This window comes from Balaenoptera acutorostrata, chromosome 20, assembly GCF_949987535.1.
Source record: "Balaenoptera acutorostrata chromosome 20, mBalAcu1.1, whole genome shotgun sequence".
In the NCBI taxonomy this organism is placed as follows: domain Eukaryota; kingdom Metazoa; phylum Chordata; class Mammalia; order Artiodactyla; family Balaenopteridae; genus Balaenoptera; species Balaenoptera acutorostrata.
The window spans coordinates 55,384,152-55,528,330 of NC_080083.1; the positions used below are offsets into that span (position 1 = coordinate 55,384,152).

Genomic DNA, 144,179 nt, shown 5'->3' on the forward strand with positions numbered 1-144,179 from the left:
CAGCAGCGAAGACCCAACGCAGCCAAAAATAAATTAATTAATTAATTAATTAATTAATTAAAAAAAAAAAACAACTGTCTGTCCACAAGCAGCTGCCCAGCTGGCCCTGGCCCTCCCTGGGGACCTGCTACTGTCCGCCTCTTTCTCCCCGCCCTCCCTACCCCCCACTCGGCACCAGTCCCTAAAGGATTTCTCACGAGGGTCTCAAGGAGCTGGAAATGAGTTTGGCCCTGCAGCGGCTGAATCTAGAGAGTCACTGAAGATGAATCAAAAGTCACTACATAGAAACCAATATCTGATGCATCAGAGATTTAAATGTGAAAAAATAAAGCCATGAAAGCACCTTAAGAATGTAGAAGATTTTTTTTTTTTTTTTTTTTGCCATGCCACACAGCTTGTGGGATCTCAGTTACTCGACCAGGGATTGAACCCGGGCCACTGCAGTGAAAGCCCAGAATCCTAATCACTAGGCCACCAGGGAACTCCCCAAGAATGTACGAGAATTCAGCATGGGGAACTCCTTTCTAAGCAAGATGTAAAACCCAGAAGCTACTACGGAAAAGATAATAGAGTTGATCTCATAAAGATTAAAATTTTCTGTTCAAAAATAAACAAAACAAAACAAAAGAGTCAAGGCCAAAGGACAGAAAAGACAACTGCTCCCACCTCATTCAGAGCTTAAGCCAAAAAGCTGGTGGCCTCGCAGGACCCATATAGCCTTTGGGGACCTAGCCTCCCCTCCCCCCCGACTCTGACCTCATCCCTGTATTTGCCAGGACAAGCTCCTTTCTGCAGTGGTGACAGATAAACCCTGACGTCACAGAGGCGTAATGCAGTATTAATTTACCCCCACTCACGCCAAGTCCAGTGAGAGGCAGGCAGCAGCCACTCCACGCGGTGACTCAGGGATCCAGTCCATCCTGGGCATGGGGCCATCACTGTTTGAGCTTGTCCAGAGGCAGCTCATCTCCTCGGTACCAGGTCCCCGTCCCTAACAGCCAAGTCCTGCGGTGCCAAAATCAAAGTGCAGGTGAGGGAGAAAATAGCAGCAGGTGCCTGTCCACAGACTCACACCTGTCCTTGCTCTATTTCCCGTGCAGAACTCCGACTTGCCCTATTTCGCTTCCAAACACAAAGGGTCTCCTACTTGCTTGTCTGTGGGTTGGCAGAGAGCGGTTCTGAAATAGGTAATCAGGTCCCAGGAAGCTGAGCGCCACCCTCCCCATACACCCACCCACCGACCACCAGGAACCCTTCCCCTCCTCCAGGCTTCTCCTACATGGTCTGTAGGGCACGGATCCTCCAGAGACCTCCGCAGGGTCAACACAGACCCAGCGTGTGCACATACACACACACGCACACATGCATGCACACGCATGCACACACATGCCAATGCCTGGGGCCGCGAGGGGGGCGACATCCCCTCCGGGAAGCGCTGCAGGGACAGGGCTGCCCGGCAGGGCTCAGGGTTTACCTGTCAGCGGGTGGCTCCGGACAGAACTTCTGGAAACGCGGCAGGTGCCTCCCCTCGCCCTCTGGGCTGCCCTGCCACTGGGCCTGCGCCGCCTTCCTCACCAGGCCCGGCAGCCCGGCACCCAGGGCCCAGGATTCTTCCAGGGGCCACCGAACGTGTCTTAACTTTTCTTAAAATCAGAAGGAAACATGAGCACAGCCGTCCCTTGGTTTCTGGGGGGAGTGGCTCCAGGCGCCCCCGTGGCGCCCAGACCCCGCGGCTGCGTGAATCCCTCACCCGGAATTCCGCCCGCGGCTGCGGATTTCGCATCCGCAGATTCGCTCCAAGCAGCCACGGTCAGTTGAATCTGAGGATGCGAAACCCGCGGCCGCGGAGGGCCCGACTGTGTCCCAGGGCTGAGTGTATAATGAGTGCAGACTGGATTACGTGCATCTTTCTGCCTCCAGACAGAAACGTCCTCCGCCACCTTGTCGAATAGAGGAAGGCGAACGTGCCCGGCCCGTGGGATCAGAATAACGCCCTGACTGCGAGGCCGGAACGATGAGAACGCCACTCTCACTGCACAGATATTTCGGGATGTCTGCCCCGTGGCAGGCACTGTCCTAGGCCCCGGCAGGGCCAGAGCCATGGGCAGGGTGAACCCCCGCCCCTTGAGCGTGGGGGCCTCGTCTCCGCCCGCCCCGCCCCGCCGCCTTGTGCTGAGCGCCCCACACGGAGCGCGAGGAGTGAGGCCCGCAGGAGGCCAGCGTGAGGGCAGAGAGAAGGTGCCGGAAGGCCTGGGAGCAGCTGTCCCGGGCAGCCACCTACCCCCCCCACCCCCAGCCCCTGGCTCCAGCAGCAAGCCGTCTGTCCTCCGGTTCTCACGGGCGCCTGAGCAGAGTGGCATTTAATCATCCCCTGTGGTTGTCCCATTTCCTCCCCTGAAGAGGGAAGAAAGGGCACCACGACGCTGTCTTACTGTTTGCCCTTTCTGATCTCCCCTGTGGTGGCTTGCCTTCCGTTGATGCCGAGCTCGTTCTTCTCCCAGAGGACCCTCCCGCGCAGGCACGGCGGGGACGGGCGGGCCCTGGTGTCTCCTCGGACCGGGGCCTGGCTGTGCCCCCAAGTCCTTGGTGCGCCCCGGCTGTACCGCACTCCCCGCGTTCGCAGAGCGCTTCCAAGTGTGTGACATGCTCCGGTATCGCTTGCTTGTTGTGTCTTGACAACGACCCGAGGAGATAACCGGATTCTTCCCACTTTATGATCAGCGGCAACGACAGCGAGATGGAAGGGACGCGGGAGCTCTCCCGGCTCAGCCTTCACGGTGGGCGGATGAGAATCGGGGCCGAGGAGGCTACCCTGCTGGACTCACGGCCACTGCTCGGGGAACCCCCCCCCCCTCACCCCCCTGGGCTGCACCTTCTCAAGCTGTGAGAGCTGGAACCAGATCAGGCTAAGCTCTCTGCCCAGCTCTGCAAGACTGGAATTTTTTTTTTCTTTTTTTCTTTTTTAGAAAATTTAATGGCTGCTTTCTTTTTTTTTTTTAATTTATTTTCTTTATTTTGGCTACATTGGGTCTTAGTTGCAGCATGCAGAATCTTCACTGCGGTGTGTGGGCTCTTCGTTGTGGCGCGTGGGCTTCTCTCTAGCTGTGGCGCGCCAGCTTAGCTGCCCTGCAGCATGTGGGATCTTAGTTCCCCAACCGGGGATCAAACCCACATCCCCTGCATTGGAAGGAGGATTATGAACCACTGGACCACTAGGGAAGTCCCCAGCCTGGAATTTTATTCTACATAAAATAAAGAAGGATAAGCCTATTGATGGAAAAAACCCAAACCAAAACACACACACACACACACACACACACACACACACACACACACACCCCAACGAGAGATGATTCCAGATTAACCAGTTTTTGGTAAATGTCAAAGGCTTTGCAATGCCAGGACTTCGGAGCAGACTTCCTGTAATCGGTCAAGGTTCCACAGAGAAACAGACCCAATAGGATGCATATATACAGAAAGAGGCTTATTATAAGGAATTGGCTCACGTGACGATGGAGGATGACAAGTCCCAAGACCTGCAGTGGGCAAGCTGGAGACCCAGGAGAGCTGATGGCATAACTCCCGTCTGGAGGCCGGCAGGCCTGAGACCCAGGAAGACCCGGTGCTCCAGTCCGAAGGAGAGAAAAGCCAGTATCCCATATCATGGCCATTGGGCAGGAGGAAGCCTCTCTTACTTGGGGGAGGGTCAACCTTTTTGTTCTATTCAGGCTTTCAACTGACTGCATGAGGCCCACCCACATTAGGGAGGGCAATCTGCTTTACTCAGTCTACTGAGTAAATGTTACTCTCATTGAAAAACACCCGCACAGGGACTTCCCTGGTGGCACAGTGGTTGAGAATCCGCCTGCCAATGCAGGCGACATGGGTTTGAGCCCTGGTCTGGGAAGATCCCACATGCCACGGAGCAACTAAGCCTGCGAGCCACAACTACTGAGCCCACGTGCCACAACTACTGAGCCCACGAGCCACAACCACTGAAGCCTGCACACCTAGAGCCCATGCTCCGCAACGAGAAGCCACCACAATGAGAAGCCCACGCACCGCAACAAAGAGTAGCCCCTGCTCGCCACAACTAGAGAGAGTCCACGCGCAACGAAGACCCAGTACAGCCAAAAATAAATAAATTTAAAAAAAAAAAGAAAAAAAAACACAGACACACTTAGAACCTTAGTTTGACCAAATATCTGGCCCATGGCCCAACCAAATTGCCACACAAAATTAACCATCACACCCCTCCCGAGGTAAGATTTCGTTAGACATGCGGGATGGAGACTTTGCTCCCATGGCTTGGACTCCAGGGGCAGAGCTGAAAGGAGCAAAGACACGCTCATCGCCCCAGCTCGGTGACTGGGATGCGCATCTCCCATGTGGCCACGAGGTGGCGCCCGCGGAGGCAGTTCCTTGGATGGAGCCGTGACCACCTGCAGCCGGCTGGAAAGGGGCTCCACCTGGGGGCTGAGGTTGGGTTTCACTCTCTGGCTGTAGCCCCAGGGACTCAGATCTAGAGTGCAGACCAGCCTTGCAAAAGGGAAGGAGAAGGACTTGGCAGCCAGACAATTCCATGGAAATCTGGAAGGCTCTACAGGTGGAGCTGAGAGGGTCCTCCTTTCTGCAGCCAGGCACTTGCCCCTCTTTGGTTCCCAGAAATAGCCCAGAAACCCTCTGTGCTTGTGTCTCACTTTGACACAGTGGTTTGGGGCTGGTGCACAGAGGCTCAGTGATTTGAATATCCCAGGGCTCGTAGCTGGCTCTCTGTCGCTGTCAAACTGGGTCCTGGTGACTGACCGAGCTCTTAAACCCAAAGGCAAGGTCAGAGTGGGAAATAGTCTAGTTGCTTCTATTTGAAGGAAGAGAAAGGACGGGTCATGGGCAGCACATGGCAAGGGGCAGAGCTTTAAAGGGACTGGCCTCAGATTTTTTCCTGGAGAACTGCAGGAGCCTTGCTATCACTTGTCACCAGCTGGGTGACTCTGCTTTGCTGTCCTGGGCACAGACACAACAAACGCAGGATCAAACACTAGCTCCTGCAGGGTACGTCCCCGGCCACAGTGCCTGGGCCATACGTGCCGGCAGTCCCCACCTGGTGATTTGGGTAAAAGAAGGAAACTCCCAACTAAAGAACCTGCGTTACTTTCCTTGAAGGCAAACTAACCCACCTAAAGCCCTAACTAAAACAAAAAACAACAAACCTTTCTATTGTAAGATAAAACACAGACATGGAAGAGCACACATGTCGAATCTGCGACTCAGTGAATAAGACTGCCCCACGCCTCCCATTCCCTGGGCTGCACCCCAGAAGGAACCACCACACTGGCTACGTGCATCTCTAGTTAATAGTTTGGTCTTGCCCATTATTAAAAATCTAGTAGGTCTCTTTAATTTATAGGACCCGCCCCCCCACCAGTTCCTTTCTTTCCCTCACAATTTATCTGTTGAAGAACCCAAGCCTTTTGACCTTTGTTTTCCACAGTGCGGTTCAACTGTTGCCTATCTTCTGTGCTTCCTGCAAATCGGCAGCCGGATCCAGAGCCTGGATCAGCTCAGGCTGGAGAACTGACAGGACTGTAGGTCTCCAGAGGCACAGCCTATCCAGTTGTCTCCCTTTCTGTGATCTTAGCAGCTGAGGATGCGTAATACCTGTAGCTGTTCACTCACTGGGGCTGCAAAACGGTGTTATTCTATCATTCCTTTGACATTTATTAGCTGGAATACTTTCATGGGTACTTCTCTCCACCTACTGTCAATTTAGGAAAGGCAGGATAAACCTTGCTTCTCTTACTTACCAGCTTTCAAATTTGGTTCCCTATCATCCTCCAAAGGTGACCAATTTTATATGAAAATAACTTAGTAACAGAATTATGAATTCATGGATTTTAACATATTCATTGGGTTGGAAATTGATTGCAATCCAAAGTGTTCCATTCTTGACCAGTGAAAGCCTCAAGTCAGCTCCTGAGTCCTTGTGATATGACCCTAGTAGTCTTTGATCACTTCTTTTCTCTTTGATGTGACAAGATGTCCCAGGCTCCTCTTATACATATCCTGTCCCAGACCTAGAATTAACCATTTCTCCAAGAATGGCTTGTTTCTTCAGTGAGGAATGGTATTTAAAGACCACAATCTGGGTGCAAGGGATTCTCAATGTTTATGGGTTGGTCATTGTTTTAGGTGTATATGTTTCCCCCACTACCTGAAAGTAGAGTGGTCCTACGAAACCCTTCATAAGTCGAAATGGCATTAAGGGAAGAAGCAATTACCTTAGGACACATCTTGATAACAGATGCACAGAATAAATTGAGATAAAGCAGAGATGTTCACAGACACAGTTCAAAGCTGCGGCGGCTGGATGTTGAGATGCTAAGTGTGGTTCCCGGAAAGGAGCTTGGCTGTGCCACTCTCGCCGCTCGGGATGCGCTGCCTCTATAAGGGCTGCTGCAGAACCAACGCTGAATGCTATTTTCACTCTCTGCCTTTCTTCATGAAAGCAAAAACCCTCTTCGGAGTTGTTATCGAAAACGGGTATTAATGTAGGTCTTTCATAAAAGCAAAATGATGTAAGACGAACTCTGGAAAAGCAGGCTATACCTGTATACACACACAGACACACACACACACGAACATATGTTATGTATGTATCCACACATATATACATAAACATGGTTATTCTTAGTATGTGACCTATGTGTCTGTGTATATGTGTGTGTGTACCCACACACACATATATTACATACCAAGACGCTCAGAATAACCATGTTAATTTCTTGCATATGCCGTCCCCACTCTCCCCTCATTTATTTTGGCTGTGCCTCATGGCTTGGGGGATCTTAGTTCCCCGACCAGGGGTAGAACCCGTGCCCCCTGCAGTGGAAGCGCAGAGTCCTAACCAATGGACTGCCAGGGAATTCCCAGACACTCCATTGTTTAACATGAGTCTTGTGACTATAGCTGGTTTGTGCCTCTATTTGGGGCTGATGAGGATACCTTATCTCCTACCTTTGTTGTAAATTATGTCCATAGTTTCTTCTTTTTTCTTTTTTAACTGTGGAGAATATATATCCTAAGCTTTGCCATTTAACCATTTTCTAGGGTACAAGTCAGTTGTACGTAGGTTTCAGGTTCCACATCCAGTCTTTCTGTTTTCATGTGGGGATGACACTACAATCTTCCCAGAATCCCCTGCTTTCCAAAGCCCTAACTTTTCAAACAAAACTGATTCATTGGTTTGCTTCACACCAACACTTTACCGAGAACACCCCTGCCACGACTCAGGACTGCAATGCGGCCTGTGGTTAGGCTCTGTCGACGTCTGATGAGACCTGGTGTTAAAGGGAACGACACACTTACGGATCAAAACATGTTACGGCTTGGTGGCCCGGTACAAAAACCTGACGCCCGCTGTCAGGATGCCCCGTTTCACCGTGGCCCTGAGACAGTCAGAGACGGGCAGCGGGGGACAGGTGCTCACAGCCTCACCTGCTTTTCACGTTGCTCTGGCCACCACTGTGAGAACCTGACGCTAAACCAAAGGCTTGGTAAAGTGGGCCCAGGAGATGGCAGAGCTCGAAGGAATTCGTGGAAAAAGCCTTTCCCTTCCCTCGGGGACAGGCTGGCGGAGTCATCAGCTGCACGTCCTGCAGGTGCTGCTGAGGGAGGACTGAAGCCCGCCTCCGGTCTCCACTGCCGGGGGGGCGGGCTCACAACCCAGACCGGGCCGCGGGCATGGGGGCACATGCAGGCGTCACCCGCTCCTGCCCCGTGGCCGCTGCCACCAAGGACGGGCCCTCAAGGCTCCTGAGGGGGGAGGCCCTGCTCCTGCATCTGCACTGCCCCTGCAGGAGCCATGGACAAAGGCGGCCCAGGTTTCTGAAGGTCCACCCCGGCCACCGGATGGAAGGACCCATTTTGTTACTAAAGAAACATCGCATCGTGGCTGAGTCCTGCTTGACCGCATGGAGTTTAAGGAAAACTACAGCCTGTTCTCTTCCGGGAGCGAGGGAGCTGTAAGTACCGGGCTCCGCACGCCTGAGGAATCGGCAGCCCACAGCTGCGATCTGTGTGCAGGACAACGTACAACGGCCCCTCACCAGCTAGCCACTGTTCCCGAGCTTCTGGACGCCAGTCCTGCGGCTCCAGCGTCCCCGCTTCCTTCGATCTCTAGAGTCTCCTAAGGACATCACGCTCTTCAGGGGAGGCTGCCGATTCACAGTAAGAAAGAGACGTTCTTTTTTTTAAACAGTTCACATTTATTATTGATAACAATAAAAAAATCTTTTAAAGACTATCAGTATTGTATTACCAAGAGTGAGGTAATATGTTTACAAAACATTTACAGAATTTGATACGTAAATAATGAAATTAGGAAAGAAGGTGAATTAAGACACTAGTAATAGAGGAGAAACCAAAAGGATCGTTAGTGCTGAAAACAGGTGAAATGACAGCAGCATTTTAAAAAGAGTGCAGGGCACTGAAGTAGAGTCACGATAAACTGCGTGATCGAAGTCTACCTGCCTCACAGCCCCCTTCCAAGGAGGATAGGGCGATGGGTACTCAGGAGTAACCCTGTAAGTACTTGTGCAGTGATGTGCTGTGAACGCTTAAGGATGCATTCAACTCTTTGGGGATAAAACAGTGCCACTTCTGAGTCAACTCAAAAAGAGCCGCTCTTCAGACTGGGGGAGGGGTGGCCGCAATGCAGATAGTTCTACAAGCGCCCCTGGGCTGATGTGTACTGTCGAGTGAAGTGTTTTCTTGGCAGCTGTCAGCAAAATCGCCATCTGAGACACAGAGAAAGAGAGAGAGAGAGAGAAGGGACCGTCTTCAGGTCCTGAGAATTTGGAAACAGGAAGCAGCACGGATGCACTAACTAACCCTATTGTGCTTTCTGGAAACAAGCCTCTAGGTGCCAATGGTGAGCTTCTCTTGTGAAGGAAACGCACAGCCGTGCTCCGGACGGGCCAGCAGCTCCGGGAGAAGCCCAGGAGCGGCCTCAGCGTGCAGGCAGCAACTGAGTATCGCTGCCTGGGAGGGCTGCGCCGCTCCTCCCGAGCCCTCCCGACGCCTCCCCGCGGGCACACACTCGTCCACACAGCTCTCCCGCCACGCGGCACCCACCTTACACCTCCAGGGCAGGTTTACAACAACGCAACTCAGGGTTTCCGTGCCCGTCACACGCTGACGATGGCCGGCTGGCTTTTGGCCCAGACCCTTAAAAGCACAGCCTCCGCCACGTGCCCACCACGGCACACGTCTTCATTGACCACAGAGACTGACCCAAGGCAACACCTGGACAGATTCGCAATGAACCTGCTTTTCCCATAACAAGCTGAGAAAACGAGGGCCAATAAAAGGTAGACCAGGCTTGGTAATTGGAATCAAAAAGAAAAAGTAAAAAGGAGACCAACCTCACAATCTGACCTGCTTCTATGAAATTGAACCCTTCATTACTTGAACTAAGTTTCTACTCGCCCCGTCCCTCACTGACACACACCCACCCCAAGACACATGCTTACAGGCACACACACGCCCACAGTTTCCTGTCACAAAGAAGCAGGGCTCCCCCAGGCCACAGGCCGTCCCGACATGGCCACACAGTGAACACAGGACAGTTTCAAAACGGCAGATGGGACTCACTGTCTCTGCAATACCCTCCTAGTGACTAGAAGAACCATTTGGGCTCTGACGCTACCAAGCTGTGAGGGGCCCAGGCGAGGCCGATCTAGAATGAGTTCGGAACTAACGCGTGCAGGTAGGAAGAGCAACACACCGGGAGGAAAAGGGAGAGGACGCCGTCAGCCCAAGTTCATGGACAGAGGAAGCCTGCTCTCAAAGTACCAAAAGGTTTGACAGGAGGAAAGAGAAAATAATGTTTAATGATGGCGGTGTTCTTCCTGGCATTGTGGGGAGTCCGCGAGAGCCCCTGACCCCCCCGACCCACTTTACAACAGTGGGTCCGTCTGGCCCCGGAGCCGGGCCGGGTGCCCACAGGCTCCCTCTGAGTCCTTCTGACGAAGCGGTGTCTGCTCAGAAGAGGAGGAGCCTAGCGGGCAGTCACTGAATCCCCGGACCGCGTCGACTACCGGCGGGGAGGAGGTGAGGGCCGGATGCAGGGCAGGGGACGGGTTGGCAGCTTCTGCTCCGCGGAGGAAGGTGGGTCACCTCTGACGGGCGGTGGGGAGTTCATCCACTAAGGGATGGTGCGGAGGTGCTTGGAAACATTTTTTGCATCAACATTTGAGACAAAGTCAACCTCTTAATTGGTATATAAACTACTTTTCTTTGAAGAGAGAGCCCTTGTGCTCTGGTTGGATTTTGTGCACACTGTATACAAAATCTATGGCTATTGAGTTAGAGTTAAAACTACCAGTCGAGATCGTTTCGCGATCAGTGCCTACGTTTACCACCTGGAGAGCTACGTGCTACCTAGAGGGCCAGAGGAGTCCGCACAACGTGGCTGCTGGGCGGGCGGGCGGCGGTCCGAGGCGGTGGGCCGTCCCCTCTGCGCACTGGGCACTACCTGGAGATCATGGAGCTGGAGTGGGACTGGCTGGACGAGGTGGTGGCGGCGCTGAGCTGGGAGAACCCGCTGTGGCTGGACTCCAGGCTGGTCATGGAGCCTCTGCAAGAAGCACGGGGCGGGGGAGGTGTGAGGACCCCACCGCGGCCGCCCACCACCTTCCTGGCCGATCCCACCCCGCTCCCCGCAGCGCCCCCCAGAGCCGGGACGGCCGCGCGGGGCCCAGGGGGACACAGCCCCCCACCGCCCTCCCACACTGATAACGCTGTGAACTGCCAGCGACGGGTGGCCCGGAGGCCGCCCCGGCCTGGACCCCGGCCTCACGCACCGGAAGTCCTCGGACCCGATCACTTCGGTGTAGTACATCACTTTGCACTTGTGGGAAGAGACCTGCAGGGAGGCCAGCATGTCGTCCATGCGGGGCAGGCTGGTGGCGGCACAGGCCGGCATGCTGTGGAACTTCCACTGCAGGATGTAGAAGCCCGGCCACCGTGTCACGTGGGAGCCCTGGAACGAGTCAGGCAGTGCCAGCTGAGGACCTGCTTCCCGTGCCCTCCCACAACGGGTCTGACAAACGCCAGGAGACAGGGTCCACTCGGATCCAACACCGATTACTGACCATCTCGACGGGGGAAGGACCGGCTGCCCTGATTCACAATCGGGGTCCGTCCCACGCTGCCTCCCGGGTGTCGGCCCTGCAGCCAGGCCTCTGCCAGGCGCTGGGGAAGCCGCGGGAGGGACCCTCAGAGGCTGTCCGCCCCCAGGACTCCGCCTCGGGAGGAGGAAGCAGGCGCCTGCAGGGTGGGAGCGCCCGGGGGTCCTCTGCTCACCCTTGAGGGCCTGGGGTCAAAAAAGGCCACTTGGACCAGGCAATGCTCTCTCTGATGTGCTTCCAATGACCTTACCGGTGTATTCTGGGTTAAAAGGATGGCAATCTAAAGTAGAATGCCAGTCTGTGAAAACTACTTTCTCCCTTAATTCTGGAACTAAAGACTGTGATACAGATTAAAATGTTCATTATTTTAAAAACTGAATAAAATACTCTCTTTTACTCTGCTTCTAAGACCACCAAAACACGGACAGGCTTATCCCTGAAAACCGTAAAGACAGCAAAATTATGCATCTATTATGAAGGCCAGAAGCACCCGAGAGCTACCATTCTGAGCTCAGGCACTCAGAATAACTAGCCAAAATTTTAAATGAGCTGACGGAGCATTTAAAATAAATTAGGATGCTTAGTAATGAGACTTAATAGTTTCCTAATTACTTGTTTCTCTCACTTCTATTCGGGGTGATTTTCCTTGAAGAGAAGAACGCCGCCAGGTCAAAGGCCGTTTTAGCAGAAGCCTTCTCAATCCCAGCTTTGTACGTGCACCGAATGCCTTTTCCTTTCTTCCATGTCGCTTTTGTGAAAATACTTCCAGAAATAATTCATGACTTCAGATACAAGTAATGGATTCTGCTGAGCTCTAGGTTCTTCTGGGATTCACTCGGTTTCTTGAGTGACTCTGACCGTAACTCAGAGGACACACTGAACTGCCTGCCTACAGACGCAGGACGGGGCCGAAGCGACACTTCCTTCTCCAGACAGAAGAGCCAAGCTGTGGGGACTCCCAGGAGACCTTACCTGCACACTTTCCCCTTCTTTGCAGATCAGAGGTGACTCCACCATGCTGTAGTCACGGCCCAGCTGCCAGATCCTGTCTATCAGCTGCACGTTGTTCCCTCCTGGGGAAGTGATGCTGTGCGCCCCCAGGGAGTCCTTTTTGGGTGGCTGCGGCGACCTCTTGGAGTGATAGATGTTAAAGACGATGTCCCCTTTGCACACATCAAAATCCCAAGTGATCACCGAAGAGGCATCCACAATCTGAATGAGAATCTGGAAAAAGAGGTTGCATCAACCCACCAAAATGACCACGGGCCTCTGAGCTGACGCCGTGGCAGCAGGTCCCCCCAGCGGCTTTCCCCTAGCTAGGGGGGTACACACGGCCGGGCCTCCTCACTCAGACTCCGCACTCCACCTTCCAGGCCTCTGCTCACTCTTTTCGTTCTTTCACCCAACTGCTCCTGCTAGGCGTCAGGGCCAAGCTCTGTGCTCTGTCACCTACACCTATGGTCCAACCTTCCCCTCAATTCCCTGAGGGCTTTAAGACACCCAGTCCTGGCTGTAAAAAGTGTCTTAATACAAAACAGAAATAACGCTAGACACCACAGAAGTGGTTCCGTGGGTTGCTCAGGGCTGAAGGGCACAGGGAAGGTCACAGAAGAGCCCAGGAGGGACGGGAAGGAAGCATCCAAGCGGGGAGGGGGATTGGACGCGAGCGCAGGCTGAGGGGCCTCTGCCCGTGGCCGCTGGGCTGGGTGGGAAGAGGGCGCCACGTGGCCCGGGATGGGGGAAAGGCCCCGGGTGTCGAGTGCCAGCCTAAAAGCTGAATTTCATGCGGTGCCCATACAGCTTCCCCACAGGAAATGATCAAAGTTATAGTTTCAAAAGATTACTGTGGGAGGGATGTGAGAATTAAAACCAGCTGTAATAAGTTATGTATTCACTAAAAAATTCCAGCAGAAGCCAGGCCCCGCGCCCCACCCTGCCCTGGAAGCCTGCCCGCTGAGTCTTCCGAGAGGCGTGTTAGCGCTTTGCTTCTCATCGAGCAGCCCTTTTGGTCCCACCACGGCCACTTCTCACCGCTGACAGACCCACACAGAATTTCCCTAAAGAGCGGATTCCATAAGCACAAGAGCTGCGTCTAAGCACAGCGGTGGCACCAACGACACCAAAGTGGATCTGAGGGCAGAGCTCCCTTGGACGTCAGCCCCTCTGCGGACCGGCACTCTCACTCCTGCATTCACAGCAGGGACGAGGAATTCAGTCCTCATTCAGGAGACCGCCGTCCTCGATTTGTGCTTTACTGAACCCCCAAAGCAGAACTGAAGTTTTCAGTTTTGATGTAGAAACACTTGCACAGATACCCTGTGACTCACAAGAACACATCACACCACTGAGTTCTCTACCCTGGATGAGAGCAACCACGACCTAAGGAAAGAACTTGGCCTCCTCGCGCCTGCCGGCCTCCAAATAAAAAACTAATACGAATAATCCTCAAGACACAGTCGACTTCTCCCTACAGAGGCTGTGAATAAGGCACACCAAACCTGTCTCTTTTGCTCGTTCAAACCACGGCCCCATGTCCACTTGCCCCACGAGGCACGGGGGGGCCGTGTGGGACACAGTCCGGCCAGGAGGGTGGGGGAAGCAGTACGGCGTCAGCGCCCGGCCACCACTGTCCGCCCGGCCAGCAGCCCAGCCCACTGAGCGGCCTCTCCGTGCCAGGTGCCACCCCTCCCGCGATCCTGAGCCACAAACCTCAGCCCGAAGTCCAGGAAGGGCCAGTCAGTGCTGAGTCCCTCATGACGCCACAGCACACACGCGTGTGAAAACACAGGCACACTCTTGCTTCTGTACCACCACGTGACAGCAAGGAGAGAAAACACATGTGCTAGTTTCTCCTCACTCCATCACATTTATAAAAATGGGCAAATTCCTTAAAAGTAACAAATAACCAAATCCAGTCAAGAAAAAACAGAAGATGCGACTGGTCCTGATCACTGAATACATTAAACTGAAGAGTGACACGTCTTCCCACGGGGAGACCTGCTACGCGCCCCTGTGTGTCCAGGCTCTCGGGTGAGCTGGACGGCGAGCTGCCCACTCTCCTTCCGGGCGCCCTGACCAAGGGCAGCCACCTTCCCCTCTGAGAGAGGCCTGCTCTCCTGTGTCGACATCTACCTAAACTGCAGATCAAGTGTCAACACAAACCTAAAGACCAAGACCAGAGAGAAGCATCTGATTCTCCTGAACGACACCCCACTGGGGAGACCCACAGAAGAACCTCGGTGGGAAGGGGGGGCCCGGCCCCCGTGGCTTCGTCCTGGCACCTACCTCGTGCGGGGCCCCTTTGAAAACGCTCGCAGACTGGTAGATAGTTTCGGTCCAGAGCTTGAGGTCTTCGTTCTCCAGCTCCTCCGCGGTCCTGTACAGGGACTTGGGCACCAGGCCCCCCTCCGGCACTTCACACTGGAAATGGAAACGCAGTTGTGCGAGCTGAGCCAACGCAGTCCGCTCCTTTGAGAACCAAACGCCAGCAGCGCCACGTCCTGACACACGCGACTCCTCGGAGCCGCTTAGGAAATGGACAACACCTGCCATGTCGCAAAACACTCTGCACTACTTAGCAAAATAATTGTGGAAAACCACTTAAATACATGTGTCTCGCTTTAAATAAATGAGAACAAGTTGAAGCTGATTTGCCACAGAATTCACACTAGTGCATATGAGGGCCTGGATCCAACTACTGAAGCTGGTTTATATAAGAATAGTTAAGTACGTATATTGAGCTGCAGAAGAAAACATTCTGTTAAGAAAAGAGTTTTATTCTCCGCAGCTACAGGCACTATTCTTATTATATACAATTACAGTCAAGATATATAATCTATAAAGGAAGCTTCGTGTCTAAGCCAGATCAAATGATCAGTCCATGATGCCAGCCAAAAATTAATAAAGAGCAGCAACTTCTGAATCTGCTTGAAACAGGCTAATTAGAATTTGCACATTTCATAAATTTCCTAACTGACCTGGATATAATGATGTAACACTCGAGCTCATAAAATCCAAGCACTGCCTACATTATCAGCCCTGGGAGGCGACCACACAGGAAAAAAACACAGCCGCCGACAGCGTGCAGTGCAGCGGGATGCAAACACGCCACAGCACCGAGGTCACGTTACACGGCGGCAGGCAGACGTGAGCACTGTCTCTTCAATGCCAGCCCGACGGTGGCACGGAAGAGCAGAGAAGAAGCCTTAATGGCCAGAGTGGGGAGATCTCTGCTAATTACGGGACTCTTCTCATCCTGAACACCTCATGGGGGAGTCGGGTCTGCTTCTGCTCCAGCCCAGGTGCTTTCGTCGTAGCTGGAGGGAGCGACCTCACCGGGTCGTGCTCTGATATAATCGACGTCTCTGGGTTTCTACAGATCTGACCTCGCGCTTTAATCTCACGGGCGCTGGGTGAGTGAAGGTCCTCTAACTCACTTGCTCCTTTGTGCTGCACTGCGATTCCTTGGAGCAGGACTGAAGGCCTGAGAGCTGATTCAAGTGCCGGTTAAATTCCTCGAACAATCCAGAGAGGTTCCCCCGAGCGCCCAATCATTAGCTAAATACATGAGTCAGCCAGGGAGGCCACATCTCAACATCTCAACGGCTAACCTCATTTACTATGAAGGATGATGGAAGTCCCTTCCCTGAGAAGAACCACTATTCTCTGCTGGCGCCCGTCACCTGTCACATCGGCAAGACGCGTGGCCCATGCTTCTGTTTCCTTCACCCCCCACCCCGTCAGGCCGTTGTGCCCCCGAGGCTGTACGGTCCTCAAGGAACTAAACTTCTCTGACTCCCTCGCCCCAGTCCAGGGTAAAGAAGTGGAGCCGCCTGCCTGATAACCTAGCAACTCAATGTGTTTAAAACCCCGCATCACATACAAGAGAACTAGCTCCCTTAACTATCCCTTTTAAAATGTTATCCTGATTTATTGTCAAGGGGGAAATCTTTTTGAGAATCAATGTGATTTTTTAATGTTTTAAAAAAATGCACAGCTCCTCTAAAACGATTAAAGAATCTGATTCACACAAAGCTGAGTGAATAAAGCAAGCTGCAATTACACCGATTCTAAAACAAATTCTCATTAGTATTTAACAATGAAGAATGTGTGTTATCAAAAATTACCTAAATGGTTCTGTTTAGTTTCACCCAGTATCAGAGAGATGTCAGCCAAAACAAAACTGAAAGACAATCAAATAATCCAAACTAAAAGTTCTGAAAATCCTCTGTGCAAACCAACATCCACCTCTGCTACCCTCGTAAGCAGCCAAATGTGCAGATGCTTTCCTAGATACATACCATGCACTCTCCACTCAGGAAATCTGGAATAATCTCCTTATCAATGTAATCCAGCAGGCCTCCAGGACCCTGGTAGTCATTTCCTGCATAAATAAGGAATTTCCTTCTGGTGTTGTCATCAATGAATGGACTAACCTATAAATAATTAGAAAAAGCCATGCAGTCATATTTGCTTTGCTGCCTGTATTTCAAAGATTAAAATTACACGGTGATATTACGTGGGGGCGGATTCAAGTTTGATACGCTTTTTCTGTAAAGTCCAAGTGCGTGACATTAGGACCCTCGGGAGTTCTTTCTTTCCTTAAATAATCTGAGAAACGTTGATGTCTCTGTGCTTATTTTGCTTTATGACTTCGAGTCACAGACGCGTACACATACATGAACGCACGTGTGTGCACCTTCCAAGCGGCTACCAGTTACGCAGAAGGGCAGGGAAACGCACCAGAGTCCAGAGGACAGGAAACACCCTGGGGGCGCGCAGGATCAGGAGGCGGCCCAGCGTCTCGGGGTAATTGGCCTCCACCACCTCGATGGTGCGCAGCAGGGCCTTCACGCCCGGCCTCCACAGGTGGCGCATGTTCAGCCCTTCCAGGTCCACCAGGCAGGTCCACGAACTGCAGGTGAGATGAGCTCCGTTCAGTACACGGCACGCTCGGCAAACCGCGGCCCAGAGCGACTTGCTTTTCTTTTCGATGTTATATACGGTCATTTGTATCCATTTCCAAAGATACACCAGGTTTTAAAAATCACAGTGTAATGAACGCTATTTATATCTGCTTGTATCAAGACATGGGATGGGTGTGGTAGGACTAACCCCTGAAACTTCAAAGCCACCAAGAGCTAAGTAAGGGACCGTGACTCAAAGCTTCAGTCTGACGCACTCAGCAATCCAGCGAAGGAGGCCATGTGCTGCCCTTGACCTGTTGAGCCCCCTCTACTGACCCAGCGGGGTGTGTGTGTGGCATTTAAATATGTGGTGTGACTGAACGGCGATGACCTAGTCTTTGACAAACATTACTGAGTCAATCACTGTGGCAGGAGCTGAGAATACAGCAGTGAGCAAAAGCCCTCAAAGTCCCTGCCCTCCTGGAACTTATGTGCTAGTTAACCATCTATACCCTTCTCTATGCCAACCTCTGAACCACTGCACATTTTCAAAAGAGTTTACCATAGCTAGAAGTTTGGTTTAATAGCACAGACTAATTTTTTTCTGTCCCATCTCCCCACCACCAAAAAAAAAAAGGAGCAAAAACCAACCACCTGTGACTCTGGGCTCCCAAGGACCATGCAGACCTCAGACATGCCAATCCACTCAGACCGAGGGGATGGCAATGCCTGGGGGCAGAAACACCAAACTCCAGCAACGGTCCCTCACAACTGACTATATTACATGCTCTACATATTTCTCTCTAATCTGCCTCCTAGGGCATTATGGTAAACAGTAAACTATTTCGACTTGGTCCTAAAAAATCAAACCAGATTTTGGTTCTAAAAATCAACTAGAAATACTTAACTCATATTCTCAACAAGCTAGCAGGACAAACAGCACCACACAGGTACCTGATAGGCCGGCCGAAGACTTTTGTATTTTCTTCACACCGTCTTAGCCCTTCTTCATTTATGGAGAGAACCTACGTACAAAAGGGCCATAAAGATTCCATGATGAGTCTAAGAAGCTACGACGACTGCACCAAAGCTATGCGACTGACAGTAACATGGCGTGTTTTAGGCAGGTGTGTAAACCCAGTCACGTATTTAGATCTTGACACACTCATACACACAAAACACAGCACGGACGAAGAACATCTCTTTCAAAGAGAATGAGCGCTGTCCTGTGTGGCAAAGGGGACAGCTCCCCAGTGAGATGACAGGAGTCTCCAGGTGGGCAGGGAGGGCACAAACTGCTGACCTATCTCCAGAGCAGGCACGTCCGGAAGTGTCGGACGTAAGTGTCCGTCAAGTGGGGACACTGTGATGCCACACGTACCAGCCAAGAGAAAGGGCAGTGTGAGAACTGACTTGAAGTCCAGCTGAAGGGAACCCTTCAATCTGGAGTAACAAGCCTTTCCCGGACAGATGTAGTCCACCCGTATCTTTGTGCACACACGTGTGTACGTGTGGATGCATACGTACGCCCACGTAAGCACACGCACAGTGGCGGGCGCTAACAGAATAGGCAACAGAATGCCAACAGTGGATATTTTGGGATAATGGATTATAGATATGCCTTTTAAAGTTTTTGCTTGTTTGTTTCTAATTTAAGGACAATATTCTTCTCTTCATAGCTGCCCACGCGGTGGAAGCGGCCCTGGAAGGGGTCAGGGAGACAGGGAAGGAGACATTTGTAGCCCTGATGAAAGACGCTAAGAGCCTGGATCGTGGGCGTGCCAGTGGAGAGAGTACTGTTAAGGGGTCCGATCTGAGAGGCATCTTAAAGAGAGAGCGAGGGTGGGAGGGTGGGGCCCGAGTCAGCGTGGGAGAGAAAGGAGAAGGCGACTCAGAACCAGCTCCCCCGTATCCTCTCAAGTGGCTCTACTGAGTTTTTGTTCATGCTGCCCCACCGTGAAAAACACTTTTATAATTTTTGTGCCCTCTTTTGAAGTTTTTGAAATATATTAATAGATCTCCTTTCTAATTATGAAAGTAAAGCATGCTGTTGCAACAGGACAGCTGTCCTCTCCCGCCCCCGCGGGCAGAGGAAGAAAGCGAAGCCACAGCGGAGCCTGGTGTCCTCCGCCGGGAGCACTCACGTATCTCAGCAGGGCCTCCTCGCCGAGGGCTCTCACCAAGCCTTTGGTGTCCATCTGGCCCAGCCGGAGCACGTAGAGGGGCCGCCCGTCTGCAGGGGAAGGACAGGCGTTGTGAGCGCCATCGCTGATGTGAGGCTGGGGACACAGCTCTGAGGCCCTGACAGGGAGACGGGCTCACCGAAGTTCCAAAGGAGCTTCAAGCGCCCTCCCGCTGAGAAGCAGCAGCTGCCTTCTGTGGTGCCCACAGGGCCCCACAACCCTGCCCCACCCAAGCCAGCTGACGGGGCAGCCTATCAGCAGGGCCCCGGAGACGCTCTGCACGGAGCGAGGGGGGCCCAGCGGAGCTCTGTCCTCCGCCCGGCTCTACCGCCCACACCGCGGCCATCGCCGGGCTCAGCCGTGACCCCACTCCACCCGCCACCAAGTCGAGTCAGGAAGCACCGGGCACGCCTTTCGACGGCGCAGGCTGTCCCGCAGGGCGCCGTGGTCGGGTAATCCGACCAACCCACGCACACCTAATCGTTCATTTTAGGGATCGTTGTTCTTGGTTTAAGTTTCGTTCACTCTCCAGGTAGAGCTGAAATTCTGATGTACAAAACCTGGCTACACGTTTTTACAGACACTGCAGGGGTTAAGTCACTGGAAAGTACCTTCACCAGCACTGTGCTCCTGAAAAACCTCTGCCTTCAAAGTGTTTTAAATAAAGTCAAACTCCACGCAACTAAGGGACGCAGTGGAGCAAGCTGCCCGAGGGCAGCGAGAGGGGTGAGGGAACAGCAGCCTCAGGCCCTGCCCTCCGCTCTACGGGGCATTCCCCAGGGGGCGGTGACGAACCGGGCCTCCACTTGCTCAAGCCGGGGGAGGGCCTCCACTTGCTCAAGCCGGGGGAGGGCGGGACAGCGCGCCCACGGGCCGCCTGTCTCTACGCGGGTCCTGACGCCAAGTCCCCGGCTACCTTTGTCGTGATGGTGCCAGCCCCCCGCGTAGTAGTCCTGAAGGACCTGGGGGGGCTGCCAGGTGTCGAGGATGTAGTCCACCTGGTGCTGCTTCCGCCAGGTCAGGGACTGACACATGGTCTCTCTGGCTTTGTCTATGTTGAAGTCCCGGGCGCGCAAGAACCGGAGAATATGCTCATCTTTCGGGATCTGTTGAGAGAAAGAGATGTTTCTAAGCAACGTTAAAAGCTGCTAAGGGCAAAAATCAAGTTACCAACGGAATAAGACTCTGAAAGTCTCACTTCTTATCAACAGCGAGCTGCCCTATCGCACTATGTAAAATTAGCCATTACCAGAAACACGTTCCTTAATGCTTTAGAAAATCAGCATGATTAGACTGAATAATCTTCATGCTACTCCCATTTTAGTTTCAGCAAAGTAGAGTGAAGGCATAAGTAATTTCTTAAACACCAGATGCTTCAATTCACTGAGCTAACCTACGAGTTATTATGATCTGTGCGCTTTTCTGTGTGTATATTACACGCAAATAAAAACCCAGAATACAAAACAGTGTTGTTGGTTTTGGTAGTGGTGCTGGTGTCCTGACACACAGGCACCTTCTCCAGGTTCCACTCCTGGCAATCAACAAGTTTGACAGGTCAGCTTCCCTGAGTAAAACACAAGGCCAAGGCTGTGTGTGGGTCTCCCGTGGACTGGCTGCCCTTGACCCCGGCCACGCACTCACTGCCGCATGCTGCTGGCGCACAGATGGGGGGCGTGTGGTTGGCACCCCCTAACTACCCCACTCCTGGGAAAATAAAGCACTGAGATGGCATCACCTTCTCTCAGAAAGGACCACCGTTACAAGGAAGTGGCTAGGAATGTCGGTTCCAGAACCAAAAGGCCTGGCTTCAAACCCCAGCCCACCACTCACTAGACGTAAGACCCTGGGCAAGTTACTGAACTTCTCCGTGTGTACCACAGGGGTGATAAAAATAGCACCACCTCATAGGGCTGCTGGGAGGATCTAATTAAGATCTTAAAACAGAGTCTAGTGCACGGTCAGCACACAACAAATGGCAGCTCTTACCACAGGGGTTGTGTTCTCGATAACTAATACAAACGGTCCTCAGATGTTGGGCGCTAGTGACCAAGACTGACAGACTTAGAGAGCAGGCCAGCGAGTGAGTAATTACCTGACACACAAATCTGCCTCTGCTCCACACCAGACCCCATCAGTTGGAGGATTACAAAAACCTAACTCCTTATGAGGCTGCTCACCAAAAACCTCAAAATCAAAGCCCAAGCAGTTCTAACCTCTGAATAACCTGTGAACCACTTCCAAACCTTCTGAAAATTAAAATGTATGAATACTTGGAATACAGTATTGCTTTGCAACTTGACATACAATTGTTTTTCAGCAAGTCCACTCTCTGTAACATCTACAAAAGTGCAGCTAATTATACACAGTAGGGCATCATAACTTGCCACGAAGGACTCGGATGCCACACCCAGGGATACGGATTCAATGACTTTTAGACTGGAAGGGACATTCCCAGCTGTGGCAATCGGGCACATTTACTCCGAGTCACTATGAACAGGACCAGGGGTCCGAGGTTTCACAACAGCGGCCCTGCACATGAGTGTGAATTCTCACTTTGCCCTTGTGGGTCTCCTGGAGCCACTGGCGAAGCCGGATCAGGCAGCTCTCCTGCAGTGGAGTCAGGTCACCCAGGTATCTCTTGATGTAGTCTGCGTCTAGTTTGTCTGGAATATAAATTACAGTACATCATTTACAACAAAGAACACTGGAGCTCGAAGGCTTCCAAAGTCCTCCTGCTTGGTGACGTTCCTGCGTGGTCCCGGAGCCTGAGAGGTGACTGAACCACAGGGACGGGCGACTCTAACCAGCCACGCTAGAGACCCCCCAGTGACAGTCTTTAAGCCCAGTCACTGCCAGAGCCACATAGAAACGTGCCGATTCCTTTACACCCCCCGACTGCCACCAGATCACCTCTGTCTGCAAACTATCAACTCTATTCATGACAGAATGACGGGTGTTAACAGATATTTAATGATATTTAATTCAAAGTTACATAAGGAGGACGCACATCATATAAAACTATGAAATAAAACAAACAAGTGGATCTAGACCTATTTTGTATGTTCAAGAACACGAGAAATCGTCCTCATAAGGTAACATAAACTGGAAGAATGAGATTTCAAATTAAGCATAGCAAAGAAAAATTCCCAAAGTGAAAAATAAAACATATTGCCAAACCAACTAAAATAGCTGCCACCTGCCACCTGTTGAAAAGTAATCAAGGGCACAGTTGAGCCGCAGAGAAGAACGTATGGAAAGATAAATGCCAATAATTCAACAAAACTTATGAGGGCAGAATTTTCTTGTATTTTCTTATTTTACCATGGGCACAAGGTTGAGAAATAAAAAAGGGGTGTGTGCGCGTGTGTGTGCACATGCGCACGGGCATAACGCACAAGAAAGGCGGCAGAGCATGGTGGAGCCTGCCACTGAGCCTTAGTTAACTCACGTATAACATGAGGACGGTAAGCATTTCCTACCTAAAAGGAACGATTATGAAATGCGTGAACATTCATAAAGTGCTCAGAACGGTGCCTTGAATCTAGTAAGCCTAAAATGTGTTTGGTGATGATATAATTGTGTTAAAAAGATCAGTTTCTACCTTACAATTCCCTGAAGATACCTTCAACTAAAATGAAAAACATTTCCTGGTCTCAATAAAAGAATAACTTGATACGCCCCTTCCTGCCCATTTTTTAAAAACTCATAAAAATAAGAAAAACTTATTTTTTTCTTAGAAGGAAGTTTCTTCATTCTAAGAGAAAAATAAAATCAATGTGTTGTATAAGCCAGAGGAAAGGGGACAGTAACGAGATCAATTTCCTGCTCGTGTGACCTCTAAGCGTCCAGAGAGGCAATGGCTCGAGGTAAGCCTGGAGTCTCGCTCTCAGAGCGAAGCCTCTCTCAGACCCACCGTCAGGGGTCCCCACCGCGGGCTCGGGCGCCCCGCTCGGAGTGCTGAGGGGCTCGCTGCTCAGCCCTTCCTTTAGCGCAGGGTCGGGGACCACTACAGCCAACGGCACTGCTGGTTTCTTGCAGGATGAGGACATCTCTGAAGAGGGTGCAAGGGAAGGTGGAGTCCAGCGGGGCACAAACGTGATGCCTTCTTCTTCTAGCTGACGAAGGTAGTACTCAATGATCTCTTTTCCCTTTGAAGCAAAACCGGTTTTAAAGTTAGTATATACTGAGCTTTCAAATTATTCATCCCTCACGGGTTTTTAAAACCATAATAAAAACTGAGTTACATAAACAGGAAAAAGAAAAACCAAATGCCTTTGTGGGTTTGTTTTTTTTTTTTTTTCATAATCTTACTTCCTCTTCTCTAAAGGTCTAGCAAATCATATCTAAGATGGAATTTTTTATATAACTAGTTAAAAGCACTGATTTACCACACTGGTACTCAACATGTGCTTTGTGTCTCAATCCAAATGCTTTCCAGTATCATTTAAAACAAGCCTTCAGAAAGCACTCTTAATCCCATACAGATACATTTCGCAACCCAACTGCCACAATCATCAGCAGCAGCATAAAATCGAGAAGGAAGGGAAGTCGTCCAAGGAAGACGAACCTCACCTCTCAGCGCCTGGGACCCGACAGACCCCCTGAAGTGCCTCTTCAGGGCAGCAGCGCCTTCACCAGCAGGGCCCTGCCGGCACCGGGGCTGCTGGGGGCTGCTGCCCGGCCTGACTACAGCGCTCACCTTTCCCAGAAAAGTCCGGACAGGGGGCGCCAGGCCAGCGCCCACAGACCCCTCCTCCTCCGTCCCCCAGCGACCAGCGTCACCTGCAGCCCCGCCCACCCCTTCCACCCCCGGGAGCCCTGACAAACCCATCCCCAGCCTCCCGAAGAGACTCCCGCCCATCCCCTTCCTTAAAATCCCAAGACAGACTCACTTTTTTAATGTTGCTGGTATACTGTTTCATTGCAATTTTTTCCACTGTACTTTCAAAACCAAAGAAAGATTTAATATCTAAACTTGCAGACTGTTCAAAACAGGTCCAATCTTCATTTTCAGGGTGAACCTGCAGGTAAAAGAGAGTATTCCCACTGATTATACTGACAAGTGAGAATATCATTTGCTCCTCCGTCAACTGGTACCCAGGAAAAACACTTATTTTACTAACGATGGTATTATCATGAAAACAGCGGATGGAAAAATTACACAGAGAGGTTCAAAATCATGAAAAGGCTCAAATGATGTTTCTAAAATTGTCTAAAAATGACTATTAAAAGGAGAGCTTCATTTTTATTCTTGGTTCAGTCATTCATTTATTCATTCATTCACCATATTTATCGAGCCATGTTCTCCATCATGAACAAAAAACCAAGATCCCTGCCTTGTGAAGCTTACAGTCTAGCAGGAGGAGACTGACAACTGGCCATAAACATAACAGGCAAGAAATTATATCACTGTTGGAAGACAAGCACTATGGAAAAAAGGAGAGTTGGCGCAGGGTTAAAAGGAGCGGAGGGCAGGCTACAGAACTGAACAGGGCGCTCAGGGCTGGCCTCATCGAGAAGGCGAGATCTGGGCGAAGCCTGGAGGAGGTAAGGACGGGAGGCAAGCGGAGGTCTGGGGGCAGAAGGAGCAGAGGTCCTTCGGGGAGTTTGCCTACACGATCACAGACAGCGAGACAGCGGGCAGGCTGTGCCCAAGGCAGGCAGGACAGCAGAGGAGAGATTAAGAGAAAACACGGCCTCGTAAGCCACTGCCACGCCTCCGGGCTTTTCCTCTGAGTGAAATGCAGAGACACTGCAGGGGTCTGAGCCCAAAGAAAGCATGATGTGATCTGACATACTTTAAATGGATCACTTTGGATTCAGTGTCGAGGATACATTGTAGGAAAGTAATGGTGGAAGCGGAGAGACCTATTAGGTTATCCCAATAATCTGGTCAGAGAAGTTCTTGAAACAGGGTGGTGAGCAGTGAAGACGGGGGGCAGATAAACACACTCGGCTCCAATCTTCGGGGGACACGATAGCCTGGGTCCCTCAATACACATTTCTAAAGTGTTAGAGCGGCCAGAAAAGACGTGGCATATCAGTATTAAAGAAGAAATCAGGCCATCACTTGGCCGCCTGAAGTGCGACACCACCACACCTGCCGCGCTGCCGCTCCGCCCATCAGAAACCAGGGGCTTTACGTGTTGCAGAGCTGCCCTCTCAGACAAAGGCAGCCCTCGCACACTGCTTAAAGCAGCGGCCCAACAACTCTCAGAAGCTCCGCGCCAGCACGCTCCGCGCCTCTGCCCGAGCGCCGGTTACTCACGCTGTAGCAGCAGTGCTCGTTGATGATGACGCGGTTAGAAAACGTTTCATTACGGGCCTCAATGTGCAAAGTACGTTCCCGAGAGTTCAGTGAGTTTTTCTGGATAAAATAAACATAATCGACTCCTGCAATCTTTAAAACAGAAACAGAAAGAAGACGGGTTAATAACACCCAAGAGCAACAGAAGCTAGAAGCATAACTTCATCTTGGTTTTGGGGGACTGCCTTTTAAGGTGTTACCTTTTTCAGCAGTCTAGGGGCATCTATATCCAGCTTGCAGCGCCTTTCTACAACATGAATAGCCCCATCTTCACTCCTGAATTCATTCACAGTGTCACTGTCCACAAACATCGGAATCAAAGGACACGTAGGGAACCTCCTTTCATAGGCCTATGAATAAAATTTTTAAAAAAGGAATTGAACAAAGATGCAACCTGGCAGTCTGTCATTGACAGTCTCCCTGGAATAAAATCATCTCTTAATACATGGCAACATGTTACATCACAGCCATCTTCATCTTTACACCTTAAGCTTTCATTATTTTAAAAAGAAAAAGACATTCAACGTTAATGGACTGGGAGACTCAATATAGTAAAGACGTCAATTTTCCCCATATGGATACAGAGTTTTAACGTAATTCCTATCAAAATCACAGCAAGATTTTCTTCTGTAGCTTACAGACAAGATTTTAAAATTTATATGGAAAGGAGAAAGAACGAAAATAGCCAAAACAATTTTGAAAAAGAAGACCACATTGGGAGGCATCCCTCTCCTCGGTATGAAAGCTTACTACACGGCTACAGGAGTCCAGGCTTTGTGCACGGGTGGAGGGAAAGACGCACAGGTCAACGGACAGAGCAGAGAGCCACAAGCTGACCCACACAAACATGCCCAACTGACTTTTTTTTTTAACAAAGCTGCAAAAGCAATTCAATGGAAGAAGGATGGCCTTTTCACAGCATATTACTGGAGAAATTACACACCCATGGGCAAAAAAAAAAGACCTCGACCCCTCGACCTAACCCCACACCTTACATAAAAATTATATCAAAGTGGATCATGAACTTAAACATTTCTGTAACATTCTTGAAATCACAAAATTATAGAAATGGAAAACAGATGAGTGGTTGCCAGGGGTTAAAGAAGGGTGGGGGGTGGGAGGGGAGTGGGTGTGACTACAATAGGGCAACAAGACGGGGACACTTGGGAGATGTTGTGTGCCTTGACTGCATCATGTCAATATCCTGGTTGTGATGATGTACAACAGTTTCCCTGGATGTAACCATTTGGGGAAGATGGGTAGAGAGCACATGGAATCGCTCCATAATATTCCTTGGGAATAACATGTTATTAATATACTATGAGTCTACCATTATCTCAAAATGAAAAAACTTAATTTAGAAAAAAGAAAGAAAAAGACTTGCTACATAATTCGTCCAAACTTTTAGAAAATGTACTTAGGCACCAGATTTAGTTTGCTCTGTAGCAATCTGTGAATATTACTGAACTAAAGATACTGTTGAATTCACACTCAAACCTAAGCCATCCAAAGGATCACAGGTGTGCAAAAACAGGAAACCATAGGGCATGGGATGACAAAGTGTCCGGTTGTAAGAAGAAACCTGAAAAAGGAAGCCCAGGGCTTGCCTCGCAGTTCTGCTCCCCCTATAATAAGGGACGGTACCGTGAGATGCTGTCGTGTTAGACTGACAGACGCCACTCCCCTCTTAGGCGGGAGTAGAAACGGCGGCAAGGGGAATTGAGACACCCCATCTTAAATTAATGACAACCAAGCACAGATTTAAGGAAGAAACTTACGGTGCTGAAAGAGTAATGCAAGTGTGGAAATGGCACCGATTGCTCTGACTGCACTTCTAACAAGGTGCACGTAGTTTCAGAGCACCATCATACTAAAAAAGTTGGCCTTCTTGGAGAAGTTCCCTGACGTTCCCCTTCAACAGGCTCGACCATTTGAATGTAAGTATACTCATCACACGAGTGGTCACAGAAGACCCCGTAAAACACCAGAGTGACCTAGCAATTCCTCCACCCAGGATGTTCACGACCATTTCATTCCAAGTAATTCTCAGTTTTCTGGTATCTTATCTTCTCTCCATAACATTATAAAGTTACCCCAATCTCAAAAATGTATGCTGCCCTCCTGCTGTCTATATATTTATACTGTACCAAGCTGGGCAACATGGGAGGGAGGGGAAGAGGAAGCGGACAGTTCGGGCAACGGTGTCAGGGAAATACACAAGAGTGTCCTAAGGATAAGCAAGTGCTGTAAGGGCTTAAGGAGAAGAAAACACACAGCTTAGAGGAACAGAGGGACGGAGGCTTCGGAAGGCTTCCAGGGAGAGCAGGCATTTACACCGGGCCTCAAAGCATGGAAAGGGCTGTTCATAGTCAGTGATGAGGGGAGAGCACTTCCAGGAAAGAGAACCCAGGAGCGCGACTTCGAGGATACCTTGGGGTGTGAGCACAGAACCACGGCCGGCAGAGGAGGGAAATGGGGGCCTGCAGTGACGCCGTGACAAGGAACATCCCTGCTCAGCACCAGCCACGTAGCCAGGCCCCGAGAGCACGACGGGGGTTGCGGGGGAGACCAGGACCAACAGAAAGCCCCGCCCTCTTCTGCAGGGAAGGAGGGAACGCCACCATGTGACCAGATGGTCAGGAAGGGAGGCAAAACCCACACGGTGACCGATTACATTTGCTTTTTAAATGTTTTTACTTTGGGAGTTGAAAATATATTCTTCATACTTATGTACTCCCCGCCATTCAAATATATTCTGAATTCTGTGACTGCTACCATGGGATGATAAATCACATGGTAATTCTCTTAATGCAGATTATAATAAACAACATTTAAGAAGTTTATTCAGCTGCTGAGATCGTAACATAGATAATTTAGGCCTCCATGAGGCCCTAAAATTTGTTAGTATTAAGTACTGCACACACAAACAATTCTAGAAAAAAAAATTGCTGACTATCATTTGTTCTACACACTAACACTGTCTAAACTGACTTTTAAATTTTACTACATTAAAAAAAAAAACTGGCTTTGTCCATTCCAGCACTATGACATATCAAGAAATTGAGAATACAAGGGCTTCAAACAAAACAATTCTTTTTAAGTTACATAAAAGGTAGAGTATGCACTTAGCAAGAAACAACCTAGGCTCAGATCTCTCCTATTTAAGTACCTATTATATATCATTTTCAAAATACCCACATCTTTAAATTCTTGAAATAGAGTGGTCAGCATAAGGCATTACCCACACAAGCTAGCCCTGAATTTAAAACATAGTAAAAACTTTCCATTCCCTGTAAAATTATCCCTCCATGTAGACTCATATTTGCAGAGACATTCATCTGTACCTCGGTATGCCCCAACCAAATGGCATTTGAGGTATCCAGGCTAACGAGCCACTAACACAGGAATCGGTATGTTCCTCTCCAAAGCTCTGCCGTTGTGGAAAGTGGTTAGTAAGCATCTACCCTCCTCCCTCCACATCCGTCACCCTGCCACCAGATGCAGGGTGACACTCAGCCACAGGGCAGAGACCAAGTCCTTTTTCTCTTTGATTATCCAGGAGAACAAGGACCTTACTCAATGCCTAGTAAGAAGAGAGTCACTGTTCAATAAACATTTTTTGAAATACGGAATAGAAGCTTCCTAAATAAACCAATGAATTCAGCTATTTGCTTCTGTGCTAACTTACCCTGGCCTATCTTTCAGAGATATGTGAGGTTAATGAGTCCTGTGTACAGTTAGCATAGAAAACCCTAACTTTCTAGAGGGTTAAGGAAAAGGAAAACTGCAAGAAGTTGACACAACTTTAGTCTCTGAAACTGCTTAGGATACCAGTACCCTAGTTTTTCAGCATGAACTACAACCTATAAAGTTTCTGAAGCCTCTGAAAAATAGCAGCATTCTGATTTTATGAAAAACATTAATATATGTTCTAGCTCTATCCATAGGAAGGGCCTAGAAGTGACGACACCTCAGTTGCAATGAGCAAACTTGGCATCCAGATCTTCTTTCCTAAATACCATTCCCTACTAAAAAGGAAGCTATGCTCCTTGGAGAAATGGCTGATCACAAGTCTGGAGCAAGGAAAGGTCAAGGTTAGTCTGAAGTATTTCTTACCAGAAATCAAGGAAGTGCTCAATGACTGATGGGGAACCAGCCTGAAGGGATTCCACTTGCCAATCCCGGGATAATTTGAGCACCAGAAAGAAAAAAGGTGGTAAAGCTTTATAAATCATATAGTGATACTCAAGAAAAATGGACAGGGGAGGAAATTTTACAGAAAAAGATCACCTAATAGTCATAGAAGGAATGACAGAATTAGAAAAATCATCATTCTGCAACCATCAATTTATAATAACTGATTCAGGCAAGGATCATCAAAGGTTTCTACAGAAAGGTAGTTGTTGGAAGATACCACAGTCTCAAATTATCGTCCTGCCGATCATTAGTGACAAAGGCACAATGGTACCTCTATAATGGAAAGATCTAGTAGACATCACCTTAACCAAACGATTGAACTTGGGACAATCTGACAATCCAATGGTTGCAATGGAAGGACACACAAACCCACAAAGTCCTCATGACGCAAACGGCAAACTAAAGGTAATCATGAGGAGCAATCAGACAAATCCAAATTATGGAATATTCTACAAAATAACCAGCCCGGACTCTTAAAAAAGAAAACCTGTCCATGTCTTGAAAGATGAACAAAGAAAGCAGGGAAGTGTCTAGAATAAAGACAACTGAAGAGACAGGACTATGGAATGCAATGCTGTCCTGGTTCCTGGATTGGAATAAAAATAGCTCTATGTACTACATATTAAATAATATTATTCTATCAATGTCAAATTTCTCAGGTGTGATAATGATGACAGTTATGTAAGAGAACGTCTATTCTTCAGTATTTAGGGCAAAAGTGTTAATACGCAGCTTACTTTCAAATGGTTCTGCAAAAAAAAAAAAAAAAATGGTGTGTGTGAAAAAGCGAGATAAAGCAAATGTGTTAATTTACCTGGGTGAAATGTATACAGGTGCTCGCTATACTTTATCAACTTTTTTTTTTTAATGACATTTGTTGTTGGCTTTTTAAAAATATTTATTTATTTATTTGGCCGCGCTGCGTCTTAGTTGCGGCACACAGGATCTTTGTTGCAGCATGCAGAATCTTTAGTTGCTGCATGTAGGATCTAGTTCCCTGACCAGGGATCGAACCCAGGCCCCCTGCAATGGGAGCGCAGAGCCTTAGCCACTGGACCACCAGGGAAGTCCCTTTTTCAACTTTTTTTTAATAGAAATTTTTCAAAATAGAAAGTTGGGAAAAATATTAATAGGAAAAGGTAACCCTGGGGGGGAAAGTCCATGTGTAAACCAACAGTGCTTTTGCAAGTAACTGATTAAATACAACATTGTCACATTTTACACGTGAAAATGTACACCAATTTTAGGTTTGCCCACAGCCCTAGCCCAAGGCACACCTGCTCCTCCTTGTGGGGCCTCCTGCCCGGGGCCGTGCACTGCAGCTCGGAGGAGACGCAGGCCCAGGGAGCTCCAGCTTATGGTTTTTCAAGAGAAGCCAGCAATCCGGATTTTATGAAGCTTCCCTATTTTTATAAAACCCTGTTTGGGCCAAAGAGCCCACACTAGCAGGCCTTCAATTTTATCTCAGCAGGAAGAAATCTCTAGGAGAGAAGTAGGAAGAACCCCATGTTTCAACGCTCACCAGGTTCCAATCACTGCGCCAGAAGAGCAGAGGTAACTTTCAAATGTCTTCTTATTTTTTTGCCAACTATCTGCAATATTATCAAGTCATTTCCTAATCACACTTGATATTTAACAAATACAAAAATCAAGAAAGGCTGAACAAAAGTAACTCTTCCAGAAGTAATTTCTTCAGAGGGGGAGAAATGTTCTTTGATGTCTCCTCTTAAAAGGAAAAATTACTTTTGGAAGAGAAATAACCATTGTAGTCATTTGCTCACTCTTTTTGTCTAACTTAGCGATCATTTTAACGGTAAAAGCAGCACTAAAGCCTTTTCCACTTGCCCCTGAGAGGAGAGTTGCTTCTGGGTAACAACTCCCGCCTACCTTCCTACACCCACTCTTCCTCTTTCAAAAGGGATTTCTGAGCCTGCAATTTGGGAGCTTGGCAACAGTACTTTCGGTTTTTAACCAACCTTTGAATGCAATTGTGACATATTAAAAGCTAGTCCTGTGCTAAAGAAAACCATATTTTAGTGAAGACATTTCAACTTGTGAATTAATGAGCTTAACATTGCATAGTGCCAGGAAAACCCATTTAAAAGAAATTCCATTTAAAGAACCTACCTTTCAGTTGAACTATGTTCATAACCAATTTAGCCAACAAACTAAGCCAGTTGCTTTCCTCCAACTTGGCTATCCTGTGGCACCAGACTTGACCCTCATAAACAGATAGGCTTCTACCCTGGAAAGAATCAGTAAGTGAAAAAGCTAACCATGGCTTAAGTCTCTCTTAGAAGTTGCCAGTGTTCAAAGAAATATACAACATATCAAGAAAACATGGCAGGGGCTTCCCTGGTGGTGCAGTGGTTGAGAATCTGCCTGCCAATGCAGGGCACACGGGTTCGAGCCCTGGTCTAGCAAGACCCCACATGCCACGGAGCGACTAAGCCCGTGAGCCACAACTACTGAGCCTGCGTGTCTGGAGCCCGTGCTTTGCAACAAGAGAGGCCACGACAGTGAGAGGCCCGTGCACCGCGATGAAGAGTGGCCCCCGCTCTGCGCAACTAGAGAAAGCCCTCGCACAGAAACGAAGACCCAACACAGCCAAAAATAAATAAATAAATAAATAAATTTATTAAAAAAAAAAAAAAAAGAAAACATGGCAAGTTGACCAAAGTCCCTCAGAGTTATATTTCTACAATTCACGGAGTCTCAAAACAACAGCTACGTAAAGAGGGCCTACCATAACGCAGCCCTAGGCTAAGGTTCTGGAAGACACTCGAGTGGAAGACACAGAAACACACGACTGTACACAGGGCAGCAGAGAGGCCCCAGGGAGAGGTGAGCAACACGGAAGGGGCTGTATGACAACAACGCCCCGGCCGGGTGGTTCCAGAGGCTTCTCGGAGGAAGTAGGTCTGGCGGGGGTCTTCAAGGGTGGGCAGCTTTACAGAAGTAACCCGAAGAGAAGGAAACATCCCTGGTGGGAGGAACAAGGAGCAGAACCAAAAGGAAGCCAAGCTGGACGAGCCCCAGGGAGGCCGCCAGGTTCCCTGGGAGCAGCTAGAGCACGGGGGTCGCTGCCCCGACAGCAGCAAGCTCCACGTCTGTGGCTGAAACTCAAAAGCAGATAAACACCCAAGCTAATTCCACACGTGAAAAGTGACAAGTACCCAGGGAACCCGGGGGCCCTGCACTGCACCTTGTCACAATTCAGCCCTCGGTGGGCCCTCGCACTCCACCTCTAAACCGAGGTTCCAAATCACATGCCATTTGTGAATAAATGTGTTCATACTTAACAAGATATTGATAAAACCAAAATTTGTAGAAATTTGAGCCCTTTTAAAGAAAAGTTATAATCCAGTTAGTCATGATATACTTCATTCATCCAAATACTTATTGACAACCCAACCAGATTAGCTATTTTCAAACCAGTACAAGACCAACAAAGGAACAACGGTAAAACGGCACACACAAGTACATTAGTAAGTGCTATATTTAACCCAAAGTCATCTCCCTCAATCACCAGTCTTCAGATAGACCAATATACCAAATCATAACAACAGGCTGGATACCCACTGGTAAAATCAAACAAGAAAATATAATTATTATTCTAAAACTAAAAAGATATATATAAAAATTTAATATACTCCAAGCCATTTCCCTTTAAGATCAAACATATCTGAAGTTTAAATTATGAATTTCATCTTAGACAACCTCAAATTCCATGGTCCTGATAACACACTTTTTTTAAACTAATTTTTATTGGAGTATAGTTGCTTTACAATGTTCCGTTGGTTTCTACTGCACAGCAAAATGAATCAGCCACACACATGCATACATTCCCTCCTTTTTGGATTTCCCTCCCATTTAGGTCACTGCAGAGCATTAAGTAGAGTTCCCTGTGCTATACACGATGTTCTCATTAGTCATCTAGTTTATACATAGTATCAATAGTGTATATGTGTCAATCCCAATCTCCCAATCCATCCCACCCCTCCCTTTCCCCCTTGGTATCCACACATGACACACTTTTTCCAGCGGTAATAATTTAGTCTGGAAAAGACTTGAGTTCAACCTATGATGCCATAATGTCTAAGGAAAGGGCATCTAACAGAATCACATAACCCAATAAGAAGTTGATTTCTTTTCTAGAACCTTCTCGTTGAAATGTGATTTTGATGAATATTGTGGAGGGCACAATTATAGCTGAAAGAACAGATGGTGAACGCATTGCTCACATACCATGCACCAAAACTCTTGCAACTCCAAACATTTTAGACAGTTTTACCAGGAACGTATCCCTTTCTCCCAACACGCACTCTCACAGTGCACAATGATATAAACCAGCTCTGTTTACTTTTGATAAATGAGCCATTTCAACATACATTACTCTGTACAACAGAGGGGGAATGCGCAAACACTGAGAAGAAACGTGGGGAATTTTGCACCAACATGTCACAGTTTCTCTCACTCATAAATCCACTCCTTTGCTTCAACAGTCCTAAACATGAAATATTTTTGTTAAAGGATAAGAAACTTCAGAACTGCTTCTAAAATCCACATCTTTTCTCTTGGGAAACAGCACACAGACTCAGGGCATTTGTGCCAATTGGCATGTCGGGCCTGCATGAAGGAAAGTCACTACTTCCAGTGACCGTCTGTGTCCTCCGCCCTTCACTCACACTGGACTCCACCTTTACCACCTGCCCCTTAACGGACCTTCAGACGACTATTAGCAGGCAACAGTGACACAATTCTAAAGGACCTGGTAAAAATTACCCACAAAATCAAAAGACTTCACATGTAAAAAGTTTTAATTCCACAGAGAGGTCAATAATCTGATTTATCCATACTATGATATTTTTAAATAGTATCCAAAAAGAAAAAAAAACAGTAGTAGGGTTTTTTTGTTTTTTGTTTTATTTTGGTTGCATTGGGTCTTCGTTGCTGCGCGCAGGCTTTCTCTAGTTGTGGTGAGCGGGGGCTACTCTTTGCTGCGATGCGCAGGCTTCTCATTGCAGTGGCTTCTCTTGTTGCGGAGCATGGGCTCTAGGCTCACGGGCTTCAGGAGCTGCAGCACGTGGGCTTCAGCAGTTGTGGCACGTGGGCTCAGTAGTTGCAGCTCACAGGCTTCGTTGCCCGCAGCCTGTGGGATCTTCCCGGATCAGGGATCGAACCCATGTCCTCTGCATTGGCAGGCGGATTCTTAACCACTGCGCCACCAGGGAAGTCCCAGTAGTAGGGTTTTTGACCTCTTAAAATATCTGGTTCGTGATGCCCATGTACTTGACTCTACTCCAAAAGGCAGCATTCTTGCAGATCTGAATGACAAGTGGGATGGAAGTGCTCTGAACCCAAATTCAGGGCGATGGTCTCTTCCCGAACAGCCACACAAGTTGTTCCTAGAGAGTTCTATCCATTTTAAGATTCTCTACCACAAATTTTCCTAATCCTTTGGGTCCTAGAAACAAGCACTAGTTCATGACCTACCCCCCCCCCAAAATATCAGTGAGCAAAGAAACAAAGGAGTGGGTACAACAGAGCAGCAGGCAAATATTAGCAAAGAACTGGGATGTCACCCATAAAGCATAATTGGACAGTGCCCGGCACCCACTGAACTCTCCCTGCAACATACAGTGAATTGTGGTTGTGATTTTACACTGCACATACGACAGTCACGTGTCCTGCTAACAAACTGTTCCTGGTTCATGGGAAATGTCTACATGTCAATATTTTATAATGTTCAGCAAGGAGTACCATGTCATCTAAGTATCTGAGCCATCGCTATGAGGTCAAAACAAGGAGGAAACAAAGAATTCTGCTTAGAAGAAAAAGAATCATCTAAACCTACTTACAAACTGGCTTGTTTACATTGGCTAAAGCAAGACTAGCACGGGGCTCTTGGTTTAGATACAATGCACAACAGGAAGCCAGTCTCAAGTGGGCCCTGGTTGAAGACGGAGCAGACATTACCCCTTCTCTCCTTGCCAAACCTGACACGTATGTGGATGCTGTATCGTGAAAGCTGTGACTTAGCGAGGCCTTCCAGAATATTGTACCTCAAAGTTCTTGTAATGTGTTCCTCTTCAAGAATTTCCAGGCAAGACCACCTGCAAACTTTTGTTAACACAATTTAATAGACTGACAGAGTTACTGGGTTTTCAAATAAAACTCAAAGGATAATCAGTATGCTTGATTAACTGCATCTTCTGCATTTTAATTTAGATTAGAAAACTATAGCCACCCGCGCTTGTCCAACTGTGTCACTTTCTGAAAGATCTCAAGATTGACATCTAAGTCCATAGCCTGGGCGCTCCATACTTCCAGTGGGTTTATTTTCTTGAAGATAATCACTGATGACATTTCTGACTGGCTTATCTGGGGTCATCTGTCCTTTAAAGCACTGTCACTTGGTGCTCTATGTCAGAGGTTCCCAAATTTCGGTTCACAGCACCCTTGGAATCTCAGCAACTTTTTCACAGTGCCCCAAGGCCAAAAGAAGTACCATTTATTAGACTATTAGGTCCAAACAATTTAAAAAGCATTTGTGTCTTAATAACTTAGTAACCATTTGAGAGAAATAATGCACTTAAGTTGAAGGAACAGATGTTTTTGTTTCATTCCTAAATAACCAGAATTACCTGAGGGTGTGTGCACCTCTTAAGAATCGAGCTGGGACCGCACTGCTGCCCTAACTTCCTGCTGGACACCAGCTCCTCTGGGGCACTTGCCTTTTAGCAGAGCAACCACTGCAACCCTGGCTTCACCAAGATGTCACACCATCAAGGGAAATGCAGTGTGATCCTGACCCGTGAACTACCTTGAACTAGGAGTCTGCAGTGTTTAAGAAATGTGGAGTATCCCTACGCTTCCTCAAAACTTAAGAATATCCCATAGCACTGGGGTGCTCTGGGGTGCTCTGGGGTGCTCTGGGGTGCCTCAGAACACAGTTTGGGAACTGTGGCTCCGAGTGCTTTGAATTTTATTCATTCATTCACAAATCCCTCTGCCTATAAATACATTATTCAAAATGCAAGCAAATGAGCTTCAATCCAAGTGATTATCCTCTACTATCAAACTTTCAAAGGGTCCAGTGTTCAAGTTAAGTTTCCAATTTCTGCATAAAGGCCTTCAAAAATCTAAGAGAGGGGTGAGCAAACCTTTGCCATAAGTGAAGGGCCAAATAGTAAATATTTTCAGCTTTCTGGGCCAGTCTCTGTGGTAAATATTCAACTCTGCCTTTTGAGGACAGAAACTGCCACAGACAATATGTGAACAAATTGAGTACAGTTGGGTTCCAATAAAACTGTATTTATAGAGACTGAAATTTGAATTCCACATACTTTTCACATGTCATAAAATAGTCTTTTGAATTTTTCCCAACCGCTAAAAAATGTAAGAATGATTTTTAGCTTGTGTACAAAAACAGACAGCAGGCCATCGTGTGCCCACTCCTGATCTAAGAGATTAACTGTAACAGGTTCCATTTAATTATCTTCTCACAAAAATTCAAGAGTTATTTTAAATGCCAACCAGTCAAAATTGTGAAGGACAAAAACTTGAAATAAAATAGAAAGGACTATAAAACCAATGGACTGTCACTTACTGTACTTGTACTTAACTGTTCTCCGTTATACAGCAGGGTCCCAACAGATGCACATCTAACTTACATACACAAATTTGACTATGTACATTTAACCCAAAAAAGGAAGTGGGGAGGAGGGGAGAGGAAAGAATGAATGTGAATAATGAGGGTAACTCCTACCATTCCACTCAATGAACAGATGCGCTCCAGAACCATCTCTTCTATAACCTGCAGCCACCAGCCACATGCAGCTATTTAAATTTCATTAAAAGCAAATAACATTAAAATTCAGTCCCTCAGTCTCACTGGCCACATTTCAAGTTCAAGAAGTTGCTCTGATCTTCTTGACTGACTCACCATGAATAACTTAAATCTGCAGCAAACATTCTGACCTGACAACTACACATCTCTGTCCTCGTTACTGTCCTTAGAATGTCTGTAAGGCTGTGGTGGCACATGCCCGAAATAATAAGTCTTATGATAAATTTCTTCTCTCCATGAAACCCAAGAGTCATTCATACTTGTTGATAAATGAATCTAGTATGAGTTTCAAATCTGTTTGATCAACTAGGCTTTTTTAATTAAAGACTTTTGTCTAGAAGCAGAATAGAAGGCTGCGCTATCTATTTAAAATTTTCTGGCATCAGAGGGAAATTTTTTAAAAAACAGGCAGCCTCTGAACGCACACCAATCATAAAGCCAACTTACAGGTAAACATCAGCTAATTCTTTCAAGGACAGCTGACTGAGGTGGCTCAAAGGCCTTTCTGAAGAGATTCTGGGGGCACAGGGACCACTGTCAGGCCACCGGCCCTGCCCGCCTCTGGAAGCCACACCTCCCGCCCCTGCAAGCTCCCTTCCTGTTCAACTCTTCCCCCAACTTTACCCACTGTATCCCTCCCTCTATAGCTCCCCAAGACTTAAAGATCTAGTTTTGTTTTCTGCCTAGACTATAACCTCAGTAACTGGTTTTTTCTCTTTTTCTTTTTCTTTTTTGGTTTACCGACTGAAAAGTATCTCTTTGTTTTCTAGTTTACAAGTATTAATCCTAACTTGAAAATATATGATAGGTTTTACTCTTGATTCTAACAACCAAAATATTAGAAAGGTACTACTGAATCAAAAAGTATTATCTTTTTTTAATGCCTATGTTTTCCACTGCAATGTATACAAATAATGGAACACTCTTCAGCAATACAATGTAATGAACTATCTTTCATCCACAATGAATGAATCCAAAATAATTATGCTGAATCAAAGAGGCTAGACAAAAAGAGTTTATGATTCTATTTCCGTAAAACTCTAGGAAATACAAACTAATTTATAGTAACAAAAAGCAAATCAGTGGTTGCCTGGAGGTGGAGGTGTGTTGGTATGGGAAGAAGGGAGAAATTACAATGGGACATAAAGCACTTTTGGGGTGATGGATATGTTCACTATGGTAATTATGGTGATGGTTTCACAGGTATACATATGTCAAAACTTATCCAACTATGTATTTTTAAAACATATAGTTTATTATTTCTCATTTACACCTCAATAAAGTGAAAAAAGCAATAAAAACATAAATACATATAGTTTTAATTGGCAGGCCAACTCAGGGAAGCATTTCTAATAGTGACCAGTATTTCCTGATAAAGAAGCTTGACTCGCCATCAACAGCACAGCTGGAAAACTCAAGGTTAAGTGAAAAGGAACGCAGCATAAAGGCTTTATTCATAATTGCCCAAAACTGGAAGCAATCAAGATGTCCTACGAAAGGTGAATGGATAAACAGACTGTGTGTGGTACATCCACACAATGGAGTCTTATTCAGCAATAAAGAGAAATGGGCTATCGAGACACAAAAAGACATGCTAGAAACTTAAATGATTATTGTTTAATGAAAGAAGCTTGTGTGAAAAGGCTGCAGACTGTATGATCCCACCTATCTGACGCTCTGGAAAAGGCAACACTAGCGACAGAATAAAAAGACCAGGGGCTGCCAGTGCTGGAGGGGAGAAGGGAGGGATGAAGGGGTGGGGCACAGAGGAGTTATAGGGCAGTGAAACTACTCTGTAGGACACTGTCCTTGTGGACACGTGACATTATACATTTGTCAAAACCCACAGGCCTGTACAACACAGAGAGTGAATCCTAATGTAGACAATGGACTTTAGTTAATAATAACGTATAAACACTGGCTCACCAATTAAAACAAACACACCACGCAAGATGTTAATAATAGGGGAAGCTGTAGAGGGGTATATAGCAACTCTGTACTATCTGCTCAATTTTCTGTAAACCTAAAACTGCTCTAAAATCTATTAAATATGAAAAAAAAGAAAGGGATCAAGTAACACCTTGGCCAAAGGTAAAAGCCTATTAACTACCTGTGGTATAAGAAAACAAAAAGAAAAGAAAAAAACTTCTTCTAAGAAGAACCTAGAGAAATCCGTAACATCATTTATTCAACAAACATTCGCTCCAGTGCCCATGACAGGCACTGCAGAGCAGGCACCGGGGACGCAGGAATGGAAGGCCAGGGCCCACCCTGCCAAGAGCTCTCACCAAGGTGGGCAAGGGGGAAGGAGCAGCACCGCCTCCCCACGGCCATACCATAAGCAGGTTCATGAAGAGTAACGCATGTACTGGGCAGACTCTTCCTGTGAAACAAGTTTCTCCCCCCTTTAAAATGAGGAAACAGGGGCTTCCCTGGTGGTGCAGTGGTTAAGAATCCGCCTGCCAAGGCAAGGGACACGGGTTTGAGCCCTGGTCTGGGAAGATCCCACATGCCGCAGAGCAACTAAGCCCGTGCGCCACAACTACTGAGCCTGGGCTCTAGAGCCCATGTGCCACAACTACTGAGCCCGCGCGCCACAACTACTGAAGCCCACGTGCCTAGAGCCCATGTTCTGCAACAAGAGAAGCCACCACAATGAGAAGCCCATGTATGGCAACGAAGAGTAGCCCCCGCTCGCCGCAACTAGAGAAAGCCCGCACGCAGCAATGAAGACCCAACCCAGCCAAAAATAAATAAATAAAATAAATAAATTTATTAAAAAAATATAATAATAAAATAAAATAAAATGAGGAAACAGAGGAGGAGAGAAGTCATATCCCGGGATCTGAACCCAGGCGTGTCCCAGAGCAACGTCATGTCTCAGAGCACAGGCCCTGGAAGAGAAGACCCGCCTTCAACCCCAGTCCTACCATCAGAAGAGGGCCTTGGGAAGGTTACTCAATTTCACTGAGCCTCAATTTCTTCATCTTCAATTCACCTTAGTTTCTTCATCTTCTTTAATGCACAGAATTGTGGAAGATTAAAAAAAGAAAATGTAGAGTGTTTAGCAGCCCTGACATGGGATAAGTACAAAACTCAAAAAATGTAGCTACTGTTCCAGGCTGCGCACAAACTTCTCAAAGACAAAAGTGATCACTAAGCAAAGACACTGCCACCCACAGTCCAGGAACCAACTTGGCTCTGCACAAAAAGAGGAAGAGAACCTTTCTAATGTGAATGGCTTTAAAAACTAAACATTTTCATTTGACATTTACCTTCTCTACTATACTTTGAAAATGCACCCCCAAAATCCATGTGTTCACCAAGCTAAAATGATAATTATATCCTCCATGGCCCTAAAAACACAGGATGTAAATATCATGAGGCTTGGTTGGAAACTAATTATCTTAAGTTTATAATTAGCCAACTGAAAAAAAGAAGGAACTAGGTGTAAGTAATATCATATAGGTCTCTTTCCTTCTTTAAGGAAAAGAAAAAGCCAAGACGGGATAAAGATAGAGATGATACTATTTCAATTTAGGCACTGAGTAAAATATTCCCTCTGTAATATGAAATACAAGAAACACATGGATTTAGTTATATAACTCATTAATTAGCTAGATATACTATACTCAGTTGCTGGAAGCAGAAAATATGGCCCCAAAGATAAATGACCAAAGCTGGGAAGAGAACTTTCATAAAATAAATGGGGGGAAGGGGAGTTGCTGAGGAACAAGATGTCCTCTGAAAGGTTAGGGTTACAGGTAGCCCTGAATCAGGCTTAATGCTAATGGTATCAACATCTTCTGCAGAATGAACAAACACAGTATACTTGGAAGGGAAAGAACTCGCATCAGGAAACGAATTGCTCAGCTCCCATCACGGCCTGAATGAACGTAAACATCAGACCGCTGTTCCCACAATCCTGGAACGTCATCTACTGTTCCAAGGACAAAAGCCTTCTCTGGGTAACCTTGCACAACTGTCTACCTGAGGGCGCCAGCACTCATGGCCTCACACTATTTTAAACGCAGAGCCCCTAGCGACTTGCCGTCCACTCCCTCCCTGCCACCCCTGCCGCCCAATTACCAGGTATTCACCTCAGCCACACAACAGCGCCCTTCCCCTCCTCTCCTCCAGCACTGTCACTTCAGGACTCAGACACAAACCAAGGAGCCACACGGCAGAGCCACACAGTAGAGCCAACGGAGAGCCCGGGCTGGAGTATCACCACGCCTTGATTTGAATCTCAGTGGTACCACCTACAAGCGCCAGCCTTCTGTTACAGAAAAGAGCAAGAAAGGCTGCGAGCCACCAAAGGTGGAGCATTAGGGGGAAAGCTTACTGCCCAGCCGGGAACCAGGTCAGACACAGACAGATCAGAGGGAGAATGAGGCTGCGGGAAGAGGACTGGGGAGGAACTTCAAAGCAAAGACTGCAAACTAGCCCTGTCCAGAATCAGGAAAGCCAAGGGTCTGAGCGCTGCCTGCGGAGGGGCGAGATCCGGGTTTGCCTGGAGGTGAGCCAGCTGCAGGCGGTCTGGGCTTACATGCAACCGGATCAGAGCCACGTTACCTGGGCCGTCTGCACCACGGTCAGTAGGCGAGGCGGCCAGGGCAGGGACGGTCACTTGGCAAGCAATTTAAATCTCAGTTTCCTCATTTGTAAAGTGGATTAAGAGAAGAGCCTATCCCAAAGGTACAAACTTCCAGTTATAAGCTAAATAAGTCCTGGGGATGTTAACTATACTGTATTGTACATTTGAAAGTTGGTAAGAGATCTTAAAAGTTATCATAACAAGAAAAAAAAATGTGTAACTGTGAGGTGATGGATGTCAACTAAACTTAGGGTAATCATTTCACAATATGTACATAAATCATTACATTGTTAAATGAATACAATGTTATACAGCAATTATATCTCAAAAAAGAGGGGGGAGAGGGGAGAAGAGCCTACCCCACAAAGCAAGTGTGAGCAATGAATGAGATACTGGCATACAGCACCCGATACATGCTCGTCATTATTCTTAGGTCTTTTAGAGGCTCTTTAAGTGTTTCTTAAATGGTGGTTCAGCTGTGAGACCCCCATCTGCCCACAGGGGCCCAGGCAACCAGGTCTCCTTGAGGGGCTGTATGCCGTCCGGTTGCCCACTGCATGCTCAAGGCCTAGCACAGAGGAATGCCCAACCAGTCCCCTCCAGGAGATAAGATAAGAAGACCTCTGATGGCAGAACTCGTTTTGAAATTGTTTCCCATCCCCCTATGGCATCCAGGCCTACTTTGCCTTCCCATTACATGACTAACATTCTCCAACGAAACTACCTTAAAAGTTTTAAGCTTTGGGCTTCCCTGGTGGCGCAGTGGTTGAGAATCTGCCTGCTAATACAGGGGACAGGGGTTCGCGCCCTGGTCTGGGAAGATCCCACATGTCGCGGAGCAACTGGGCCCGTGAGCCACAACTACTGAGCCTGCGCGTCTGGAGCCTGTGCTCCGCAACAGGAGAGGCCACGATAGTGAGAGGCCCGCGCACCGCAATGAAGAGTGGCCCCTGCTTGCCGCAACTAGAGAAAGCCCTAGCACAGAAACGAAGACCCAACATAGCAATCAATCAATCAATCAATAAATCTTTAAAAAAAAAAAAAAAGTTTTAAGCTTTAAGTTAAAAACATGACACAGTTGTATTTGAGGGCCATTCACAATCTAAAATTTCCTTCATGAAAAACAAACATGACCATGAGAATCACAAACATAAAAAGATATTTTTTTCCCCACCATTCCCCTGTATGGTGACAAAGCAGAGTCAAAATGTTTATGTTGTGTTAATTTCCACAGATTTAAGTCAGACCCGGAAGTTGAAGACACTGCTATCCCTATTTTCTATTCTCAGCCTCACCAGTCAATACTCAATTTTAAGTCAAAGAACTATGACTCCTGATACATTGCGCGGAAGGGCTGTCCACTATCATTGAAAACAGTTGAGCCAACAAGCCACTCAAGTGAATGTTTATCTCCCTCCCCAACCTCTGGTTGGTTTCAACCTTGGTTGTGTGTCAAACAAAACCCAATTTAAGGACCTAACTGATTTGGATTCATGAAAGTATAGCAAAATCTATCTCAGAGAAACGGTTTGAGTAATGTACAAACTCCTTTTTTTTTTTTTTTAAGCAACTTTTTTTTTTTTTTTTTTTTTTTTTAAGATTTCTTTATTGACTGATTGATTGCTATGTTGGGTCTTCGTTTTTGTGCTATGGCTTTCTCCAGTTGTGGCAAGTGGGGGCCACTCTTCATCGCGGTGCGCGGGCCTCTCACTATTGTGGCCTCTCTTGTTGCGGAGCACAGGCTCCAGACGCGCAGGCTCAGTAGTTGTGGCTCACGGGCCTAGTTGCTCCGCGGCATGTGGGATCCTCCCAGACCAGGGCTCGAACCCGTGTTTCCTGCATTAGCAGGCAGATTCTCAACCACTGCGCCACCAGGGAAGCCCCAAACTCCTTTTAAAAGATAAAAGTTTCCTTGGACCTTTAATGTTAACCAGTTATTTTTACTATAATGTTACTTAAATATGTACAAACAAACTGGGCAAAAACTCATACAATTATAAAATTCAAACTATCGATATAGGGACTTCCCTGGCGTTGCAGTGGTTAAGAATCTGCCTGCCAATGCAGGGGACACAGGTTTGAGCCCTGGTCCAGGAAGATCCCACATGCCGCAGAGCAACTAATCCCGTGTGCCACAACTACTGAGCCTGTGCTCTAGAGCCCGCGAGCCACAACTACTGAGCCCGCGCACCTAGAGCCTGTGCTCCGCAACAAGAGAAGCCACCGCAATGAGAAGCCTGCGCTCCGCAATGAAGAGTAGCCCCCACTCACCACAACTAGAGAAAGCCCGTGTGCAGCAACGAAGACCCAATGCAGCCAAAAATAAGTAAGTAAATAAATTCAGAAGTGGGTTGATGGAGGAAAATGGCATGAACCCCACCCCACCCACAGTATCAAGGCCTCCCCCGCCAAAAAAAAAAAAAACTAACAATATACATTTAACGGGAAGGATGACAGTTTGTTGAAGCTGAATTCCTCCTTCAACATGAATACGGAACTGATCAGCAAGGCACAGTTGCTTTCAAACCTGGCAGGCCCACACCAAGGGATGCTGTTTGATGATTCACCACTCCTGCCACTTTTCGCTATTTAAACCTGTATTTGTACAGCCCCCTGTCTGTGAAGTAACTTAGCTTATACTTGGCTCAAACACATCATTTACATATTAATTCCACCTCTATTCTTTTTGTATTTGCTTTCAACCATTAAAATAGTATTGTCTGGCAAACAACCGCAATCAAAAAATGGGCAGAAGACATTTCTCCAAAGAAGACGTATAGATGACCAATAGGCACAGGAAAAGATGCTCAACATAGATAACTATTAGAGAAATGCAAATCAAAATTACAACGAGGTAACACCTAACACCGGTCAGAATGGCCATCATCAAAAGTCTACAAATAACAAATACTGGAGAGGGTGTGGAGAAAAGGGAACTCTCCTACACTGTTGGTGAGAATGCAAATTGGTGCAGCCACTATGGAAAACAGTATGGAGGTTCCTTAAAAAACTAAAAATAGAGCTACCATATGATCCAGCAATACCACTCCTGGGCATATATCCAGAGAAAACCATAATTCAAAAAGATACATGCAGGACTTCCTTGGTGGCGCAGTGGTTAAGTATCTGCCTGCCAACGCAGTGGACATGGGTTCGAGCCCTGGTCTGGGAAGATCTCACATGCCGCGGACCAACTAAGCCCGTGCACCACAACTACTGAGCCTGTGCTCTAGAGCCCGTGAGCCACAACTCCTGAAGCCCACGTGCCACAACTACTGAAGCCCGTGTGCCTAGAGCCCGTGCTCCACAACAAGAGAAGCCACCGCAATGAGAAGACCACGGACCACAACGAAGAGTAGACCCTGCTCGCCACAACTAGAGAAAGCCCATGCACAGCAACGAAGACCCAACACAGCCAAAAATAAAATAAATAAATTTATTTTTTAAAAAAAAGATACATGCACCCCAATGTTCATCACAGCACTATTTACAACAGCCAAGACATGGAAGCAACCTACATGTCCATCGACAGATGAATGGATAAAGAAGATGTGGTTTGTGTTTAAAAACACACACACACACACACACACACACACACACACACACACACAATGGAGTACTACTCAGCCATAAAAAAGAATGAGATAATGCCATTTGCAGCAACATGCATGGACCTAGAGATTATCATACTAGGTGAAGTAAGTCAGAAACAGAAAGACAAATACCATACGATATCACTTATATGTGGAACCTAAAATATGACACAAATGAACTTATTTACAAAACAGAAACAGACTCACAGACATAGAAAACAAACTTATGGTTACCCAAGGGGAAAAGGGGTGGAGGAGGGATAAATTAGGAGTTTAGGATTAGCAGATACAAACTACTATATATAAAATAGATAAACAACAATGTCCTACTGTATAGCACAGAAAACTATATTTAATATCTTGTAATAAACCATAATGGAAAAATATGAAAAAGAATATATATACGTATAACTGAATCACTTTGCTGTACACCAGAAACTAACACAACACTGTAAATCAACTATACATCAATAAAAAGAAAAAAGTACTGTTTGGTGCCCCCAAAATAAACTTAAAAGCAAAACATATACTGTCTAATAGCACTTAGCTATGAATATGATAGGTATCCAGATGATCTCAATGTGTTTATTTTTTCCAATTATCAAAATAAAAGCACAACATTAACCAATCCCTGTTAGAGAATTAAAGGATAATAGTCAGAAAAAATAGAGGTATACACATCTTTAAGTAGATCTTTATACTTAAGATATCTTGTCTCTGTTAATAAATCTTGAAGGTCAAATGTTTAGCAGGCCATAGTTACTTAAGCCCTAGGCAAACAAGAATGTCTGGAGTGCTATGAAGGGTTTCTCTTCTCTTCGTTCTTTGTATTTGAAACAGTCACATGACTGATCCATGACCCAACGGAATCCAAAACATGCCATGATTTTCCAAAAATATTCCTAATCCATGAAATTTTTTGTCTAATAGAGAGCAAACTGAGTATATGTGACAATAAAAATAGCAGTTTTGCATATTCTTCTTCAAATTAAGCTGTATTTGGCAGAGAACTGTTTTACTTTCCAGAGTGTAAAAAATAAATTCGTGGACTTCAGAAGAGCATTTGATATTCCAGGGACCTGCAGCTGTCAGCTTTTAAAGATGCCATGTGTTTGCCCACATAAAAGAATGTAATGAGCTATGGAAATATTATCCGGTCTCATGAACCAGAATAAAAAATCCATCGTCAGTAGGCTGATAGTAGGAGTTGGTTTACTCCATCAGGAAAATATCTACCAAGCACTGCTTATTAAACGCCTAGATACAAGTTGTACCTCACAGACCTTGACGTGTTCGGTTCTCTGTTTTCTCTATCACTTCCCTTCCTTTATGGCAGGAGCCCCCATTCTGCTTCAGTGCATGCCCCCCAGCTCATCATTCTACATCTACTTTCAGATGCTCTTCTTTCTTTGTTAAGAAACTAACAGCGATGGCAATCATGAGATGTAACTTTAAAGATCTATTCTGAATAGGTGGAATGAAATACAGTGGTTGAATTCCTCAAGGAACTTGTCTTTTGGATCTGGAATCTATCAAATATAAAAGACCAAAAAAATAAACCTAGAGAGATATGCACTTATTTTTGGTTGACATAATAGTAAAAAACTAGACTTTAAAAACGTACAGTAAACACAATAGCCAAAAGGTGGAAGCAATCCAAGTGTCCACTGATGAATGAATGGATAAACAAATTGTAGTGTGTATATCTATATATACACGCATACGTGGGATTATTCAACTTTAAAAAAGGAAAAATCTTTTGACACATTACAACATGAACAAACTGTGGAGACATTATGCTAAGTGAAATAAGCAAGTCACAAAAGGACAAATGTTGTGTAATTTCTCTTATGTGAGGTATCTAGAATCGTCAAATCTATAGAGACAGAAAGGAGAAAAGGGGTGGGGCGTGCCAGGGGCTAGGGGTGGGGGAGGGGGAGTTAGTGTCCAATGGGGACAGAGCTTCCGCTTGGGAAGATGTGAATGTTCTGCAGATGGATGGTGGGGATGGCTGTACAACACGTGAATGTACTTAATACCACCGAACTGTACACTTGGAACTGGTTAAAATGGTAAATTTTATGTTATGTATATTTTACCACATTAAAAAAAGTACAAATCTACTCCACCTGAAAATTAGCAAATAAAGCCATACAAATAATTCAGTTAAGACCAGTTCAAGGAAGCACATGCTTGTTAATATAATTTTGCTATCACTAAATAAACTCAAGAACAGCAGTCTAGAGAAGGACATAAAGCAAATAGTCTCCTTTTAGTATATGTTCAATCCTGCGAAAGAAAACAAAATGTAAGAGTCTCTGTTACACAACTGTTAAAGAATCTATCCTTCAAAAATTTTTAAATTAAAAAAAGTTATAACTGAAACCAACTTCCTCTCTTCCTATTCCATTTACTACAAAGCAAATTAAGGACATCTAAACCAGTGGTCCTCAAACCTGAGCAGGCATCAGAACCATCTCCAGGGCCTGTGAAACCAGACTGCTGGGCCTGCCCCCAGAAATCCTGATTCAGTAGAGAATCAGAATTTAGACTGTTAGAATTTGCATTCTAAACCAACTTTGTGTTCAGTAAAATGAAGATAACATGCATTCGGGGAAGAGCTTTCTCAATATTAATAGCATACATCCTGCAATGTAACCATCTCTTCAATCAGTTTACTTCTTAAAATATGTACCTGCAGCTTTCAGTTCTGGACTTGGTTTTTAAAACATATATAGGCATTAAACTAGCAAAAAGAAAAACACACATTTTATGATTAGGACCACCTTATGTTACAGAGTAAATTATTCATTAAGAAAAAAAGAGTCATGTATCACCAACCTCTCAGGTTTAAACCTATAGAGATCTCAAAAAGAATTAGAAAAATTAGAATACCATTCTATCAGAGTCAAGAATTTTTAAATGAATTTTATGTTCTGTAGGAGAACCACAGAAACAAAATTTTTTATATACTTGGTATTCACTGCTATGGGAAAAAAGCCACTCAAACACCAAGTAATACATAAACCAGGACACGTTTGTCAGTCAACTATAGTAATTATAGGCTTCAGTTCACTGAACATAAACTCTATTTTACTCACAAAAACCAATTTGCATCAGATTCCTTCAAAACATGATATAAGTATAAGCAGTAAATCCAACCACAAGAGTATGTTCCAATGTGACCTTTTGTTGAAATTTTCACTGCCAGAAGCAGAGTAATGCAGGAAGCGAGAGCACGCATCCCAGGACTCGCTTATTCTTTAGACACATCAATTTCTGGGGCCTTCCTCTATGCTCAGGGTAAAAAGCAGAACATTTGGTTCCCACCCTCAAGACACTCGAGTGGAAGGGAAGGTGACAAGCCTAGCGACCCCGGCAAGGCAGGAACCAGGGAGGTGACAGTGGGACACCAGAGCCCAGAGCGGGAACTCCTCTGAGAACAGGATCTGACCGGTGAGAAGGATGGAGAAAGGCCCTCCAGGCACGAAGGCCAGGAAGCAGAATGGCACACTTGGGAAGCGGCCAGTGACCCCACAGAACTTGAGCGGGGAGCACGTGCGGGTCTCGCCTGCGGAGACGAGGCTACGAGAAGACCTTAAGAGGCAGAAGGCGAAGGGCTCCGGGATGGAGCTAAAGGGTCTGGATTCGTCTCGGAGGTGAGGGGCAGCCACTTGAGAAGTTTAAACTAGCAAGTGACATGGTCAGATGTACAACTGGGAGACTCGGCGGCAGCAACCCTGAGAAAGAGCGGGTGGGAGAGACAGGGTTGAGATGCAGAGCCCGTAGGTCACTGCAGGGACCTGGACGTGAAGGGACGAGCTGTGATCTGAGGCTGAGCCAACAGGGTCAAACGAGCAGATTCAGACCCAGGTCAGAAGACCTCCTCAACGGGCGAGGGTCCAGCCATCACCAGGGCTGAGGGGGGAGGGGGGCTGTCAGGGATGTCTGGGTTCCGGGTCTGAGGGTTGGGTACGTGGCAGTGGCACTCATCAGAAGCAGCAGCTCAGAGGAAAAGTAGAGCTTTTCAGAGGAATTTTATTGCGTGTGTGTGTGCGTGTGTTTTTTCTGTTGGTGCTCTTTGTGGGGCAGGAGGAAGGTGTGGACTCCGTTTCAGATGCACTAAATCTGTCTTGGAACGGCCAGGTGGAGATGGCCTGGCAGGGAGCTGGCTGGAAATCTGGAAGCTCCTGCGTGTAGGCTGAAGATAAGCTTTGAGAGCTTTGGTTCATAAAGTGACAGTTGAAGCCACGGGTTTAAATGAGGCTGCCCAGGAGGAGATGTCGGGTGAGAGAGAGCTGGGTATTCCTAAAATAGCATTAACTACCAATTAAAACACCTGTGATGTCCAGAAAACACAAAATATTCAACTAGGGGGTCTCAAAATAGCAAAACAAGTTATCATTAGAGGAAGAGTCCATCTGTACCCAAGAAGGCAAGGAGGTGGGTGGAGTAACAAAAGCAAGGGCGACCAGAGGGAGGGCCAGAGACCCGAGAGGAAGAGAGCTACCACCAGCCGTCTAATCAAACATGCGAGACATTTAGAACCGGACACTTATCAATCACTCAGATCTGCACTATGCATGTGAACGGTGCACTAGGGATACTCTAGTGCAAAAACGTGTAGGAGAGATCTATGAAATACTCGTGGCAGACTTCGGAATGGAAAAAGGATTCAGTACATATCGCGATATATTTAGCAATTATTTTACAGAGTGATAATTACATAAACCTACATACGTACATACGAAAAACAAAAACAAGGCCAGTACTCCTAACGTCAAATCGTACCTTTCAAGAGAACTGTAATGCGATACATGCTTTCTGTTGCAACATGTAAAATTATTCCACTAGAAGTATATTAAATTGTCAGTTTCACTCTCGCACAGGTTAAAAATCAAGATAGAAGGATCAATTATCACACCTGCCGACGCAAATCCTCTCTTCAGTGAATTTCTCTGTGGGCACTTCCCCAGCTAGACTGACATCCCCATCCGGGGCTCTAATGAAAGGAGCACAAACAAAGGACTGGCCAGCACCACTGCCACCACCCGCCCCCACCTCAGCGGTCCCCAAGCGCTCACAGCAGAGGCTACATAGAAACCCTCTTAATCACACCTGCCAGTAAATTAACTCCTTTCAACTGCTCACTATAAACAGCAGAATCAATGAAGTGGGTTACAAAGTAACTTTAAATGGAAAGACCCAGTTTAATTTGGGAAAAAAATGTTTTGCATCCTATTTGCAACTCAAAATTACAAAGGATAATCATGGGGATGAAAAAGGAGCAGCCGGTTTTAACCACTCACTTCAATCTCTATCAGCGAATGTTTAAACAGAGCTGCTAAAAAGTAGATGAACTGATTGGTCTGAGGTCTGCGCTTCCTCCCTGTGCCTATTTGCCGTAATGAACAATTAAATCAGCAAAAGGTTAAGGTAATTGAAAAGGACAAGTGACCCAGTTTCTGTAACAAAGCCATGGCAGGAAAGGAAACAAAGGAAAAGGAGGATGTGAGGGAACAGAGGAGGCTGAAGAAACATAATAACCAAATGCAAAGGTTTATTTGAAGCAGGATCCAAACAAGTTGTAAAAAGACATTGTTTTAGGGGCTTCCCTGGTGGTACAGTGGTTAAGAATCCACCTGCCAATGCAGGGGACATGGGTTCGAGCCTTGGTCCGGGAAGATCCCACATGCCACAGAGCAACTAAGCCCGTGTACCACCACTACTGAGCCTGCGCTCTAGAGCCTGCAAGCCACAACTACTGAGCCCACGTGCCACAACTACTGAAGCCCGCACACCTAGAGCCCATGCTCCGCAACAAGAAAAGCCACAATGAGAAGCCTGCGCAAAGCAACAAAGAGTAGCCCCGCTCGCCGCAGCTAGAGAAAGCCCACGCACAACAACGAAGACCCAACACAGCCAAAAATAAATTAAATTTAAAAGAAAAAGACATTATTTTAGACAGCTGAGAAAGTCTGAACATGGACTTGCTATTGGATGACATGGGGGAATTATCAGTACTCTTGTCGGGTGGATAATGACACGGAGGTTACCTTTTAAAAAGAAAAAGGTCCTTATAGTTTGAGGTGCATGCTGAACTGTTTTGGGATGAATTAACAAGATGCCTGAAATCAGCTTTACATACACCAGCAGCGGAAAAAGTGGGGAGAGCAGATGAAACAAATTGGCAAAATGTTGATGCTTTTGGAGCTGGGCCATGGGTACCTTTCTCTCTACTTCGGTATGCTTGAAATTTTCCATAATATAGGGTTTACCTGTTTGGTTTTTTAGACAAAAACAGGTAAATCAAAGAGACAAGGAGCTGAATCAGATCCTGCTTTATTTCTTCTTGAAATATCTCCTACTGAACCATAACTGTCTTCACCCTAGCACATTAAAAGTAATTCAGAGTGCATAATGTATTGGGAGAGTGGGTTTAAGAGAACGGAAAAGGCCTGGTTCTGTACAAAACAGTGTACAATGGAAGTATACTATAATTGCTCATTTTCAAAGCTAAGCAAGTCTGACTACAATCCCAGCTTTTATTAAACGCAATAGCATTTACACTATGGCATTCAAAAACTTGATAAATAAAAAGAGTACAATCTCCCCCACTAAAAACTGCCCAGGATCCTTAATATAACATTAGAGAAACTGGACCATTTCCCTTCACTCCTAGACTGAATAAAACTGGGTTTTTTTGTTTTGTTTTTTAATTTTTATTTATTTATTTATTTTTGGCTGTGTTGGGTCTTCGTTTCTGTGCGAGGGCTTTCTCTAGTTGCGTCAAGCGGAGGCCACTCTTCATCGCAGTGCGCGGGCCTCTCACTATCGCAGCCTCTCTTGTTGCGGAGCACAGGCTCCAGACGCGCAGGCTCAGTAGTTGTGGCGCACGGGCTTAGTTGCTCCGCGGCATGTGGGATCTTCCCAGACCGGGGCTCGAACCCGTGTCCCCTGCATTGGCAGGCAGATTCTCAACCACTGCGCCACCAGGGAAGCCCTAAAACTGGTTTTAAAGTTAGCGACCCCAAAATGCAGACTGCTTATTCCTTTGAGTAAAAACAAATTCTGTTGCATATTAGGCTCACTGAAGATCTAACAAAACCTCAATTAATGAAAAAGATGTATTTCAACATCACACCTAACCATCAGAAACTTGGAAACTACAAAAGGGTCCAGGGATAAAATCTAGGATGAGAGGAAGAGGATGTGCTTCGAAAAGAAAAGCAAAAGATGGAATGAAAATATTTCATAACTGAAATAAAGGTAAAAACCCAATATGCATGGGACTCAGGTCAGAGGAAGAAAACGAAATCCGAGGAAAGGGGACTGGGGCTGCCAGTATCTTCAGGCAAGGAGGAAGGGGTGGGTGAACACACAGGGGCTTCAGGAGGCAGCCACCCGCCTCGGAGCAAGAAGGCAGAGCAAGACGGGCTCCGGCAGGACCCCAACCAACAGAGGAACAATCTGGAAACGGATGCATGGGGAGGCCTCCTTGGGAAGCGCTCTACCGCCCGGATTTCTGTGCACCTCGCCCCCACCCCCGCCCCAGAAAGAGCCAACTTGATTGCCCTTGGGGTGAGGCTCCCCTCAGACTGTGCTGCGATACACGAGCCTACCCCGGGGTCCCCCACATTATCTCCCCAGCTGTCCTGATGTATAAGCTGTGAATGGATGAAATAAAGCTTAAATATAAATACAAATGTCTATTTAATCTAAAAGAGACACACATTCAGAGTTTATATGCCAGCATATGACTCTGCTGATTCATCTCTCCTTGTATTTGGGAGCGGGACAGGGGCTGGCTATCAGAAAGGGATGGGGGAGGCGGTGGATGTTTCCAGGCCCTGCCTCACCCACCGTCACGTCTGTGGTCTGCTTAATTCTATCACGTCCTCACAACAGTCCCCACTAGTGACTGGCCTAGTCACTAGGTTACAGAGCACGTCTGTGGCGGGGCCCAGCTCTGCACCTAGTATCACAGCAAATCTCTTTCTCCTCCCTTCATCCTCTAGTCTTGGTGGGAAGACATGAGGTATCTGAGGAAAGAGAAAATGAATGAAAAAAAACAGAGAACAAAACAAACAAGAGAATGAAAAGAGCAGAAGCAAATGTTGTTCTGGGGGCCACTCAATCAGCAACCACACGCTTGCAAAGAGGGCTTTTCGGTTACTCAACCTGTAAAAGTACATCACTTAAACTACTACGAAATTTGTCAAATGGGTTTTGCATAATTTATGAAGATGTTAAAAAAAAAAAAAAAAGCCAACTTCATCACAAAAGGGCTTTGCTCCTAAGGGAGGCATTGGTTAACTGAAAGGTCAGAGCATGTTACTTTTTTTCCATGGAGAAAACATAAATCCCTTGTCTGAAGACAGGCCACAGATCTGTGCTTCAGCCACCAAACCCACTTCCCATCTCCTCACACGAAAAGCTCAGGTGAACAAATAGCCACCAGCTGATCAAAGATATCTGAGTGCCTGCTATGTGCTTGGTACAGAAACTGGAGGGAACAAGGGAAAAAACAAAGCCTCTGCCCTCGAGGAACATACCAAATAGTTAGAGAATAAAAGAAACTGATTACCCACCACTGACTACACCGTTAAGGAGGAGTCGGAGGAAAGGGAGAGAAACACGGAGGGCTTCTTAGCAGCATCAGGGAAGCGGGTGGGCCAGTAAGATTAAGATTAGACAGCTGGGGAAGGTGAACATCTAACGCGGGGAAGGAAGTGTCAAAAGAAAGGGTGGGGGGCAGGAAAAGACACGGAGTGGCAAACAGGGACAGCACAGAATAGAGGTAAACATTCATGCTGGGAAGTTTGCATAATTATGAAATAAGCTTAAACAGAGAGGGTAGGACACGAAGGGCCCTGAAGAAAAAGCAAAGCAGTTTAGAACGGATATGACTGATAACAGAGATCACTTCAACAGAGGGCTGACAAGTGGAAACAGTGTCTGGCAGGAGAACACAGTACGGACCAAAGGGAGGAATGTATAAGTAAGAAATTAACAGCTCTGGTCACGCTCTCCAAAGGCTGGACCGAAGGCGGTGCTCAGGAGAGAAAGGGACAGAGATGTGACTGGAGAGCACAATCTAAAAGATGCATCTGCTAGGGATACAGATGGCCAAGGGGGTCTGGGGGCACGATGACAGGACGGAGAGAACAGGGAGAGCGTGCAGGTGCGGAGAGGAGAGAGCGACGTGACCAAGCCCGTCGGACGACAGGAAGCCCACTCGAAATGGGGCTGGACGAGGCAGCGACTCGTGGCGCGTCACAGAGAGCAGTGGGGCCTCTCCTGTCACGCGCTCCAGTGGCAGCTGTCCCCAGATGAGAAAAGGATCAGAGACAGGTCCTCGCCTCCCCCGCCACTGTGACCACAGCGGCCTCGGCCCGTGCCCGACCCCCTGCCTCTGCACGTTACTCTGTTCCATGGACTCTCTCTCCTTCGTCCTCCCTCTGTATCCTTTATGAAGGGGCCATGAACACCAGGAGGGAGAAAGCTGTAAGTTTTAAAATTTGTATTTTAACTCAGAAATTTCAAAACGAAACACTCAAACCCAAGCATCTCGGAACCACAGCTCCCACCTTAAGTCCCTTCTCTGCGGGCACCTCACTAGGCCCGGGTGAGACCACAGATCCTTGAAGGCACAATCCACTGGAATGTTCTGCACTGATTAAGTTCTCCTCCCACAAGTCAGGCAGAGCAGCCCCAGGAAATGTTTCTGGTTGAGCTTGGAAAGGTCACAGACATCTTCAAGGGCAAGAACCCTCATAACACATTCCAGGATACACATTATGATAAAAAGAACACCAAACTCTCTACCTCAGCTGACTGTGGAAGCTTTAACTTCTCTGAGGCTCAGATGCCTCACCCTCAAAGGGGGCTGAGCTGGGGGACTTCTCGACTCACTGAAGCTCCAACAATTGTTCCTGGGCTCACATCTAACAACAGAATGTCCCCCAGATGCCACAAATGCCTCCTGAAACACCTTCACTTCAATTCTGTTTGTTTACCATTAACATTTACATGATTTCTTAATTCTACCAGTATACTGACCCCAAAACAAATCATCAGTTGTCATTAAATCAATCAAAATCAATTAACATACTTGATACCCACTGTATACCTACTGACACAGGCACCTCCTACCTCAGCATATCCTGGCAATCCTAAATTACAACAAAACTCTTGGTTAAAACAAAGGCCTTAAGTGAACGGAACAGCATCTCCTCCAGCGGTCATCACAGGACCCTGTCAATTAGGACCTGGATCCACCTGTCAATACCACAAGCTGATCACCTGAGGAACACTTGTGTCACTGTCACATGCTGTGATTACTGAAGCACAATCACTTTCTGCGGTTCTCAAAAATATTTCTGTTGAAGCTACAGTTCCGTTCTTGCATTAACTATATACCTCTTTGCTCATCCTGAATGAAATGAAAAGAACATTTTTAGACTAACTCTTTTATACCGCTGTTTTTCATCAACAAGGGAAAAAACAGCAAGGAAAATACTGAGGATTCTATGTTGTGCAATTACAATCAGAAAAGCGGCAAGTGACACCACAAAAATCACTACAGGCTTAACGAACATTCTAGTCTGTACCTAATTCTGGAAGGAAAAAGGTAACACATTTCATTTTCAGATTAAAAAATAATTTCTAACAACTCAAAAAAAATTTACCACTGCTTAAAACAAAAGCAAGTGAAAAATCAGTTAATTTTAAAAGATTGAGGGGTGGCTGAGAATTTCAATTTCAATTTCTTCTGTAAATCCATGCATAAAAGTGACAAGGCAAACTGTACCATTCTGAAAACTGTAAAGAAAGGAAAATAAGGAAGCTGAACATTAGACAATCAAAATACCTCTTTATTAAAGCTAGTGTCTGCAGAAGAGATTAGTCTTTGCCTCAAATGATCAGGGTTGCATCAAGATTTTAAAATCGTCCTTAGCATTCTGGAAAACATAAGACACCAGTCTCATGCCTGCCCACTCCACCCCCGGGCATCTCCCGGGCTCACTGCCCTCCACCGCCCCACACAAATCCCCCAGCGCCACCAGCCCCTGCCAACCGAAAAGGGATAGGTGACCGAGCCCCACAAGGAATCCACAGGCCGGCCAGCAACCGACTTCCTGGGCCCAGGGGTAAGGACCAGATCTAGTCTCTCTAGAATCTGAACTAGGAAATGTGACAAGAACCGGTCACTTAGAAACTGAAAGAAGGCAACAAGAAATGCCACAAAGGCAAACTGGAGCCAGAGGGGTTATGACCAGCTGAAAAAGCACAGGAGCTGAAGCCGCAGGGGAGGGAAAGGCAGGAGAGAGCAAAGCAGCCGGTTGGTGGTGGGGGGAGAGGCAGATGGAGGAGGCAGAGTCCCAGGGTGGGGGGCGGGAGAGGGGGGAGTTCCGGGGACAACTGCTGCCGGGAACCACCCTCCGATGCAGGGCTCTTGGAGCTCAGCCGTGGCGCCTCGCATTCCTGGATTTCTGCACGATCTCATCGCACACAGCATGTGTTCCACCGACAATACCCCCTCTCAGGCCGGAGTGGGCCTCTGCTCCTTGTGACCAAATGCCAAACCAGCACCCAGAACATGCAAACAGGAAGCAAGCCTTTCTGATAAGCCCTAGACATAAAATACTGAACAGTCCTAGTATTGAAGGAACATACAGAACTAAAAAATACGCCCCCAACAACAACAAAAAACCCAAACCTCACACCTGACAGAGAAGGGGCACAAGAGAACTTTCTGCGGTAATGGATGGAAAGGCTCTGCATCTTGACAGAGATGCGTGTCACTCTTTAGTCAAAACTGATCAAACTATAAACCTGTGACCATTTCACTGTCTATAAATTATACATCAATTTAAAAAACAGACGCCCTAAATCTAAATTTTTCCCTTGAGAAGACTTGAGTTTTGTTTTGTTTTCCAAAACTAAATTGATCTGGATAAATCTCACAAACGATGCTGAGTAGGAAGAAGCCAGATGCAAAAACACCTGAGTTTCTATTTATACACGGAACAGACACAGAGAAATTCATCTCCGTGTCATAGCCAGAGTCGGGGCTAACTACGCGGGACCAGGAGAGCCGAGAGGGACCCTCATCGGGCCGGAAGGTTCTGGTTCTTCATCTCGGTTCAGACTGACACTTTCATCAGGGCATATTTCATGACAGAGGCATCTTCCTGTACATCCACTTATATTACACCTTAACAATAACATAAAAGAGAAGGGAAAGGAAAGAATACCTTATACTAATCTAAAAGGGATTGGCAAAAAGTTTGTTTTGGGTTTTGGGGGGATTTTTTTGCCTCTAGTGAAATGCTTATTTTGAACCAAACTCTTTAGGTAGTAACAAAGAAAATTCAGACTTTAGTTACCCCATTTGTAGAATTCTAATATGACTCATGAATTTGATATTAGCGGAGGAAATTCATTCAACAGAGTCCTTAGAATCTGGTACATTAAACCCCATCCTATGTGTCAGTTCCACATGGTGAATTCACCCAAATCTAAATGAGCAGCAGAGGGAAAAAACCACTCTCCACATCCCTTTTCTACTTTAACAAACAAAAAAAGAGCAAAATCCAGAGGAAGAATTATTTAGTCACAATCCCACTTCTGTGTTTTTCAAATGGAGAATTAACTGAAATTCATACATTACACTGAGGTGAATTATTTTAAAAATAAACATGCAGATTTTGATTTTCAGAGACTTATAGTTTAAAAACATTTCACAAACTTGATAAAGTTCAAAAGCATAAAAACAGAACAAGTAAAAGTGGAACAGGTCACCAAATTTGAATACCTAAAAAAATAAGAAGCTGAAGAGTAAACTGAAAAGTACTTACAGCCATAATTAATTCAAAGGGGTGTTTATACACCCTCACTGGTGACTGGTATTTTTGCACCATGATTGCAATAAAACAGCAATCCTCTCACACCTGCAAAACACAAACATTTGTGATAAATAAACAAGATGTGGAAAAAATTAAATCTGCATTTACACAACATACTACAGTCTAAGGAATCTCAGTGGGTCATAATTCTATGCACGCAAAAGTCAAAAGACGAGGCTTAATTGTACAAGGACAAGGGAAGGCGATAAAGACAGTAAGAAAAGGTGAAGAAAGCCCAAGTGGAGTGAGGGAAGCAGCTCTGGTCTGAGGGCTGGAGGACTCCATTGCCCTACCTGCCTCACCGCCTCTCCAGGGGCTGCCCTGGGTCCTTTCCAGCAGTGAAATGTCATGATTCCATTATTCTGATAACCCATACAATTAGTTCTTGAATCATTTTCTCTTCAACAACTTCCACTAGAAGCCAAATAAAAATGGTGGCACTTAAAAGATATTAAGCCCAGGACACACAAAAATAAAAGTGGAAAAAAACACTAGTGTGTCTCAAATTATGGGATACTCCTCAAAAGATATTTTCAAAGGAAACTTGTCAATTCCCATTTTCTAAGTGCAAGACCACAACTTCAGGGACTTCCCTGGTGGTCCAGTGGTAAAGAATCTGCCTTCTAATGCACAGGAGGTGGGTTCCATCCCTGGTCAGGGAACTAGGATCCCATGGGCCGCGAGGCAACTAAGCCCACGCACCACAACTACTGAGCCTGCGCGCCACAACTAGAGAGAGAAAACCCGCACACCGCAGCTAGAGAGAAGCCCGCGCACCGCAACAAATATCCCGCCTGCCACAACTAAGACCCCACGCAGCCAAGAATTTAATTAATTAATTAATTAATTAAATATATTTTTTAAAAAAGACAACTTCAGGGACCTATCTTCAAATGGCAGAGACACCACCAAGCACTCTGGCTAGAGGCTCCACTGACTTCTCCAGCCTCAAATAGCTGTAATATCAGGAAGCAATCAACTAAGTGCTGAAGCCTACTTCAAAGTCAGGAATCCTCCTGCCAGGGACACATTTACACACTGGCCCCAGCCTACCTGGATTTTTCTGAAAACACACTTTTATTTGGAGTCCTCTATGGGACTTCACTTCCCTATTTAAAAGGGAGGAAGAAAAATAAATCCAAAGAGCATACCTGTCCTACCGAGGATAATCATTAAGAATGTTATTTTATGCTGAATATGGTAAGAGGATATTCAGAAGTACCAAATGTAATATCCTCAAGGAGTCCAAAGTCTAGCTGTAAAAAAAGAAAACTTTACGAAGATATGTTTTATATCATAAGATTCCTACCTATATTATTACATTTAAACAGGTCTGGAACCTCCTCTGGTGCGTTTCGCATATCTCTCAGAGAGAACAGGTTCTGGCGGAAAACAGCCATATCTGGCACTCTGAAAACTGCTGAAGAATAACTCTGGGAGACCTCAAGCAAGTCATTTGACTTCCCCCGGACTCAGATCCACCTCTGCAAAGCGAGGTTTGGGGTGAGATAATCTTGAAAGACTTCCAGCTCTAAAATCATGAGACTCAGAGACAAACTCCTGAATCCACCACAATCAACTGGAATGCTGCCATTAATCTTGATTCTGGGACCGGCAGGTCCTGGTGCGCTGGGACCGTGTTCTATTTAGCTTTGCCAACCTGATAATGCTGGTGCCCAGCAGGAATTCAACAACCTTTTAAATTTCTAATTAGGAAAATTAATTTTAGGATATCTCCCACAGAAGGAGAGGCTGACTTGATACGGGGTATCAAAAGGGGTAGGGGGAGAATGTAAAAAAAAAAAAAAAAAAAAAAAAGAGGAATGCTCGGTTAAGACTCGGTAACACCCATTCGGGATTCCACTGCCCGGCAGAACCCAAAGCGACTACGCTCAAGAACCTGCTAATTCACGAGCTTCTGAACTCCTGCCAGTTCCCAGCTTCCGATGCTCTGGTCCAAAGAAACGTCCTACGTGGGAATCCGGAGTTACAACCGCCAAGTGGCACCGTGGACCAGGGCAACCTCTACTGCATGACAATCGGTGCTTAAAAATTAGCCAATGGCCAGACCCAGTGAGTCCACCCCGAGCAGGCTCAAGGGGCAGCCGGGCCCTCCGCTCGATCCGGGGGTCCGGCGCGGCGGCTCCTCGGGCCCCCAGCCCCGGCCGACCCGGGGAGGTGCGCCAGAGGCCGGCTGGGACCCCAAACTCTGCTTCCCCCAGGAGGGGTCCCGGGTGGGAATATGGGCGGGTGGGGGCGGGGAGGGGGCGACCAATACAGTAGGAGCGGCGCGGGGGGCGGCGGGCCGGAGGCGGGCGGGAAGACAGTCCGCTCCCGAGTCGGGGAGCCGGGGGGAGCCGGGGAGAGCCGGGGGGAGCCGAGGGGCCGGGGAAGGGCAGGCAAGGCGGGGAGGCGGACGCAAGAGCCTCGCGCCTCCCGGAGGGGCCGGGCCGGGGGCGCGCTCGGAACCCGCCGCGGAGACGCGCGCCTACCTCTTGTCAGAAGGGCCGGGCCGGGGACGCGAGGCGGCGGGGGGTGCTCATGCCGGCGGCTCCGCGGTGCCGTCGCCGTTCGACTGCTGGCTGCGGCAGCCCCGCCGCCGGTTCCGGGGAGTGGGCAGTGGGGCGGGAGCGGGAGGGGCCCGGCGAGGCTCCAGTGGTTGTTACGGGTGACGGGGAGGGCGGGGCCGGGAGAAGGGGCACGCGTGCGCGAAAGCGGCCGAGGGGCGGAGGCAGGAGCGACGACGGTTGCTAGGAAGGGGGAAGGGGTGACAACCTGGACCGAGCCGAGCTGCGCAGGCGCCAACTCCAGGCCGGCGGGCGTGGGAGGAGCTCGGAGTAGGCGTCGGCCCAGAAGCAAGGCAGGTCTGCCCAAAGGCGCCTGGCCCCACCCAGATTTGCGTCACGGGGCGGGCCTAGTGTGAGGGGCGGGGCTCGCGAGTAGCCGGGCGGAGGCTGCCGAGACACAAAAGGGGCGTCCAGCAGTGGCCCCGGGGAGTTCCGCTGACTTGGAACTGGGAAGTCTGCGAGGCATCAAAATAGCCGGGGCCTTCCGGCTTTGCGGGGGCCCAGGGCCGGGCTGGTCTGTCTGATCGGCGCAGGAGGCTCTCCGTACTTCCTCATTTTTTGTTGACTTCTGCGGTGTCCTGACCACATTCTCGCCGAGTAATGCAGATGAGGCAAACGCCAGGGCTGGGGAGGGGCTGGGTGGGCCCCAGCAGCATCTTGTCAACACGTCCGAGCTGTTCGATGGACCTAAGCCAAGTGGATCTGACGTTTCGGCAAGAGCTCCAACTTTGAAGTACAAGTGTGATACACACTGAGACATTTAGGAGTTCTTAAGAGGAGCTAATGACTAGAGAAGGACAGCACGCACGTCCACCCACACAACAAGGATGGTTTTATAGCCAACATACAGTTTCTCCATCAATGTCTCTGTTGTTACGTTTGCATTAGTCACCCTCGGTGGCTGTGCATTTGACGCTGCCAGTGCACAGCACATTTTTGGAACAGTTTCGGAATTTCCTTCAGGGCTAGTTTACCAGCCACACAAGAAAATCATTCATTACTTGATCACACCTTGTTTTTCAACTCAAACCATCATTTTCCAGCTTGATCACCCACCCTGCTTACTAGACTCAGCTAGGGCTGGCTTTTGCCTGTTTGTGAAAATCACATCCACCTTCAAAAGATGGTCCGAGAAAGAGACAACCCAGTAAACAGCAGCACTTATGAAATGGTCTCGCCCCAAAATTGACCTGATCTGATAAGCCTCTAGATGGCAACGGCCAATTTACAAGAAATGGGAACAGAGGAACATGTTAAATAATACCAGGGGGAAATAATCAGCCAAGCATAAATCATGGGAAATACTGCATGACAAACACATTCCTCATCAAAGGACAAAGGAAAAAATAGGGGAAGGGCCACACTATAGATCAAAAGAGATTGAGAAATTTATTGAGCCATACACCTATGATTTGTTTGCTTTTTTATGTAAATATTATACTTCAATTAAAATTTTTTTCACAGCTAAAAGTACATTGTTGAAAAATCCAAATTGTGAAAATCATCACCTGCCATTATTACATTAACATTTAAATAAACAGGCATTTTTAACAAACATTTAGACACTCAAAACCTGAAAAAAAAAAAAGAAGGCAGGATTTATAAATACATAAATACCCACGCATACTTTTAGAATGGTAGCTACTGGAAGATTGAGACTTTTTTTTTTTTAATTTATCTAGGCTGCACCGGGTCTTAGTTGCAGCACGGAATCTTCGTTGTGACATGCGGGATCTTTAGTTGCGGCATGCAGACTCTTAGTTGCAGCATGCATGTGGGATCTAGTTCCCCGACCAGAGATCGAACCCGGGCCCCCTGCACTGGAAGCATGGAGTCTTACCCACTGGACCACCAGGGACGTCCCAGAATGAGACTTTCTAAAACGCCAATCTAGACAAGATTTTCTTCCATTCCAATGCCTCTTTCCTACAGGTTGGTGATACCAAGAGCTTAAGAGAGCCATTGTTGTCAATGTCGGCATTCATGCCAGCCTCCTGTCCCAGTCTGCAGCTGATGATGAAAATGTGATGAACCTTCTGCCTTAGCTTTGATGCTTTTTCATTAATTCACTTCTGGTAGTAAACTAGGACTGGTCTGCCACTTCAACGCCATCAGACATTTCCATCACGTTGTCTAAAAGGTCTTTGTTGTAACTGCAACCCAGGAAGAAGTGGTTGGCCCAGACCATGGAGAGGGACAGCAGCTGGCCAGGCAGCAGTAGTTGTTGGGTGGGTCGCGGTAGTCGGACAGGTGACACAGGATGAATTCCATGTGGACCTTCCATTGCTTCTCGCGCTCTAAGTGGGAGAATTGCTCCCTGAAGTTGGTTGCCTGCCACACTCCTGAAAGCAACTCCTCCACCGTGGTGCCCGCCCTTCAATTAAAATTTCTAAAAAAACAAAACAAAACCCAGATACTTGAGGTAGCAACCAATTGCAATATATGAACTTTATTTCCATCTTGATTTTAATAAAATAGTAAAAGAAACTTTTATGAAACAGGGAAGCTTAAACATTATTAACAATTAATAAATTATTTTTGACAAACAGCGAGGTCCGACTATAGCACAGAGAACTATGCAATATCCTGGGATAAACCATAATGGAAAAAAATATTTTTAAAAAGGTATATATATGTATAACTGAATCACTTTGCTGTACGGCAGTAATTAACACAACATTGTAAATCAACTATACGTCAATAAAAAATAAATAAATAAAACATTATTATTAATTGTTTAGGTGGGATAATGGTATTATGGCTAATATTGATATCTCTTAAAGAAGACTTCTCTTTTTAGAAATACACGCTGAAATATTTGGGGGTGAAATGATGTGATCTCTGGGATTAGTGTCGGAATAATCCAGATGGGGAAAGAGGGGAGGAAGGGCCTAGATGAAATAAGGTTGGTTCTAAATTGATCATTGTTAACTATGTTCCTCTGTACACTTTTGTATGTGCTTGAAGTTACCTATAGGAAAATATTTTTAACAGAGAAGATGGTTTGTCACCACTGAGGATGACAAATCATGGCATAATCACAAATGAGGTATTGAAAAATGTCTCAAGAAAATAAGATACACAAACAGTAATCCCAGGGCCTGACCTGGATCACATGCCCATCCCTGAACCAATCTTTCGATCAGGGGGATCCAGAGCTCTCACTTTGCAGTTCTGGGTCATGTGATCTTAACATCTTTATTGGAGTATAATTGCTTTACATTGTTGTGTTAGTTTCTGCTGTATAACAAAGTGAATCAGCTATACGTATACATATATCCCCACATCCCCTCCCTCTTGCATCTCCCTCCCACTCTCCCTATCCCACCCCTCTAGGTGGTCACAAAGCACCGAGCTGATCTCCCTGTGCTATGCAGCTACTTCCCACTAGCTATCTGTTTTACATTTGGTAGTTTATATATGTCCATGCTACTCTCTCACTTTGTCCCAGCTTACCCTTCCCCCTCCCCGTGTTCTCAAGTCCATTCCCTACGTCTGCATCTTTATTCCTGTCCTGCCCCTAGGTTCATGAGAACCTTTTTTTTTTTTTTTTTAGATTCCATATATATGCGTTAGCATATGGTATTTGTTTTTGTCTGACTTACTTTACTCTGTATGACATACTCTAGGTCCATCCACCTCACTACAAATAACTCAGTTTCATTCCTTTTTATGGCTGAGTAATATTCCATTGTATATATGTGCCACATCTTCTTTATACATTCATCCGATGATGGACACTTAGGTTGCTTCCATGTTCTGGCTATTGTAAATAGTGCTGCAATGAACATTGTGGTACATGACTCTTTCTGAATTATGGTTTTCTCAGGGTATATGCCCAGTATTGGGATTGCTAGGTCATATGGTAGTTCTATTTTTAGCTTTTTAAGGACCCTCCATACTACGAATAGTATCTTTATTTTATTTTTTTTAGAACATTCAAACTTTTTTTTTAATATATGGCAAAATTTTAAAGTCTGATAATTTTTATTTTTTGGGTTTTTTAAAATTAATTTTTATTGGAGTATAGTTGATTTACAATGTTGTGTTAGTTTCAGGTGTACAGCAAAGTGAATCGGTTATACATATACATATATCCACTCTTTTTAAAGTTCTTTTCCCATACAGGTCATTATAGAGTATTGAGTAGAGTTCCCTGTGCTGTACAGTAGGTTCTTATTAGTTATCTATTTTATACATAGTAACGTATATATGTCAATCCCAGTCTCCTAATTTATCCCTCCCTCCCCTTTCCCCCTTGGTAACCGTAAGTTTGTTTTCTACATCTGTGACTCTATTCCTGTTTTGTAAATAAATCCATTCATACCATTTTTTTAGATTCCACATATAAGTGATATCACATGATATTTGTCTTTCTCTGTCTGACTTACTTCACTCAGTATGACAATCTCCAGGTCCACCCATGTCACTGCAAATGGCATTATTTCATTCTTTTTTATGGCTGAGTAATATTCCATTGTGTATATATGTACCACATCTTCTTTATCCATTCCTCAGTCAATGGACATTTAGGTTGTTTCCATGTCCTGGCTATTGTAAATAGAGCTGCAATGAACGTTGGGGTGCATGTATCTTTTGGAATTATAGTTTTCTCTAGATATATGCCCAGGAGTGGGACTGCTGGATCATATGGTAACTCTATTTTTAGTTTTTTAAGGAAACTCCTCACTGTTCTCCATAGTGGCTGTACCAATTTATATTCCCACATGAACAGTATCTTTAAGTAGTATCATTAAGATACATGAACAAATTCCCAAGGCCAGTAATTTGAAGGAAACAATACTCATCTAGATGCATAAGTTATGGTATGTTTGATTGTTTCACAATCAGTTCTAGGGATTTCCCTGGTGGTCCAGTGGTTAAGACTCCGCGCTCCCAATGCAGGAGACCTAGGTTCCATCCCCAGTCAGGGAACTAGATGCTGGATGCCGCGACTGAAAGACCCCGCATGCCACAACTAAGACCCAGCACAGCCAAGTAAATAAATAAATATTTTAAAATAAAAATAAATAAATAAATAAAATCAGTTCTATTGGGTGTGTATCCAAAATCTATAAGAAACAGTACTGAGCACCACGCTTCAGAGTTAAGCAGGAAGATCCAGTCCTTTTAACACATGTGCATGGAGTTCTTATTATGTGTCAGATGCTGTGTGAGGCATAAAGATGAGCACGTACGGAGGGGGAAGTGGAGACGTGTATCGGGATCAGGTTTGGCTGCCAGTGACCAAAAGCCCAAGGTAAAAGTGCCTTGACAAGATAGAAGTCTGTGTCCCTTGCATGTGAATGGAGTCCAGGGTGGGAATGACACCTCCACCATCACTGTCAATGGCCAACTCCCAAAAGACCACCAGAATGCGGATGCAGGTGGCCTCAGGTCTCATCATCAGGGACATGGGTTCCTTCTGTCTTGCTGCTTTGCCATCATCATGATGTATCCTGTACCTCCGGCAAGTAGGAAGAAAGGCTCAAGAGGATCAAATGTCCTTCCTCGAATGATGCTTCCTTGGAAGCAGTGTGTGTGCGTGCAGTAGTGGGCGTGTGACAAGCAGAGCAAAGGACAGGGCTGCAGCACAGAACACGTGGCTGCTCCTGTCCTCAGCTGCGCACCTGCTCTCTTCCTCAGACAGACTCTCTCTAAGGTCATATTATGAGAGTATCTGAAACACCTTGAGTGAGTCCCTAGCTTGAGGAGTGTCTGTGTCCCCTCTTACTTGGTAGATGGAAGCCCTGCCGGGTACTGTGTAAAGGCCATGTATCAGGTGTCTTTGTGATGGAAACGGAGGATTCCCAAGCTCTGGCATCCACAGCAAGACACTCTGGTTCCTTTGGGTTGCTCAGCTGAGTCCCCACTAGGAGCCTGAGTCTGAAGCTGCCGTTCCTGGTGGTCACTCTGGCTGACGACAGGATGCGGCATCTACAGCCTGGACACAGACCCTGTGGCCTGTTACTTCTTCCCCAGCAGGATTGACCTGAGCTGGGGACGCTGTTACTGGTCCCTCTGACCACATCTTCTCCATTGATCTTAGCACAATATGAACAGTCATCTCAAGGAAGGCATGGGAAGTTGTTGACACCAAGAGGATTGGGTCATCGCAGGAAAGACACTGGGAGACAAGTGACGGTCTTAGCTAAAATTTCAGCCTGCAGAACCCAACCTTTTCCCCACGACAGCGAGATACATCGGAGGTAAGTCTGAATGACCCCTTTGAACATTACTAAGTGGCAGGGTCAATGAAATATTTAGGCTGTGCTGAGAACACCTAGTTCTGATTCTCTGGTAGCCCTACCCACCTTGGCATTTGCACCTTGCACTTTGGCCAGCTACTGGGACGTGTCAGGTCTCTTCCACTTCTGGAAGGGATCACTTTCTCATTTGGTAGTAAAAGGGTAAAAGACAGCCTTGCAAGGCATGACAGATTATCCTGACATGGACCAGCTGGCAAATTTTCCAGCCTGGAAAAGAACAAAAAATATAGGTTACCCTACAGGCACAATTTCTTCATCCTGCTCTGGCAGTCATCCAGTGGTCTTGAGCTAATACCATTGCATCATTCCCAACCTGGGAAAACTTAAGGCCAAGAAACCAGATCTGCAAAAGTTATCATCCAGCCTTACATATTTCTAAAATATTTCATTTCAACCTGGAGAGGCAAAGCTCCCCATATCTTAATTGGTTTCCCCACCTCAGAGTCTTTCCTCTTCCAAGGCACTCTCCATGCTGCTGGCAAAATTCTCTTTCAAACACACACACACACACACACACACACACACACACACTCACTCCTTTGCTCAAAATCTAACACTGACAACAGAGATAAATTTAAGCTTCAAAGCCTGCCATCCGAGGTCTTCTATAAATCTTTCCTTTGTCCAGAATGATTTTAGTTTCATCTCCACTTTATCTGCTCATTTATTTATTCCTTCGTTAACTCAGCAAAAATGTATTCAGCCCCGTAATTTATTCAGACACCATATTTAGCACAGGAGTGTGAGAAGATCCACTATATAAAAACAGATTTTCCTTCAAGGAGCTCAGCCTACTGCATGGGACAGACATGTAAACAGTGACGACCACACCGCCTCTTAAGCTCTGTAACCCCTCCCCAAAGCCTTTCCTTTTCCTCTTCTTCTCCTCTGTGTCTAAGCACTTGACACTTCCACCGTAAGGCACACTGCCTGAAATGAGACTGTAAATGAAATGGGTCTGTCTCTCCCCTCCAGTTGTAAGTTGCTTGGGTCCTGGGATCACATCCACTCATGTTCTTCTGCCTATGCACTTGGCATTTTCCAGAACCCTGTTAAATACTGGTTGGGTTGAAGTAATGAGTCTTCAATTAGGCCTTTATTCTGTGTGCGTTAAACACGTCTCTCCACCCCCTGCACTGAGCTGATACGTCCTTGGGAGCCGTGCTCTCAGCACCTCACCCCACCCCCCTGTGCTGTCCCCTGTGTCACCAAGCGAGGACACCAAGCTTAGGGAAGCAGCCCAGCTTAAGAGAATTGCTGCCGTGTGCCCTGGAAAGCATAGCACTCATCCAATGAGATTTAGGACAAGAAAGGATGACCTGAGCCCTTTTAGCTTCTGGCTCAGAGGAATAAAAATAGGCAACGCAATCAGACTTTTTTTTGCTTTGTTTCTCTCACAGAATATTGTCCTTGCTTCTCCTACCCTGGTGCAGCTGTGTGGCGCTTTCATAGGCCAGATGGGGACTTAGATTAGCAAGTCAGCAATTCATCCCCGGCTACTCCACCTTGGGTCACACCAGGTAGGGTGGGGTGGCCTCGCACATGGAAAGGAGCGCTAACAAGGGACAGACCACAGGCCACAGAACAAGGGGGGACCGGGTGAGGATAAGCAGAGCGCCCCAAATTTGATTAGTAAAGCAATTTTCCCAAGGCTAAATATGGACGAGAATATCCTCCACCTCAGTTCTGTGGGCAGAGACTGGACTTCACAAGGAAGAGATGGACAGGACCCGTCGGAGCCCAGAGCTCCCCCGCTTCCTCCTTGACGTGGGTGAAAGACAGGGCCACGTCAGACCCCCAAATCGCCTATCCCCCCAACCGCTTTTTGTCTGTGGGGGGAGTGTTTATTTGGGGTGCATCCCACAGCCAGGCATCTTACAGCTCTGCCTCCAGAATATTATGTGACCTCCTGCTGAGAATCACACATCTGCTCATTTCACACCTGCTGAAAATTCCATCTCCCCTCCCTTCCCACCATGGCAGGGCCTGTGTGCCTGATTGGGCCCCCTCAGTAGCCCAAAGCAGCTTTTAGGATTTTTCTTTTCTAAAGGGAAAAAAACCAAAACAAAACAAGTTCTCTAAAGTCGGAAGTTGATGGGATTTGGTGTCAGAAAAATGTATCTCACAAGGTTGCTAAGCTGAGATAAGAAAATATTTGTGAAAACGCTTTGGAAATGGTTAGGCTGTATGTAAATGCTTCCCACAGCCAGGCATCCTACACAGCTCTGCCTCCGGAATGTTCTCTAAGCATAGATTATTCTCCTGCCTACCCCTGTGGTTGGTTACCAACATCATCCTCTATTATTTAGATAAGTCCTTCCCCCATCTTAAATTTCCCCCAAACGGAAAAATAATATGAAGAGTGTTGTTCAAAAGATCAGTCCTCACTTGAATGGCTGTAAGCACAGACATGCTGAAACAATACGGGGTCTTTCTTGGTAAACCACTTTCCATAATTACGAGCTACATAGGACTTGAAGGGATCAGGGGACGCCTGCAGAGATGGTCATCTTGCTTAGCCGGATACAACAGTCCCTGCCACCCTCCAAATTCACAAAGCTCACTGGAGCAAACGCCCAAGCGTGAGTGCATAACTGATCCTAACAGAGACGTGCCTGCCAGCCTTGATCCCGCCGTGACCTCTGACAGGTACTGTGCTCCTGCCAAAGAGTGACCCTCGGCTGTCTCCAGGACACCAGCCAACCTTCTGCCGCTCCCCAGAAACGTGCAACACTCTGATGCAAAACCAGGAGCCTGCTCGCCCTCACTCCTTACCCCCAGGGACACAAGCTACACCTCTGAACTTTACTCAGCAGGTTTACCACCTAGGCTCAGGAAGCACCTGGGGCTGGTGTGTTAGTTTCCTGGGACTGCTGTAACAAATTGCCACAAACCAGGTGGCTTAAAACAATAGAAATTTATTCTCTCACAGTTCTGGAGGAAAAATCAAGGTGCTGGCAGAGCCGTGCTCCCTCCTGAGGCTCTAGGGGGGGTCACTTCCTGCCTCTTCCAGCTTCTCCGGCCCCAGGCATCCCATGTCTTAGGGCTGTATTCATGTCCTCTAGTCTCTGCATCTGCCTTTTCCCTGTGTGTCTCTGAATGTCCTTTCTCTATAAGGACACCAGTCTTTGGATTTAGGGCCCCCCCCCAAATCCACAACGAGCCCTTCTCCCCTCCAGATCCTCAACTTAACTGTATCTGCAAAGACCCTATTTCCAAATAAGGCCATGTTCCCAGCTACCTGGGGTTAGGACTTGGACACATCTTTTGGGGGCAACCCCCATTCCACCCTCTACAGTTGGTTAGAACCGAAGTCCGGTTGGAGGGAAGGGGGCACTTCCTGCACGCTCCCCTTTCACTGCATCACCGGTTCAGCCTGAAGGTGAGAAGGTGCTTGCAACCCATGGGGGGGCCTCCAGGACTCCAAGGGCATGTGCTCTTGCCTGACCCCCAACAAGCGTGGTTTTAAGGAAAGTGAGGCCAAAAGAAGGCCAAGGCGGGCCTACAGTCCACTTTAGGGCCCAGGCTCTGAAAGAGCCAGAGAACAAAGACCCTGCTCTCGGGACTTCCCTGGTGGCGCAGTGGTTAAAAATCTGCCTGCCAGTGCAGGGAACACGGGTTCGAACCCTTGTCAGGGAAGGTCCCACATGCCGCGGCGCAGCTAAGCCCGTGCGCCACAACTACTGAGCCTGCGCTCTAGAGCCTGCGAGCCACAACTACTGAGCCTGCGCTCTAGAGCCCGTGCTCTGCAGCAAGAGAAGCCACTGCAATGAGAAGCCTGCTCACGGCGATAAAGAGCAGCCCCCGCTCACCGCGACTAGAAAAAGCCCGTGCGGAGCAACGAAGACTCAACGCAGCCAAATAAATAAATAAATAACAATTAAAAACAAACAAAAAAGTCCTTGGCTCCCGGGGCGGCCTCCGCGGTGGGCGGGCCTTGCTCAGAGGCTCACCACGTGCATCTGCAGAGGAGCTCGTCTCCGGGGACCCCCTCGGGCACACAAAGGGCTTCTCTGAGGACCAGCCTCTTGGCAGCTCGGGGGAGCCTTCCAGGAACCCCTGTGATGCTGGCAACCTGGGCTCATTCTACACCCAGGGAAACGGAGGCACAAGGAGGCCTGCTTAATCCCCACAGAGAATTCGGATCTTTGGAGGCAGTGGGTGGTGCCTCTCACCCCATATGGTAACTGAATATGGTACCCTAGTTAAGTTAGTTATGGTTTAATAACAGCCCCCTCTGCTGCACACTGACTGTATTGGCCGGCCGCTAGGCAGGGATCCTCATAAGAGCCCATTTTACAGGTGGGGACACCAAGACACACACAGTGACTTCCAGGGCAGAGAATGTGACCCTAACACTGTTTGACTCCAACACTCACGTGAGTGTTTCCGTTGCATTAACCTCTCTCTGCAGAGGTTAAACTCATTGTTTCTCCTTTTTGTTCTTTCTTCCAACTCACCAGGTTCAAGACCTGAACGCCCAGGTGTCGTGGTGAAATGCCCATCACCCCTAAGCACATAGGCATGTGGATGCCCAGGTGGCATCCGACTGGCAGTGTGGGAGCACCTGATGGACAGACACACCTGCGAGTCCCCGGACATTCTGCTGAGCTCGCAAACCGGGAACGTATCTGGCCTTAAGATATTTCCATATGACCTCTGTGTTGCAGTCAAATAGGCTTGACTCATACATTCTTTAAATAGCAAGTGGCAATAACCTGTGTGACTTTTTAATGTTCCATTTATTCTTCCATCTGCTAATTGTTCTGAGATTCATAATAATGGAGTTCCCAAGCGCCTGGCACATGACATAATGGAGGCCAAAAAACCCTGATTAAGTTCAAGTTTGAGAATGCTGAATGAAATTAAAGGTACCCTTAACTTGGTGAAAATAATAGAAAGGTTTTATTCCCCTTTCTTTTTCTTTAAATCCACTTATTTTTATGTCCCACCAGCAAAGACTACGAGGCCAACTGGGGTCTCGATACAAAGCAAAGCTTGCTCTCTGATGGAAGACATTGAACCCTCTGTCTTAGTTTCTGCATCCTTTGCATTACACAGTTTAGCAACTGTACAACAGGCTGAAAGAAACCGATGATTTCTCTGCAGCTGGTTCAAACTTGCTGAAAGTGATGCTGAGAAAATTTATGGATGCAGGAAAACCCGACATACCTCCAAGTGGCTCCTCTTACCCCCACCCTCAGATTTGCAATGCTGGGATCCAAGACATCTTCAAAACCATTTCATTCATCTTGGCCAAGCCCTTAAATGTTTAAGAAGTCTCATGAATGGATAAAGAAGATGTGATATATATATATATGATAGAATATTACTCAGCCGTAAAAAAGAATGAGATAATGCCATTTGCAGCAACATGCATGGACCTAGAGATTATCATACTGAGTGAAGTAGGTCAGAAAGAGAAAGACAAATACCATATGATATCACTTATACGTGGAATCTAAAATATGACACAAATGAACTTATCTATGAAACAGAAACAGCCTCACAGACATAGAGAACAGACTTACGGTTGCCAAGGGGGAGAGGGGGTGGGGGAGGGATAGTCTGGAAGTTTGGGGTTAGCAGATGCAAACTATTATATATAGAACGGATAAACAATAAGGTCCTGCTGTATAGCACTGGGAACTGTATTCAATATCTTGTGATTAAACCATAATGGAAAAGAATATGAAAAAGAATGTATATACCGTGTCACAGAATCACTTTGCTGTACAGCAGAAATTAACACAACATTGTAAATCAACCATACTTCAATAAAATAAATTTTTAAAATTTTTTAGATGTTTGAGAAGTCTGCATCAAATAATGTCCGATAAAAGCTTAGCGCTCTTCGTGGTTAGGGACACGATAAAACTTAATTTTGAGCCATAACACCTTAAGAAAGGAATTTTATTAGCCAAGGCAGGGAGCCCTGTGACCCAACTGATAGACATACCTGAGGAAATTCAGGCCCCATGACTGCCAGCTGGGACTTGTTCGGCTCTTGATGTTCCCAGAGATAAAACAATACCCTGAAGCAGAAAAAGAAGGCTTTTGTTCCAGCTTAGACCGTGATTATTTTCCATGAAGGAGCAGAAAGGTTTCATAAACAGAGGGGACCCATGGACACAGCTCCTGCCAAAGCTCTCACCTGTGGTTCCAACCACAACAAGGGTGATTTAAAAATTTTAAATATCAATGTAATTTTTTTAATTATAAAATAATATACGCTACAGCAGACTGTCTACACGGCATCCACTGCCCATGTCTTCCTACCCAAGGCCGGACTCTGCTCAGGTGCCCACCCTCCTTCACATGCGGGGAGCGGCGGAACTCCAGGGGAAGCTGACCCTGCCCCAGCTCTGGCAGGCAGACCAGGTAAATCTAAGGCATCCCTTCTCCCAGGCACTGATTTAGGAGTGGGCATGGAACCCAATTCTGACCGATGAGACCCACAGGGAAGTCTGCTAGCGGGTTCCGGAAGGGCTCCTGCCGTCTAAAAGGGAGACACCGAAAAAGACAGCCCATTTCTGTGTCTGGGCACTGCTGTGTCCACTCTGCTTCCTGGGACTGCGACACCTGTGCTGTGCCCACGAGGGGAAGTGGGCTTTGATGGGGATGGGGGCGTCCTGGGGCCACAGAGAGTAGAGGTGGAGGGAGCAGAGCAGGTCTTTGGTGACACGTCGCCGCCGTGCCTGGGGCTCCCCTTCCTGCTAGACTTCCCGTCATGTGCCCTTGTCAATGTCCGCATTGTGCAGTCCAGCTTGAGGAAGGGTTTTCTGTTCCTTGTCGCTAAAAGCAACCTGAGCCCACACTTGTTTTAGAAACGTGTTGAAATGCAGAAATGCATAAAGAGGAAAATAAAAATCACCAATCCTCCCACTATCCAGTCACAACCATAATTTATGTTTTGTTGCTCTTCCATCACCTGTTGGTGGTGCTAATTGTGATATATAACTACAGAAGGCATACACTTGCTTTTTGTAAAAAATTCAGAGAGAACAACAGTTGAATACAGAAATAGCCGCTGTAACCCCAGCCGCTCAGTGACGGACTCTTGGCAGTTTGTCATCTATTATGGAAATTTCCCCCACAATGTCAGTGTTTTCTAATGTAATTGGTGTTCCTGAAGGATGAATTGCTCACCTAACCTCTTGAGCCCATACGCAGGTAAACTGTAGTGTGACTCAGACTAGGAGAACGGCTGGGCTGTGAGAGCCGGAAGCCGGGAGGAGTAAAAGGAACGGGGGAAGGAGTTTCCCCTCCTTTCTGCAAGCAGGGCTGGCCTGGGCAGAGGAACAAAGTGGAGAGATCCGGGGCCTCGAGCACAAAAGGATCTGGATTCAAAGTCCTAATTCACTGTGGAAGGCTTTGTGACCTTGGGCAGGTCCCTTAACCATTCTGAGCCTATTTTCGCAGCTGTAAAATGGGCATAGTAATGCCTAACAGAGTTGTAAGGGTTGGAGATAATTCACGTGGTACAGACGCAATAAATGGTAGCCATTATTCAAAATATTTGCCAACTTCCCATTTCTCTTTCTGGACTCTTCTACTACATCCTGAACGTCTCTTCCCACCCCCCCATCCCACCGCACCACCCCCAGCTGTCTTTACTCCATCTGTATTAGCCAGGGGGTTCTTAGTAGCAGACAATAGGATCCACTCTAGCTAGCTCAAGCCAGAGGGGGTTTCTGAAGGGCCAGAGGGCTCACGGAATTGCTGGGCAGACCGGGGCTGCAAGCACTAGGCAGGCTTCCAGGAACAACCGACTCCCCGAGTCACCCTGGTTCACCAAGGGAGCTGCCACCTCACCAGGATCAGGAAGCTGCCAAGTCTGCTTGGTCTCCAGAACCGGGCTCCCTCTGCCACGATCCATGCCAACAAAATGATGCCCTGTTTCCTGTCTCTGTCTCCACGTGTCAGTCCTGAGTCAGAATCCCCTGCAGGAGCATGTGATTAGTTGAATCTAAATCGCACATCTGAACCCCAGTAGGTTTTATATTTCTGCATTAGAAAGGGGATACCTACAGTCTGGAAATCTGATTATGGTCAGTATGTGGAGAGAAGTCTCAAAACCTTGGGGGCAGCCTCAGATTCTGGGTGGGGAGCAGGCCAAGGACACATACTCAGAAGTGCTGTACCTCCGTCCTTGTTCCTCGGAGATGGCATTGTGAGATGCTCCAGTTACATACTTGGCTGAGCTCATATGTGAGAGGCAAAGCCAGGTGATTCAACATCCATCCCTAGGGACAGTGTTTAATGGGTCCTTCAACTTGCACTTTTAAGAAGATGCTTGGGACGTGGGGTTCAGGACATGCTCCCCCGCAATACTGCCCCTGGGTATATTAAATATTTTAAGCTGAAGGAGTTTGAGAAAATGGCAGAAGCAGGAAGTTCACACTGACCTTCCCCTCCTTCTCCCCTGAAACAGGTCATAAAACCCTTATGGAAGAGGTGCCCACCCTAGACCCAGAGGAAAGGAGCATCCTTACCTCCTAAGACAAAGGGACACCAGGAAGAATCCAAATGGGCCATGCAAAGTTTCCACCAGTTTGCTACACTCACTTCATACTCTTTGACCTATCATATTCCTCCACGACTGTCCACCCCATCAAACCTAGCAAGAAATACTCAGGTTTTACTGTTTCTTTGGGTCTTCATTTCTGTAGGAAGGCTCCCGGGACACATAAAATTGATATTACATACATTTGTATGCTTTTCTCCTGTTCATCCGTCTTTGTCAGTTTAATTTTCAGACCCAGCCAGGGACCCTAAGAGAGTCAAAGAAAACTTTTTCCTTCCCTACATTTGTCAACTCTAATCTCCGATTCATGACATTTTGGGCAGTATAACAAATGAGTTGAAATTGTTTTCGGTGCAGTGAAGGAGAATATTATGAGTAAGGGCAAATGCAGCCTGAGGGTCAGAGCAGCGTGTAAAAGTCCTCATGATCAGAGTTTTGAAATTTTTCCTGCTTTTTTTTTTTTTTTGGTCGCGCCCCACAGCATGTGGGATCTTAGTTCCCCAACCAGGGATCAAATCCATGGCCCCTGCATTGGAAGTGTGGAGTCTTAACCACCGGACTGCCAGGGAAATCCTGTTCCTGCTTTTTTAAGCTGCTGCCTTTTCTCTGGAAAACTGGATCAGAACATATTTGTACAGGCTCTGATTTTTCTAATAATTACAGCCTTTGCTCCCAGAGAGATGAGAGCCGGTAGGTGTGAGCACAGGCTGGCTGATGTAATCCAGGGATTACACACGTGATAGGAGTGTGAACTGCTGGAGTGTAACAGCCCTTCGAGACAAGCCAGACCGCGGCCCTCTTCTTATAGATGAAGACACTATTCATTGTCTGCGATTGTAGATGATATTTTGCATTCACTTATCATAAACGATTTCATCGAATATTGACTCGTTTTTCTGACGGGCAGATAAAAGGAGATGCTACCTCTTGTCCTGCCAGAGAGCTGGCATCCTCGACAACAACGCAGACTGCTCTCCCACAGGGATACCAGCTCCTTTATGAGGTTTTCCTCCAGCTGACGCAGTGATTTGAGAGTCATCCTTTCAACTCCTGAAAGAAGCGGGTATTTGTTCCTGGGTAGGACAGAAGCCTGAAATTCACTCATAACCCCTAAGGAAAGGCGGCCTAGTGATCATCTAGACTATTTTTCTTCCCCCGTCGCTGCATGCAGGGGTAGCTCTTGGGACCCTGCTTAGGAAGGCAGCAAAGCCAGGGCTTCCTTCATCTGGTTGAAGATGATGGGATGGTTACTGGAAGATACTAGTTATTTCTTTCTTGTTCTAAACCCCCTGGTATTACATTGCCAGTCAAAGCCTGTGCTCCCTGCATAATAAGATAGGAATGCTGTGCAGAGACGATGCTAATGGCAGCTAAATATAGATGGCAGCTTCTAGGTGCATGTGTGCCTGCACAAACACTAGAACAATTACGGGAAGAAGCCTTCCACGCTGCATGGTTATAACCTTGACTTTAGGAAAGCATGAACTTTTCTGGCTGGGCCCAGGGCTCTCCTTCTGTTAAATGGCATTCCTGGATGGGCAGCTGGAAATGCTCTGTCCTTTGTTACCCTTTGGACTTGGTGGCGCCCGGGATGTTATTACGTAACAGAAAAGTGTCTTTTGTCACTCGGAAATGTGTGGGGCTCAAAGGACAGTCCTACATGGGTGGAGATGAATAGGCCTCATTAATTAGTCACATTCCTTCCCTTCTCCATCCTTTATAATTAGGGCGTCAGACATCCCTGTTGGCCTGAGATAGTCTCAATTGATGCCTACGGACTCAAGGGAATTATCAATAACGTCCCCTTTCACTCTCAGAAGTGACCTGGTTGGGTGATAAATTTTTATTTTAATTTAATTTAATTTTTTAATTGAAGTATAGTTAATGTACAGTGTTGTGTTCATTTCAGTGTACAGCAAAGTGATTCAGTTATACATATATATATATTCTTTTTCAGATTCTTTTCCATTATAGGCTATTTCAAGATAGTGAATATAGTTCCCTGTGCTATACAGTAGGTCCTTGTTCTTGATCTATGGGTGATAAATTTTTTTTTTTTTTTTGGCCATGCCACAAGCATGTGGGATCTTAGTTCCCCGACCAGGGATCGAACCCTTGCCCCCTGCGGTGGAAGCTCGGAGTCTTAACTACTAGACTGCCAGGGAAGTGGGTGATAAATTTTAAGATCACTGATTTGTAATCCTTAAGGAGAAGGAGGGAGACAACACCGTTTTGTAGGTGTGGACCCCCTGAGAGCCAGCCTGGGTAAGAGGGCTTTAGATTGAAGAAAGAATAGGGAGAAGCAGCTTTTCCAAACCCTTCTAAAGAGCTGTCTGTTGTACCCATCCTCAATGGCTCTAAGTGGCCACATACCCCCAGCTTCTGGGGCATTGGGGTGATCAAACTAAGCCAGGGAGACCTGTTGGCCTAGGCAGTATGGCCAGACTGGAAAAATCAAATGGTTCCTGCCATCCACTTGACCCTGGAGCTGACCAAGGTGAAATGGTCACCTTACTGCTGGCCTCCAAGCCTAAGGTCATAGTTCAAGAGAATGTCAGAACTAGGCTTGTACAGGGGGTGCTGGCCATCTGTGGGGCTGGTCTTGTTTGTAGAGTCTTCTCCCCATGCTGGGTTGTTTCAGGGCCCATTGTAAAAAGCCAAATCATTCCCCGCTCTACAAAGATTCTCACCTAGAGTGATGAGAATGAAGGGGGAAGGACTGGGTGATAGCCTTAAGGGAGTCTCAAAGATCTGATGCCCCCAAACTAAGCCCTTTCTCTCCAATCCACTGGGATGAAGGACTTTCTAATCCCTCAGCCCTTCCGAATGTGTCTTCCTGCAAGAGGTGGCCAGTGCCAATAGGGGGCTGAGTTTTCTTGGGCAATCTGTTGGTGACAGGCCAACTCCATGGGGAAGATTCTCATCTAGGGCTTGATCTTGAAGTTACTCTCTAATTCATCAGCTCTGTGTAAAAGCTATAGAGCACATCGACCACCATTAGGCTGTCAAAACGTTCATTCAGCTGATGAGAATAGCTTAGGGCTTTTAAAATTACCAGTCTTTTGCAAAGATGTTGGTTGGGTTTCTGCATACACCCAAAAAGTGCCCTTGCATAGAGATTACTTCAGTAGCATTCACTGCAGAAAATAAAGACTGGAGACTGTCGGCTAGATGACATTCCACAGACCCAGAGATAACCAACTGTGGCAAAAGAAAAGGATGCTCAAGATTTAATTTTGTAAAGATGGGGTGTTGGCCTGGAATCACATTCCAAAAATTCCTCCTACCCGCAGACCAGCTCCCATCACACCCACAGCATTCGAGATGAGGTGGGGTGAGAAATTCTACGGTCGGCTACTGAGTATCCTGCTGGGCACCTCCTCTGCGGAAAAGTCTGTGAAATTCTAAGATTGTTCGAACATGCCATTACTGATAAAAACGTCCTTTCAAATCCCAAGTCAAAACTCCTGACTTTTAAGCAAATGTATGCCTATGCTAGTTTTCAAACTCGTAAAGCACAATATGGAAACAAGGATAAACATATGAGATTTTAGTTTTGCTGTGTCCCAGGAGCCACGGGCTGAAAACCTGGTCCCTGGTACCATCTGAGGACTTGCTGCCCCAGGACCACACGCCTCTCTAGGACTTTGAGCTTCTTCCACCTGGAATGTCTCTTTTCCCCATCTCTGCCCTCTGAAATCCCATCCCATCCGTCCGATGTAAAGGTCAGTATTCATTCCTCCTTCCTCTGGGTTCTGGATCTGGTTTTGCTCACACCATTATTAAAGCTCTCATAAGACTACGCCTTGGATAGAGACCCCTCACACACCCCATCCAGCAGCCAGAGCCCGAAACAGCCAAGCGAATTTTTGTAACATTTCAAAATACGTGAGTCAAAACGTTTCACTCCTTTCTTTTCATTTTCTTTACCACACAATGAACTGACTTCAAAACAGGCCTTGTTAAAGAGGATCTTAAATATAAGTGTTGCTTGATTCTGACAAGTACTCTTAGATCCTTGGAAAACATCTCCCACGACCTCTCCCGTGGCTGATTTTGTTCCTTTTCATTTAGGAGACAGTGATTTGTTTTCTGGGTTGTAAAAGCAAGAGAACACGCTGCTTTGGTTGCAATAACTCACGGGGTAGTCAGAGCAAAATGTCCCTTTACTTGGAGGTGGGCGGCATCAGAGAAGGGCTTTAGCCACCCAGAGTGAAGGCCCCAAGAACCCCTTCTCCCACCCCCAGCCAAGAGCAAGGGTCTGTCTGATCCCAAAAGGGCCTGAAACAAGTGGAGTCGTTGGTGAAAACACCTTGAGCCCAAACTTAGCTGCCACCGGCAAACGCAAAGGACAAACAGCATCTGCAGATGCTCTCAGCCTGACTGTTCCCGGTGTAAAGACCCCACATTTGAGTTTACCAGTTCATTTGAAACTGGTGGAGGGTCAGACCCAGAAAGGAGCTGGCAGGGGGCAGTCTTCTGGAGTGAATGATTAAAATAAGTGGCTAAAACTCTGCTCAATGTTATGTAATAACCTAAATGAGAAAAGATTTTGAAAAAGAATAGATATATGTATGTGTATAACTGAATCACTTTGCTGTACACAAAGTGTACAGCATTAACAAATCAACTATAGTGTACAGCACAAAGTGTACAGCATTAACAAATCAACTATACCCCAATATAAAATAAAAATTAAAAAATAAATCAATAAAATAAAATAAGTAGCTAAAGATAAAACAAGAGTACAGCTCTGTGCCTGTGAACTGAGAGGACCTGTGATCCTGCAGTTGATGCCCTTGAGCCTCCAGAAGATGCTCCGGGGACCCCATGTTTTGTTTGAAGTTTGTGCCTGACTCTTGAGTCATGAGGGATGGGGGTGGGGCAGTGGCTCCTAGGATCTCTAGGATAATGACTTTTATCATAGATACCCAGGTGGCCACACAAATAGTGTCGTGAAAAAGATGTCACTTAGGCAGAGGCGGCAGGCTGAGCTTTTGCATCTCTTTTCCACCCAGGGCGACCTTTATTGATCTTATTTGCACCCACATTTAGCAGCCGGGATCTCTCTCCCGAGACCAGAAGGCGTGTGCCTGGGAGTATGTTAGGCCTGTGAGTAGGGTAAGAGGCTGTGTTTATTATATCAGAGTTGGGAGCAACTATGGCAGAAGACACATTAAGACGCAGTAAGAACTCGTGTCTCAGGTGCGACTCCTTGGGAAGCATGAAGCCTTAAGGGTCTTCTTCACTTGTGAATTGTTGTTTGTCCCAAAGGCGGTGATAACCTCAGACTGGCAGTATTTCAGGGGCAGGTGATCAGGGAGACAAACTTATCTCGGTTGGCATTTCTTAACTTGTTCTTTATCGAGTCTGTGGCTGCAGATGCGTTTTGGGGTGCATTCAGCTGTGACCCAGAAAGTACCCAAGAGAGGAGGGCTGGCAAGGAAGGCAAAGGGGTGACTTGGAAGAAACCCATGCCAACTTCACACTCTCAGCGGTTCTGTGGGCAGAAGACGTGCTACCCCTCACAGACCCTGGGAAGGTGACCAGGCAACCCCCTGCGGAAAGGAATGTTAAGGTACCGCTGGCAAGTTTCCAATACTCCATCCCCAAAATGTAATTTGCTTGTTTCACATATTTTCAAAATTCCATAGTAAAGCATCCTTTTACTTCCAATTTTCAGCTTTAAAGTTTGATCAAAATTTTAAGCAGAAAAGCTGTTTTTCTGGTTAAGAAGATGACTCTGCGTGCCTGGAAGGAACAGAGAGTCTCCAAGGGCAGTGATCTGCTCAAGGCTTAGGTGCTTTTTTCTTTCTTCTTATTTATTATTTCTTCTTTTTTAAAATTTATTTATTTATTTATTTATTATCTTTAACTGTGTTGGGTCTTCGTTTCTGTGCAAGGGCTTTCTCTGGTTGTGGCGAGCGGGGGCCACTCTTCATTGCGGTGCGTGGGCCTCCCACTATCGCGGCCTCTCTTGTTGTGGAGCACAGGCTCCAGACGCACAGGCTCAGTAGTTGTGGCTCACGGGCCCAGTTGCTCCGTGGCATGTGGGATCTTCCCAGACCAGGGCTCGAACCCGTGTCCCCTGCACTCGCAGGCAGATTCTCAACCACTGCGCCACCAGGGAAGCCCTTCTTCTTTTTTTTAAATGGAAGTATAGTTGATTTACAATGTTTTAGGTGCACAGCAAGGTTATATATATATATTTATATGTGTATATAATTATATATATATACTTATATATATAAGTATATAAATATACATTTTATTTATATATATATAGTGCTTTTTGTTTCATCCTTTAGAACATTGACATCTCGGGTACACTATTACCTGCCCAGGACTGTCCTGGCCAGGAGGCTGACCACACCTTGGAAAGACACCATCCATATAGACAACTGAGATTTAATTCTTCTCATCTCAGAAGCAGTATGTGTATTCTCAGGAAAACTTCTGAAGGTACAGATAAGGAAATTAGCATTCTTAACTTTGTATTGTACGCTTGTGGTTGGCAGAAGGATGGCCCCCAAAGATGTCCACATCTAAAACCAGAACCTGTGAATACGTTAGATCACATGGCAAAGCGGAATGAAAGCTGCAGATGGAATTAAGGGTGCTAATCAGAGAAAAAAGGGAGATTAGCCTGGGTTACCCAAGTGGCCCAATGGAAGCACAAGGGTCCTGCCTTCGGCTTGATTTCAGCTCAGTGAGACCTCAGTCACACTTCTGACCTCCAGGACTGTAAGACAATACATTTGTGTTGCTTTAGGCCACTGACTTTGTGGTAACTTGTCACAGCAGCTCCAGGAAATGAATACAGTGCCCCTCCTCCCAGGTTTTTTTCTTTGCGTGTGTATTTTGAACCCCCCAAGATAGGACCATACTGTACGTAATATTTTCGGGTAATCTTTTATTGAAGTACAGCAACGAAACAGAGACTCACACATCCCCAGCATACAGCTGGACGATCACAAAGAGAAAACACCTGTGTGGTTACAGCCCCAGTCAAGAACTCGAACACGATTGCCCCCCGGAAGCCCCCGCAGTCTGTTCCCAGTCACCCCCTCCCCAAAGGCAATCCCCTCTTGACTTCTACACATAGCCTAGCTTTCCTGCTCATGAACTTTATAAACGAAACCACATGGTATGCACACAATGTTTTCTCTTTTATTGAGGTATAGCTTACACATACTGAAAAGCACAAATTTTAGATCTGTTTTCACACATGCAGACACTCAATTAACAGCCCTGTGAATCAAGATAAGGAGCATTTCCTGTCCCCAAAGCTCCCTTTCCTCTGCTCAGCACATATGCCTCTCCCCCAAATAACCAGTTTGCTGATCTCTATCACCATAGAATTACTTTTGCCTGATCTGGGGCTTTGTGGCTATAAGTGGAATCATGCAGTATGCTGAAACCTGTTTTCTTCCTCACTCATTAAATTATCATAAGCACCTTTCCACTGTACAGCTGGACCATCATTAGTTTAATCAATTTCCCCCTTTTGTGTATGGTTGCTTCCAGTTTGGGGATAATTTTAAGAATTAAATATCAAAGATGCATCGGGCTTCTTTTATTCATAGAGGCAGGTGGGCCAGGGATGAAAATCCTCCCCCATACAGCCATCTAGCTGGGTCCTCACGCGTCATTATCACCCTTTTCCCAGAGTCACTTCCTTAACTGATCCCTGCAAGACCCAGGCTCTCTGGAGGACACTAAGGACCGTCCCCGCTGAAACAATTGTTTTCTTACAGTCCAACAATACCGACCACTTCCTCTCCCTGCAACCCAGCAACCTCTTGGAGCTCAGTCAACTGTCTAATTACTTCAGCCAAAGAGCCACTGTTCAGAGCCTCATGTTCTAGACAGGAAAGAATGTTCCTCAGTGAATAAGTCCGCACCTCTATTCTGGGTAACACAGCAAAAGTTAAAGCGAAGCAGTTGTCCTGCAGTTGGTTCCAACTATTATGTTGTTTGCACAGAAAGCACGGACTCGAGAAGCACAGGGGAGCCTAGAGTATTCCAAGGAAAATGTTTGCAGGCTGACAAATTATGACGCCGCTTTCCAAAAATGTGCATATAGGATATTGGCATTTTCTGCATTTAGTTAATGTAGTAGATAACAATCTGTTCGACTGGAGTGAAACTGGGGGCTCTGATGACTGAAAATGAGTAGGTACTAAGCACTTGTGGATTATTTTGTTCCTTTTAGACTATATGGAACAGTACATGCTTCCAATGCCAGGCACAAAAAACAAACGGTACAGAAGGGAGATAGAAAGTAGACCTTAAGGGACTTTCCTGGCGTCCAGTGGTTAAGACTCCGCGCTTCCACTGCAGGGGGCACAGGTTCGATCCCTGGTCAGGGAAGTAAAATCCAGCATGCCGCATGGCGTGGCCCAGGAAAAAAAAAAAGAAAAAAAGTAGACCTTTAACAGTTAGTTTCGGTTTGTTCCTTTCAGAGGGAGGCAGTTAGAAAATCTGATTAAACATCCTTTACTCCTGTGTCATCAGGAGTTTTTTCTTGAGATGACCATGGTTTTAGCAGAACTGAGATGAAACATCATTCAAAACATGAAATGTCACGTTTATACAAATCATCTTATAAAACCGGGTCCCCTCCCTCTGGGCCCCTGTTTCCTTTACCTGCGGGAGTATGTTGGGTGGAAGGGGTAGAAGACAATGACAGAAATGTCAACCCCAAATTGTCCTGTGCAGAGGTTGTGGACTGGAACCCAGCAGCAAAGGCCCTTTGTCAAAGGGACTTTTGGGTGTCGTTGGCAGAGCTAGTGGGCTCCAAGGTAAAGCTTAAACAACAACCTGAACGTTTGCGTGTGTAAAACCTTTAGAAGCACTGTGGAATAAGTCCGGATGTCAGCAAGAGCTAAGACCAGCGCCTTGGGAATTCCCTGGCGGTCCAGTGGTTAGGGCTCCATGCTTTCACTGGTGAGGGTGCGGGTTCTATCCCTGGATCCCGCAAGCCAAGCAGAGCAGCCAAAAAGAAAAACAAAAAAAAAAGACCGGCCCCTTTAAGTCACTGGGGTCACCCCCCACCCCAGGTCTGGGCAAGTCCAGGGTCATGATTCATTCCCCCTTCCCTGTCCCTGTTCCCATGTGTGCAGAGGGGAGGGTGTACTGGTCTGATCCTCACAACGTCCACTTCTCTTTTCCTGTCTCTTGGACTCAGTCAATCTCCCTCTCTCTCTCCTTCTACGGCTTCGGCTTCGTTAACTGGGCCTAACAGAAAATGGAAATATTGATATATAATAGATATTTTGTACTTAAAATACTGTTAATACTTTTATATTTTGTTGGCTTAAAACCAAATGAATGAGACTCTCTCTTTACTTTGCATGGCGGTGGGAGTTGGGTACGGCCCACCTTCAAGCTCCAAGTTCACCAGCTGCCTGCCGGGCTGTCCCTGGGTCCCTGGCCCTCTCTCTCTACGAAGTAGAGAAAAGAATCGTCCGGCTTCAGAAACCTGTTCCTAGGAGTAAATGAGATGCAGGTGCCACGCTGAGCCTGTTGTCCGACGTGGGCTAGGTGGTCCTTAGGTGGAAGCTATTTTAGGTTCATAGGTCTTGGTTCCTTCCCCTGTGTGTCTACAGCGTGGTTGGCTGAATAAATAAGATTCTTCATCCCTGCCCCAGAATCTGAAGTCATTAAAACCGCACACGGAGCAGCTGTTTCCCCCCATTTCGTAAGCAATTCCCTGATGGTAAATTGCATGCCTAGGGGAACAAATGAACTTTTAGGTGACGCACAAGTCCCTGGCCTTGCGCAGAGTGGAACTCTGTTGTCACACAAGGACTCACGGGCGTGTCAGATGTCAGAGGTGAGGTCAGAGCAAGGGGACACTCAGGACTGGGGCCCCGAGCCTGACACCTCCTGCCTCTAGAGCAGATCTGAGTCATTTCAATTTCCTCTTACTTGGGAAGAGGGAAGTAGAGGGTGATTTCCTTGATTTGTACCAAAATTAGAAAAGACAAAGGCAGGTGAACGGATCCAGAATAAGAGTTCTGTTATTGTTTTATTTTCTGAACTCCCCCTTATAGGCCTAAAAGCAGAACTTCCCAAAATAATTCAACAGTCACAAATCCTCTCCCCAGGCTGGGATCACAACTTGGGAAGACTCCTCTCTCTGGAGAGACACCCACACCCAGATGAAAATTCCCCAAACAGACATAAAACTACCATAACTCCCATCTATTCTCCTAAAGCGCCATTTATCTTTCCTAAAAGTCCTTTGCTTTCCCATAATTGTCCTTCTTCCCCTCCCGTGCCACTTCCCTTATTAAGATGGTTTATAAGCCCCCAATTCTAACCACCTCCTTGAATCACATTTTTCATAAACTCCTGCAGACCTGTGTGAATTTTAAAAATCTGTCTTTTCTTTTGCTAAACTGTCTTTTGCAGGCCCCCAATTAACAGACCTAAGAAGGTAGAAGAAACATTTTTCCTCCCTGACAGTGGAGTTCACGTCTTTACTGTTAAATGTTAGAAAAAAAAATACTCAAAACCCTTGTTAGAGATGGTAAGGAGAACTGATTCCAGACTATCACAGTGGGAATGGGACCACTGCAATGAGATTTTACAGTGGGGGAGAGAGACTGGACTCAACTCGGGATACAGTGTGGGCAAGTGGAAACTTATGGAAAATTACTAAGAGGAAACATCAGGAGTAAAAGAGGTTCTGGGTGAAGTGACCTAACAGGATTCTTGGTGAAGGCAAGCTAGGGGGCTTCAGACATCACCTGGGGGATGGTGGAGGGAGAGGAACCTGATCGGTTATCGGGAGTGGGGGGTTAGGGTTTAAACTGACCCAGCGGGGCTCTTGCTAAAACTAGATTTTACAGGGAGGTGCACAGATGGGCCTAAGGGAAGGTCCAGGAGTCTGAGTAAAGTTCGGTCAAGCAAAGAATCTTTGTCATAAACTTACCCTCATTTAGTCCTTTTGAGGTTAATTTGAATGTTCTCTAAAAAGAACATATTATATAATATGATGAAAAGAGAAAAGTAGATACTATATAACGGAAAGAGGATGGTAAGTATAATTTATTACAGGCCCAGTAGGTCCTATGCGCTTTGCAGATGTCACCTCCCTGAGCCTCTCATGTTACGAGGGGGACATGGGCTCAGTGAGGGCCAGCTTCTGCCCAGGGTCCCGGGTTAGTGCCCGCTTGTCACTCACAAACATGGACTGCACCCTCAGGCACTGGGGACAGAGGGGTGAGCAAGACAGTCACCACAGCCCTGGGACAGACCAGCTGGCTGAGGAAAGACCCCCTCAAAGAGTAAAGCACACGGGGCTTCCCTGGTGGCGCAGTGGTTGAGAATCTGCCTACCAATGCAGGGGACACGGGTTCGAGCCCTGGTCTGGGAAGATCCCACATGCCGCGGGGCAACTAGGCCCGTGAGCCACAACTACTGAGCCTGCGCATCTGGAGCCTGTGCTCCGCAACAAGAGAGGCCGCGACAGTGAGAGGCCCGCGCACCGCGATGAAGAGTGGCCCCCACTTGCCTCAACTAGAGAAAGCCCTCGCACAGAAACGAAGACCCAACACGGCCAAAAATAAATAAATAAATTAATTAATTAATCAATTTTTTAAAAATAGGCTTTAAAAAAAAAAAGAAGCAGGTTGGGCGCAAGTGGAGGGAAGGGTGGCTGGGTGGGAGAGGAGGTCAGAGAAGGTTTTAGCTGGGCTCACCCCAAAGTTCAGGGGCCTGGGAGAGGAAGGGAGACTTAACCAAAGTCTCACTAACGAGCACTTTGTTCCCACTGATCAATGGGACAAGCTGTTCAGTTCATCACTTATGGGGCCAGAAGGGGAAACTGGAGGGTCCGTGACAGACCTTGACACAGGCAAACGGGGCGGTGGTGGGGGGGGTGGGGGGACATGGATAAGTCTGCTCTAACTCCGTGGCATTAAATCTGTCACCAGAAACACAAAATGGGTGGAGGGGGTGTTTCTGAACCATCGCTGTTTTTCAGGAGCTCAGTCCCCCCTTTTGTTCAAGATGGAGTCATAAATGTCCTGAGGGAGTGAACAGGATCGAAGACAGTCTCCGGCCCAGTCAGAGCCCGTTCAGCCTAGTGACAAAGCCAAAAGCATCCTTAAAGGGGGCGTTGACAAATCATTTGGGTTTCACTGAATGATGGCTGACAGAAAAAATGAAGAACCGCCAGCCATAGTTTGAATTTCAGATAACACATTTCTATAGTATAGGCATGGCCTGTATAATACTTAGGACATACTTATACTAAAAAAAAAAAAATCATTGTTTGTCTGAAATTTCACTGTGTCCTGTATTTTTTTTTTTTAACTTTCTGATTTTTTTTTTTTTTAAGTATTTGTTTATTTATTTATTTTTGGCTGTGTTGGGTCTTCGTTTCTGTGCTAGGGCTTTCTCTAGTTGCAGCGAGTGGGGGCCACTCTTCATCACGGTGCGCGGGCCTCTCACTATCGTGGCCTCTCTTGTTGTGGAGCACAGGCTCCAGACGCGCAGGCTCAGCAGTTGTGGCTCACGGGCCTAGTTGCCCCGCGGCATGTGGGATCTTCCCAGACCAGGGCTCGAACCCGTGTCCCCTGCATTGGCAGGCAGACTCTCAACCACTGCACCACCAGGGAAGCCCTGTGTCCTGTATTTTACTTGCTAACTCTGACAAACCTGCACTGAGTGGGTGCCTCAAAGTTACCCTAAAGAACACTTTTTAGCTTCTCTTTCCTGACATCGGTCTCAGGACCCTAGCTGCTCCCTACACCCACTCCCACACACCCCAGCTCTCACCACACACTCCAGGCCCCCGGCTCCCTCTGTGTTCTCTGAACCCCTGGACCCTCCTTCTCAGCCCTTTCTCTGTAATCAATTCAGCCTCTGACCTTGTAGAGGAGCAGAATTTGCCACCCCCCACAAAAAAGTTGTCTCTTTGGCATGAGGATTAATTTAGGCTGATTACTTTTAAGAAACAGAAGACTCAAAGTTTTTATTTCCTTCCCCTTAACTGCCCGAAAGAATTCAGATAAAGGGCCTGAGGTATCACCAGAGGTATCTGCAAAGAATATGGGGAAATTCGGCAGGGGCTGGAGGTCAGAGTCGACGCTGTGTCACATTGTCTCTGCGGCCCAACAAATGTTTGTCCACCAAACATTTGCTTTCCCGTCTCCAGGTGAATTGCCTTCCTCCCCTTTGAAGTCCCAAACCCTTACCCCCAGCATCCTCTTTTGTCTCTAGCTGAAGATGGTATTTAAGGTGAGGGTTTTGGCGATTTTGGTGAGTTACTCAGTCTTCCTGGGTCTTTCCCATGTATACATGTTATTAAACTTTTGTGTGATTTCTCTCCTGTTAATCTGTCTCCTGTCACTTTCATTCTTGGACCAGCCAGAAGAACCTAGAATGGCAGAGGAAAATTTCTTCCTCCTCCACAGCCACTGCCCTGAGGATGAAAAGTCCCAGCTTCTCAGAAAGGTGGGAGATTTTGTTTTGAATGATATTTCCCCAACGTGTGACTCCAGATTTTTTAAGCAAACAGCAAGGAAGACTTTGGGTATTTATCATTACCTCTTGCTGCACCCGCATAAGTAAGAGGCCTCATAGAACCCAGTTTACATACTCTAAGAGGCCCAGGGGCATAGACTATAAGAAATTGCTACCACTACAGACTGTGCTGGGAAATTCTTCCCCAATGCAGAATGCTGGCTCAAAGGAATAACATCAATGTGTATAAATACTGCCAGTAATCACAACTGTGCTTGTGTCATACACTACAGTTAAATCCACCATCCATCCATGAGAAATGTGCAAAGCAACTAACAGCACTCTCCCTCACTCCTCAAAGTGTGGTCCCCAGACTGGCAGCACCTGGGAGCTAGTGAGAAAGGCAGAGTCCCAGTCCCGCCCCAGACCTACCTGCAGCTCCAGACTCTGCATCCGATAAACCTGCAGGGGATTTGTGCACATTTTTTCTGTAGCACTGAACTAGGACACTTTCATTTTTGTTCCTAGAACAAAAACACAACTAGATGGCCCTTCTTGACCAAGTCAGGTATTTAACCAAAACAGGTATGATGCCCAGGCCAAAAAGAGGGACTATAGTCCCTCTTTCTTATTAGCCTGATATAATTCATATCTTCCTTCGGGGAAGAGATTGGCATCCCTAATAAAATTCATAAGGTGTTATCTGGGAAACCAATTACCTACCCACCCAACTGACTGTCAGGACCATTAGCCATTGATTCTTACTGTATTTAACCTGACAATGATATTTTCTTATAAAATATACCTACCTAAAAATGAACTTTTTTTTTTTAATTGAAGTATAGTTGATTTACAATGTTGTGTTAATTACTGCTGTACAGCAAAGTGATTCAGTTATATATACATTCTGTTTTTTAATATTCTTTTCCATCATGGTTTATCATAGGATATTGAATATAGTTCTCTGTGCTATACAGTAGGACCTTGTTGTTTATCCATTCTATATATAATAGCTTACATCTGCTAACCCCAACCTCCTACTCCATCCCTCCCCCTCCTCCCTCCCCCTCCGGGAACCAGTCTCTTCTTCTTTATGTCCGTGATTCTGTTTCTGCTTCATAGATAGGTTCATTTGTATCATATTTTAGATTCCACATATAAGTGATATCATACGGTATTTGTCTTTCTCTTTCTGACTTACTTCACTTAGTATGATCACCTCTAGTTGCATCCAAAAAAATGAACTTTTGATTTGGCCTACAGGGGCCTCTCCCCTTGCCTACGAGATAGTGATAAAACTTTCACACATACTCATAACTAAATTGTTTTAAGTCTTCTTTCAAACTCATCTAAAATAAAATTAGGATGGATAGATTACTTAATGTGGTTGACCTCGCTCGTGTCAAGTTATGCTAAGAGGCTACTGTAAATGCAGGAAGAATCAGCAAGAGGTCCAAAGAAAGCTCAGCCAGAGAAACGGCAAGACAACTATGGGGGAAGATAAAAAGGCAAAGAGTGATTTTGCACATGCACGATAGTGTAACCTCTGAATGGTGAAAACAGAAATGATATAGGATGCATGCATTGGGAGGATGGACAAAGGGAAGCAGAGGGGAGGTGGTGAGAGCTCAGCCTGAATCCACCAGGAAGGAAGGCAGCAGGCCAGGATGAAGATGGTGAGTCAAAAAGAGCAGCACATACAGGTTATTCAGAAACAGGGAGATGAGTGAACTAGGAAGGAGCTAAGCTGAGCGCAGAGGGCTGTGGGAAGTGGGGAACTGCTGTTTAGTGTCAGCCTTTTCATCCTATGAACATTTTTTTTTTTTTGGCCGTGCTGCACGGCTTTAGGGATCTTAGTTCCCCAACCAGGAATTGAACCCGGGCCACGGCAGTGAAAGCACCAAGCCCTAACCACTGGACCACCAAGGAATTCCCTCATCCTATGAGCTTTTAAAACTAGTGCACTATTGATCACTTTAAGAAAAAAACTGAAAACAAACACCAAGCAATGTTTACACAGATCTAACATGACCAGAGGAAGTGAGGCCTTTATTTCATTTTGACTTCTTAATATCTTCTTTTTATCTCGCCCATTAACTTTCAAAGGGGTAATTAACTTTCAAGTAATTTGGAACAAAGATGGCACATTAGCGAAGGGGATTTACAGGAGCTTTGCCCATAGCTCATTACGGTAACTCATCGTGACGGAAGATGACAACCAAGAAAAGTTTGCAAGTGGGCACAAATGTTGGAAGTTTGACTCAGCGGGGACGGCCCACACAGGTGGAATACGGCTTACATAGCTGCTGGTGGAAGTCAGTTATTAAAAACCCACGTCTTGGTTTTGTTAACTAGGAATTTGTTGTTGAAAGAAAACAGAAGTCCTATTTTATTTTATTTATTTTATTTTTTAATTAATTAATTTATTTATTTTTGGCTGCATTGGGTCTTCATTGCTGCACACGGGCTTTCTCCAGTTGTGGCGAGCGGGGGCTACTCTTCATTGCAGTGCACGGGCTTCTCATTGCGGTGGCTTCTCTCTGTTGTGGAGCACGGGCTCTAGGCACGTGGGCTTCAGTAGCTGTGTCACACGGGCTCAGTAGTTGTGGCTCGCGGGCTCTAGAGCGCGGGCTCAGTAGTTGTGGCGCACGGGCTTAGTTGCTCCGCAGTATGTGAGACCTTCCCGGACCAGGGCTAGAACCCGTGTCCCCTGCATTGGCAGGCGGATTCTTAACCACTGTGCCACCAGGGAAGTCCAGGAGTCCTATTTTAACTCCATACAGTAATCTCAATGTCCTGCTGCTGGTGGCAGCATTGTGCAACCATCACATAACTGCAGAGCTGACAGGCCGAAGAGACACGTGAGCTTCCAATGACTTACTCAGCTCCACTCTAATTAAATTTGCAATAAAGACCTCCTTTTCTGCTGGAGCTGCAAAACTGATTGGAAAAAAAAATCAGAATGACGAATTTTTTAAAATGCATTCCTTATGTGTATCCACTTACAACCAAAAAAGGCTTGTACCTCATAAAGATTATAGAGAGATGTACTTCTTGTAGTTTTCTTGATGGTAATTGAATGATTTAAATGACACACATCTACTCTTTGTTGAAAAGACAAGTATACTGTTCCTATCAGGTGGAAACAGGCAGGAAAATAATCACAAAGCACGGCGAGCTCTGGTGGAGGCGTGCACGGGCGGCCAGGGACCAGGATCCTTGCTGCTGAGACAGGCAGACATCCGGGCAGCCTCTGCCTTCGTCTACAAGGTGAAGGGCACAGGGCCTTCATATGTGAAGAAGGTCATTTGTCCCAGGAACTTTACTTGTCACGTCTAAACATTTTTTCCATGTCACTCATCTCAGGACACCGAAGTTATGGTTCAACAGAGCCAAGAGTGAGAGGCTCCTCCAGGCGCCAGGGCAAAGATAACACTCTCTCTGCACAGATCTGGGATCAGCTCAATGGGCAAATTAGTTAACACGAGAACAGAAAATATCAATACTTCTAATATTAACTACTTTATTGGGGGTGGGTGTGAGAAAAGGTTCCTAAAAGATGAGAAGAGAAAATGTGAGCTACTGACGCTAACTCAGAGTAAAAGCCAAAGTCTCACAATTTCCTGCAAGATTCTGCAAGACCTGGTCCCCAGGCCCCTGCATCCCTCCTCGTAAACCCTTCTTGCTCACCGTTTATTGTATTGGCTGCTTTGGCTGCCTTTGCATTGGCTGTTCCCTCTGCCTGGGATGCTCTTCCAGGGTGTCACGTGACTTACCCACTTCTTTTAGGATTTTGCTAAAGGTCAAATATCCAGGCCCTTCCTGACTACCGGAACTAAAATTGCAAACCTCACCCTCGACTCCTTCCTAGCCCAGTTTCCTACCCACCCCCACCCATAGCAATCACACTGTCCGCTACTCTAGTGATGTTGCTGTCTCCCCTGCACTGGATTATCAGCTCCGTGAGGGTAAGGAGTTACCTCTGTTTCGCTTTCTGTCCTGGCCTCACTCGACCAGCAGTGAGTGTTCAGCATTTGTTCAGTCCATCCGGAAGCTGTCAAACAGGTTCATAAACCAGAGAACATGTAGCACTCTACTTAAAATTACACTTCCAGAGTGGTAACTCTTTTTTTTTTCCAGATCAATAGCACTTTTCCAACAGACAACCACATTGACTTTGCACAAACTTTTTTCAGTCTTGATTTGTCCCTTTCAATTTCAAGCATGAACAATGTTCTGGCCAGAGATGCTTCTAAACCCTTAACACCCTGCCTGGAACTTCAAATACTGGTATGTGTTGCACTGGATTCCTCAACAAAGAAAATCTTTCATGCTGAGTAGAACCACCTGTCGTCACAGGGAGTGACTCTGGACAGAAAGCTGCAATACAACGTGCTCTGATGCCCAAGTGCCAAGTGTCCTATGAGCAAGCTTGGTTCAGCTGACCCATGACATGATAAATACTTCCCAGGAACTGTGTGTAGCTGGGACTCCCTGGCAGTTTCCTAAGAAAGAGCCCAACCCTGCAGGTCAACCTTCCGTATAACTTTCCAGTGAATAAGGTCTTGGCTAAATTACAAACACAAAAACAAAAAAACCCCAAAACACAAAATCCAAAAAACTTTGTGCCAAGTTACAAAAGAGAACAGTCTGGTGTAGGATTCCACCCTCTAGTGGACAGAAAGAGAAGCTCAAAATCTTGACTTGATAGAACTATTCTTTAGCTCAATTTTTATTAACTTTTCTGCTATAGGGCTTTTGTGTCCCACAGCCATTTTTAACATAAAAAATTACTTCTTAGAGACCACAGTTTAATTATCCATTGCTACTAAAGTGTACCATCTTTTTGAAAGACTGGACTCCTGCCAGCTTTAACACTCTTACATAATCCAGAGGAGCAAACATCATAAATGCTAAGGCCCATCCACAGTACATAGCCTCCTATAACAGACACACACACACACACACACACACACACACACACACACACACACACGTATTCTTGGGGGAAAACAAGCATGCTGTCCCCGTGCCTCGACCAGCTGGGCCGACCCCAGGAAGGGGCTGGAATGGACTGGGCAGGAGACAGCTGGGGAACATTCCAGGAGGCACACGCAGGTGTGACATCCGCCACACACGTTCTCACAAGCCTCCTCCTGTGGGTTCGAAGTTTCCCTCCATCACCCCCTCAGGCACCAGCACACTCATCACGTAGGAGAACAAATGTAAACTCTTGTCTTGAGGTGCGGTCACAGACAAGGGCTGGAGGTTCAGTGTTAAGAACCCACATCCGGGCAGCATTTCAGCAGACGGAAACAGGATGCAAAGACATGTTTGTTTAACGTCCAGTGCTCTAGAGAATGTTCAACTGGAGACCCTAAGAACTTTCTCACTGGGAATAGTGTAGAATGATCTGGACAGTTGCATGTCACTAGTAGCTCCCGGGAACTGTCCTCCCCTATAGCGTTTCTAGCATTGGGTTCCATGCCAACCTTTCCCTTAAGCCTCTGCTTCCCCCAAGGCTGGGGTGTGTGTCTGACTCTATCAAGGACTCCCTTTCAGGCCATTTCACTCCGAGATCAAGGACCTGAGAGCTGGGAAGAGCCCTGGGGGTGTCCCATGGTTGGCACCCTCTGCTCTGTGGGCTGAGGGGTCCACAGAACTTACAGGAGACCTCTGGGACCAGGCTGGCTCAAGGCCTCGGGGGGCTGTCCTGTTTCCACCAGAGCAACTCCTACTTTATCTATTTTTTCCCCCACACATAAATATTCTTTTTTATTATTTCTAAAGTAAATGGTAGCACGGCAAACATATTTTTCTCCGCCTTGCTTTTCTCGTCACTTAAAAGTACATCTTGGGGCTTCCCTGGTGGCGCAGTGGTTAAGAATCTGCCTGCCAATGCAAGGGACACGGGTTCGATCCCTGGTATGGGAAGATCCCATGTGCCGCGGAGCAACCAAGCCCGTGCACCACAACTACTGAGCCTGCGCTCTAGAGCCCGCGAGCCACAACTACTGAAGCCCGTGCCCCTAGAGCCCGTGCTCTGCAACAAGAGAAGCCACGACAATGAGAAGCCCGCGCACCGCAACGAAGAGTAGCCCCCGCTCACCGCAACTAGAGAAAGCCTGAGCGCAGCAATGAAGACCCAACACAGCCAAAAATAAATAAATTTATTTATTTATTAATTTTAAAAAAGTGTATCTTGAAGAACTTTCTATCCACTTTCTCTTTTTTTATTGTGCTAAAATATAAATAACATAAAAGTTGCTATTTTAAGCATTTTTAATCAGGAAAAATTTTTATTATGGTAAAATATACCTGACATAAAACTTACCGTTTTAATTTTTTGTCTTTGGCCATGCGGCTTGCGGGATCTTAGTTCCCCGACTGGGGATCAAACCCGCACCCTCGGCAGTGAAAGTGCAGAATCCTAACCACTGGACCGCCTGGGAATTCCCAACCATTTTTTAAAATTAATTAATTAATTAATTTTATTTTTGGCTGCATTGGGTCTTCGTTGCTGCGTGCGGGCTTTCTCTGGTTGTGGTGAGCAGGGGCTACTCTTTGTTGCGGAGCGCAGGCTTCTCACTGCGGTGGCTTCTCTTGTTGCGGAGCACGGGCTCTAGGCTCGTGGGCTTCAGTAGTTGCAGCACACAGGCTCAGAAGTTGTGGCTCGTGGGCTCTAGAGCGCGGGCTCAGTAGTTGTGGCGCACAGGCTTAGTTGCTCCGCGGCATGTGGGATCTTCCCGGACCAGGACTCAAATCCGTGTCCCCTGCATTGGCAGGCAGATTCTTAACCACTGTGCCACCAGGGAAGTCCCCAACCATTTTAAAATGTACAGTCTGTGCGTTAAGTACATTCACAATGTTATGCAACCATCACCACTATCTACTTCCAAAGTTTTTTCATCACCCCAAATAGAAACTCCATGACCATTAAGCAGTAACTCCTCATTCTCCACTCCCCCCAACCCTGTAACCTCTAATCTACTTTGTCTCTAAGAACCGCCTATGCTAGGTATTTCATATGAATAGAATCATACAATATGAGACCTTTCCTGTCTGGTTTCTTTCACTGTTTTCAAGATTCATCCACGTGGTAGCATATGTCAAAGCTTTGTTCCTTTTACGGCTGAATAATATTCCACTGTATGTATAGACCACATTTTGTTTATCCATGCATCTGTTAATGGACACTCAGGTTGTTTCCACCTTGTAGCTTTTGTGAATAAAGCTGCTATGAACATGGGTGCACAAGTATCTGTCTGACTCTTTATTTTAAATTCTTTGGGGTATATACCTATGAGTGGAATTTTGGGTCACATGACAATTCTATGTTTAACTTTTTGAGGAACTTCCAAACTATTTTCCACAGCAGCATCGTTTTACATTCCCACCAGCAATGTACAAGGGTTCCAATTTCTCTACATCCTCCCCAACGGTTCTTATTTTCAGATTTTTGGATTCTAGCCATCCTAGTGGATAGGAGTGGTATCTCACTGTGGTACCATGACTAATGATGTTGAGCATCTTTTCGTGTGGTTATCAGTCATTTGTATGTCTCCTTTGGAGATGTGTTTATTCGAGTCCTTTGCCCATTTTTAAATAGGGTTTCTTGTCTTTTCGTTGTTGGGTTTTAGAAAGCTTATCTGTCTTAACTACTGGATTTCTGAAAAAATATTGCATCTAAAAAAAAGAGGTTTACTGATAAATGAAGGCTGGGACCCGGTCCAGCCTTTTTATCTCACATACAGAGAAACAGAGGCCCATGAGGTTAAGCCACATGGTAAGTAGCAAAACAGAGCCTGTCTGACAGATTGCTTCACCTCCTCCCATGTCACTCAGCACCTGGAGTGAGCAGCGCCCAGGTACCCGGCTCTGTGAGGAACTACACGTGCAAAAACAAATCCTGTCCTTCAAGACTTCTGGGAAGATGAGGCTGGCAGGGTTGGGTGTTCAGGGGGCATGGTGAGAAGTTCCTTGTAATTGAGGGAGGGAGAGAGAGGCGGCATACCAGGCTAGATTCTGAAGGATTTGAGTGCCAGTGAGTTGGGATTTTTAGCCTGGAGGCCCCAAGTCACAAATTCAACCACCTTCCTGGGACCTAGGGTGCTGTAAATGTGGAGAACAGTGGGTGAAAAGCAATAGGGAGTGGAGGGGGCCTGTGGCTAACCAGAGCGCCGCCCTGCCTAAAGGCAGATTCCAAGACTGCTGGGTTGTGATTCCTAACATAGAAAGCAGAGGGCGGATGGCTTCCTGACTGGCCAAGCTTGGGAAAGTAACTCATCTTCTCTGCAGCAGCGCTCTTCTCACCTGGAAAACAGGAGTGATCATTGTACCTACCCCCTGACTAAGGCTGCATTAGGAGTAAAGGGATAATTCACGCTCAGCACCAGGCACTTAGATGGCCTTCTGATTCCCTTGCTCTAGGACCCTCCCCTCTCGCTAGGGCGCTCGCCCCCTTTAATCAACATCTCGCGGCTGCGGCCCCTTTAAGGCGGCCATGGAGGACCCAGTTTCAAAGCTAAGGGCGACCTTCTAGGTGCCGTCTCTATGGTAAGTCGTCACGTACGGCCGGAAGTGCGTGTGCGGAACGGCTTTGGCTCGGGATTAGGGAGAGAGTGGCGACACGTGCTCTCTGGTGTCCTAGGGGATGTGTGCCCTCGCCCCCGACGGGTGGCCGTCCCTCGGCCCGCAGGGTGATGCTGGCCCGCGGCGCCGGTTCCCGCCCCGGGGCGGGAACGAAGCTCTGGGGGCCCGGACTTCAGGGACCGCCCCCCGCATAGCAACTGCGGCTTGGACGGAGGAGACAAGAATGTAGGCACCAAAATCGGGGTGAGGGCCTACTGTAGGACGCGCTGCACCCCGCAGAAAAGCCTTGGGTTCCCCGGCTGGGGGGCCAGCATGAGTTTCTGGAGATGTGTAAACATCCAGTGAGACGCATCGTCCTAGAGCAGGTGGTATCACTTTCTTTTCCCAGGTTTTTCTCAGACAGTAAGAGCTCTCCAGACCCCGGCGATTGGATGAAGGCATGCAACCTTTCTTTGCTCCTTCTTGTCGGTGAGCGTATTCGGAGTGACCTCAGTTTGGGGGATCCAGGTATGTCAAGCGTGGAGACGCAGTGTCCTGAGGCCGATGGTCTGGGGAGAGGCTCCTGTGTTGTTGAACCTGCCCAGTTGTGGGTGCAACCTTGTACCAGGCAGCCCGACCCTGACCTAAAGTAAATTCCCAGGAGAGGTTTTTCCTGGGTTTTGAATTTGCAGTAACAGGTGTGAACATTCTAGCAGCAGTTTGATGATCATGTATGATACTGCAAACAGGACTTCCACTGAAAGAAGAAAACCTGTAAACAGTGTTGATGTAATTTGTTTTATTCAATAAATATGTTTTGATTCTTTGGCCAGCCACCATGCTAAGTGTTAGGGATACAGAGATGTTACGGCCCTTGTTCTCAGGAAGCTACAGCCCAGTTGGGGAGATAAGATTAAGTGATCACCCTAAAGAGGGTATAATTCAGTCTGAGGTGAGTGCTCTGAAGGAAAGCATAGTCTAATGAGAATATGTGTCTCAAAGAATCTGATGGAGACTGGAAAATTTTCCTGAGGATGAGACCCTTGAGCTGGACTCTGAAGGACTCAAGAATGAGTAGGAGTTTGGTGGGAAGGCCAGGGGGCAGCATGTGCAAAGGTCCAGTGGCCTAGCGAGTATGGCTAGTGGAGGAACTGGAAAAAGGCCATTGACGCCTGGAAAGCAAAGTGGAAAACGGTGTGAAACGAAGCTGGAAAGGTGAGGAAGGGCCAGACGACACAGGGCCTGTGGCTTATGTTAGGATTTGGGGCTTTGTCCAGAGAATAGTGGGAGGTTAGTACGGGATTTAAACAAGAAGATGATGTACTGAAAATTATAACTTCAAAAGAGCCCTGTGTACAGAGCAGCACAGTCTAGCAGAACTTTCTGCGATGCTGGAAACGGTCTATAATCTGTGCCGTCCTGTAGAGCGGCCCCAAGCCTGGAGTGGAATTTTAATTTAAATGTAAATGGCCGCATGTGCCTAGTGGCCGCTGTGTGGGACCGCGTGGGACCGCGCAGATCTAGAACCTGTTGGAGGGGGCAGTGACAGATCGTGGCACACAGATGCCCTTTCACTTCCTGAAGAAAGGCTGAGATAGGTTCCACTTTGGGGAGAATCCACATGTTGATCTTTCCTGGGGATCTCACACGGTAACTGCTTGTGGAACTGCTTTTAGTTTTCATTTTCTTGGTGTGGTTCAGCCTGCTCCTTCATGAAGCAGCATTCTTCCTTCTACCTTTGCCTGTTTTGTTGTCAGCACACAGATGGAGAAGTGATTCTTCAACTCATCGAAGTACCTACAGCGGTCAAAGCGTTACGTCTCTGCTTTGGAGGGGCTGTCAAGAAAAGCGGTCCCTGGTGTTCCAGGGTTTGGGATGCAGAGGCAGGAAGTGCCCTGGACCCCAGGAAGGAGCGTTTCCAGTGGGACCCGGCAGAATGCGGCCCTGTGAGGAAGTAAAGGCCGTTTCCAGCCGATGAAACATGTGACCAAAGGGAGGAAGTGTGAAAGTGCTTGAGAGGGTGTGGGGAACTCAAAAGTTGGGGGGAAACTGGGAAACTGTACAGCGAGAGAAAGGGAGGAATAGGTAGGAATAGATGGGCTGGTGTTGAGTTATGGGGGGCTTTGTCAGAGTTCGGCTTGTTGTGCCTGGTATGGGCCAGGAGGGCCCCACGTGGTGGTGGGCAGATGTCCAGGTGTGCCTGCAGTGGTGGGTTAGGAAGTCACTGGGGTGGAGCCCGTAGACTTGGAAGGAGGGGGCGGATTGGTCGCTGCGGGGCACCGGCTGCGTCGGATTCTTGGTGGAAGGTAGATTTCAGATCTTGGAGGGTATTTTATTGTGTTAACAGTTTTAAATTCTCTGAATATTCAGACTTGCTGAAGTCAAATAAAAACTGATGAAGTGTGCTGTCTTTGAAGGTGAGTTCACTGGAAGATTTGTGTGTGCGCTGGGTGAAAAACTGCTGAGTTCGTTTCTGCCTGGTTCTGTGTGCCTGAAATGTAATTGTTTTGTTTAGCACTTTCCAAGTTTGTTTGGTTTAACTCTTGTCTACATAGTTTTTGAGTGCTGACCTGCTTAATGCCTTGTTTTGTATGAGAATATAAATAAAAGGAGGCAGACCCCAAGGAGACTTTTCATACACGTTTTGGGTTCCGCGCCCGGTGGCCACGCGCTGAGAGTGTCACCTCGGCCTCCGAGGGGCACAGCGGGCAGCATGGTTCCCGACTGAAGAGTGACTCACGGTCACACACCCTCAGTGCTGCCACTGCCCTGGACCGGTAAGTTAGTCCCCGAGCACCCCGACCCCGGGCTTCTCGGTGGGCGCAGAACCCCCCCACCTCGCCGAGTCAGACTTGTTCGACTTCAGCAAGCCTGAATATTCAGAGAATTTAAAAGTTAACACAATAAAATACCCTCCAAGATCTGAAATCTACCCCCACCCCCCCGACGCCTAGTGTGCGCACGTATCGCGGGGTCAGGAGGCTTTGTTACAGAGGTTGGGGGCTCTGCTGGCACTGGCTGGGGCCATACTTCACAGCAGAGAATTCTCCCGAGTCCCACTGTCTTTGAATGTTTTGCCATCTGTTGATGTGCAGAAAGGAAAAACCAGCCTGTGTTTTTTTGAGCTGTGATGGTGGTGGTTCTACGCATAGTTCCATCCTCAGAGCGTTCCATGCTATCTTCGTGTTGTGGTCAGGGCGTTACAGACAGTACATACATTTTTTTATGCGGTGTAGAAAAGTTATCTTGGACTTTGGACCTAGTCGAGCCAGAGCCAGGTACCTGCCTGATGTACTTGGTGACCCTCCCGACTTCACACCCACCTCGTTCCTGCAGCTCATTTCCCGAGAGGGTCTGGCCCGCTGGTGCCCACCAAGGCCGAGATGTAGCTTTGCAACTTCAAGGCCAGCCTCTGGTGGGTCTTTACGGACCAATAATCTAAAAGAGCTGCAGGTGCCAGGGGAGGGATGGCCACCACGGGCAGTGCTGGGAGCGGCAGCTCGTCAGCTCAGATGACCCGGACGGAGCAGTACCGCCGGGCAGACGTAGCCAAAGGCTCCACCGCTGGCCTGCAGTGTGACCTCGGGCCGGCCACTTCCCTGTTTGTGCCTCAGTTTCAGTAAAATGGGGATGATGGTCATAATGACGGTGATCCCTGCCAGATGGCACTTGTGAGGGTTGGGTTAGCCAATTGTGTAAAGCACTCAGACGTCTTAGCTGGTACATCCTGATGGTCATTTACGTTCTTCCCTGGATTTTCAGTGCATTTTACAAACAAACATGGAAAGAAGGGCGTGTTGAGAGGACAAGTCAGAAGAGCAGATCAAATCCATAAAACCGAGGCTGTATATAGTCACAGCTCGGCATAAGCCGAGAGGTACAGAGGGTGCTGAGGACAGCAGGCAGGACTTTCTTGTAAAACCCACAGAACATAAAATTTACTGTTTTAACCACTTTCAAGTGTGCGGTTCAGTTTGTTTGGTTTTTTTTAAAGTATATTTACAATGTTGTGAAACCTTCAGCTCTTACCTAGTTCCAGAATATTTCCATCACTCCGAGACGAAGCCCCCTCCCCTTTAGCAGTCATTCCCAGCCCCCTGCCCCCAGCCCCTGGGCACCTCTAATCTGTTTTCTGTCTCTGGATTTGCTGATTCTGGGCTTTGCACTTTGCATCCTTTTATCATCCAGGCCTCCCCTAGGGTTCAAATATGACCTCCAGCCCCTGCCCCACGTCACCCAGCCAGCTGGGGACTATAGAGTAGAGATTCTTAACCTTCTAAACCAGCAGAATCTGATTGGAATTAGGTTTATCCAAAAGGTCAGGTAAAGCGGGGATTAAAAAAAGCAGACATGGTACATACATTTTATTTTAATGTAAAATGGAAGAAGATAACACCCATTCACTAATGTTTTGATAGGAAGCTGAGGCCTTTTATTTTTGGTGGGCATGGTCTAAAAATTTTCAGGGAGGTCTTGAATATGCTTGCAAAGTAATCTGAGCAAATTCATCTAGATTTTTATGACCCGCCCCCCCAATCTTGTAGAGCTGTCCCGCTCACACCTAACTAAACAAGAAATATTTTTAGCTTTATAGACTCCACAGTATTCAACTAATGGAAGAAATTTTCAATATTGAGGTATGGGGAAATCATTATGGCTTATACATGATTTAACATGAATTTTATGCTAACTACAATAGCCTGCTTGTGGCCTATCAAACATACGTTGTACATCTGCTTTAATCATTAAAGAAAAAGGTGCATTGGCCAGAAGTAAAGAATGTCCATGTGAAAAATAAAGATGGGGACTTCCCAGGTGGTCCAGTGGTAAAGAATCTGCCTTCCAGTGCAGGGGACGCAGGTTCGATTCCTGGTCAGGGAACTAAGATCCCTCATGCCGCGGAGCAGCAAAGCCCGTGTGCCACAAGCAGAGAGCCTGCGCTCCTCAACGAAAGATCCCCCGTGCCGCAACTAAGACCCGACGCAGCCAAAAATAAGTAAATAAACAAAAAATAAAGATGAAGTGCCTCCCTTCCTGGGAGGCCAATGCTGGTCCTCCTTCAATGATAAGACTCCCTTCCCAGGTGCCAAGGCTATACTGACTCACTGTGTACCTGCTGATAGGTTTTGTGTTTTTTTTTTTTGAAACCTTGAAGGACTGTATCCCTGACTTGTTTAATGTTTTGTTTTGACAAGATACAAAACGTTGCTGAAAACCCTGCTTCTTCTGAGCAGTTGCTCAGAGTTATCTAAGAGGCTGTCTCCCAGGCTGTAGTCCTGTTTGGCTCAAATAAAATTTTTTTCTATCCCTATTATAGATTGTTAATTGATTAATCATTTCTGTCGACACAGCTTAGATTTGTTTTGTTTTTATTTCAAATAGGAGCAACACTTCTGTTTTGTTTGTTTTACAGTATTTCAGCAGTCTACATCATCCTTTATTAGATCATGTAATTATTGAACAAGGTCAGCTGGCACGCACAGGTTTGGGAACAAATACAAGTGGCTTTGGCAAGGCTTCAGCTCATGCGATTGGAGCAGAATCCTGGGTCATCCCAGCGAGGAGCGTCAGCCTTCGGTGTCCGAGTTTCCTGGAGACCGTGAGGACTTTCCCCGAGGACCAGAGCCTCGGAGGAAGGGGGAGAGAGTCCTGGGCGGAAACCGGAGGGGCTGCTCCACGGCCCCCGCTGTGCTCGCTGGTGGCCATTGTCGACAAAAATTAACCAATAGGCGGTTGAAAAGAGAAACAGGATTTAATTCAAGCCAACCTGAGGATTACAACCCAGGAGACAGTTTCTCAGAAAGCTCTGAGGGGTGCTTCACTTCTTAGAAGTGGAGGGCACAGGTATATGTGTTTTTGAGACGAAATGACACACTGACATTTTACAGAGTTCACGGACGGTACATAGTTAGTCCAGATCTGCACATCGGAGGCAAGCAGCAGGTCACCATGACCCCTGACAGCGTTAGGATAGGAATGTTCTTAAGGAATTCATCGCTGGTGTCTGAAGAAAGGAAGAAAAGTTGATCTTTATGGTTGAGTAGACATTCCTGCCTTTGAGGAGGTCTGGTTAACGTATGCACTGCCCATTAGGGAGGGCCCAACCTGGGCAGGGAGTTAGTTATGCTTACATTTTCTTGTCCTGCCTCAAAAACATAAATTTTACTCCATCACGGCTCTTGGTGGCGCTGCTGACCACAGGCGGGGTCAGAAACCAACCAGCCACCCGCCCCCAGCCTGGCTGTTCTGCTCAGAGGCCTACACGGTCTCTCTGTGAGCTGTAGGCTAAATCCAATCCATCGTCTTTTTCCCTTTCTACTTCGTTGTATTAACAAAATGAAACAACACAAACACATAAATCACGTGTTCCTTAAGCAGGGGAGAGGCATGGGAAGGAGCTGATGGTCCCCTGCCCCACCCCAGTTCCGGCCAAGACAACCTGTGGCCTGTGTGGGTCCTTGCGCACCATTCTTCAGGCTCGGGCAAACGCATGATACACATGTTGTTACGTATGTGGTTTCCAGAGTTATCTCGGCATTCAAGGCCCTCCAGAGCCCACGCCACCGGCTTCATCAATCTGACCTCCTGGGTCAGCACCTTTGTCCGCACACAGATGCCCCGCTCTGGCCATTCTGGTCAGCCCAGCCTGAGACACCCCACGTGTTCTCACTTAAGCAGAGCTCACCTGTCCTTCGAGACCAGCTCTGGTCCCAGCTGACAGTTTCCTCTCTGTGGCTCTTTAGTGCCAATTCTCTGTCCTATTCACCTGACCCATCTTGTGCCACCTGGGGCTGTCTGTCCTGCACCTTTTCATGAGGTCCAGCTGCCCTGCATCTGGCCTCTCTTTCTCAAGACAGGACATTGCCAGCATCCTCGGGCTTATGGGGAAGACAGGTTTGCAGTGAGAGCCTTTCCCCCCTTCCTCCCACCGACACGAGAGAGGGCGTGGTACCCCAGGAGAACGCCCAGAGTTGGGGAGGGCTGCAGGAAGCAGAAACCAACATCTCGTCCCCAGCTGGATGCTTGCTAAGCTGTAGACCCTGCCAGCCCATCTTGGTGCCACCACCGGGATGTGAAGAGCGAGTCCCCGGGAGAGGTTGACAGGTGTCCCCTGAAGGTGGGGTGTACCTGAGCACAGAGCCTGGTGCTGGCTCTCACCTGGGGAATTCCAGGACCAGAGGGTTTTGCAGTCACCCTTCGAGGCCAAAAGGGACAGGGGTGTAGTGGGCGTGGGATGAAGAGGACAGTTACTGTGGTCAACTGAATAATGGCCCCCAAAGATGTCCACACCCCAACCCCCAGAACCTGTGACTATGTCGCCTTACAAGGCGAAAGGGGCTTTGCAGATGTGATGAAGTTAAGAAATCTGGGATGGAGGCCATCATGAACTAGCCACGTGGGCCCAGGGTCATCACAAGGGTCCTCATCAGAGGGTCAGAGACAGAGAGATGTGATGCGGAATTTGAAGGGGGTGGAAGGGGCCACGTGCCACGGAGTGTGGCGGCCTCTAGGAGCTGGAAAGGGCAAGGAAATGGACTCTCCCCTGGAGCCTCCAGAGGGAACAGTCCTGTGGGCACCTAGATGTGTCACACTTAGCTCCAAGGGCATTTGGAAAGCGCAGCCTTTTACCTGGCTGTTCCTGTTGGGGGAGTGGCAATTGGGAGGGGTCTCTGCTCGATGCCTTGCGGGGCACGTGGAGAGCTTGCTGGGGCTTGGAAGGGCCAGGCGGCAGCTGGCACTCAGGAAATGATGTTTGCTGAAGCAGCAGACCTGCTTCTGTGTGTCATTCTTTTCAAAGTGTCCCCTCTGAAGGCCGAGCACATCTATACCTGTAACAGGAACCTGGCAGGCTGGCAGTGATTAACTGAATGTGGGGACCCTTTGCTTTGATTTAACAAACAACGTCATCATGCAGTGACACGGCTCGCAGAAATTATGATCTGGAGGAGGAGACAAGCTTGGGAATGCTTGGCATGCTGCCTGATGGTTAGCTGGGTGATTTCCGCTCATCTTAACCAAATCTCTTTACCCTCTTTAAGTCTAGTGGTTCAGAGAGGCCCAGGAGACCCTGGCAAAGCCCTGTCACCCCTCTGATTGGCTCTGGCTTTCTTCACTCAGGGGTCAAGGGGCACGAGCAAGCCCAGGGTCCAGCAGACAAGGGCTGCCTTCTGTACTCACCAGGCAGGACACTTCCCCTTGGGGTCCTGGAGTTTGAATGCCACAGTGTCATGGGAAATGTGCACCTTTGTACCTGACACCCCAGCACACCCCTTTTTTGGGGAGGAGAGCGTCTTACCCTGGCTGTGAGAGCTGGACCCCAGCCCGCTGCTGCGTTCCCTCTTTCTCATCCGCGACACGGCAGGGGAGCACTTCCAACGTGCCAGGTTTCCTGTGCACTGTCTCGTCTCCTCCCCGCGACAGTCATACGAAGCAGGGACTGTGACTGTCATCTCCATTTTGCAGATGAGAAACTGAGGCCTCGAGGTCAGGGAAACAGAGCTGGCAGGTGGCAGAGCCAGAACCTGAACCCAGAGTGGACGCTGTCTACTCTGCACACCCAAACCCCAAGCCCCGCTCCAGAGTAGTCCAAGCAGGGCTGCCGGATTTAGCAAATCAAAACAAAGAAGGTTGCCCAAGTTCAGTTTGAATTTCAGATAAACAAGGAATTTTTTTTTGAGTATAAGTATGTCCTGAATAGTGCATGGGATATACTTACACTTTTAAAAAATTCTGTGTTGTTTATCTGAAATTCAGATTTAATCGGGTGTTCCCTATTACCTGGCAGCCCTAACCGCAAGGCAAAAGTCACCACGTAGCCCTGTGTGAGCAAGTGGCTGTGGGGCAGGGAAGGTACCACCAGCGTAACATCGATGTGCAGAGTGAGGGCCAGGATGTCGAGTCTCTGGGCGTGGGAACCCATTTTGGAGAACAGGCTCTAGGCGCGCGGGTTTCAGTAGTTGTGGCGTGGGATGGACTCCTTTTGATTCCATCTGAGGCAGCCCTGTCCAATGTGGATATAATGCGGGCCACACCAGTAATTTTAGATTTTCGGTAGCCACATTAAAAACAAGTAAAAGGAAACAGGTGAAATTAATTGTAATAATATATTTAACTTAATATACCAAAAATATTGTTTCAGTATACAGTATAAAAATTATTAGTGAGAGTACTTGTTTTTCTAAGCTGCGTCTTCAAACGCCAGTGTGTATTTTACACTCACGGCTCATCTGGGTTTGCACCAGGCCCGCTCCAAGTGCTCAGTGGTCACGTGTGGCTGCCACCACGGGAGGTGCACGTCCAGGGCCTGTAGGATAGCCAAGCCCATGCCCTGATTCTTGGGGGTGTACAGGGAGGGAGGGAGGGAGATTACACCGCGGAGGCTGGCTCTTCTGTCCGTGGTGTCATTTAATCTTCAGAGCAGCCTCAGGAACTAAGTACTATTGTGCTTAATTTTTAGAGGCTCAGGCTTGCCTGAGGTCACTGGACAAATTGCTCCCCCTTCAGCCTTCTGGCTGGTCAGCTTGCTCAGGGTTTTTGCTGCCAGGACAGCTGGCCAGTTCCAGTCAAGGCCGGCCCTGCCCTCCCAGACCACCTCCCCGGCTGCTCTGCAGGGTGGGCCTCGTGCGGAGCTTAGCACTGGGCTCTCACCCGGCTGAAGACGTGTCTGGAGGCTGAAAGCAGACCGGCTCCATCCCGCTTTTTTGTGAAAGGGGCCTCTGGGGACTGAGCCTCCCCCCACGCCCCCTGATTCAAGCCCTCGCCCCACGGCCCGCCCACCTCGTGGGTACAGGCGTCCCGAGGACAGCTGGTGCGTTACTATCCAACCTGTGCACTTCGCCGGGCACCTGAAGGGCCTCTGTGATTATTGTCACTCTGCGGGGCGGCCCGAACCAATTTCCTGAGGATGATAGATTCCTTCTCATTGGCTGCTCTCAAGCTGCGGTTCCTTCTGTGTCCAGGAGCAAAACACTTTCAAAAGAGGCCGTCTGCTGGGACTAACCCCCGGGGGAGGGGGCTTTGGAAGGGGAGTTGTCCCAGGCAGCACCCACTCGGCCCCTTCTGCCAGGTGGTAGGGATGACTGCCCCCACCCCCCAGGCTCAAGGGAAGCCAGGCTCGGGGAAGGGAGAGGAGGGAGGGGTGGGCTGGTGGGGGTGGGCAACGAGGCTGGGAGGGGGTGTGGAGGGGATGGGAGTGGAGGGATGGGAGGGGTGGGTGGCAGGGAGAGGGCGGTGGGAGGGGAGGATTGTGATGGTTTGGGAGGGGCGGGGAGTGGAGGGAGGGCAGCCCGCCCATAGCTCCTGCTTGGATGTCCTCTGGGGGGTGGTTCTCAACTATGGTTGCATGTCAGAATCACCTGGAACTTTAAAGATCACCAGGCACCACCCACAGAGATACGGATTTTAAGGGTCCGGGGTGTGGCCTGGGATCCGGATGTTTAGAAGTTCCCCAGGTCACTCTAATGCACTGGATTGAGGCACTCTGTGTCCTGCAGTTGTGAACAGACGGAGACAGCCCCTTGTCTACAGAAATTGTCCAAGACTTGAAAATGGGCAAAATGATACTGGGCATGCCGGGTGCAGCTCACTCCCAGGGGTTGCCTTGTTCTGGCCGAGCCTGGACCCTTGCCTTTCTCTTCACGAGGCTATTTTACAGCTCGATGGGGGAGAAGTTGAGCTGTAGAAAATGGAAATAATTCTTGTCCACAACAATGCAAATGGATTTTGTCCCGCAGAGATACAATTGGTTTCTGTCATCTGGAGAAGATGACCTCAAACATTACATTTTATTGCCCTATTGACCAGTTTTGCATCTATTAGCAAATTCGTTCTAGCGTTCCTGATTGCCTATATACATGGCTGATTTTCAAATTTTCCTTTCAACTGGTCTTAATATCTTATCGGTTCCCTCATTAATTAATGAGTTGGAAACAGTTACTTACATATATCCATTTTATATGTGAAAGTCATGTTTTCAACTTTTTGAAAATTATAATTTAGCCCCCCTAAGGGTGAGCGGGGTACTCCTTCCTTCCTGCTTCCTCAGCCCCTACACGCCATCCCGCTGTCTCCATCACCTTGTGCTGTCTGACCTGCCTGTCTCCCCAGCTATACTCAAATGTATTCACATAAAATTGTTCATAGTATTTATATATAATTTTTAAATGTCTCCTACATCTGGAGTTAGATCCCCTTTTCCATTCCTGATAGTGTTTGTCTTTTACCTTTTTTCTTGCTTTTTTTCTTGGCTCGAGTTTTTCTTTTTTATAACTTTTTCAAAGAAAAAACTTGTTTTATTGATGCTCTCTCTTTGTTTTCTATTGATATTTCATGAATTTTTGCTTTCACCTTCGTTATTTCTTTTATCTCACTTTCTTCAGCTTTACTCTGCTGTCTTTTTTTTCTAGCTTCTTGAATTGCCTGCTTAACTCAGATTTTCCACCTTTCTTATTTTTAGGGGTTTCCGGCGCCCTTTAAGTACCATGTTAGCTGCATCTCCCATGTTCTGATGACCTAGTGGACACCTCCTATGCACTTCTGTGGCCCCCCTTCCTTTTTTTAAAATTAATTTTTAGATTTATTTATTTATTTATCTATCTATCTATCTATTATTTTTTGGTCGTGCGGCATATGGGATCTCAGTTCCCTGACCAGGGATGGAACCCTCACCCCCTGCATTGGAAGCGCGGAGTCTTAACCACTAGACCACAAGGGAAGTCCCCTGGTGACCCCTCATCTTAACTTCAGCTGCCACCAGCACTTCTGCCCAGAGGGGGCATCCAAGTGGAGAATGCAGAAGCTGCAGACTCCTTAAGTCATAGCCTTGGATATCACAGTATCACTTCTGCAGCGTCCTATTGTCAAAACAAGTCACGGGGCCAGCCCAGATTCGAGAGAGAGGAAAATAGACTCGACCTCTTGTCAGAGAGTGACAAAGAATTTTCCATCATCTTCCATCCACCACCACAATGAAGATACTGCCCATCTAGTCTATTTATATAAAGTTCAAAACAGACAAAACAAATCTACAGGAATAAATAGGTGAATAGTGGTTGCTTCTGGGTGTTGGGGCTGGGGATGGACTGAAAAACTATACAAGGGGATTTTCCAGGGTGCTGGCAAGACTCTATAGTGATGGGGGGTTGTCAGTTACATGGGTGTATACGTATTTGTCAAAACTCATCAAACTGGACACTTAAAAGCTGTGCATTTTACTATATATAATTATACTTTAATAAATAAATAAACAGGCAACGACACATACTACACAGCTGTCTTAGCCTTAGTTCCCCTCCCCCCTCAACACACACACACACACACACACACACACACACACACACACACAGACACACTAACCAGAGAGCCAGAGCCCAAGGCTTATTTATTTGAGAAGTAATCCCGGTGAGCAGGAGTGAGGGATATGGGGAGCGGAACAGGGGAGGCGGGAAAATCAATATAAGACACATCATCCATTTCCTGCTGCCAGTGGTGACTGGTGCTTGATTTCACCAGGACCTTCTCAGGAGCCTTATGAAATGTATCTCAGAACTGTCTGCCTGGAAGGACAGAGGTGAAGCATTTTTCCATTGGCTCCTGCCCCCCATGGTCCAAGTTGACTTTTGGGCATTAACTCCCTGGTGCTGAAATGGAGCAGGACCCTAGGGTCCTTGCCTCCCATGTCCTCAGCCCACCTTTTGTCTGTGGAAAAGCTTTGGCCGAAGAATAAGTTTAATCAGAGAAATGAGAAAATACAGAAGCAAAGGAAAACAGTCCAACAAGACTAAATAATAACAGTTTAGTCACTAAGCAAAGGCAAGGACCTTTAGTTCCTCCTCAAGGGCTGTAGATAATATTCTGAGCCATATCCTGTGAGCTGTCTTATAGATACTGAAAGCCCCACCAGGTGGAAGAGGTTAACTACATGATGCCCAGGCTGTAGGAGCCATAACAGAAGCTGCCACAATTCTGAGAATTGGCCTCAAGGAAATGGGAACAAACCGACCCTGGAACTGAAGATTAACTGTACTTAAAACAGTCAAGATGATGCTGGTCAGACCACCGATGACCAGTTTCAAGATGACGGCCAGAGCTGACTGTGCTGTTTCTACACGTAGCCCCCTCCCTCCGTCTATAAAAGCTCTTGCCCACTGGTTGTCGGTTGGGGGGAGTTGGCCCTCCCCCATCCCAGCTGCTGGCCTTTGAAATAAAGCAAACTTTCCATTCCACCAGGCTTGCCTCTTCATTGGCTTTTGAGCGGTGAGCAGCCGGACCCCACTTTCAGTTACAGTACTTTTGGGTTGTTCCCAGCTGTGATAGCCAGCTCCGAGATGGCCCCCAATGATTCTTGCTTGTGCACTCACAGCTCTGTGTGGGGTCAGCGCCCTCTAGCGCTTGTGGACACAGCACCATGTACCAGCCATCCATCTGGTGCATCCACCACATCCTGGAGGACAGCACACCTGTGCCGCAGGATGTTAACACCTTCTCAGGTGCCTTCGATAAGCCTCTAATGGGCCATCCTACTGTTCTCTGAGTCCAGATGCTTCCAGATGATGGAGTATCTGGCGAGACCAGTGGATCTGATAGTGGTCACCTGTACATTATCACATCTCCTTTGCCTCTGGGAGTTGGGAGTGGGGATCGATTGGGACAGAAGGGAACCTTCTGGGGGGATAGTAGTAATGCTCTATATAGTGATAGAGGTTTGGGATACAGTGTATGAATTTGTCCAAACACAGCGAATGTGCACTTCAGATCTGGGCATTTCATTGTGTGTAAATTTTACCTCAAAAGTAAAAACTATAAATAATTAGCTCTAGCTAATGATAGGTGTGCTGAGTTACTTAGGGGAAGAGTACAGATGACAGCAATTTACTTTGAAATGCATCAAAAATAAGATGCATGGATAGATGGATGTGGGGATGGACAGATAAAGCAAGAGTAGTAGAATGTTAGTGGTAAAACCAGGTGATAGATATATGTGTTCACTGTCTAATTTTCTCAACTTTGCTGTATATTTCAGAACATTCATAACAAAATGTTGGAAAAAAGAGTGGGAAATAGCTAGTGGCGAGAACCCAGTGGGTTCACTTCCATCTAGTGAGTTCATCACAGTGACACAGGGAGCAGAACAAATTGGGGGTTGATTTGGGCTGGTTCTGATCTCCTCGAGGGTTTGATATGTAGGTGAGTCAGGGCTGCAGGGAGCCCATAACTGGGAGGAGGACTTTTTAATCTTGCAAAAAAAATTTTTTGCAGCAACATAAATAGCCTAAATTATGTCCACTTGGGGGTAAGGTGTTTTAACCTGCTCTTTGGGGAGGCCATGTAATGAATGAAAAACACTGGTCTGGCCTCAGACAAATCCAGTTTTTAGCTTCAGCTCTATTACTTATGAGCTAGGCTGCCTCAGGCAAGTCACTGGACGTTTCTGTTTCAGTCTCAGTCTCTCCATGTGTACTGGGGGGCATAGTTATGCCCACCTTGGAGGTAGGGTTGAATCCTGTCTTTAATACAGTTTGGGGCTTCCCTGGTGGCGCAGTGGTTGAGAATCTGCCTGCCAATGCAGGGGACACGGGTTCGAGCCCTGGTCTGGGAAGATCCCACATGCCGCGGAGCAACTAGACCCCTGAGCCACAACTACTGAGCCTGCGCGTCTGGAGCCTGTGCTCCACAACAAGAGAGGCCGCGAGAGTGAGAGGCCCGCACACCACGATGAAGAGTGGCCCCCGCTTGCCGCAACTAGAGAAAGCCCTCGCAGAGAAACGAAGACCCAACACAGCCATAAATAAAATAAATAAATAAATTTTTTAAAAAAATTCTTGGAAAAAAAAAAAAGTTTGTGCTTGGTACAAGTCTGTTCTCAATAAATAGTAGTTTTTATTCCTCTACATAGGTAAGTAAAGACACTTGCCCAGAAATATTTGATTTTGTCTGGAACACAACTCAGAAGGATAATAAGCGTAGGGTTTTGAACCGAGAAGACATCTCATCAAATACCATATTTCTGACATGTGTTTATTCAAAGATCCTCTTCATCCACTGTTTCTCAGCTTCTTTGATTCTCAGTGGAACTTGAAAAGAAAATCCACCCCATCTCACCACGTTTTACAGCATGTCAGTGTCACCATATTATTCGCTATGTTTCTTCTCCCGTCTTCCTTTCAAAACAGCAGTCACAGGACGAGTAGCATGTAATGTTTTATAAATTCTTTCTCCCTCCTGTCGATTTCTTGGCAAGCGGCTGATTCCATCCTGACATGGAGAATCAACTTCGGGCCGCAGGAGGCTCCCTGAGTTGCTGTAATGCCGGGGCATTTATTCATCATCCTCTCCCATGCTGCTCCCAGCCTTGTCACTCAGCACAACAAATACCCCGACTCCTGCGAGGCTTCGCACTTCACAACCAGGAGGTTCTGCAGTGGGTCTGCTCTTTCCCGCTTTCGTGAAAAAAACTGGCAGAGGGGTAATCGGAAAGTTTCATTCACCCATCTCCTTCTTCTCATCTGTAAGGGCTTCCGGACACGCATGACTTATTTATATTCTCACTCTGAGAGACGCTTGCTCCACGAATGCCTGCTGGGTAATTGAAACGACGGTCTTCAGAATTTTTCCACTTCCTGTCATTACGCGTTCTGTTATCAACAGTGGCATTCCTGAAGGATATACTGCTCTTGCGAGCACTTGCTGAGGTTTTCCAAGGGTCTTCAGGAGCCATTTTGGCTTTGTTTACACTGGCTGTCTCTTCCGGTTACTCGACATGGTGATGTGCTGGGTGGTACCCAGCGGTGCTCAGGAAGAGCCCTTGTGGATAGAGAATGATGGAAACATTGTAATAGGGAAGAAACTTTGTATTCTGTTACAAGTTCATCACTAAAGAGATGTTGCCTATAAGCTTAAATTATACATAATGGCCCATCTCTGGGGACCCTGCCTCCCAGGTAATGAGCATTAAGCTAAAATACCTCTGTTTAGCTCACAAGAAACATGCTGACCAAGTCCACCTGTGAATGACTACAAGAAAGAAGAAACGAACACATCCCCTCCAGAGGCTGACCGGAACCAGGAAATGATTGACTTTACTCCCTCCTCTTTTAGTATAAAAGAAGCCTGAATTCTAACTCAGGCAAGATGGTTCTTTGGGACACGAGTCCATGGTCTGCTGGCTTTCTGAATAAAGTTGCTACTCCTTGCCCCAACAATTTGTCTCTCAATTTATTGGCCTGTTGTGTAGTGAGCAGTGCAAGTCTGGACTCGGTAACAACATCTTTCTGCATCCTTTTCTCCATGGTTTTTCCGTTCTTTTTTCTTTATTGCAGCTATGATGGTTTGCCAGAGACAGAGGTCAGTGTAGCAGAGGGATGGGCACACAGGCTCTTGAGTCACACAGCCCTGAGTTCAAATCCTGCATCCCCAACTGTAGTCGATAAGATCTTTGCTTCTAATTCCTTACTCACTCCCAGTATCAGAATTAGACATTGTTGCCCTTTCGGCATGTGACTTTGCAGCCCCTCCCACTAGAGTGGGCAGAGTACGTGGGATGTGGAAGCCTGGTCCAGCCGAGTGCTTCAGAGGTGCCGTCTGTCCTGCCTCCGTGTCCTCCATCTACCCTGAGAAGAATATGCCCTGGGACACTGTTGATCCCAGAACGATGCAGATGGAGCCCACCTGAACCCATCCTGCAGCCTGGAGATAATCCCAGCCAACCCAGAGAACTGTGAGTAAGGAACACAAATGTTGGGGAATTCCCTGGCAGTCCAGCGGTTAGGACTCGGGGCTCTCACTGCCAGGGGCCCTGGTCGGGGAACTAAGATACCGCAAGCCCTGCAACATGGCCAAAAACTAAAAGACAAAGAAAAAGAAATGTTAGCAGGGTTGGCCCACTTTTCTTTACAGTACCAGCTAGTAAATAGTCTGGGGTTCGCAGGCCATCAGTCTCTGATGCAGCTTCTCCACCCTGCCATTGTGGTACGGGAGCAGCCGCAGACAATACATAAACAGATGAGTGAGGCCGGGTCTAATAAAACTTTACTTATGGACACTGAAATTTAAACGTCATATAATTCTCTCATGTCACGAAGTATTCCTCTTCTGGGTTTTTGGGTTTTTTTTAACCGTTTAAAAATGTGAAAGCGATTCTTAGCTGTGGGCCATAGAAAGACAGGTGGTGGGCTAGATTTGGCCCACTGGCTACGGTTTGATTCCACCCCCCCCGCCAGTTTTCAATTTTTTCATCATCAGATGGAGGTAACAATAGAATATTTCTCTCTGGGGAAATGAAATGATGTATAGGGATGGCTTTGATGATAAGCATTTAATCTATTATGGTTAATCATGATTAATTATGAGGAATCATTATGAGTTTATTCTACAGTTCCGTCATTCTAGTAGAGGGCGGGGAGAAGTGCTCTTCCTTTCAACCCAAACCAAGAGACGGAGTCATTCCCTTGCAAACAAATCAAACAAGTGGGGCTCCGAGGGGATGGCTCTTAGCCTTGGGGATCCCTATAAGAAGAGGCTGCAGGCAGCTCACTCCCAGATGGGCTTTTGCGGATCTGCAATCTTCTCCACTCCCTGCTCTCAGAACAGACTGGGGCACAGAGGAGGTGTGCCCAGGGGAGCTTGGCCTGGGTGCACTGGAGTATCATGTGTAAAAAACATAGAAACAGATGTCCGCTTCCACCTGGAATATTCTGAGGGCAGGAATGTGGCCGGAGCAGCTGGTGGAGGCTGGGCAAGTAGTGACTATGACGCAGTTGCCAAGGAAGAAAGGATATGGGATCCCCCAACCCATATCTTCACAGTTCTTAGAAGGCATTGTAGAGGCCCGCATTGCCTCCTGGGGTTCCATGCCAACGACAGTGAAGAGGCGGGAGTTGTAGACCGCCCAGGCTGCCCTCAGGTGGACCACTGGGGAAGGGCCTGAGGTGATACATGGGCGTTCCTTTCAGAGGGCGTCCTCAGCAATGGAGATGATGTCCAGCGTGAGTCTGAACAGCCCCCTAGAGAACTCGGGGGGGTGATGGTCTCCATGGAGACCACCTTGAGAGGAGAAACTACCTGGGACAGATGGACCAGACCAAGTCAGAGTAGATGGGCAGTGAGCCCCTTCCACTCCTGTCTCAGAGCCACGGCTGGGCTGGGGTGGGAGACTGGGACCCGAGAGCTTTGAACTGGATGTGAGGCAGTGATTTAAAGCCAGCAGAATTTGTAATAACTGAAAGTGATCAAGAAACAGTGGGATCTGCCTGGGCTATCGGTAGGAGAAGGAAAGCAGAATTTGACAGAGTGCGGCTGACAACATTGATTAGAGAAAGTGTAAAACCATTTTGTTTATACCCCCGAGTCTGAGACTGCTCAGTAAACCAGCTACACAATTGATTACAATCTTCATATTTTCCCTTCACCCCAGCTCCCCAGCTCCCCTGCCTTTGGGGAAATGTTACAAGCCAGTTATACCTTTTTGCCAAAGGAGGGAAGGAAAAAGAAAGAACGGAGAGAGAGAAAGAAAGAAAAGCACCGTTGGAGGGCTATTTGCAAGGACACACTGAGGCCCAGGGCGCACCATTTATCATGAGAACTCCCCTGAGTTAGATGTAACCTCGGTTCCCTTTCCACTCTGGTGATTCGACTTCAGATTATGACCCACGTGGCTTATAAAACCATGGAAACACAGCTAAAAAGAGAGTTTACACTCCTGAGCTCAAATGAACCAAATGTTTGCTTCCTTTTTGGGTCTTTTCCCTGCTTTTCCCCTTAAAAGTTCCCAGTTTGAACTTTTATCTTCTCTACCAGCACGGTTTAAAGACTCATTTCCTGAGGTACAACCCTTAACTAATGGAGATCTGAGGTTCCCCCCAGCCTGACTGAAATGCAAATTAAGTCACAAAAAATAAAGACATATTCTTTATGTCTTAATATAATGGTATATCCTTTGTGTGTCTTAATATAGAGACATATTCTTTATATGCCTTAATATATCTCTTAATATCTTAATAGATGTCTTTATATTCTTTAAATGTCTTAAGAATTTGTTGACTTGGTTTATAGCCACCACACCTAGAAAGCTTTCTCTACTTTGAGAATCTAAAAATATCCAGCCTTGTATTTATTTATTTATTTTTTGGCTCTGCACGCCGCTTGTGGGATCTTAGTTCCCCAACCAGGGATGGAACCCAGGCCCCCAGCAGTGAGAGTGCCGAGCCCTAACCACTGGACCGCCAGGGAATTCCCTCTTCTAGTGTTTTAATGCTTTCATTTTTTACATTGATGTCTCTGATCCAAATTGGATTAATTTGTGTGTAAGGAGGGAAGTGAGAGGCACAGTTTTAAAACAAATGCGTGTTCCCCTGAGTCATGTGATGCCACAGTTCCCAGCTTCCCGCCTCCATTTCACAGTTGACAGGTAATGTTCACTTGGGTGATTCCCCCCCACCCCACCCCGACCCCGTGAGCCTGTGCAGGGCTGAGCAGGTGGCTGGAGGCTCAGGAGAGTGGACGGGACACAGACACGGAGGGAGGGCCCTTCTCACAAAGACAGTGGAGGAGGTAGGAGGGGGAGGCATTTTCCAAGGAAAGTAGCAGAAAGAAAAGCAGGTGCTGAGAACTGAACTCAGGGGCACTGCCTGGGCTAGGAAGTGCGAACAGGAAAGAACACCCTCAGGGTAACAGGCTGGTTGGAGGGTTAAGGGAAGAATGGAGTAGGTTAATGTAGCAGCAGTTTGGCCAAATATCACACAGAAGGACAGCCCAACAGCTAGAATCGCTTCTGCTGCATCCAGGATCTCATCAACATTTTGGGGGTAGCTGGTCGCAGAAGCAATAGCGCGGGCTTTGGGGTTTGACGTCCTGCCTCAGTCCTAGACTAGCCGGGCGACCTTGACCAGGTTAACTAGCCTCCCTCAAAAGCCTCCACTTCCTCCTTTATAAACTAGAAACAATTCCTGTCTCTGGGGCTGTTCTGAGGATTCGGTGGGAACATCTGTAAAGCTTGCAGCACAGTGCCTTGTGCCTGGGAGAGACTAATACCTTCATTAATTTTTCTTCCCCTCCCTCTTCTTTTGATTCCACAAGAGGGAAGAAGTGGCTGAGGACCCAGCTACACACATTTCTTCAGGTGAAAAAGGTTTAAAGGCCTTCCGAGTGGTTGGTTTTGGGGTTGGAGATAGTGGTGAAATTGGCGGGGGGTGGGTGCTTTGGGCTGTAAAGCAGGACTTCTTTATAACGTCCACTCTGGAGGGGAACAGAGCCCCAACAATACACCTGCACCTCCTTTCTCAGGTTCCACATGTCTGTAGCTGGTATTTATTGTCTGCAGCTTCCAGATGGCCTGTAACTGGAGGAAACAACGATGGGGGTCCCACGTGGACCCATCTCTCAACTGTAAAATAGAAACACACCAGCGAAGCCGACTTGAAAAGGTTTACCAGGGAACCAGGCTTACTGGAGCATCTCCTTAGCTCTCAAGTGGTACCCAGCGGTAAGATGTGGATCTGAGTACTCACCACCAGCAGAGGTCAGTTTCCCACAGGTGTCCAGGAGGGAGGTGTTGAAATCATCTTGTAGCTGAGAGAACACAAGTCACCTCTTCTTCCATGTTGTTTTGTGATTACTGCTCGAGAGAGACAAAAGAGAGAGACTGACAGATGGGAGTGTGGGGACGAGAGAGACAGAGAGAGAGAGAGAAAACGCACTAAGGAAGGACTCTCAAGATAATAAAAGAATTCCAAGTCCAATTTTTGTCTCTAGAGGTTCTCATTTTGCAAGCTGCCACAAGGGTGTGGGTGTTCACGTGCAAACACAATTCTCCGTAATCCTGCAGCACCTGGGCCCAGTGACAGACTGAGTCTGGGGACACGTCACCCATTTGTTCTTCTGACCAGGCTCCTGCCACACACCATCCATCAGTCGTGGATGGAGGGAACAGAGCGTTTCCATGCTGTCGGGATTCGCCATCTCTCTCCGCCTGCTGGAGATGCCTCTGTAGACAGGATGCGGTGGGACTGGCCCCAGTTGGGCCCCTTTGCCTCCTCTGTCCCTTTTTTTTTTTTTGCTTTCTGGTCATGCTGTGCGGCATGTGGGATCTTAGTTCCTTGACCAGGGATCGAACCCGCGCCCCACTGCAGTGGAAGCACAGAGTCTTATCCACTGGACCGCCGGGGAAGTCCCAGCCTCCTCTGTCCCTTTGCCTTGGGTGGTCTCCAAGGTCCCCGGAGCTCAGACCGTCCTGAGGCTGATTGCCTTAGAATGATCTCCCAGTGACACCCATCAAGTTGTTCTGGAAATCTCCTTTATTCCGGTTTGGGGGGCAGAGATGGAAAAAAAGGACGGGAAGTTGAGCTTCCGGGCCCTCCAGTTCTGTGCTTCAAGGGCTCAAAGGAAAAGGAGCTTCCTAAGCAGAGTGGTCCGGCTGGCTTTGCAGTTATGTGGGTGATGGGGCGATGAAAACACAGGTGCAGCCTTGGCGCTGAAGCGGCAGCGGGGCCTGAGGAGGGAATTGGCCGCGCGGGGGCGCTTGTGGGCCAAGTACACTTGGGACCCTCAGCTCCTTCCCCCCGCCCCACCCCCGCTTGGCACCTCGCCTCTGTGCCTCCCGCCTGCTTCCTGCCAAACCTTGTTGGTACCCCCACCAGCTCCCCACAATGGCCGTGACAGCTTGTGCTGGGGCCACGTGGTGGGATGGAAGGGGGTTTATCTGTCCTAAACACTCGAGCCGCTGGCATGTTTTATGGGATTCCAAAACCGTGGCGAGTGGAGGGAAATTCTTCCCTCACGAGAGAGAGAAAAAAAAAAATGAGGAATGAGAGAGATGAAAAGGCTTTTTTTCTTCCCCAAATTGGAACCACACTTCAGATGAAAATAATGCATCTTGAAGGTGGTGATAAGATGGAAGAGAAAATTGCTCTCGAAGTGTTTAAGGTGGTGCTTCCCTCTCAGCTGCTTGTGCCCCTGCCTGTGGGGCACGATGTTTTCTGCTGACTGAAAAAAACCCAGAATGTGGAACAAAAGCTGGTCTCTGAGACCATTAGCCCCTTGTTTAAAGTGTTTAATTTCAAGCCTTCGACACTTTTTTTTTTTTTAATGAATCCATGAGGCAACTGTGGGGGTAAAACAAGAAGAGGCCGCCAGTTAGTGCTGTGTCTTGCTCGCTTGTCCAACTGCTCTATCTTTTGTTAAAGCCATAAATGCATTTTTCCAAGCCACTTGGCTTCTCGGATGCTGTATATTTAATTTGCCTGGAACATTCCACAGACTGCGCGCTTTTCAACAGCATCTCCTTAGAGCCTTGTGTGACTGCCCATCTCTTCATGGGCGGTGCAGTGCTCAGCTTAACGGGCAGCCTTCCTGGCTGACTTTCGTCAGAGAAAATGCGTGACTTGTGTCCCCTCCAAATTCATATGTTGAAGTCCTAACCCCTAGGACCTCAACACGTGACCTTATTTGGAAGTAGGGTCATTGCAGATGTAATTAGTCGAGGTCATTAGGGTGGGCCCTAATCCAATACGACCAGTGTCCTTATAAAAAGGGGAAATTTGGTCAGAGAGACATGCACAGAGGAAAGACAGCCATCCAAAAGCCAAGGGGAGGCACCTGGAACAGATTCTCCCACCAGCCTCAGAAGGAGGCTGCCGACACCTTGATTTCAGACCTCTGGCCTCCACAACAGGGAGAGAATACATTTCCATTGTTCAAGCTGCCGGTCTGCAGTGATTTGTTACAGCAGACACAGGAAACTCAGACATCATAGCAAAAGCCCTTGCGTGGTCTAGAGGGTGAAGGAGGCTGCCTCGCTTTCGCCATGTTGCTGAGCAAGGACCTGGTTTAGGGGACGGCGTCAGCTTTATTCAGCCCTGTTTCCCAGGCCTCTCTTCGCTCGCCATCACCCACCTGACTCACACCTGGGACCACCAGTCCAGGAGGCCAGGTAGAGGTGAGAGTGGCCTGCGGTCTGGTACTGCTCCTTCAGCACCAGCTCCCGTGGACCACTGGGCCCTGCTCTGGCTGCCCTAGAGGTGCTGGGTACCTCAAACATCTTGCTCTGGCCGGCCCATCCCTGACCTCCAGGCCATCATCTTCTCCAAGGCTCTCGGGCCCACGTGGGGAAAACATTTCCTTAACATACTAAAAGGCTAACCATTTGACCCAGGAAGCCTGGCTTTCTAGGACATGTTTTTACACAGAACAATTGTCTGGACACTTGTCCTTCAGAGGCCTGCCTGGACCAATCGGGCAGTGAGAGCATCTTCTGAGCCCCTTCTGACCGTGAGAAGCGGGCTGGGGGCTGGATCCTAGAACATGCCCTACACGGCTGCCTGTGTTGTTGCAGCTGGTGCCTGGCTGCCTGCTTGTGCCGGGGTGGGGGGGGGCGCTGGTGGGGGAGGGTGGAGCCTGGCAACCGATCTGGGGACACTTCGTGGGGTAGGGACAACTCTGTAGCCTCTTAAAGGTGGGAAATGATGGAGCTGATGGTGGGAAGTGATTTCCACTGTGAACAAGGCCAGACATGACCAACGTTGTGAGGTGGGAGCCGGCAAACCCAGTGTGGAGGGCCTGAAGTGAAACCGATGCCCTAAAACCAGGTTCCTCTGCTGAGCTGATGATTCCAACACCTGTTCCCCTCAAGACTGGGGAGTATCAAAGAAAAAGGGGGATCGAAACCAAACGGGGCCCTCCCAAGTACAGAAGCCTTTCTGCGTCCCCTGTTGCTCGTTTGTAGGAAAAAGGGCTTCAGCCTCCTGGACCTTCCCCGAGTTCCAAAGGTCAGATTCAAACAATTACTAATTAGGGAAGGGAAGGAATGCAGAAACGGGGAAAGAACAGCCAAGAAACAGTAATGCAGCCATAAAGCAGGGTCCTTAACAACATACTCCGAGCTCTTCTACAGGAACTAAAGCCCCCACCCCAGTGGAGGATGGTAACTTCAGGCTGAGCACAGGCACGTGGACCCCAGACTGGTTGGAACCGGAAGGCTGATGATGAGATTCCTGGAGCACCGCCCTGTTACCTCCCAGCAACCAATCAGAGGAAGGTCACACACCTGCAGCCCGCCTCCCTAATTTTGCCCATAAACGCTCTTCCCTGAAGACTAGCATGGAGTGCGGGCTTTCTAAGTGCAAGCCGACTGTTCTTGCTCAGCCCCTGCAGTAAACCTTTCTGCTCTCCAAACGCGGACGTTCTGGTTGGTTTGGCCTCACTGTGCGTCAGGCACATGAACTGGACAGTGCAGGGCTTAGGTGAGGGCTGGGGCAGAGGACACGAGTGGACCTATTCTCGACTCCAAGGTAAGAAGGGAACCCAGATAACAAGTGCTCCATCTCAGGGCTGCTGTGGGCGTAATCGTGTCCCCCCATTCGAGTCCTAACCCCTGGCACCTGTGAATGTGACCTTATTCGGAAATTGAGTCATTGCAGATATAATCAAGTTAAGATGAAGACATACTTTTTTTTTTTTGGCCGTGCCACGCAGCTTGCAGGATCTCAGTTCCCTGACCAGGGATTGAACCCAGACCACAGCAGTGAAAGCGCCGAGTCCTAACCATTGGACCGCCAGGGAACTCCCGAGATGAAGGTATACTTGATTAGGGTGGATAAGGGCCCTAATCCAATAGGACTGGGGTCCTTGTAAGAAGAGAAGACACACAGACACATACAGACAACACCCTGTGGAGACAGAGACTGGAGTGATGTGTCCACAAGCCAAGGAACGCTGAAGATTGCCGATGACCACCAGAAGCAGGGAGAGAGGCTCGGGACAGACTCTCCCTCAGAGCCTCCAGAAGGAACCAACCCTTCTGACACCTTGATTTTGGACTTTTGGCCTCCAGACCTGGGAGAGAATAATTTCTGTTGTTTTGAGCCACCCTGTGTGGTCATTTGTTACTGCAGGCCCAGGACATGAATACAAGGGCCTGCAGTGTGCAGGGCTTCACGTATGTCTCCATCGGATCGGAACAGCCGGGACGTGGGAGGTGGCTGCATTTTCCGGAAACATGCTCCCAGCGAGCCGCAGGGTGAACACCTGAACCCCGGGCCACCCGACTGCTCAGAGGGCCCGCCGGGTGGGGGCGGAGACCGCCCCTCTCCCTCCAGGACGTTTAACCCACTCGACTGTCTCCTGCTCTGGAAAATCTTCCTCCCCTGCTTCCTGGCCCAGGCAGGGCCAGCCCTGTGCCTTCCACACACTGCCCATCGCACCCTCCGGCCTCTGGTGGGCAGAGGGGTGGAGCTGGATGCCAGAGGGAAGGCTGTACCCACCATCTGAGGTTGGAAAACCTTCTTCCACAGGCAGGACAGCAGGATGTCTGGCCGCAGACACTTGCTCCCCCATACAGGTCACCCCAGGGCTATGCCAAGCCTATGGCTTTCCAGAGATCAGGGCCCTGGTTTTGCCCAGCAGAGGTCTGAGCCAGACCAAGCTAAACTCTACAGCATCATTTTAAAGGCACAGAGAATTCTGGTTGTCACGAGAACTTGAAACCCTGTCCACTGTTCTGGAACACTCCTGGCTACTGGGTCTGGGAAGCCACTAGATGGCAGTAGAGACCGGGCCTGGCCCCAGTCTAACCGAGAGGGGGTGGAGGGGAGGAGGGGACCCAGAGGAGCCCGGGAAGGGGGGCATTTGAGTCACCTGTGTCAGTGAGGGACCCAGGAGGGGAGACCAAATTGTCAACATGTGGGGAGTATGGGCTGGGGGCCCCATGGTTAGACCCACAGAAGCCTCCTGCTTGGAAGGACGTCCCTTGGGGAGTCCGCCTGGGCCCTCCATTTTTTAATTTTTAAATTAAAAAAAAAAATGTTTTGGCCACACCACGTGGCATGCAGGATCTTAGTTCCCCGACCAGGGATCGAACCCTTGCTCCCTGCATTGGAAGCGTGGAGTCTTAACCACTGGACCGCCAGGGAAGTCCCTGGGCCCTCTATTTTGAAGCAGGCTGCTTTCCAGAGGCCCAGGACTTCCTCACGGGGCTTCCAGGTCCAGAGACTGATGGCCAGACGGTTCCCACCTGCGTGTCAGGCCGGGGAGACCCAGGGAGACGGGGGGGGGGGGGGGGTGGGCACAGCTGAAGGTACAGCAGAGGCTGCTGGGAGAACACAGGCCCGGGGGAGAAGCCGGGTGCCACTACCTGCCAGCTGGTGACCCCAGCCGGGTTACTGAACCTCTCCTCACCTGTGAATTGAGGGTATGGACAGTATCTACCTGGTAGGGTTACATGAGACGGTGCCTGCCACCCAATCCAGCCCAGGGTACACACCACCGCCATCATCACCAACTCTGTCATCCTCGTTGTTCCTAACGGTATATGGTGACCTTAGAAAGGTGGGGCAAGTGTAAAAAAGACAAAACCAAACCAAACCTGACTCTTTCAGGTGCACGGACAGTCTGGACACGAGAAGCCCAGCTTTGAATGGCATCGTGGTCCACCCAGCCTCCTCTCAGACATCTTCCCAGGGTGACCCCTTCCCATGGGTCACTTGGGGCGTCTGCAGATGTACCCAAGCTCCCCGCTGACCGTCAAGGGGCACCCTATTTGCCAGCTTCCTATTGGGCGGGGCCTCTATCTGCCATTATCTGTGATGGTCAAAGACGGTAAAGGAGTTGTGTTCTGGAGGGGCCCCCAGGTCAAAGCCAAGGGAGCGAGCCCCAAACTGGACGTCAGCTGCAGGGCCAGGCTGAGAGTAGGAGACACTGTGTGGAGTGTAATGAGAGAGGACTGAGGTGGGGCGGAAGGTCTGAGAGGCCACGTGCCTGGAGGCTCAGAGGGCGACTGGCAGGGGAGAACCTGCAGAGAGAAAGCAGGGGCATGGCAGCCCTTCAGGTCCTTCTGCAGCACGTTTGGTTAGTGAAGCTGAGCAACGCCAAGTGGGCAGCGTGCAGCCTGGATCGCCCCCGCAGGCTCATGGGGGTACTTATTTGGTTCTCTGGAGGGATGTGGGGGACGCTTATGGGTTAGAACAGGAGCCTGTGTGTCCCCGCCATGAGCCCCTCTATGCAGAGTGTTCACTCTCAGTAAACACTGAAAGAAAGTGTCAGTAAGTGAACTTCTCCCGGTCACTTTGAGCATCATGTCCTTTATTCACTTCATGTACATCAGACAGGATCCTTCTGGATCAGTTAGTTCATCCAGATCTTTGGGAACCTCTGGAGAAGCATCAATTACCATTTGCCAGCAAGCCTGGCCACGTTCCGCTTCCCTGAGCCAAAATCACAACCATCCTGTAAGATGCTTCACAGGCTCTTTGGACCTGGTGTTGACAGTGACGAAGAGGCACCAGGGAAGCACAATGAAGGCGTTCTTAGTTCTTAAAAAAATAAAAACGACAGTAACAGCTAACATTTGTGGAGTGCGTATGATGAACCAAGTATTTTGCGTGCATTACCTAATTTAATTTGAAATGACCCTCTGAGATAGGAAATAAAATAACTCCTGTCTTACAGGTGAAGAAACCGAGGCTCAGAGACCTATGCAGTGTCACAAATCCAGAAAGTCTTGAAGCCAGGGTTCAAGGCAGGCCCTGGCTCTGGTGAGCCCACTCTACAAGAAAGATGCTCAGCATGTGTGCAAAAGCTCAACGTCGGGACGAGAGGTGAGGAGTTAAAACTGTCGTGAGGAAGCGGTTAAAGGAAAGCCTTTGGGTTGCAGAGTTGCTTAAGGTCCAGTGCCACTTTCCCCTAAATGTCTTTTGAGAACTTTACAAAAGGTTACATGAAAAGAGGGCTCCACGGATAAGACAGCTTGCGGAATGCTGGGTTAGGTCAAGTGCGACAGGGTTCTTTGTGGCAGGGTTTCCCCGGGGTTCCATTAAAGCCGGCGTGGGTCTCTGAGAAAGGAGGGGAGGGAGGGACGACGGTTCTGAAAGCTGTTTGATCCAGAACTCTCTTCACCATCACGCGTCTGATGGGACTCGGGTTCCAAAGGACACACTTTGGGAAACACTGCTCCGTTCGAATCTGGAAGACTAACGTTCCCTGTGGTTGGCAGGATAATGGTCCCCAAAGATGTCCTCCCTCTCCTGGAGCCTGTGAATATGTTAGTTTCATGGTGTACAGTAAGGGGTAAACCTTGCCCAGAGAAAGGCTCCTGGGAGGTCACCTCTGAGCCCCGGGAAGGTCCTGCCTGATAAGAGTGTCTTTGTTTACCTGGGGGCCTTGGCCAGCCAGGTAGTCTGTGCTAAGGATGTGACTTGGCGGTGGGGGGCAGGGAGGTAGAGAACTTGGGCTTGACTTCTGGTGGGGCTGCAGACTAAGGTCAGCCACGTGGACAGTCCGCCGTGTCACATGACTGAGACCCAGTGAAGACTCGGGGCACCAAGGCTCAGGTGAGCATCTCTGGTTGGCAATATTCCATGTGTGTTTTTGCACATTGTTGCTGGGAGAATCAAGGGCCGTCCACACAACTCCCCCTTGGAGAGGACACCTGGGAACTTACATCTGGTGTCTCCTGGATGCTGCCCCAGGTACCTCTTCCCACTGCTGATTTTAATCAGTGTCGTTTTGCTGAAATAAACCATAACTGTGAGTGTAACAGATTTTTTTTTTTCCTGAGTTCTCTGAGTCTTTCTAGTGAATTATCAAAACTGAAGGTGGTCTTGGGGACTTCCAAACGTTGCACATGGCCAAAGAGACTTTGCAGATATAATTAGAGATCTTAAAATAGGGAGATTATTTGGGATTATTGGCAAGGGGTGGGTGGCTGGGGGGTGTCATTACATGAGCCCTTAAAAGTGGAGTTTTTCCAGCTGAAGACAGAAGAGGAAGCAGAGAGATTTGAAGTGTGGTGGGCCCTCCACCTGCCACTGGTGGAGGGGACACATGGAAAGCATGAGACAGAATGTCAGCATCAGCTAGGAGCAAAGACTGGCCCCAGCTGACAGCCAGCAAGGAAGGGGGAACCTCAGTCCTGCAACTTCACAGAACTGAATTTGGCAATTACCCGAATGACCTTGGAGACAGATTCTTCTCAGTATTTGCTGATCACAACCCAGCCTGGCGGACACCTTGATTTTGCCCTTGTAAAACCTGGAGCAGAGAGACCAGCGGACCAAATGGACTTCTACCCTGTGAGCTAATTAATTTGTGTTGTTGTAAGCTGCTAAATTTGTGGCAATCCGTTGCAGCTGCAACACGAAATTAATGTACTCACCCTTTATGTGTTCTTTCTATTCCTGTTTTCCAGACCAAATTGCATGATCTCTGGCCCCCTTGCAGCAATGTTCCATCCTGGGCATCCCCAGGGTCTGTCGCTCTCGACCCCGGCTCCAAGGGTGAGGCCTGAGTGCCAAAGCTCAGAGGTCCTTTTCAAATTTTCAGTATGAAATGGGGTCTTTGAAGCCTGGAGAGAGCGGCAGGGGAAATGTGTTTGGCCCAACAAAAGCTATTTTGAATTTCAACACAAATATTCCAAATCTAGAAGCCTTCTGCAGCACACAGACTGCATGGAAAATTAAAGTTGCCTAAATATGATTATCTGGCTTTATGCTGAGTTAAAGAAACCAGACACAAAAGAGTCCATTCTCTGTGATTCCATTTCTGTGAAGTTCTAGAATAGGCAAAACTAATCTATGTGACAGAAATCAAAATACTGGTTGCCTCTACTGCATGAGTGGTGGGATGAGGGGGGCTGGGTAGAGATTGACTGGGGAAGGACAGGAGGGAACTTTCTGGAGCGAGAGAACTGTTCTAAATTTTGATAGGAGTGTGGAGTACACTGGGATATATATGGGTCAAAAATCCTCCAGTTTGGGGCTTCCCTGGTGGCGCAGTGGTTAAGAATCTGCCTGCCAATGCAGGGGACATGGGTTCGAGCCCTGGTCCGGGAAGATCCCGCATGCCGCGGAGCAACTACGCCCGTGCACCACAACTACTGAGCCTGTGCTCTAGAGCCCGCGAGCCACAACTACTGAGCTCACGTGCCACAACTACTGAAGCCCACGCGCCTAGAGACCGTGCTTCGCAACAAGAGAAGCCACCGCAATGAGACGCCCGCGCACCGCAACGAAGAGCAGGCCCTGCTCCGCTCACCGCAACTAGAGAAAGACTACGCAGCAACGAAGACCCAACGCAGCCAAAAATAAATAAATAAACTTATTTTTTTTTAAATCCTCCAATTTTGTACTTAAGATATATTCATTTCAATATATGTAAATTACCTTTGATTAGAAATTAGAAAAAAATTAGGATAATTGCTTAAAGAAAAAATAATTGAGTAATGCGAACAAGCCTTTGTCATTTAGAGGAAAGGAACTACAGCTTTACAGATAAAACAAATTTCTCTCTAGACCTTTTTGCGTTTGCTCCCCATGCCCCATTTTTAATTTTGTTTTTATTTTTATTGTATTTTAATTGTTGTTTTTTTAGCTGCGCCACGTGGCATGCAGGATCTTAGTTCCCCAACCAGGGATCTAACCCATGCCCCCTTCAGTGGAAGCACGAAGTCTTAACCACTGGACCGCCAGGGAAGTCCCTACTTTTTATTTATTTATTTATTTATTTATTTATTTATATCAGGGTATAGTTGCTTTACAATGTTGTGTTAGTTTCTGCTGTACAGCAAAGTGAATCAGCTATATGTATGCATATATCCCCTCTTTTTTAGATTTCCTTCCCATTTAGGTCATCACAGAGCACTAAGTTCCCTGTGCTATACAGCAGGTTCTCATTAGTTATCTATTTTATACATAGTAGTGTATATATGTCAATCTGAATCTCCCAATTCATCATCCCATCCCCCTTTCCCCCCTTGGTGTCCATACATTTGTTCTCTACTTCTGTGTCTCTAGTTCTGCCTTGCAAACAGGTTCATCTGTACCATTTTTCTAGATTCCACACTTATGCATTAATATACACTATTTGTTTTTCTCTTTCTGACTTACTTACTCTGTATGACAGTCTCTAGGTCCATCCACGTCTCTACAAATGACCAGTTTCGTTCCTTTTTATGGCTGAGTAATATTCCACTGTCTATATGTACCACATCTTCTTTATCCACTCATCCATCAATGGACATTTAGGTTGCTTCCATGGCCTGGCTGCAATAAACATTCAGCACTGTAAATAGTGCTGCAATGAACATTCCTATTTTATTTTTAAATGCAGTAAAAATTGTGCTAGTCTCCTTTGCTGTATGGACTTCAAACTGCATGAAATGCAATAAATCTCATTTTAGATTAAAAAAATATATATACATATGTATATAAAACACACCCTTCAACAGGCATGCTTGGCTCTGGGGTTCAATGGTGATAGATAGACATTGGTCTGTTTCTGCTGGTCTCCATCCCTGTGGGTCCTAACTGTAGGAAGGTCATCAATGTGTGATAGACTGGGAAAGGATGGGGATTCTGGTATTGGGTATAGGGGCTGGGGCACAGGACCTTGAGGTGCCCATCAGATGGGTTTGGGACACATCCCACAGCCCCACCTGCCTTTTGTAACCAGGAGGGGCTGCGAGGGTGTTAAGTGCTCAGAGCGTTAACCGAGTGTGGAGAAAACATTCCCTCAAGCACTGAGGTGTTACAGTCTTGGATGGTTCCTGCTGAGATTAAGAGTTGGGTCGGAGTCGACCCTGCCTGCTTGCCTGGGTGGGAATCAGTGTCCCTCCGAGGAGGCGGGGAACTGAGAGCTCTGGTGACCCTGCCTGCAGCTCCTTTTGAGCATCTGAGGAAGCTCTTGACAAAGGTTGGTGTGTGGATGCCAGGGAGGTCTGGGTCAAGGCTGCAGGATGTGGTGCCTAGGGGAACCCCAGAACCTGGGACAGACCAGGGAAACAGGGCTGTTCCCATCATCAGGCCTAAAAGGTGGCTGGGCAGAATGCAGGATGAAGACTTAAAGTGGAGGGATGTACTGAAAATAAGAAAGACAACAAGAGGGAGTTGGGAGTCTGGACTGGTCCTGGGTCCATGGAGCCTTTTAGAGGTGCTGGTGAGCAGCCCATGGGTGGATGAGACCCTAGGAAACCCAGGGCAGGCATTTGACTTTATTTTTTTAACCTTTAGATTTAGGGGCACATTGGTAAATTTTAACAACTGATTCTCTGAACCAAAAAAAAAAAAAAAAAAAAGCCATGATTTACAGTATTTACCAATTTCTGTGGTGTAAACACTCTCCCACTGCGACTGATTTCAATCTATCAGCATGAACACAGGCTTAAGTTATACCATTATCTAGTATTTCCACCATATAAATCCAATAGACATAAACAACCTCAAGAGCATAGATGACGTAAAACATAGTAATCAGCAAGTGATGAGTTTGAGTATTCATTGTCTTTTTGTATAAAGTATGTTGTAAGTTTACGTAATTTATTTTTTAAGTAATGGCTGTGTTTAACAATTGGTTTGCCGAACAGCTGAAAATTTCACAATCTTATGAGCCAGTATGAGCTGGCTCCCGAATCCCACTGTTGAGACTGAATCTGAGAAAAAAACAGCCTGAGTAGCTCCAAGCTGGGAGTTTGGGCAGTAGCCAAGACATTGAAAAGTCCAGTTGGAAGAATGGAGTTTTTCTAAGCAAGGCTCTCCTCTGAGATAACACAGTCCCTGGGAATGTCATGAATAGAATAGGCCCTCAGTAATGCTGGTCCAGGAAATAGGCACTTACCTTTCCCTCAATTCTACCCCACTGGTTCTTTGTGTGTGATTTTAATACCTTGTATTTTTATGCCCTCACGTACAGTTTTCTGTCGATTTTCATGCCCCTCTTGACAGCTTCGATTTGTTTTCCCACATCCTCTACGTGGATTTCAGTGTTTGGATGTTAGTCGGAGGTTTTAAGCTCCTAGATGCCCAGTTCTGTTTGTCAATGGTTCTCAATCTCAGCTGAATATTGAGATCTCCTTGGAGGCTTTTGAAACTCTGAGGCCTGGGTTCCACCCCCACCCCACCCACTGATTTGGAATTAATTGCTCTTGGGTACAGCCAACAATGGGTGGTTTACAAACTCCCCTGGTGGTTCTAATGTGCAGCCATGCTTGAGACGTGATTCACATTAGTTAATTCATTCACCACATGCTGGCTAGGTTTCATTCATTCCTTAAACACTGACCTCCTGCTTTGTGCCAAGTTCCTGATATGAGCCAGACATTGGGGAAACAGGTGAAGAAGCCATCTTCCCAGCCCTCGAGGACCTCCCAGTGAAAGTCCAGTGGGGAAAACAGGCCACCAAGTAGAACAGTCTTGCTGTCCATTCCCCAACACCCATTGCAAAACGTGGCCACAGGTTCCTTCCATCCCTGCATGGGCATCCCTTTGCAATGTGACTTTGTCAGTCCTTCCATCCAAAGGTGAAGTCTACTCTACATTCCCTAGACTTGGTCTGGCCTTGAGATTTGCTTTGGCCAATAGAATGTGGCAGCAGTGGCATGTGATGAAGTTTAGGCAAACCATGAAGTTGAAGGGGACCATCCTCCAAAAGACTGCCCTCTCAGATACCAGCCACAAGTTCTGGGGTCCCAGAACCATGCTCACTTCAGACCAGCTGGCTGTGAATTTGGGGGTCCCCAGAACCACCCTCAGGTTGGACAATTCACTTAGAATGACACAGAGCTTAAGAAGATACTATATTTACTATTACAGTGTTATAACAGTGAATGGATGCAAATTAGAACCAGCCAAAGGGCAAGGTGAAGGGCAGGTAGGGGTTCAAACATTAAGCATCCAATCATCCTTCCTGTGGAGTCCTGGATGGTGTTACTGTCTCCTCGCTACAATACATGACAATACTCGAGTCTTGCCAACCAGGGAAGCTCACCAAGCCTCGGTGTCCAGAGTTTTTACTGGGGCTCAATCACATACTGCCACATGGCTGCCCTTCAGTTTCCAGTTCCTTTAGAAGCTGCAACTGATGTGGCATGTCCCAAAGCCCCATCATAAATCACATTGATTTTAAATTCCAGGAGCCAAAGCCCCCAACAGGCAGGATATTGCAGCGGCCTAGAGATTGTGTTCCAGCAGCTGAGGGCAAAGGCCAAACCTCCCTTTGGTTAATGTTAATTCTTCATTCAGGCATCATGTAACTTGCAGCTTCCACTAGTACCCTCTCAGAATGTCCCTGTCACCCTATGAAAAAGCCCAAGCTAACTTCTCTGAGGGTGAGAGACTCCTTGGAGGAAGATGTCAGCCTGACAGCCTGCACCAACCTCCAGACAGAGTGAATGAGGCTCTCAGGCTGTCCAGCCTCAGTCGAGCCACCAGATGACTGTAGTGACCCTAGGAGAGGTTACCAGATAAGATACAGGAAGCCCAGTTAAATTTTAATTCCATATAAATGGTAAATAATTTTTAGCATAAACTATTGCCTGGGACATACTTTCACTGAAAAATTATTTGTTGTTTCTTTGAAATTAAAATTTATCTGGGCATCATGTATTTTTATATGCCAGATCTGACCATCCTACCATGAGCGAGACTGTAAACGACCTGCCCAGTGGTGCCCAGTCTGAATTGTTGATCCAGGGAGTTAGGAGCAAATAAAATAGTGTTGTTTTTTTTTTTTAAAGGATTTTCTTATTTATTTATTTATTTATTTATTTTTATTTTTTTTTGGCTGTGTTGGGTCTTCGGTTCGTGCGAGGGCTTTCTCCAGTTGCGGCAAGCGGGGGCCACTCTTCATCGCGTTGTGGGGACCGCTCTTCATCGCGGTGTGCGGGCCTTTCTCTATCGCGGCCCCTCCCGTCGCGGGGCACAGGCTCCAGACGCGCAGGCTCAGCAATTGTGGCTCACGGGCCCAGCTGCTCCGTGGCATGTGGGATCTTCCCAGACCAGGGCTCGAACCCGTGTCCCCTGCATTAGCAGGCAGATTCTCAACCACTGCGCCACCAGGGAAGCCCAATAGTGTTGTTTTAAGACCTAAGTGTTGGGGTGCTTTGTTCCACAGCAACAGATAATGGATGCACCATCCCCAATGGTGAGTCTGGGGATGGTGCATCCATTATCTATTGGAGCTCTCAAACTCCTCCATGCATGAGAAGCACACAGAGAGCCTGTCAACATGCAGTTTGAAAAAAACTAATAGCATTTCAGGTTTAACATAGATGAAGTGTTTTTACATAAAATCATGTGCTTTTCATTTTGTAAAATCTTAGACATTTTTATTTGGGAGATCTTTGTTTCCTTAGGGAATTACATTAGGTATTGTTAAGGTCATCTTCTGTTGAACAGTGGTTAAACCATGGTAATTATACTAGCTAATAGCATATAGTTTTTAAACTATATGCTATTAAAATGCAGCTTGCTGAGGCCTACCCCCAGAGTTTCTGATTCAGTGGTTCTGGGATGGGGTCCAAGAATCTCCATGTCTGACAAGTTCTCTGGTGAGACTGATTCTGCTGGTCTGGGGTCCACGCTTTGACAACCAGGGGTCAATTTGATCCAGGGAATAAATCGTTTCGTGGCCAGTGATTGGCTCAGGAACGACCACGTGACTCCATTCTGACCAATGAGTGCTGAGAGGAAGTCTGCTGAAGAACTTCTAGGAAAGACATTCGTGGACCTTTTCTTCCTTTGGATGTTGTTCTCCGGATTCGATGCCTGGAGCCACCTCAGCCATCTGGCAGCCCTGAGGGGAGCCAGCCTGGGGCCATGGCCAACATCCTGGGGAAGGCAGAGCAGGGAGAGAGAGAAGCTGGGTCCTTGTGACATTTTTGATCAGCTGGCAGCAGCCTGCTCCCTGCCCCTCCCCCACTGCTCCCGCTCCAGAGACAGCAAACCCCTTATCGATAAAGCCAAATTGATTCAGGGTGTCTGTCACTGCAACTAAAAGTACCTAAACCGATTTACCAATAAGCAGTCGCCAGGCGCCATGACAGATGCTAGAATGGAAATAGACGCAGAACCTACCTAACACAGGTCACTGAGGTGCTTCTTGAAGCTTTTCATGGACCGAGCTAGTGGTGATGTTGGGATGCAGATGGTGGGATGTGAGGATGGGAGAGCACGCTAACCTTTATCCTTGTGCCCGAGTTTCAAGGTTAGAACGTCAAGGTGTAGGGACCACTTGACAGCAAATGTCAGGAGTGCCGTGTGCATCGGCAGTGCAGCGCTCGACCCAGTACTCAATACTCGACTGGATTTGAGGGGAGGGGGCTGGCGAGGGGGACTCTCCAAGCTCTTCTAAGCTTCCCTGCAGTGGGGTGGAGGAAGTGGGGCTGCTTCCTAACTACTTTCGCATGGGGAGATTACTTTTCAGTCTTCGAGGAGAATTAAAAAGGATTTTCACTACTGGGTTTGCCTTAAGGAGACAAAGAAACCCTTGGTTTATTGGATTAGCATCACTGAGGCAGCAGCTCATCCAACTTTCCTTTGGGTGCTTCGTGAGCAGGACAGTAGAATCTCAGAAGCACTTGGCGACTGTCAAAACCTTGCCTTGAGGCTGCTAAAGCTTTTTGTTTCTTTGGGGCATGGTCTAAAAATAAAAAATAAGGTCCAAAGTCCTGAGCACAAGCCATTCAGATGCCACATCATGACTGACATCATTTTTCTGGCAAATATATGTCCCAGAACAAAGCGAAGGAAGAAGGGAAACAGGATGATGGAGCTGGGTGCTTACAAGGCAACTTGAGGTTCAAGGTCAGAGCCTCTGCTGCAGGGCTCAGGGAAATGGGCAAAACAGGAAGTCATCTGTGACCATAGAGGTAATTTGTGTGAAAGCCAGGCGTGGAAGGAGTCATTCAAAAAAAAATTGGGTTAAAATTCACATAACATACAATAGCTCTTTTAAAGTGAACAATTCAGTGACATTTAATACATTCACAATGTTGTGCAACCATCACCCCTGTCTAGTTCCAAAACATTTTTATCACCCTAAAAAGAAACCATGTACCAATTAAGCAGTCACTCCCCATTCCTCCCTCTCCCCACAACTGCCCAGCTTCTCTTTATGGATTTACCTATCCTGGACATTTCACATAAATGGAAACAAACAATATGTGGCCTTTTGTGTCTGGTTTCTTTCACTTAGAGCAACATTTTCAGGGTTCATTCATGTCTAACATGTCTATGCTTCACTCCTTTTTACAACTGAATGGTATTCCATTTTACAGCTGCATCACATGTTGCAGCCTATATCAGTGCTTCGTTCCTTTTTATGGCTGCATAATATCCCATTGTACAGATGGACCACATTTTTTTTATCCATTCATCAGCTGATGGACATTTGGGTTGTTTCCACCTTTTGGCTACTCCGAATAATGCTGATTGAGCATTCATATACATGTATTTGTTTGAATACCTTTCTTTAATTCTTTTGAATGTATTCCTAGGAAGTATAACTTCTTATAGGGCAAGCCTAAGCAAGCGGACACACAAATATGTTCACAAATGTACCTGCACACACATGTAAACACACGTACATCCAAGAAACCCACAGATGGGGCGTTGGGAAAACGTGACTGCTCTTACACCCCCAAGTTGATATATAAGCAGCATAACACAGGCTCCCACACTTAGTAAAAACAAAATCCCTGCCCCCCACAGTGGTCAGATAAACGATGGTACATTCAGAAGAAAGAATACAATGCAGCTCTTAAGACTCTATTTTGCAAGACTATGGGATTATGTTCAGTAGAACAGGCAGAAAGCAACAGCGTAATATGTAATATGATCACTATTTGGTTAAAAATCCATATGCACAGACGAAGGGCTGGAAGAAAATGCGTGATGAGACTACAGGCTTTATTTTCCTTCCTTGTAATTTTGTATTTTACAAATTTTCTACATTGAAAATATTAGGAAGATTAAATGAGCTAATGTATCTAAAAGACTTAGAACAGGGCTTGTTGTATAGTACGTGCTATATAGGTATTTACTCTAATTATAATGATTTCTGCTTATAATCAGACAATTCTTAAAGAAAAAATACTTCCTTATTTCTGTCTTTCCTCAGGATTGGAGCAAGTGCCGTGAGAGGGCGGGGAGGGTCTGGTGGGGAGGGCAGGCGCTGACTCCACGGATGTGGTGAGAAAGACAGCTTCCCATCCCTGGCAATTGTCCCTGCATGGGGCAAGAATCCACCCCCACCACTGAGATCCCCATCCAATCTAGAAATTCTGCAAAGGGGCCTTCGATGTGCTCTCAACAGACTGTTACTAGGAAAGGTATAAAATAGCATCTGACCGGAGCCAAGGTGATACCTGAGGATGGCGTTAGTCCCAGGGGAGCTGTAGTTTCCAGGTATCCAGGGGGCTCTGCCCGATGAAAAGCACCCCATTACAGGTTTCTCCCCCCAACACCCAGGGCCCTGGGGGGAGGAGGAGAGTCAGCAGGGGACAAGATGGGGTGTGCCTGTACCCCCTGCCTCCCACCCCCTTTCAGGTGTCAGGAAGGTACCTGGACGCCAGGTGTCCAGACGCTGTGCCTGCGTAGCTTTGCCACAAGGGGGAGCTCCAGGCACCACGAGAAACGTCGATGTGCCGCCTGTTAAAGAAAAGGAAAATGATTATCATCTTCTTATGGCGAGGGGCAATGTTTTAGACGCAGCGGATCATTCCTAACCCGGGTGGTGCAAATTGGGCAAAGGAGGAGCTGGGGGCAGTTGGTGTCATTTCTCTGCCTGGCCTCAGGACAGGGCCTGAAGGTGGAGGCCTGGCCTTCTGCAGAGATATTTGCTCTTCCCGAGAGAGGCCGGTCTGGGCAGGGTGCCGGAGGCTGAGAGGCAGAGACTTCGGGTGCCCAAAGGGGCCCCAGAGGTCGAGGGGGCCAGAGCTGGTCCCTCCCAGGCAGGCTGCCTGGCTGCTTAGAGGCTTCCGGAGGGCAGGCAGGGCGGCGACTTCTGGGGTTAGCAGAGGGCTTGGGCCCCGAGTGTCTGCTCGGCGTTGAGGCCTGTCTGCTGGGGCTCTCCAGAGCCTTCTGGCACACAGCAGCTAAATATCAAAGTGTTTACAGCGTGTGTGGCCGTGCGTGCATGGCGTGTCCTCTGGCTACCCACAGAATGCCTGCTGGTGGCCGGAGTGGAATGTTTCTGCCCTGGGCTTTCTGAGGTGAAACTTGACCTCATCTCTGCTATCAAATACCCAGGCCTCCAGCCCAGAAGACATACACACACGCATGCACACCTGTGCACACATATGCACAGATGCACACACATACACACCTCTACTGGTTGGAGATAAGGTGACAAGAGACTCCAAGATGAACAGAAAAATGTAGAGGCTGGTGCAAGCCAAACCTCAGGCTCCTGGTTACCTGTAATCAGCTCTCCTGAGTCATGACTGAGGCAGAAACCCAGTGATTTTCCTGCTGACTTCCCGTGGAAGTGCCCCTAATGTCATTTGCTTCTAAGTGGAGCTGGCTGTGCTTTTCTGGAGACTCAGCAAGGGTGGGGGGAGCCGGGGTCCTGGGAGGAAAGGAGCAGACCTGGGCTGGGCCAGGCTGAATTTGCTGGAGATTCTGGCACAGCGGTGGGGGGGGTGGGGGGGTGGAATCCAGGCCCACACCCAGGGAGGGGACAGAGAGGCAGGGTGAGAGCACAAGCTCCCCTTCTGCCGGCCTGCGTGCGGAGCTGTGACCTCAGCCTGGCTCTGCTCCGCGCGTGACCTTTCAACCTTGAAAGCAGAGCCGGGAGTTTTTGTTTCTGTCCTGGGTGCCGTGGGCACCCCCTACCCCCGCTCCACAGGGTGGTGAGCTGCTGTGCTCACCAGCTGCTTGGCCGGGGGGTTTGGAGAAAAGCCTCCTCTAGCTTCCGGCTAAGGCGCTGCCCCGCCTGGCTGCCCGCTTGTCCCCTCGAATTCTGCCCCTGAGCACACACACGCTGCCCTGCCTGCCTCTCAGGCTTTCCTGCCCCTCCCCACCCCAAAGCCCTTCCCTCCTCTCATCCCTCAAAGCCCTGCCCTCATCCCCGCACACTTCTTCTTTTTAAAAAATGAGCCTTTTTCTTCCTCAGAAAATTGCCCTCTTTCCGCCCACCTCATCCTGGGAGGGCCTTTACGGTAAGGAGTAAGGAGAGGCTTCCTTTGTGTGATTCCTGCCTGAGTCTGTCTGCAGAGGTCTGTGGGAAGGAGGCCTCCTGCAGGATCCGACCCCAGAATGGAGCTGGGATCCTGGGCAGGGAAGGGAGTGGAGAAGGGGGAGGCTGGGAGATGGAAAAAGACAAGGGGATTGTGGGGCTGAAAGGGAGGGAGGCCAGGGAGAGAGGGGCCTCCTGGTGAGATGTGGGTGTGGGGAGGGACGGCAGATGACCCCATGGTGGGGGGGTGTTGAAGGAACATTTGCACTGCCCTCTGGACGCCGTGAGCACAGGACAGGCCACGACGAGACCTTCCCTCCTCGGAGTGTCTTCACGCGGCACTGTCCCAAGGCTGCAGGGACAGCCTGGGGGTTACAGGCAGGCAACAGAGATGCTGCTGGACCCAGTCTGGGGATCTGAGGCCCCAATCCCAGACCACTGTCTAGATTCCCTAGGTTCCCCCATCCCAGGGTAGGAGGAGAGGGTGCAGACGGAGGCATCACACCATTTGCAGGGACCAGGGTGGGCAGAAAAGGAGGAATGGTGGACGGGGCCAGGCCTGGGCGGGCAGGACGGTCCAGCCTCCGGAGCTGTCCACTCCAGGCAGCCAACTGGAGGGTGAGATGGTGCCCCAGCCATTCAGCCTGGACCCGCCCTGCAGACGCCCTTAAGCCCTCCTCACCGAGGTTCCCCCTTGGCCCTCAAGGTGGAGCCTGGGTTCCCTGAAGCCCTGCCTGGTCCCGAGACGGCCCTCCCTGGGAGGCTGCTGCCTGAGCAGGCCCCGCGTTCAGTCCTGCAGCCAAAGTGACGCGACCAGAAGAAGCAGAGTCAGGATTCGAATGTGGGCCCCTCCGCCTCTGAAGCCTGGACTCCGCTGCACCGGGATCCACCCGTGACCACGTCAGTGATGGTGGCAGCTGAGGGCTCCGGGTGCTTACCCAGTGCCAGACTATTCTCGGTGCTTGCTCCGCGTTGCTCATCTGGTCCTCACAGCCAGCAAGCCAGCGGCTGTTTGTATCACTGTTTTATGGCCAAGGAAACGGAGTCCTAGTTTCAGATGGAGGGCTGGAGAATGGGAATTTCAGGTGGAGGGAAGAGGAATGAGAAAGAGGGCTGGTGGGGCAGGGAGGCACCCACGGCCCTGTCTGCGGGGCTACAACTTCCATTCAGCTCACAGGGGACGTGGGGAAGTGGACGAGGCCAGAATTGGGCTTCTGTCACTGCCTTTTGGATAAGCTTGCTCTTGACGTGGGCTGACATGAGAGCACAACTGAGGGAGTTTTCTATTTGCATAGTTTTTGATTTATCGTTTGCTATTTTTTTCCTAATGCTTTGAGGAGGTTTCAAATGCCTATCAGTAATACTTTCCAAATGTCCTTGGATGTGTTAGCTCATTGACCGGGGCTGGCGTCAGGGCATGAAGGAGGGAGGAAGGAGGAGGGTGCCCAAACAGCATCCTTAGTGTGGGCAGGCATGCACTAGCCTCTTCTCCATCCTGCCACAGCGGGGTTAACCAGGGACAGAGTTGGGGTCCCTGGCAGGGTAGCCTAAGCACCTATTTGTCTACTCTTGGTTGCCTTTTTTTTTTTTAAAGTTCTCTTTCCCACTTTATTTTTAGGTGAAATCCAATGTTAATTTTCATTTGCCTATAGTTGAAAACACCAAACAACAAAAAATTGCAGCCCCACTCCCACCCTGGCCCAATCCCCAGTCCTGGGACAGACACTTAACAACATTTTCGTCTTTTTCTTCTGGGTTTCGCCTCCATGATTCTAAACTCTATGCTTACACTGTTATTTTCTTGATATGCTAAGTTTAGGTATTATCTATTTATTTTCTATTCTGGTAGGTGAGGATTTAGCTCTCTTATACTCTAACTTTACCTCCTATTCTTTCCAACAATCCTCCCGGTATGCTTATATTTCATTTTTCTGGTTAATGACATAGTCAGTGTTTAGATTATTATACCTATGTAAATACTGCCCTTTCCTTTCTTCTGTAGCTTTTTGCTTTTCCTGGTGTTAATCATTGCCTCAGTGTTTTCTTTGTAGAGTTCTCAGGTTAGCTTTTGATAATGTCTTCCCAAATGCTTTGAAAATGTTTCAGATGCCCATCAATTATATTTCTAAATGTTCATTAGGCATTAAGTAATATACCTGTTTCATTATTTTCTTGGTGACCTCTCTTTTCACTCTGATCTGGAGCCATTCTTTCCATCATCCTTCCCTTCTCCATCATCCTGGGACTTCCTCTCACTATTTTCCTGTGGTTGGATCTCCTGTTCCTTGGATCCTGTGCTTTTGTCTAATTTGATTTATGTCCTTGTTTTGCTGGAGCACATCCTCCAATAACTTCCACAGAGGGGTAAGTGGGAGGTGATGTCTTGGTGACTCTGAAATTCTTCTGTCTAGAGGGTTCTACTCTGCTCAGTGCTCATACCGGCCCCCTCCATGATCCAAAGAGACAAAATCATCCAGAACCAAATCCCAGGCCAGAGCCAGGTGAGTTCCAAGTGTCATAAGAGGAGGACAAGCTGTGGGTCATCAGCCTCCAGAGGATCCTGCCTCCTGCATCTGCCCAGGGCTCACCCCAGCTGGTCTGGCCTTGAAGGCCCTTCTTTCCCAACCATCCTGCCCAAGCCTGCTAAAGCCTGGCCTCATGGTATGTAACCTCAGCAGGATCATCCGAAGGGGCTCCTGCCCTGGGTACCAGCCTGGGGGCCCAGCCTTGGGTGAGCTTCACACACTCAGTGGCCACACGCTTTCCCCAAACCCCGATATTCTTTTTTTCTTTTTTCAGAAAAGAACACTACCCCCAGCCCCCACGTAGCCTACTTCCTTCTCCAGATCTGTCTCTAGTGTGTATCATAAGGCAGTTCAGGTGGGAAGGCCCTGAGCTCAGAGTCAGAGCCTGGATTTGAACCTCAAACCCAGCCACCATGAGCAAGTCACTCAGCTCCGTTTTACAGATGAGGAAATAGAAGCTCAAAGATCCAGAAATACTTTCCCATGGTCATGTTCAAATGAGAACATATATGAAAGGGTTTATATAGTGTTTACACACCACACTCAGAGTTTGGGATTGTTATTACTCTCGAAGGAAATAAAGTCATTCCTGGGGGTCCAGTCTATTGGTTGATTTGCCAGGTTGCTGAGATTTTCAGGGTCCATTTTACCTGTGTGCAGATGCTATGCAGAATTGAGTGACTATCTTAAAGCCAGAGGGATGCAGAGTTTCCAGGGGCTCATTTTAAAGCAGAAGGAATAAAAGTGTTTAGAGCAGCGGTTCAACCTTGGCTGAACATTAGACTTACCTGGGGAGCTTTAAAAAAAATCTTGTGCCCAGGCTGTACCCCAGGCCCATTAAATCAGGATCTCTGAAGCGAGGTCCTGCCATCAGTATTGTTTAAAGCTCCCAGAGAATTCCAGTTGTAGCCAGAGTTGAGAAACTCTTGCATCCAAGATTCCCATGAGGGGGTGATTTTCAACTCTGGCTTGGCATTCAAATCCCCCACTTGGGGGTGTGTTAAAACCCTGATGCCAGACCTCACCAAAGAGGGCTGGATTGACTTGTTTTGGGACAAAAACAGCCCAAGTGATTCAAATGTGCAGGCAGGTAGAGAAACTTTGCTCTAAAGCCGTCATCATCCTTCTCTGGGCCCCCAGGAATTAGAAGGCAGGGGCTGAGAGTGGGTATCTTGTGAGCCACGGAGCTTCAGGAGGTAAAATTTGCTTTGCCTGGAGGAGCCAAGGGGAGCTGGTATTGCCTTTCAACTGCTTGTCCTGCCTTCGCAGTCGGTGCTGCCATTTCTTTCCAAACCATTTCCCCCATCATTTTCTCCGCCAGTGCAGCAGACTCTACAAAACTGAGGGTGATGGAGGGCAGCCTTTCTGCTCAGCTGGAAAACTCCATTGGTGAAGTGGGCGGGGCCAGGGCTGGAGGGTGCGCTTCCTGAACGCGTGCCTGCAGAAGAAGCTTGGGGTAGTTCCTTTGCCCACCATAGTTGAGAGGTCTGCCTGGAATCTGGGGACACTCAGACTGCACACAGAATGTCTCACCCTTATGAATATACCATGATGGGGGGGGGATAATTATTGGGAGTGGTATATACCTTTTCCACTGGAGAGAGATGAAAGAATCTGGGTTTGTCCTCCTGTAGAGAACTTGCTCGTTGTCTGAGACATGGCTTGCTTACTGCCTCTGGGTATACGGATCACCCTCATGAAGGGGGTGTAAACCCAGTCGCTTCCTGGCCCACAGAGGACGGAGGCTTGCCAAAAAGCAGCAGGATTTGGGTTTCACTTCCTGACCATCAAGACAACAATACCCTGCGCTGGTCCTCTTCGTGAAATGTTGGATTCACTCTGATGAATTAACAGCATAATTGCCAGGCACTGTTGAGCTGCCAGAATTCCTGGATGAAGACTGCAGTCCTTGCCTTTAGGACCTCTCCCGGGTGCCACGCCGGCGGGAGCCTGAACCAGGCTCAGCATGGAGGCAGGTGGATTCTAGGTTGGCATTTTCACTCACCCATCCTTGACCTGGACTTTGGATGGAGGTTTTCTCACCTGTCAGATAAGATAATTGCTTTACTTAACAGGATTTTGTGAGGCTCAAACATGATAATGCTAGTGAATTGGCTTCGAAAAGCATTTCCAAGGCATATAAACACAAGGGATTATAGGGCGAGGTCCCTCTGGCTCGGCGGTGCTATGAAGCTGTGTGCACAGCCCATGATCCCCCGTGGAACTGGGGACGGCAGAACTCATTGCCTTTGGAGTCTCAATTTGCTGTGTGTGCACAGTGAAGAGGAAATGGGGGAGCCTGGCCTTTGCCTTTTATGTCAGTCTGGGAACTTGAAACACTCAAACCCATCATTCTCAAAAAGCTTTTTATAGTCCTTCAGAAGCTTTATGTCTCCTTCAGAAGCGTATGTCTGGGCAGATCCACACATCACGGGTACGCGGCTAGACGGGGCTCATTAAATCATGAGCTAATGCAGGGGCTAATTAAATGCTTCTGACACTTGTGACCATCTGCTGAGGCTGGAGTAGAGTCTGAAAGTTCTGTGGGTTTTATTAAAGCCTTCCAGTCTCCACCACCCCTTGGGGTGAGCGCCTGTGGCTTCAGCCCCAGAACTAAGCAAACACTATCAGAAGATGGATTCTATCCTTAACTGATTTCCATTTTAAGACACAAGCTTTGGGGATTATTACAAAATTACTCTTCAGTTAATTAAAAAAGAGAAAAGCTCTGAAGTAATTTACTAGCGTTTATGCACTCAGTCCCAGAGTGGTCTCCGCAGATATACTAAATTCTGGGACGGTGTGGCTTTCCCTGTCACTGACTGCAACAAGGAGAATCTATGAGATTAATTTTTTTTAATTAATTAATTTATTGATTTATTTTTGGCTGTGTTGGGTCTTCGTTTCTGTGCGAGGGCTTTCTCCAGTTGCGGCGAGCGGGGGCCACTCTTCATCGCGGTGCGCGGGCCTCTCACTATCGCGGCCCCTCCCGTTGCGGGGCACAGGCTCCAGACGCGCAGGCTCAGTAGTTGTGGCGCACGGGCTTAGTTGCTCCGCGGCATGTGGGATCTTCCCGGACCAGGGCTCGAACCCGTGTCCCCTGCATCGGCAGGCAGACTCTCAACCACTGCGCCACCAGGGAAGCCCGAGATTAATTACTGACATTGATTTTCTTGGTCATCAGATGAATCCCTCAGTACCTCTGAAGAATCTTGGTCAGTTGGGCTTGGAAAATTGATTGACTGGTTTCTTCGAAGTGGCCTTCTTCTCCTGCAGTAAACATGTGAAGAGATCATTTCCATGGTTAAAGGGAGGTTGATGATGTCAACCCCCGGTCCCCCACGTTTCCCCTCTCCCCAGACGCAGTCTAAGCCTTCTCTTAATTGATTTTCATGTTTACATTTGGTTCTAGGAGAAAAGAATTAGAAAACTTTTATTCAAAAAGAGTGGTTTGGGGCTTCCCTGGTGGCGCAGCGGTTGAGAGTCTGCCTGCCAATGCAGGGGACATGGGTTCGAGCCCTGGTCTGGGAAGATCCCACGTGCCGCGGAGCAACTAGGCCCGTGAGCCACAATTAC

At 47.6% G+C, this 144,179-nt stretch overlaps 1 protein-coding gene, 1 long non-coding RNA gene, 1 other non-coding gene and 1 pseudogene across 5 annotated transcripts; 2 read left to right on the forward strand and 2 right to left on the reverse strand.

Moving 5' to 3' along the window:
- Positions 1-9,870: 9,870 nt before the first annotated feature.
- Positions 9,871-61,415, reverse strand: SEC14L1 (SEC14 like lipid binding 1). Of its 3 annotated transcripts, XM_057536161.1 has the most exons (16): positions 61,228-61,411; positions 58,688-58,780; positions 25,786-25,935; positions 25,547-25,678; positions 24,171-24,299; positions 23,192-23,426; positions 21,832-21,941; positions 20,195-20,384; positions 19,240-19,328; positions 18,050-18,120; positions 16,932-17,103; positions 16,490-16,624; positions 14,475-14,609; positions 12,162-12,413; positions 10,863-11,041; positions 9,871-10,636 (listed from the first exon to the last, which is right to left on the reverse strand). In XM_057536161.1, the coding sequence occupies exons 2-16, from the start codon at positions 58,748-58,750 to the stop codon at positions 10,531-10,533; spliced, it is 2,148 nt and encodes a 715-aa protein (XP_057392144.1). In that variant the 5' UTR covers positions 58,751-58,780; positions 61,228-61,411; the 3' UTR covers positions 9,871-10,530. The 3 variants fall into 3 exon arrangements, with proteins under 3 accessions (XP_057392144.1, XP_057392146.1, XP_057392145.1); XM_057536163.1 differs by lacking the exon at positions 10,863-11,041 and having other exon boundaries at positions 61,228-61,415; XM_057536162.1 differs by lacking the exons at positions 58,688-58,780; positions 61,228-61,411 and adding an exon at positions 40,565-40,581.
- A 1,511-nt stretch (positions 61,416-62,926) lies between these two features.
- On the reverse strand, positions 62,927-75,450 carry LOC103012820 (CDKN2AIP N-terminal-like protein; annotated as a pseudogene).
- Positions 75,451-98,156: 22,706 nt separating this feature from the next.
- Positions 98,157-99,923, forward strand: LOC130706013 (uncharacterized). Its single transcript, XR_009006427.1, has 3 exons — positions 98,157-98,412; positions 98,558-98,676; positions 99,906-99,923. It is a non-coding gene; the product is annotated as an uncharacterized LOC130706013 (long non-coding RNA).
- LOC114238319 (small Cajal body-specific RNA 16) lies at positions 98,713-98,899 on the forward strand. Its single transcript, XR_003623710.1, has one exon. It is a non-coding gene; the product is annotated as a small Cajal body-specific RNA 16 (non-coding RNA).
- Positions 99,924-144,179: the final 44,256 nt, after the last annotated feature.

Excerpts from the sequence above, each read along its gene's own strand:
- SEC14L1 (XM_057536161.1), bottom strand. The coding sequence starts at position 58,750 with ATGGTGCAAAAATACCAGTCACCAGTGAGGGTGTATAAACACCCCTTT. Across the intron at positions 18,121-19,239 it reads AGGAGGCCCTGCTGAGATAC|GTTCTCTCCATAAATGAAGA; the intron begins GTGAGTGCTCCC and ends TTTTGTACGTAG. Across the intron at positions 10,637-10,862 it reads ATCGGGTCCGAGGACTTCCG|AGGCTCCATGACCAGCCTGG; the intron begins GTGCGTGAGGCC and ends TGCTTCTTGCAG.